This window comes from Monodon monoceros, unplaced genomic scaffold (genome assembly GCF_005190385.1).
Source record: "Monodon monoceros isolate NGI ecotype Baffin Bay Population unplaced genomic scaffold, NGI_Narwhal_1 Super_Scaffold_18, whole genome shotgun sequence".
NCBI classification, from domain to species: Eukaryota; Metazoa; Chordata; class Mammalia; order Artiodactyla; family Monodontidae; genus Monodon; species Monodon monoceros.
This window is the reverse complement of record NW_021703774.1, coordinates 152,715,781-152,837,676: the sequence shown is the minus strand read 5'-3', so window position 1 is coordinate 152,837,676 and position 121,896 is coordinate 152,715,781. Positions and strand designations below refer to the sequence as shown.

Genomic DNA, 121,896 nt, shown 5'->3' with positions numbered 1-121,896 from the left:
GTTATATGGAAGTAGCCTAGCTCTCCCTAAGCAAGCCCAAGGATTTCTGGCTCTTTCATGAGTCAGGCAAGAATAGGGACATGGCAGTCTTCTCGATGCAAGACCCCAAGCCAGGAAAGCAGCACTGGTTTCTGGGTTTTGTCCCTTTTTTGGTGGGAGGAGTAGGGGATGAAAAATTCTTTTATTCATCTGAGACTGAGATAAAAATATATCCTTCAATGAGCTGTGGCTGAGATAAGGTATAGGAATGAGGCCCAAAGAACACAGAAAAAACCTACAAAGCCAGTAAGTTATCAAGTCCTGTAGCTCCTTCATGGATCCTTCAAAGTTCTTCCAATACACCAACCTCACTAAGTCCCGATCGCCTGCCCACCAGCTGCTCTGGGGCAGCCTGGCCTGCACACCCGAGAACACACGCGGCCCTGGCCCACAGTGCGCCCCGGGCAGATTCAAGCTCCCACTCCTCTGAGCTTCCTGCACCCTCGCTCGGGACGGGTCAGCTGCTGCCTCCTATTCATGACACACTGAATGTGCACTTCTAGACCAGCGGTTCTCAAAGTGTGGTCCCCAGACCAGCAGAAGAGCATCTCTGGGAACTTATCAGAAAGGCAAATTCTCGTGTTTCGTCCCAGTCCTACTCAATCAGAAACACAGTGGTGGGGCCCAGCAACCCATTTTTAAAGGTGATTTTGATCCAGACCACGCACAGGCTCTGCTGGGCCTGAGTTTAATTCCGTCATTTACGGTGTGTGGACCGAGTTACTTCTTGTATGCCTCGTTTCTGTTCCTGTAAAAACAGAACCAATGCCGCCCACCCTCAGCTGATTTTTGTGCACAGGGCCTTGGGGGAAGAATGAGTTCCACAGTCCTTCTCTCCCCTCCCTTTCCTGGGAGTCCAAGACCGAACAGCAGCCCTCCTTTTATCCCACAAGCTCAGCAAGCTATTCCTCCAACACTGCACAGTGTTCTGGGGGCCCGGGGCCAAGCCCTACTGCTTTGGAAACCCCAAAAGAGAAGGGCAGGGCCCATAAAGGCCAACCTGGGCACTGGGACACGCTGTATCCCCAGCTTGTCCACGGGGTAAGGGTAGGGGTGAGAGGGGGCGGTGGTGTTTGTATGCATCAATTTTGTGTTCACAGAAGGTCGAAGGAAGGACAGAAAAATCCCCTCCCTAAAAGCCACAAGGAGCAGCTGGCCAGCAGGGGCCAGGGCGGTGACTCCTCCATCAGCAGCCACTGAGGCAGGGTCCCAGCACCACACATGCTGATGCCAGGCCCATGACCTCCCTGCCGGAGGCCATCATGTCACAGGAACATACAGGTGCCTGGACCCGTGGTAGAGGCCAGCAATGGAGCACGAAGCGGCACACCCAGCAGGCACATGTACAATTAAATAGCATGTTTAATCATCTCACAACAGACTGTAGTGCAGTAGTATAAACTGTAAGTTTCTTTTTAAAAAGCCGCTCCCCCAAAGCTCCCATTCCTCAACACCCAGAAACCATGGCTGAGGAACCAGTGACAGGGCCGGAGGGATTCAGGAAGTCTCTGTTCCATGAAGCTGAAAGTCTTTCCAGGTCAAGGTTGCCTTATGAGTAGCCAAGAGCCCTAGGAGGAGTTGATGCACACACACTCACTCTAACACACACACACACACACGCAAGGGACACAGAGAGAAGACACTCGGACAGATGGACATAGAGGAGACCGCTGTGGGGCAGTCACACACGTGCACTCTCATGCCGTAACATTCCAGTCTGTTTGTGGCTATCTCCTCTGGGCACAGGGAGTGGTGGCCTGATCCCTGAAGCAGCCAGGGTGGTCAGGAGGAAGAGGGGTGGCAGTCTGTGTCCAGCCTGGCTACTCTTAAACAACAGTCCAGCAGCCAGAGGGGCCCCTCTGCATTCCTGAAACAGCCAGCCCTCCCCTAGCACAGCAGCAGCGGTAAGGAGGAGGCACCACTTCCTCTGGGCCTAGCAAGAGGGCGCACTCCGCCCCAAAGACGAGAACAAAGAACGTGCCTGCAGGCAGGCTTTTGGAGCCAGGGGGCTGGCGGTGCTTGTTTCTGTACCCAGGGGTGGAGGACACAGCCAGGCCTCGCTGTGCAGATGCCCCAGAAGCAGCAACCCTGCCAACAAAGAGCTGGAGAGGAGGCCAGGAGCTGCCAGTGTCCATCCTTGGAGCAGAGGCGGGCTTCCAGAAAAGGAGGCCCTGAGGTGAGGACACTTTGTGGGACCTACCAGATGGGTTTAAAGAGGAAACCTCTTCATTCACAGCTTCATTCAGGGGTTCCCGGAGAAGGTCTCTGGATTCAAGTACCAGCAGCTCTAGTTGAGGGTATTAGGGTGGAGTGACCAGCAGATGCCGGGAGAACAGCTGCCCTCAGACATGGGAGGTATGAGAACCAGCCTGGCAATGCCCTGCACCCTAGCACTGCCAACCCCTAACCTGAGGAGACAGACCAGGCGGCTACAAGATCTCCTCCCGTGGGCTCCTGGCCTTAAGCGGGGTCTGCCCGTTGGGCACGGAGCCGTTCTGACCATGCAGGAGTTTGCCCTTCTCTCGGTCTGGCCATGTGAAGATGGCGTCGTCACTGTCCAGCTCCGACTCCGAGTGCATCAGGCTGCTGCTCAGCACCGGGCCTTTATGTCTGACACCTGCAAGGGAGTCAAGGGACCCAGCGTCAGAAGCACAAATCTTCTCTTCCTTGAGCCACACCCTGCACCCTCCTCCCAGCCTGAACAGGAGCGGAGGGACAGGGCCAGTCATGGTCCCTCTCCTGAAAAGGAGGCTTCCCAAGTCCTCCCAGCCCTGGCTAGATGGGACAGTCCATCAGGGAAGCCTCAGAGAGCGACCGATCAGGTTCCAATGGGGATTCTTTATTTTCAGCATCTATTAGCTTTGGTTAGTGCCACCCAACGACATTCTCTTTTCTCTCTCTTCTAAATGTAGAATGTTTTACCCCCCTTTATGCAGAGGGTGGAGTTCTGTGGGGGGCAGGAAATACAAGGAACAAGAACTTAGGCTCTAGAGAATGAGTTTTGTCACTGTACCCTGGCTCAGTATGGATGTAAAGTGCCTGCCAGAGGTGCTGACACTGAGTAAGGACACAATTTCATTCTACGTAGACGTTTACTCTGGCTTCGCTGAGAGGGTACAAGGGGTGGGAGAGCAGGCATGTGGCCTGGAGAGGCCTCTGCTGCAGAGCCTGACTGAAGCGGGGACTGTCCCAAGCCGTCAGCTGGTCAGAACACACAAACGAGGACCCATAAGAAGCACCTGAGGTCAGAAAAGATGCCTGAGATTTTTTCTTTTTAATAAATTTATTTATTTTTTTATATTTATTTTTGGCTGTGCTGGGTCTTCGTTGCTGTGTACGGGCTTCCTCTAGTTGCGGTGAGCGGGGGCTACTCTTTGTTGCGGTGCGCGGGCCTCTTATTGCGGTGGCTTCTCTTGTTGTGGAGCACGGGCTCTAGGTGCGCAGGCTCAGTAGTTGTGGCACACGGGCTTAGTTGCTCCATGGCATGTGGAATCTTCCCGGACCAGGGCTCGAACCCGTGTCCCCTGCATTGGCAGGCGGATTCTTACCCACTGTGCCACCAGGGAAGTCCCAAGATGCCTGAGATTCTATAAGTCACTGTAGTTCCTTCACTATTCATCCTTATGGCTGCAGAGGCCAGACCATACCACGAGGTCTGGTAATAGCCTTAGGGCAGATCCCATCCAACAGCAAGATGGCTGCCCGCTGGCTGGTACAAATACTACTCCAGAGTAAGCAAAAGGTAGGCTGAGACAGCAGAACTAGAAGTGGGAATTGCCAACATCAAGAACCCAGCTTGGGGCTTCCCTGGTGGCGCAGTGGTTGAGAGTCCGCCTGCCGATGCAGGGGACAGGGGTTCGTGCCCCGGTCCGGGAAGATCCCACGTGCCGTGGAGTGGCTGGGCCCGTAAGCCATGGTCACTGAGTCTGTGCATCCGGAGCCTGTGCTCCGCAACGAAGAGTAGCCCTCGCTCACTGCAACCAGAGAAAAGCCTGCATGCAGCAACGAAGACACAACACAGCCCAAAATAAATAAATAATAAATAAATTAGTTTAAAAAAAAAAAAAGGTGACCAGTCAGGTGAGCTGTGTTTGAACCCTCATCCTCCAACAATCACTCTCCCTCCCCCTGGTCCCATCCAGGTCCCCAATAAACACTGAAAGAAGGTCCTGGGATGATTCTCAGGCATTCTGCCCTTTCCTGGCCAGACATGACTTCAGGCTGTGAACGATGAGGGCATCTAGACTCTGACTGCACCTGTCACTCGGGAACCACAGCCCCACAGACCTTGCCCGTGTGCTGGTCATCTGTGCAGTGTGCTCTGGGGCCCAGCTTGCCCATCTCAGGGGCACGGTTCTGGGACATGACTGTGGACGGCCACAACTCCCACTGATTCTCAGGACTGCAGAGCAGCAGGGCCAGAGAAGAACACCAGCTTCCCAGGCTTTTCCGGTGTGGTAGGGGACAGTGGCAACATAAGAAGCGTCAAGACCAGGGGAGCATCAATGTTCTCAAAACCTCTGTTTTGCCCCTATAGATGAAATACCCTTTGAGGGCTTTCTCCTCCAGCATCCAAGCACTTGAAGCTTCCCTTGTTCCCTAAAGCCCTTCTGGGCCATAGGTGTGGAGGACAGGAGCTTAAGGGGGGACGTGTTGCTGGCTCCAAAGTACACAGCACTCACCCGGGCCCTCCTACCTCTAGCTCCCGCTCTGCTTGAAGAACTGAGTGGGATTCATCCACTAAGCAATACAAGCTAGGAAGCTGGTTATATCAGTGGGTGCTGAACACACACATCTCCTCTGACTCAGCAATCCCGTTCCTAGGTCTACACCTAACAAAAATCCATACACATGTCCGCCAAAGGACATGGGCAAGAACGTTTACAGCAGCACTCCCCATCACAGCCCCAAATGGAAAGAACTCAGCTGCCCATCAACAGTATACCTGACAAATAAATATATTCCTACAAGGGAAATTACACGGCAATGGGAATGAACGAACGATTGCTCTACCTAACAACACGGATGGATGTCCTAAATGTAATGTTGAGGGACAGGCGCCAAGCCCAATGATTCCATTTATATAAACTACTCCAAGATATTAGAAGTAAATTGGGGGGAGGCAGGCAGTGACTGGGAAGAAGCACAAAGGGGGCGCTTCTGGGGGGCTGATTACATGGGTACATTCACTTATGAAATGTGCTTATGATTTTCTGTACACATTAGACTGAATCACAGAAAACTGCTATTTTTATAGGTCAAAAGTCAATTATCAGTAATCTTATATGGTTCAATCTAATAGACTTCAATAGAAAGTCTTGAAAAAAAGTCAACAGAACAGCAAAACCAAACCAAAGCAAAACCCACAACTGCTGAATGTAAACCACGTCTCCTGAGGGTGGGCACGTGTCCCGCTCCGCCTGCTGGCCTTCGGTGCCAGCGGCTCCGAGCTCACTCAGGTGGGCGCACGCCACGTCCAGGTCACTTCCGCACACGTCACGCTCCACTAAACTCACTCTTCTTCCGGCTGAACTTCTTCAGTTCCACACGTTGTACGGTTTGGTCCTGAATCCCATTCTCCTCATCCTACTGGTGACTTCGCTCTGGGTTGCACCCACGAATCCACTGCAGAGCCCAGAACAAGAGCCGGGACTTCTGGCCTGGTCAGACCCACAACAGATGCAAGGCGACTCTCACCGCCTCCTCACATGGACACCGCGCACAGAAGGGCCTGCCGACCCTCATCTAGTCTCATCTTGGTTACCTGGGAGCAGCTGGCCACCTGCAGCCCTCCCCGCTCCCTCCCTTTCCCCACAAGTCTGCCTTCCCATCCTGCCGTCACCCACCCGCCTGCCTCAGAAGAGGCATCTTAAGCCCTTTACCCACTCCTCCCTCCTCCCTGCCCAGGACCCTCCCCTCTGTCTTCTGCGTCTCTGCCTGCAAACGTGCTCCTGAACCCCGTCCACCCTGTCCTGAATCTCCACTTACTGTCGCTCAACTTCTAAAAGGACTTTTAAGTATTTAGGGCCTCCATTTTCTCACCACCTACGTACTTCCTAAATAAACTGCACTTTGACTTCTGCCACCTATCACTCACCATCTACCCCAGTTCTTTAGGTGACCAGAAACTTCTCCAGTGTCGTGACTGCCGTCATCCCCAATTCTTACCCTCTTCTTCCGCAGCAGCAAGCGCGCTGACTGCTCCCTGGTGACACCCCTCCTCCCTCACCTCAGCTCCGTAGCCCTGGACTCTTCTTTTGTCCCTCGACACTCTCCCCAGAAGGGATGTGATCTACTTTTGCGGAGCCGACCGTCACCAGCATACAGAAGATTCCTATCCAGTCCTGTTCTGCTGAGTTCAATTTAATTCGTCTCCTCTTACCCAAACTGCACCAACTGTCCTAATTCTGTCGTCAGGGCTATCAGTCTCTTGTCTCTCATGTCAGAAGGCAGCCTGGACCTTTCCTGTCCCTCCATCCCACTGATACCAAGCTGTCTGAGCCATCATCATCCCTCCTCGGACCGTCACAAGAATCTCCTTGCTGGCCTCCACCTGCATCAGTATTCTCTTCAATGAATGAAATGTTGTCACTAGACTAATTTTACTATGCCAGCATTTTCAAGATGTCACTTCTCATCACCATCAGAATAAATGCCTAACTCCTTAGGCTGATGTTCAAAACTCCCCATAATTTCATCCTCCAGCCTCATTTCCTCAACCCCATTCATAACTGTTCTAAACCAAATGATCTTCTCCAGTGCTTCTTTTGCATCTAGGGTAATAAAACCACCCAATCCACAGATGCTCAAAGAAGATGCTTGGGCACCATCCTTTACTTCTCCTTTTCTCTCACCCCCCTTGGAAAACATATCATGAACCTCAGCAAGCCTTCCCCCCAAATGTATCTGGAACCCATCTGCCTCTCTCCATCTCATCATCTCTCCACCATAAGGGCATTCTATCTAATCTCCTCTCACCCACTTTTGCCTCTCCAATTCCTTCACATAGCAGCCACAGTTGTCTTTTTAAAATGTAAATCTAACTGCACCATGCACCTCCTTAAAAAAACTACCCATGGCTCCCCATTGCTCTTAGAAGAAGCCCACAGCAAGGTCCCTGCTCACCTGTCCAGCCTTGTGCCACTAACCCCATGCTCACCATGTCTTCTTCAAATCCCCTCTGCTCATTCCAGCAGCTGGGCCGTCACCAGCTTTGCCTGCAGTCCTATTTCCCAGAGTCTTCACGTGCCTTACTCTCCTTCTCGTCGTCCCTTGGGTCTCAGCTTAAGTGTTATTCTTTATAAAGACCTCCATTATCACATTTTGTATATTTGTGAACTTGTTTGTTTAATGTCGGCCCAACATAAACTACACGAGAGCAACGTCTTTCTGTTTAGTTCACTGTAATATAACCAGTATCTGGCATAGGGCCTGGTACACAGTGGTATTAATCCATATTTACAGATGAATAAGGTACAGTCCCTACCTAGTAAGCGGACAAACAATAACATAACTGATATAATACAGTGAGAGAAATGCCAAAACAGACATGTGGGAGAAAGATAAGCACGACTTTAATTGGCAGGTTAAGGGAAGGACGAGAAAGTGCTTTCTGGACAGAAATATGAACCAACAAAATTTGTTTAGAAAAGAGAGATACCAGCAAGGAGGAGGATCTCAGAAAAGCACAGTGACGTAAGCTCACCAGGGCCATGTCTACCAGACCAAAAGTAAGTCGCGAATGACTTCAAGGAGGGGAAAAGCCTTGCCAGAGCAACATAAACACAACCTTGGCTACCCTGTGGACGGTGCTGTACAACGTTCTCCCCTCGAGGCCTCATCCTCAGTATCCTGTGTGCGCTCTGGCTGCGCTTCTGAGGTTCGCTAGGCCCCAGCCTCCAGGCACCGCCCCACAGCGTTCCCTAACCAAGCTGCCTGGGTGCTGACAGAGCCCAGGCTGCCTATGAGCATTTATTCTCTTCTCATTTGTCTTCTCCCTCACTACAGTGAAATTATGAGGGCAGAGCCTACGGTTTAGAACTCTCTATAGTCCCCTTACAGCCTCTCCTAATACGAAGCTTTAAGCATGAGAGATGTTTAATAAATACTTTGTATAAAAATAGTTCTACTAGCAGAGTGTTTAGGAATAGCTCTATATAGAGTCCAGCTCCCCTAAAGAGATGAGGCCTGTCCTGTGGCGTCCATGATGAATGGGAACCTCACCAATGACCTAGTCCAGACAAGGACGGAGGGCCTTCTACCCACCCTGGCCCTCCGAGCCCCATCACTGAAAGCCGTCTTAATGCTTGTGCAGCTGGAAATTCTTTGACAGATAAGCGCAGTGCACCTGGAGCCAGCAGGGGAGCTGCCCTCCACCTGCTCTAAGACAATGATGGAGCCTGTGGATCTACCTGACAAATACTGGAGAGAGGAAGATGGGAGAGGATGGCTGGCGGCAAGGAGGCCAGCTGGCAGACACTGGCTTTGATCTCTTCATGGCCTCACCTTGTCTGCCCAGAAAGGACAGACTGATCAGGAATAAGAGACCAAGGTCCCTGAGCCTGACTACAGGGGCAGCTTGAAAAGCTGAACTCCAGGCAGGAACCCTGAGGGGAACGAGCAGGCAAAGGAAAGCAAGGGGCTGAGCCCCTCGGCACAGTCAAAGGACCACTAAGAAGTGAGCCCTGGAGTCCGAGCTTGTCCAGTAGGCAAAGCCGACCCTGAGCCCTCATCAGGGACGGGACAAGATACCTTTCCAGCACAAAGAGCTGCCAACAAAAACACATTTAGGAGGGACTGGTGATGGTGGTGGCTCTTCAGGGAGAGTGCACCAACCTAGACACCCCCGGTTCCCAGTTCCCGGGGCCACTACCTGCTCGGGAGGTTGGCTTCAGTTCCAGGCTTTCCTGATCCGTGGCATCCAGGATCCTGTACTTGCTTTTCCTCTTAGGTTTTCCTTTTTGTCTGAAAAACACAATTCCCTGCTCAGGAAAGAGGTTCTGTGTGAGGTTCAGGTAGCCCACCACAGGGTGGCAGCCAGACTGCATGCAGAGCCCTGTCTTGGGGGATGCTGCTTAATGGAAGGGATGCTTCTCCTTGTTTCTCAGCTGGGAAAGGTAGCAACTGTGATTTGTTATTCAAATAGTCCTCACCGATTTGGGAAAAGGTAAAGGAAACATTATCATTTTATCATGGACTCACCACTCCACAGTGGCAATGAAGGAAGGAGAGATGGGTTAAAAATGTAAATAAAATGACGCTCCTATGCTGGAAGGGTATAGGGTGGAGGAAAGCATTAAACCAGCAAAACCTTGTTAATGGTGGTTGTCTTAGGCTGGTGGGAATTTTAAAAAATTCTTTTAATTTTCTACGTTTTATTGTGAGATTATATTGCAGGTTGAATCTCAGTTCTGCCACTTATTAACTGTGTGTCCATGGAAAATGTCATTTTCCTGAGAAAAGGTTGTTATGCATATTAAAAAAGATATTACCTATAAAATGTATAAAATGTTATACACATTTTATACATTTTTGCTTGGTACACAGTAAACATAGAAATGATACTTATTATTAATAATTAAAAACATAATAAATGTTACCATTAAATATTATAAGACTAGATAGGAAGACTAAATGAAAAAACCTGAAAGACTTAATCATGGCGAACCTAAGTCTACAATTACGTAAAAACATGTACACGTGAGAATCCCAAACTGAAAGGAAGGCAAACAAATTAAGAACCCATGTGCTACAGCTACATGTAAAAGAATGAAATCAGAACACTCCCTAACACCATACACAAAAATAAACTCAAAATGGATTAAACACCTAAATGTAAGACCAGACACTACAAAACTCTTAGAGAAAAACATAGGAAGAACACTCTTGGACATAAATCACAGCAAGATCTTTTTTGACCCACCTCCCAAAGTAATGAAAATGAAAACAAAAATAAACAGATGGGACCTAATGAAACTTAAAAGCTTTTGCACAGCAAAGGAAACCATAAACAAGACAAAAAGACAACCCTCAGAATGGGAGAAAATATTTGCAAATGGAGCAACGGACAAAGGATTAATCTCCAAAATATACAAACGGCTCATGCAGCTCAATATCAAAAAAAAAACCCAAAACAACCCAATCAAAAAAATGGGCAGAAGACCTAAATAGACATTTCTCCAAAGAAGACATACAGATGGCCAAGAAGCACATGAAAAGATGCTCAACATCACTAGTCATTAGAGAAATGCAAATCAAAACTACAGGGAGGTATCACCTCACACCAGTCAGAATGGGCATCATCAGAAAATCTACAAACAACAAATGCTGGAGAGGGTGTGGAGAAAAGGGAACCCTCTTGCACTGTTGGTGGGAATGTAAATTGATACAGCCACTATGGAGAACAGTATGGAGGTTCCTTAAAAAACTAAAAATAGAACTACCATACGACCCAGCAATCCCACTACTGGGCATATACCCTGAGAAAACCATAATTCAAAAAGAGTCATGTACCACAATGTTCATTGCAGCTCTATTTACAATAGCCAGGTCATGGAAGCAACCTAAATGTCCAGCGACAGATGAATGGATAAAGAAGATGTGGTACATATATACAATGGAATATTACTCAGCCATAAAAAGGAACCAAACTGGGTCATTTGTAGAGATGTGGATGGACCTAGAGAATGTCATACAGAGTGAGGTAAGTCAGAAAGAGAAAAACAAATATTGTATATTAACGCACATATGTGGAATTTAGAAAAATGGTACAGATGAACCTGTTTGCAAGGCAGAAACAGAGACACAGACGTAGAGAACAAACATATGGACACCAAGGGGGGAAAGGGGTGGTGGGATGAATTGGGAGATTGGGATCGACATATATACACTAATATGTATAAAAGAGATAACTAATGAGAACCTGCTGTACAGCACAGGGAACTTTACTTAATGCTCTGTGGTGACCTAAACAGGAAGGAAATCCAGAAAAGAGGGGGTATATGTATTCATAAAGCTGATTCACTTCGCTGTACAGCAGAAACTAACACAACAATGTAAAGCAACTATACCCCAATTTAAAAAAAAAAGAACTCATGTGCTAAGGTGGTGAGGCTGAGGTGTGGAGTATTAAAGGCCACATACCCTAGAGATAAGAGCCAGGTCTACACCCCAGGCCCTCCCACTCCCACTCCAGCCACAGCCACGTTTTCCAGGTGGCAAATCACTGCAGTGACAGCCACTCAGCCTACAGGAGTGTGCTTCTGCCTTCAGGAGTGTCAGAGGTAAGGAGAGCTTTTCTGTGCATGCCGTGGGTGGGCCACGGCATGTAACAGCGATGGGAAGGGAAGAAACCCAGGATTCAGCGCCCTCAATATAGAAGGTGCCAGATACCTCTCTAATGAATAAATATGTAATTAGAAGCACGAACAAATTTCCAGGGAAAGTCCATCTTACCTCTTACAACAACAGATTACAGTCCAGGAGAGGATTCCCAAGGCAACAACAATGACAAAGGAAGCAATGATAACATATAACACGCTCCACTCTGCCAAGAGAAACAAAATATTAAGGGCAGTGAAAAGAGAGGCTAGAAGGGAGGTCTGGGCTGCCCACCTTGGGTAGGAGATGGCTTCGCTCTGTAAACAAGAAGGCCCCTCGGGCTGCCCAGGGAAGGTGAGACCTTGGAGTTAAAGGCAGCTGAAACTTTAAACCTTATGAATTGCCCCTGTTTTCTAGCTGGTGCTCTGAGATCCTGGGGAAGTGGGGCAGGCTGTAAGGAGCTTTAACAGAGGGAAAGAGGGGAATGGACACCTACGGGCTTCCCTGGGGCCAGAGTACACAGGCACTCCAGAAAGGCAGGAGGCCGTGTGGCTCGTCTGATTTAGGCTGCATTTTGTAGTTGCTCTGATTTAAGCTTGTTTCTTCTTAAACAACTGCTTGAGGGGAGTTCCCTGGCAGTCCAGTGGTTAGGACTCGGCGCTTTCACTGCCAGGGCCCAGGTTCAATCCATAGTTGGGGAACTAAGCAACTAGGATCCCGCAAGCGATGCTGGGAGGCCAAACAAAAACAAAACCAAAAACAAAAAACTGCTTCAGAGCTTTCCTCTAACCTTGAGCAAGTGTGGAGGAAGGAAGTAAACGTCCTCTGCAAACAGAAAATACACAAAGTTCTTCTCCTCGTTGCTCATCTGCCTTGGAAACACCAACACCCACCCACTCAACTCAGAGCCACACTCAACGCCAAACCAGCTGGCACAGTTCCAAGCAGAAAACTCACCACAGTTGCTATCTCCATCCCTCAGCTGCACCTTGATGAAATTCTCCATCCAAAAAGGGTCACAGATACAGCGTTTGGTGAATGAATCACAGTGGCCATGGTCAGAACAGTTCAACTGGCATGCTGAAAGTAGCAGGAAAGGGAAAAAAGTCAAGGGGCGTCAGAGCCAGGGGGTGACCAAATTCCAGTGCCCATGAAGATACGAAGGGATCCCCTGCTCAATGGCCTGTGACGACATTTCCTGGAGACCTGCCCCAAGAACCTTTATAGCTGGACACAGTGCCCATTATTATCATCATGGATAAAACTGGAGCAGTTAGAAAGGCTCCAGACTGTTTTTACTTGCTGTTTCTCCATATCAGCAGTTCTTAACCTTTCATGCCCCACAGACCCCCTTCTCTGAATAACTGCCGAAATAAAACACATAGTATTACAAAGGAAGGCAATTATACTATACATGTTTTTGAAGTATTTAAGAATACAGAACTTTAAAATAATATGTGCGTCTTTATTAAAATATTAAGTAACAAGATCTAGAAGTGTGTCTAACAACTGTCATAATTTTGAAGTGGTGATGAGTAAAAATGCTAGTTCATTATGTAGCATGACACAAAATTATCTGAGATTTCTATTGCCTTAAAGTCACACGTTCTGTTAATACTAACTGTAGTTTCTTGCCTACCTTCATGATTGAGGAAAACAATAAATTTCAGTTAGAGGTTCGTGAAAATAAAGATGTAATTTTTTTCCCATTCAAACTCACAGCCCCTCTGAATGCTATCTCAGGGGCCCATGGAAGGTTAAGAAGCTCTGCAATGAGTGGAGACTCTTTCAAGAAAAAATGGTAGTTGAGGAAAGTGATTATCTCCTTGTTCCCAGAGAAGAGGAAATGAAGCCCAAGGACAGCAGGGACTGACAGGTGAGCTGTGGACACTGGGTGGACTCTCATTCCCAACTTCCCAGAATTACTCACTGACAGTATTGATTTCCAGGGCTCTGAATATCAGAAAGTCTGCCTTTTGCTTCCGCAGCTCACTCTTGAGCATCACTGCCACCTCATGGCCTTTGAAGATCTGGTGAGGAGGCTCATTTTGAACAAAAAATACCATCTTGGTGCTGCAGAGACATGGAACAGTATGAACGAGCTGAAGCTGTCAACACGATAGCAGCAGCTATCATTTGCTAAGTACCTTCTGTTTGTGCCAGACCCTGTGCTAAGTGTTATACACATTCACTCACAGGAAGCCCGTGAGAAAGGGGTTATCAGCATCATCTCCATTTTACAGAGGACAGCACTGGGGCTCAGAGGGGTTAAGTAACTTGCCCAAGGTCACACAGTTAATTATGGCAGAGCCAGATCCCAACTGATATGTCTGACTCTAAAGCCTATGCTTTTAGAAGAGGCCTAAGCTGCCCCAACTAACAAGAAGACCTATTCCAAAACCTAACTGGAGGCCAGAAAAATGGGGATTTGGTTATGGGTACATCCCTGCTGTCAGCCTTTTTTTTTTTTTTTTGCGATACTTGAGCCCCTCACTGCCGTGGCCTCTCCCGCCGCGGAGCAACAGGCTCCGGACGCACAGGCTCAGCGGCCACGGCTCTCGGGCGCAGCCGCTCCACGGCACGGGGGATCCTCCCGGACCGGGGCACGAACCCGCGTCCCCCGCATCGGCAGGTGGACCCTCAACCACTGTGCCACCAGGGAAGCCCTGCCAGCCTTTTAACAGCTAAGAGTGTGGTGCTGTTGGGTTTGTGCCTGGGTTATCTATGAGACAAGCCACAGTGCTTTGTAAAATATAAATTGTTGGACAGCATCAAAGCATTATCCGTAGGTCAAAACATAGCCAAAATGATCATTACTATGACAGCAACAATAAAGACCCCACACAATGGTGTGGCCAGTGCAAGATTATGTTATTCTAGGCCCAGAATCTGTTTGTTTTCTGACCGTCAACTTCTGTCCAAGGTAGACCATGTCTGAACTCACTTCTGGGTGGCACAAAATCTGTTCTGCCTTGGCCTCCATTTTCGGCAGCCTGCTTCGTGACTCCGTGTTAGTCTCACAAACTGAACTTTCCCAATCAGTGGGTCACATTGGGTTTATAGGTGAGCCCCAGGTATTGATCCCCACAGCACAAGGGTGGCTGGGTGGGACCTGGGTATCCCAGAGGCCCTGGACCAGCTGCTTCCAGTATAACTGTCTATTTATCCCAAAGTGCCATATAAACAGCATCATTTTCTATGGGTGAACTGACATGAAAGTTTGGGTAGCCCTGTCCTAAAAGCCTTTTCAAAGCTTGCTGCATAGTGAGGCTAACAATGGGGTACTATAAACTCCAGAATCAAGAAACAAACCTTTTCCATAAAAGATTTGTGGTCATTTCTCATACATATACTACTATGTATAAAATAGATAACTAATGAGAACCTACTGTATAGCACAGGGAACTCTACTCACTGTTCTGTGGTACCTAAACGGGAAGGAAATCTGAAAAAGAGGGGATATATGTATGTGTATAACTGCTTCACTTTGCTGTACAGCAGAAACTAGCACAACATTGTAAAGCAACTATACTTCAATAAAAATTAATTTAAAGAAATCTGTGGTCATTTCTCATATTTTCTCCTAGTTACCTAATTCATGCTTATAGTTTCAATTTTTGTCTATATACAAATAACCCTCAAATCTTTGTCTCCTCTTCCTATGTCCCTCTTGAGTGACCAAATCTGTATCTGCAAATGCTTGCTAGAATATCTATACCAGATCATCCACAGTCATCTTAAATCCAACATGTTCCAAAATAAACTTATAATAATCACTAACTCATTATGTGTTAGAGACTACACAAACATTATCTTATGTAATCTTCAACAACCCTATAACATGGGTGCTAGCATTTTTATAAGTGAAGAATGGGTTCGGAGAGGTGCAGTAATCTGCCCACTGTCGCAAAGCTGTCACTAACAGAGCAGGGCTCAGAATCCAGGTCTGCCTGGTGTGAGGCCCATGCTCTTTCCCATTGTAATACACTATCCCCCTCCAATCATATCCTCCTCCTGAATTCCTCAGCTAAGCCAATCTAGGCCAAGCCAGAAACCCAGAGTCACTGTGATGCTTCTCTCTTCCTCGTGTCCCAGAGGCAGTGACGGCAAGTGTGCAAGCAAACCCTTCCGCAATGCTCTTACCCGCACTCTCGCTAGTGTCTTCCACTGCTTTGTCCCAGCCAATTCCCACCAGCTTGATCGATCCCAGCAGCCACCTTCCCTTTTCCTATTCCCAGGCTGCTGAGCAGAGGTTAAAAAGAAAGTCCTAATCATCATGCTGTCTCTGACCCACTGAACCCTGACTGCATATTAGATTCACCTGGGGAGTTTTAAAACTTTAGGTGCCCAGACCTCACTCCAGACCAACTGAACCATAACCATAATCATGCGGGGGTGGGGCTTGGGTAATGGTATGTTCATAAAAGCTCCGGGTGACACTACTACGCAGCTGGAGCTGGGAATCGCTGCTCTCACCTCATGTGTCTAACCTTGGTTCAGACTCCAATATTGCTCAAAGCCAGCATCCTTTCCTGGAGCTGCTGTTCTCAACCTTTACCACTTTCCTCAGACTGCCCACCTCATTCTCACCTCCTCAAAGCAGATGGCCTTGCCTCCAGTTTCAGAGAAAAAACAGGACGTTGGTACCAATACGAAAAAACAGGATGTTGGTACCAATACTCTCAAATTTCATCCTTCTCTACTTCTAAATTCACCCATAATAGCACATCTTCCCTCCTTTCCTCCTGCCTCCAGGGAAAGTGGTCTCCTGCTCTGCCCACAGCCAGCGCCCCAGACCTACCTCCATTTATAACCCGCCTCCCCAATCTCCACCATCTACCTTTCCTCTGCACCTTCCCCTCAGTCTATAAAAATGTTCAAGTATTTCCTATCTTTAAAAGGTGTTCTTCTGAGCTTGTCTCCCATACTGTTTTCAACACCAGCCTCTTCAAAGAGGCATTAAACTTACCATCTCTGTATCCTCAAACTATGAAAAAAATTTTCTCCCAGCATCTAAGTAAAATGATCTCACTATAGTTCTGATGATCTACTAATTACAAACCCAAAAGCCTGTTTTGCGTGCTCACCACACCTGTCTTTATAGCACCTGAATCCTTTGGCAGCGCCCCTTACTGCCAGCTTGTCCCTTAACTTCCAGCAGACAGCTCCCACCTGGTTTTCCTCCCATCTCTCTGACGGCTGTTTCTTAGTTTCCTTTGCTGGCCCTTCTTTCCTTGCCTCCCCCTTAAATATTGATGTTCTCCACAGCTCTCTCCTCAACCCTCTTGACACTCTCCCAGCGTGTCTCATCCGTCCTCATGGCCTTAACGCCTGCCTGTATGTAGTGATTCCCTACCTCAGGCCTTCACTTCCACCTCAAGTTCCAGCCTATATGTGCTACTACCTGTCCCTATGTAACCCATAAGATATGCCAAATTCAACAGTCAGAACTGAACTCATTATCTTTTCTTTGAAACTGGATCCCTAATCTCAGTTAATGGCATTCACCATCTATCTAGGCATCCAAGCAAAAATCCTCATACTTGATGGCTCACTCACCTTCATTCCCCAAAGGTCACCGAGTCCTACTGATTTACCTCTGAATTTCTTTTAATTTCCTCTTCTCTTCTGCCATTTCCGCCACCACTACCTCAATTCAGGTGTTATCACCTTTTTTACTAGACTAGTCCAAAAGCGTCCTGATTGGTCTCCCAGCCTTTGGTCTCTCCCTACTGTTTTTTTTTTTTTTTTTTGGCCGAGCCATGCAGCCTGTGGGATCTTAGTTCCCCAGACCAGGGATTGAACCTGCACTCCCTGCAGTGGAAGCGCGGTGTCTTAACAAATGGACTTCAAGGGATGTCCTGATCTCTCCCTATTTTAGTCTAGCCTCCACACTACCGATCTCCCTAAGGAAAAAAAAAATCTAATATCCTTGCTTCAAAAACAAAACAAAAAATTCACACATATAAAACCAACTAACTTGAGTCCTCCTATCCGAAGTATTAACACTAAACTGCTTGCTTGTTTATGACTATTCTCAGTCTACAGGGCCAGCCTTATTGTCCCCCATATCCTAGGGCCCGGTAAATGCTCTGAACCCAAGGACTTCTTCCAGAGGAAACTCCGTACTTTCATACCACAGGACCATTGCTCATGCTGTTCCCCTATTCTGAATTTCCTCCTAGTCCTTCTATGCTTCATCAGGGCAAGTTTTACTTCTGGAAAATCTTTGAACTACCTCAACCCTCCTGGAAGAACTAATCGCCCTTGCCTGTGTCTCCATGATTGTGTTACCTGAAAACTGGGTTCTCTACGTGGTGTTGAGCCAAAAGACACAACCAAGTCAAAAACGAGAAGGAAGACTTTTATCACTTGCGGCAAGTAAGGAGAACACCGGGATCTTTCCCAAAGCAGTGTCTCTGTGAGCAGCACAACTGCGGAAGCTTTAAGCTCAGGGTACATGCATATTCGTGAAGGGGCTTGAGCAGAGGAGAATTCAGCATAGAATTGGGACAAAAGTCAACAGAGTCCAAGCTTTAGCTGAGGGTCATGAGGGTCAGAAAAGGTCGATATCATCATTCCTTAGGTTCCAGTTGATCTGGTTGTCAAGTACTTCAGGCTACTTTTACTACTGAAACAGAATTGGGAGTCTTTACAACTGATTTACTATTTTTGCTATTGTTACTTCTCTTGCCTGAAAAGAGTCATTTGTTCCTGCATTCCTTTTTGTTTTGGCCACACCATGCGGCTTGTGGGACCTCAGTTCCCCGACCAGGGATTGAACCCGGGCCAAGGCAGTGAAAGCCTGGAATCCTAACCACTAAGCCACCAGGGAACTCCCTGTTCCTGACTTCTTTTTTTCCCTTAAGATCATTCATTACCGAGACCTGTTCAAGGGCAAGTACTGTGGCCAGGCTTAGATCACAAAATGGCTTAGGCCAAAAATGGCTTTGCTTAGGTCAAGAAAGCCATGCCTGGTTCTCTTTCTCTGAGGACCCCCTACACCATCTGCTTACAATAGCACTTATTCTGTCAAATCCACCCTGTACTGATGCTATATGTTAACTTGATTATCTCCCCTACTAGACTATGGTCTTCAAACATCATAGGCCTCTTCTGACCTTGCACCCTGCTGCAGTGTCTAGTACAGAGCCCATTACCTGTACTAGAAGAGTACATTTCTTCTTCATTAAAAAAATGAACACTGGGCTTCCCTGGTGGCGCAGTGGTTGAGAGTCCACCTGCCGATGCAGGGGACACGGGTTCGTGCCCCGGTCTGGGAAGATCCCGCATGCTGCGGAGCGGCTGGGCCTGTGAGCCATGGCCGCTGAGCCTGCGCGTCCGGAGCCTGTGCTCCGCAACAGGAGAGGCCACAACAGTGAGAGCCCGCGTACCGCAAAAAAAAAAATGAACACCACGAGTGGTTCCTGGTCAGAGAGCCCACCCTTCTCTACCTACCCACACTATTTCTCAGCTCAGTCAAGAAGCCCAGGGGACCCCCTGGTCTTTCCTTTTCTCCCCCCATTCGTTGCCCAGCTACCTCTGCTCCGTGTACGGCTGAATCTTTTGCACAATGATGTCGGAATCCAGCACCCCCAGGAGGACCCCAATCTGGCGGATGAACATCCCCTTCAGCCTCTCAGTTAGCTGACTGACGTTGACATCCAAGATGATCTCCACCAGGTTGTTTTTCCTGGGATCTGGAAAGCATGTGGATCAGTCATGGCTTTCGAAGTAGGAGAGTTAACATAGACCTGCCACTGTGCATGTGCTTTGGCCCAGGAGAGAATGTGGTGAGAGCATTCAGAAATGCAACTGCCCTCCTTCAAAATGGAAAGGCACAATAGTGAATTCCCCATTGCTTTGTCCTGGTCCCCAGCAATCTGGGGCTGGCTTGGAGAGCTTCAGAAGCACTCCTGGTCTCTACACCAACCTGGCAATTACCACACATGTGCTGGGGACCAGGCCGAAGTGATGGGGTTTAGTGAAGGAAGTGGGGAACAGAGAAACACTTTAAGGTTTGTTTTAAAAGTCTCTGCCCAGTTGGCTTTGCCGAACTCTCCAGGCCAAGTGGCAGGTAGCTAGCGATCTCTCCTGATCCAATCTGATTTTCAGTAACTTGCTGTACTTTGTTTACAACAATGGGAGGGAAATTTTCCATCTCAACAATCTTATGGGAATGCATCTGCCCTACAGTGTTGAAAACCATAAACACAAAGGAAATACAGGCAGCCAAGAAACAAGGAATTCCTTAAAACAACATCACAGCCGGACGATGTTTTTACAACTCTAGAACTGTAAGACCATTGTGCTTTACACTTTTGATTATGTCCTAAAGACTATTTTACACTTGCCAAGTTAAAAGTGACTATTCAGAATACCTATTCACATACTTGGATGCACCATTTGCCTGTCCTGATGTATAATTTATATAATTAGTAGACTATCTGTGATCTGATTTTAAACACAGAAGAGACTTTATAGTGTCTTGGCTGTTGTCCTTCAGAGGTAGGACAAGGACTGGAAGACCTGCCAAGATCCCTTCCCGTCTAAGACATCTGTACGTTAGCTTGGCCTAGATAATAAAGAGTAGGTTTAAAGTTAATACCTTCTCATCAGTTGTTCAGGAATTTATAAAGCTCTACCCCACCCTGTACTCACTGCCTCCCTATTACCAAATTAGCCTTGATACAAAACAAAAACATGGTTCTATTTAGGAAAGAAATTTTATTTCTGCAAATCTTAAAAATGTAAAGGATGCCAGTTACTTTACCTTCCCTGGGGGTTGTCAGATAAAAGCCTGAGGCTCAACTTACAAAAATAAATCATTTTCTGCAGCTGGGTGCTGATAAGACACCACGACTCAAGTTATTCCTGTGCTCAGATTCCCAAAGCACCCTGGGCCCTCTCTCATCAGTCACACGCAGAGGAGAAAGTGCTGGAGTAGGGGCCCAAAGGCCTGGCTCTGACACAACTGCTGTGTGAAGCTGAGCAAGACCTGCCCTCTCTGAGTTTCTGTTTCTCCGTCTGAGCTAAGTAGGGGGAGGTCCATATTTCTGCGTGGGTAGGAGAGGTCTTGTTGGAACAGAAAGTCTCTAAGGAGCTCTTAGCTTGGGGGTTCTAGATTTTTTTAAAGCTGGATATGCCATCTGGCTCTGTCCATGCTGGGGGAAGGGTCTCAAGATCGAGACCCTGCTAGGCTGATCCAGCAATTCCACCCCGACTCCTCGGTAAGTGAACTCACCAGGTTTCACCTCCACAGTGGTCCGGTCTGTGTCACTCTCGCCCTTCGCATCAGTCACTTTCAGGTGAAATGCGTAGGTTCCCTCAACCAGGTTGGAAAGAAAGAGGACAGGGCGGCGGTCAGAGTGATTTAACACCTCCTGTGCGGTTGAACAACATGGCTATACGGCAGAACAAAACCACACTCCTTTCGTGGAGTCAGCTGTTGTGTCTGTCATAATGAAGTCCCCTCTGGGTTAGACGGCTTTGACTCGGGGCAGTTCCTGCTCTGTGATGGCACTACAGCCCACAGCAACCAGGATCAGGGAAAAGAATCACATTCTGTTCCACACTAGCTTGAGGGGTGACCCTAAGCAAGTCATCTGACCTCCCTGGATTTCAGAGCACAATCCAGGTTTGACATAAGAGACCGCTTGGTTAAAACAGGTACTGGAGTGTTTAGCCCAGTCTCCTCTCCTCACCGCACCACCATGACCTGTGCAGCTCTCCACCTGCTGGCACACTCACCCCCGCAGCTGGGCTCCCCTCGTCTCGAGTCCAGAGGTAGTTGACTATCCCCTTGTCATCTGAGGACTTGGAGCCGTCCAGCTCTGCCGTGTCTGTGGGCAAGGTAATTACCACATTCCCAGTTATCTTGGCTATAGGTGGTTTATTCATTTCTAAACAAAGAGAAACCACGGAAAAAAATGTAACATTCAGAAAAAGAAGAAATGCTTCTCGTGATGCTTATAAGGAAATTAAACTTCAAAATTATCTTAAATGGAGAACTGTTTTAAGTGCTTATCCATGCCCATGCCAGCAACTAACAGTGTAGAGCTAACGCCACCAGTGCCACAGGTCCTGAGGCTCCATTCCCACCCAGAGAAATGTTCCCCTGACACCAGTACAGTAGAGGGGACAAGTATAGTTTCCTCTTGTATTCTCATAGCAGCCTCCCGCAAAGGAACCCATTTCTCTGCTTGGGGATATATGATGATCGGAAACGAAGGCCTAAAGTGGATTAAAGCCCTGAAGTTCAGGTTTCATCAGCTGATACCACAAATTATCTTCAAAATATGGCTGAAAATGTTATTCTCTGAACATCTTTCTTGACTTCTTCCTTAGCACTTTAATAGAGAAAAAGAAGAGAGACACTTTTCTTATTCTGGGCCCCACCTGCAGCTTTGTTTACTCAGTGTGTGCTCTCTACTCACTGAGTTCAGTATACTGTGTTTGGGGATCACCTGCATATCTGATAGCTTTTCCTACCATCAGCTTACAGACCTCTCCTAAGACCATCACTGATCACTGTGCCTGCAAACCAGAGCAAGGCCAATCCACTTTTGCTCAAGTTGGCCTCAGTGTGCATGCTCCTAGGATGAGCACGGGAAGCTCCAGTGCAGGGCAGTCATTCTAAGGTCTGACAGCAGGTGTCACTGTAGCTAGCAGGAGAGTCACAGAAACCCCAGCAGCAGAGGCAAAATAAAAATGCAAGTCTTCCCTGGTGGCGCAGTGGTTAAGAAGCCGCCTACCAATTCAGGGGACGTGGGTTCGAGCCCTGGTCCGGGAAGATCTCACATGCCACAGAGCAACTAAGCCCGTGCGCCACAACTACTGAGCCTGTGCTCTAGAGCCTGCGACCCAAAACTACTGAGCCCGAGTGCCACAACTACTGAAGCCCGCGTGCCAAGAGCCTGTGCTCCACAACAAGAGAAGCCACAGCAGTGAGAAGCCCACGCACTGCAACGAAGAGTAGCCCCTGCTGGCCACAACTAGAGAAAGCCCGCACGCAGCAACGAAGACCCATGGCAGCCAAAAATAAATAAATAAATAAATTTATTTATTTTTAAAAAAATACAAAGGAAAAAAACCTTAATTCTCTCCCTATTCAACTGAGAAGGAAGAGAAGGAAAACAAGAAGTTAAAATTCACCTTAAAAGTCGCTCACTCAAAGGCTGTTGTAGAAAAGCAACTAAGAGTTACCCTAACCTCTAACTTCCTTCCCTACTTTGTCTCTAATCAGTTTCTGCAACCAAACAAGAGATGATGCATTCTTCAGTTATCTGGCCCAGAGGCTGCTGCACCAACCCAAGGCAGTGAGGTACCTTCTTTGACAATGACATTCACAGAGCTCTGGCTTTGCAGGTTCCTCTCATCCTTGACGGTCAAGGTGAAAACGTAGGTTCCCACTTGCAGCCCAGTCACAGTGGCGACACTGCTGTTAGCATTCTCAAGCTGTACCCCGTCAGGTCCCCTGGACAAAGAGAGAAACCAGAGGGTGGAACTGTACCTGTCTACTGCTCTCCTGTCCCCGCAGGAGCAGACAATTATTGCCTCAGCTAAGACATGAACTACTGTTTCTCACACCTTGAGAGGGCATGTTTAAAAATATTCCATTTGGACAGAGTGTCATTTGGCCCCAAAATACAGGCTACCTGCTGATCAGAAAATTCCATTCACCAGCTTTCAAACACATCTAGCCTTATCCTTTGTAAGAGCTTCTAGAACATTCAAACTCTTTGCTGCTCCAGTAAAAGGAAGAAAGTGCTCTGAGCAGGTCTCTGATCAAAAGAATGATTTAAGAGTGATGTTTCTGAAAAGCATTTCTGGCCCAGTGGTTGGTTCAGCTCTTGCCAGAAAAGAAGCAAAATGCATTTCTTAGTCACATGCCAAACTCCCTCTCGCGGAAAAGTCAGGGAAAGGAAATGGGCCAAGGCTACAGAGGAACTCTCAGGGAAAAACCATCCTCTTCTTAGCAGTTCTACAGGCAAAACTCCCTCCAGCTCCTGGACAGGGGCCACAGAGGAACCAGGATGCCCTGTATCTTTCCTTCTCCCCTGTGGCCTCACGCTGCAGGTGAGCGAGCTCTGAGCCAGCATGTAGGCACAACACTGCACATATACCAGACAGTCCTTCTGTTCAAGGGTCAAAATGCCTCAGAGCTTTCCTTAACACTGCAGGACAACCAGAGAAACCTGTAGACTCCCAGGTTTTGCTCTGTTTTGTTTTGCTGTTTAAATGTATAACCCTGACCCTAGCAGCCCCCCTTGAAACAGATTCTCCTCCAAGAAGCTATGCTAAGGATTATTTCTGCTGTAAACACTAATAAAACTGAACTAAAAGGTTTATCTGCTGTATCTTCAGTAAACAGTTATAATTAAAACATGCTGGGTTGAGGAAAATTAGGTTCTCCAAAAGATAGAAACGAAAGCTAAGGAAAATCATTTCTAGAATCCAACTCACTAATCGTAAGTCAAGTGCTTTTACAAGTCAAATTACAGTCCCTCCCCACCCATCTCTAACAACCTAGTCAAAAACAAAAGCAAAAACAAAAAACCCAGTCTGTCCTATGGTTGCTACCTTTGGAAATTGGGAATGCTTTTAACTCTTCCTTGGGATTGCTTCCTGTGGGATCCTGCATATAATCTGAGTTCCATTTGTTATGGTTTAAAGGAGCTGAAAGAAACTGTGAGAACCAGGAATGGTTCGATTAGGTAATTCCAATTTAATTAGTATTATTTTGGTTATTGCCTTTGGCCTCTGGCTGACATAAATGGTATATGGTATCTACAAGGAAACAATAACAGAGTAATGCTTTCATTTTGGAGATGAATTTTCAATTCCCCTTAAGAGCTGCTCTGTCCCATCCCCCCTGACAGCCTTACCCAGTTAATTTTGAGCAACAGTATTTTTCTGCTCCATTACCCCTTCCATCCTGCCTCTCAAGTGTAATTAAACTATGCATTTCAGCAAATGGACTGAACCTGTAAAAGCACCAGAACCACAAAGTACTACCTGGGGACAGCTAATGGTAAGCATTCTTTTTTTCCTTCTTACAAAAATTATATTTTTCTTAGAGTTGAAGTTTGGGATTGCAAACATTTCTTTCTCAGTAATCCCCCTTGGATAAGCTAATAAGAGAAAGTAAACTCTTAAAAGCAAATAAAACCTTGCTCTTCAAAGGTCTGGAGCCCTTGCATACATAAGGATTTTGTGTCAATACTCACTGTGTTTTTTCCCAGAGATATGAGATAATTTTCTGATCATCTGAGCTTTTGCTGCCATCCAGGGTTGTGCTATCCATGGGAAGAGTCAGCTCTTTATCTGGACCTGCATCTGCCTGTGGAGGCTTGTTGTTTTCTAGAAGACAAGAGACTTGGGAGTTCAAAAGCAGGCAGTCCAGCTGGGAAAGGAGAGGAAACAATTGGGACATATGTTCTGGAAGCCTCAAGGACTCTCCCTCTCCACTCATAGGACTGTCAGATACTGTGTGAGGTAAGGGTATGGTCAGGGAGCTCGCATGAAGAATATAAGACTGAAACGTATAAAACAACTCTGAAAGAACATGGATTGAAGTATAATGCTATAGGAGTTCAAATGAGAGGGTCTGAAAGATAAGGTAGGGCTTTCTTGAGGAAGTGGGCTTTAAGGTGGCCCTTAAAGGACATGGTGGGAGGAGTTCCCTGGTGGTCTAGTGGTTAGGATTCGGCACTTTCACTGCTGTGGCTCAGGTTCAATCCCTGGTCGGGGAAGTGAGATCCTGCAAGCCGCAGCCAAAAAAAAAAAAAAATAGGACATGGTAAGATTTGGGCTGGCAGAGACTCTATCTGCTAGCTCCCCTTGAAGGCACAATAACTCGCCAAGAGCAAGGGCACAAGCGAGGTTGTGAAATACTCCTTCTCTCTAGCTATGAAGAAAGCACTTGGGGAATGGACAAGAGCAGCTGCCAGGGGCTTGGTGGATTGGTAACTCCCACTTCCACCCTCATGGAGCTCAGAACCCAAACCCTCTTCTCCCCCCAAGGGTCAAGGGACCAGCCAACAGAAGAGCCTGCACCACAAGGTTAGAACTTACCAGGCTGCACAATAACAGTCACTTGAGCGGTGGCCTGCTGTCCTATTGTGTCAGTCACTGTGAGTTGGTAAGTATAGTCTCCTTCTTGCATGGCAGAGAGCTGCAGGGTCGGTGTTCTAACACCCTGGATATATAAATACAGACAAGTGGACTCCCGGAATCACATCATACAAGAAGTCCTACTCTGGTCTAAATGATTTACCCAGTTTTCTAAACCTAGGTTGGTAGTGGGCCATTACCTCCCAATTCAACATAATTACTGAATGCTCAATCAGACACTGTGGGACATCTTGTTAAAAGTTTCACCCTTCAAGGAAATAACCCTCTGACACAGCAACAGTTTCAAATAAAGTCAGAGCTCTCACAAGGTAGACGAGTACAGGAAAATGTGCAGAGATAATCAAGATCCATTTCTATGACCCAAGCAGAAAGAAAACCATTAACATATAGTAAAATAACACAATTTACAAAACAATGTTCTTCCTACTGAAGCTACACAGCGTGACCCTAACAAAGCTGCCTCGATAAAACATGGCAGCAATGACTCAAGATGCTTTGTAATGCTGTGTGTGCCCTTACAGGTCTGTACAGATTCTGCAACAGCGGAGAAACCTAACCTAACACCTTGCAGACATTTTATTTGGCCTTAGGGTTCTTAAAAGTTGGAAAATTTCACATAGAAGTCTAGGTTTCTGTCTTGTCTTGAAAAGCTGGAGGACCTAGCAACACTGGGACGATACTCCAGCGTGGCAACAACCAGCCTGACTGGAGGGCTGCTGACCCCTTTGGTCAGGGCTTACGCCCTCTGGTTTGCCACAGTCCCCATCCAGTTTTCTTCATTTACTTACGTTACCTACCTGGTGACAGATCTAGTCTCTTCTTAAATATCTCCAGAGAGAAGATGCTCACCATCTAGTCAGGCAATCTCCTCCAATTTCTAATAGAGCTCACTAAGATTTGCACTCTTCAGCAGAAACTAACACATTTTAAAGCAACTATACTCCGATAAAAATTATGGAAATATCTTGCTGCAAGTAGAAAAAGGCCTATGGCCCATTAACCAACTGAAAACTCAGAGAAAGCCTCTGTCTGCCTCTGCCAGCAGTAAATCCTAAACACAGAATTGAGAGTTGAGAGCCGTCTTGAGCTTTAACCACTGTTTCCAAATGTTGCTGCTGCATAAATTTGTCATTACGTCACCCAGCCAGCTCCGAGCATGTCACCCGCCGGTGGCCGGAGACCATGGGGGGCTCGGTACAAGGTGTTTCTAACATAGCAAGGGTTTGTGGGTTTTGTTTGTTTGTTTTGTTTATTTGAGAAAAACGGAAAGGAAAATGATGCAGCATCTAAAGCATTCAGATTGGACAACCTGCTCGAATTCTGATCAATGCTTCATTGTTAGCGTTTTGCACATGATTGTAATTTTTATGTCAAAAGAAGCCAAAACTTGCAATACTATTTTTAGCAGACAAAAAAATAAAAGAACTAAATGTAAAATGTATAAATATTTTTGACTTGAACATTTGGATGGCACTGGGTGCAAGTAGACCATTCATCCTTTGGACGGAATGTTTGGGAAAAAAGAGACTTTTGAAAAGGAGACGGTTGCTGTAAAGAGTCCATGGAGGGGTTATGTAGTACTGTAACCCACAACTGTTAAAAATAAATCAATAAATTGTCCTGTGCCGTATAAAAAAAAAAAAAAAATTTGCACCCTTGTAGCTTCTAAAGAATTTTACTCCCTGAAATTATCCTAGAGCAGCTACCAGTCTTTTCCTCTAATACTAAACATTTAAGATAAAGTTTTTGCTAATGTGTTAACTAAAGGCCCCTTAATCTTTCTAGATTTTTTTAAAAATTCAAATGTTCTATTCACTAATCTGACTTTGGTTATTAAGATGGAGAAATATAAGCCTTGGATGGGTGACCCAGTCCAGCAGCTCTAATTCCCTGGGCAAGAAAAGACAGAAACTATTCCCTCCTACCTGCATCTCCATCACTTTCCCTTTGCTGTTTGGGCTGAGTGACCACTCATAGCTGGTGATGCCGTGATCATCAGTGCTCTGATTCCCAAAGAGGGTGATGGAGTTTTGGGGCAGGGTGATCACTTGGTTGGGGCCTGCATTGGCCACAGGGGGGTAATCCACAGCCTTGTTCACTGTCAGGCTTGCAGTGGTAGAGTTGGTAGCTCCATCAGAGTCTACTACAGTCAAGCTATCAGGAAAGAGAGAGGAATGCAATCAGGGATGGTCTTAAAGAAAGAGGAATAAACATGGAAGAACTGAAAATCAAGGCTAAAAAATACCAATGTGGCAGGATTACCAATCGGTAACCAATTCTAACGCATTCTTTTTGGAAAGTTAGAATAATACTAGAAGCTAACACCGACTGAGGGTTTACTGTGTGCCAGGCACTGTTCTAAGCACTTTGTATCTCATTCAATCCTCACAACAGCTCTATAAAGTACTATCCTCATTTTACTCCTTATACATATGAGGAGACCGAGGCCAAAAGAGGTAAAGTAACTTGCCCAAGCTTGAAAGCTTGAAAACAGTGGAGTCAGGATCTAAATCTAGACAGTATATCTCCAGCACCATTTCACTCTGCTGCCTGCAAGTGTCTGTGGCTGGGACCTTTATAAGCATTGTCTGATCTGGCCCTCACAACAATCATATAGAATAGGTATCATCAACCTCACTATTATAGAAGCCTTAGAGAGGTAAGAAACCTGCCCAGAGCTAAATAGTGAGCCAACATGCAAGCCCAGTTCTCTGACTCCAAAGCCCAGAACCAAGTTTTAAGAAGCAATAATCCCTGGCCACTATTCCTATGGGGTTCAAAGACGCTACACTAAATAAAGCAAGCTCTGACTGCAGCAGGCTCTCCTCCCATCATCCTGTTTTGGCTGTGTACACAGCACAAGAATGGACTTCCTGGGCAGACAGCCTCTAGGATGGACCGGGGGGCTAGCTCCAGTAAGATAGAAGCCTGAGATGGAAATGAATTCTCCTACGCAAGCGTCCCACAGTTTGTGCCAGTGTGAAAGAGAATTTGCAAGAGAAAAAAAAATGTTCATTTGTAAGAGCAGGCTTCTACCTAAATGATGCCTTCCAGCTGAACAGCCTAAAGCTTCTCTTGCCACCTCAAAATGTGAGCATAAGCAAGCAAGGAGGTTTGGGCTGCTTCCATTTTGCTGACAGAAAGAGGAAAAGCATATAAAAGACATGTCGTTTGTTTAAATCTCACAACCAGCCACAGAAAGAGCCAGACATCTGTGGGGTTTTTATCCCACAATCTCACTTTTTACCTATGATCTTAAGGGGGCTTCTGATATTACAGCTTTTAGAAAAAGAACACAAAAACATCAGACACACAGACATGTGCAAATCAGCAAACATCTGAAAAAGAAAAATCCACAGAAGTTTTCCTCTTTCCAGTTTCTCTGTTTCCAGTTTTTTTTTTTTTTTTAACATGTCTTATTTGTCTCCTATTTCAGAACAAAGCAAGTTATAGACAGATGGCAAAATGGCAGCTGCCCATTACGCTGACTTTCACCTCAGACAGTCCCTGGCTTGCACACAAAAGTTCTGGAACCAAACAGCAGCTGACCACAGGGCTGGGGAAAGAGGCCACTGCTGTGTAAAAGCAGGGGAGAGGAAAAGGTAAGTGCAATCAAACAGATTGGACCTTAATGCTAATCAAACCCAATCCCATCATTTCATGGACTGAGGCTTAGAAAAAAAGAACTGCACCCAATATCCCATTCATCCAAAACACTCTAGGTTAATACTGTGGTTAAAAGCTCAGACTCTGGAATCAGACAACCTGTGTGACCTTGGGCAAGTTACTTAACCTCTCTGTGACAATATTTCCTAATCTGTAAAATAAGAGCCATTATAATACCAGGTACAAGGGTTAAATGAGCTACTGCGTGCAAAGAGCTCAGAACAATACTTAACACAGAAAATGTTCAAGAAGCAGTAGCTATTATTGTTACTATTTCAAAAAGGATGAACATCGCCCAGGCTAAATTCCATAAATGTTAAAATTCCTATATTAGAAATCCAAGGCGAAAACCAACTCACATTTCCATTTTAACTCAGTGAGAAGGCTCCTACCTTGTTGTAATAGCAGCTACCCTTCATTCACTTGAAGTCTTGAGTCAGTGAGAGTGTTGCTAAGTCAGAACTTGTATATTTATTTGTATGGTAGGTGCTGTGCTAGGACATTCCTTGCTGCGTCTCTGGTAGTGTCTAAAACGTGGTTAATCTCAGATCCAGTGGGGAAGACAGATACCCATGAACAAGCCGTTGCACCATGGCAGGCACCACATAGAGGCACTGAGTGCAACAGGGAAAGAGGAGGGACATACCCTCTCCTCTCTGGAGGGATCTCAGAGAGCCTCACAGAAAACTGAGGAGGTTCTTAAAGATAGGCGGAGTCCCAACAGATTGAGAAGGGCATTCAAGGAAGCATAAACAAAATACATATAGGCCAAGTCAAGGAGCAGAGTAGAATGAGTCCCGACTTGGGGATTAGAAAATCTGCATTTCAGCTCTAGCTGTGTGACCTCAGAGAAGTTAGTAAATACACCACGCCTCATTTTTCTCAGATGTATTGAGGATGGTATAGTGTACATATGGTGTTTGTGTGACACTCAGGTACGAGTGCTTTGTAGCCTACAGTGAATAATGCAAATATAAGGAGGATTACTCTAGGGTCAGCCTCACACTCATTAATCACAGTCTAGTATATCAACACTAGTTCCCAAAAGAACTATCTTTGAATCAAATTCTCTGAAAAGCCCCAACAGAGAAAGATGCTACAAATCATATTCAAATAAACCACTAAGTCAAAAGTAAAGATTTTGATATATCCTAAGTTGAGGAAGCATTTCCCAAAGGGGAGAGATGAGAGTAGATTCCTTCTAGATTTTTCCTGAGAAAAGGCAAAGGAAGATGGGCCCTTTCACTTAATGACAGAAATTCTAAAAAAAGGTTTGGATATATGCCAAATAAGGCTCTGAGAAGGATTAGCTCTGTGGATCCTGATCTATTATGCAAGAACCTTTGCCCTAAAAAGTTATCACTATTGTGACCACAGTTACAACATGGCTCAAAGAACCAGGGGAACCAAAGGCTATATTATCAGCCAACTCTACAGGGAATTTGATATCTGTCAGAGTGACTCCTATAAGAATGTAAAACCCATAAGGGGAAAAAAATGGCCTATGGTAAACTTGAAGGATCCAAATTTACCTGAAAGTGTAGTTCCCAGGGACGAGCTTACTTAGTTTTAAGATGGCCGTATCTTCAGAAATCTTCTCTTCTCTCAGAGGTCCCTTAAGTTCTTCCCAATGGTACTGGACGATCTTATCATCATCCGTGCTTTCTTGACCATAAAGAAATATCAGTTACAGCAGGAGAGCACTGGGTCTTAGCACTTATCCAGTTTATACAAACCAGGGCAACTACCCAGAGATTTGAGGCTAGGAAAACTTCATGAAATTACAGACTATCTCCCCAGAGTGTTTCTTCCCTCAGATTATTGGGTCATTCTGCCTCTCTATGAATATTCCACTGCGTAGTTTTCCAAGGACTCCAACACAGGCAACCTCTGGTTAAAACGCTACTGTATTAAGTATATGTATAAAAAAAGGAGAATCAAAAGGTCTTAAACACATGAAAAGATATTCAACCTCACCTAAAAAAGAAATGCAAATTTAAATTACACTTGAGATAGCATTTTTTAACCTCTCAAATTGGTAAACACCAAAGTTTCACAACACATTATGTGGGTAAAAAGTGTGGGGAAAGAGGCCCCCTCATAAGTCATGGTGGAAGCATAAATTGATACAACCTCTATAAGGAGCAATTTGGGAAAATTTATCTTTGTCCTTGCAATTCCTCTTCTAAGAATTTAATCCTTCAGATCTACTTGCACTTGTGTTGTGTATCTGTAGGACATCTAATATTTGTGTTAAATGTCATGCTTACAAGATTATTCACAATAATGTTATTTGTAATAGCAAGTCAAAAATAATCTAAATGGTCATCAATAGAGATTGAAAACAAGTACATATTCATACAATGAAATCATATATTCATATCATGGAAGGTCATGTAATCGTTAAAGGAAAAAAAGAATGAAGAAGTACTGCATGTATTAATTCAGAAAAATTCTCCAACATATAGAAACAAGCACTGTATGTAACAGTGCACGTAATGTGTTGTCATAAGGACTGTATATGTATTTTCTTAAATACGCATCAAATATCTCTGGAAAGATACGTAAGATAATACCATTGGTTGCCTGGAGGAAAACTGGATAGTTGGGAGACCGGGAGGGTAGTGATTCTTTTCACTGTGTACCTTTACATATTATTCAACTTTGATCTAATCAAAAATATAAAATAAAATGGTACTAAGTGAACCCTTTCTGCCACTCTCACAAGTGTTTCTTCCTATTCTGCCTCTTCCTCTTGGCCTGCTACTCTTCTGTCCTCCTCTTCTGGCCAGAATCACCTACATGAAAGGTTTAACCCGCTAGAGGTCCCTCTGCTAAAGCAGCAGCTGCCTCTGCCACAAGCCCCTGTTGTGCCAAGACACTCAGGGGTGACGGGGCCTTAACGGGCCTCCAGAGAGACCAAGCCAATGCTGGAGGGCGACAGGCCCGAAACCTCTTGCACACACAGAGCCAAGGCCCAGAAATCGTCTCATGTCACCCATCAGGTGACACTACTCTGAAGGGTGACATGTTAACAATGGGCCCAGGCAGGGGTGTGTGCTCCATTCTGTGAGTCTCTCCAGGAGAAGGCTAACGAGAATCTTGCTAGGCAGTGATAGCTGAGTGAGAGCTCTTTGTCAAGGCTCTCAGTTACTTATCTTGTCATGATAGGAAGGAGCTTTGTTTCCATAGCTAAGGATGGCAACTCCAGGCAAGCGAATTTGAAAACCAGCAAGTCTCAACTAAAATAATGCTAAACACATGAACAATCCTACTTTCTTACCATCTCAGAGCAGAACTATTACTGCAGACAGGCCACACGGGGATTTTTTTTTTTTTTTTGTGGTATGCGGGCCTCTCACTGCTGTGGCCTCTCCCGTTGCGGAGCACAGGCTCCGGAGGCGCAGGCTCAGTGGCCACAGCTCGTGGGCCCAGCCGCTCCGCGGCATGTGGGATCTTCCCAGACCAGGGCACGAACCCGTGTCCCCTGCATCGGCAGGCGGACACTCAACCACTGCGCCACCAGGGAAGCCCCACATGGGGATTTTAAACAGGGCCTGTCTGGTTTTTACTTCCTAATCAATTGCTTCAGATGGTTGGTCTTCCCCTAACACGGCCAAGAGGACTGGCCTAAACAGTATGCAGACATAGTTGGCCCCAAACCTTCTACCAGTACACAGTGAAGGCTCTTCTAAAACATCATGCCTAGACAAGTACTCACGGCTGCCATCAATGACTGTAGAAGTGGTTGGCAGAGAGATCTCCTGGAACTGTGGTGACACAATGGCAACAGGAGGCCGATTCTTACGGGGCTCTGCAAGAACATGACCCACAAGAAATTGGAGGAGGGTCTTTATAAATTATAGGAGAAGCAGGCCATATCTGGGTGGATCATAAGTCATTTTCCATTACATAAGTGAGAGCTGAGCATCACCAAATGGTAAAGTCACAGATCAGGTTGCCATTCTAACCTAAGACACCTGGGAGTGTTAAAGCCTCTTCTAAACCTGACGACTGCTAAGGCCGTGCCCTGCGCATTCTTTCAATTTCTTTCAATGCTCATGTCCTACCTACCACATCAGAAGTACTACAGCAGCAACTTCCTGCTTTCAAGCAAGCTGAGTAGAGGTGGACAACAAACAAGCTTTGTGAACTAGGAACTGCCCAATACGTAAATATATTACAAAAAAAGAATGAGAATTTAAAACCCCTAAAATCAAATCTCCATCTCCTTGGGAATCCTGCAGAAGGAGCAGTGGAGACATGGCCAGGGCTGGGTAACATACCTGGTTTCACTGTCACATTCACATAGCCTTCCCCGTGGGCATTTTGACCATCTACAATCACTTTGAATTCATACAGGCCTGGAGTGAGCTGCAGAAGTGAGAGAAGATCTTTTAGACAACCACAAACAGCAGCATAATATTTAAAATAACGCATATATCTGAATTTTCCAATGTTGTTTCTTGAATTCTCCTCTTCTTGCACCATTTCCAAAATGGAGAAAGTAAACTAGCTGAAGATATGAAACAATGAATTACAAACTAAAAAACCATAGCTTTTCATGTGAATCTTATTACTAGCTGACTCGGAACAACAGAAGGGATTTCAACATCTCTGTACTCCCATTTTCTTTTCAGAAGAACATTAAGGGCCCAACCATCCTACTTCACAGTTATGAAATTAAAACAATCATCTCTGCAAAGAAAAACATTTTGTAAAAAACACCAAACAGCTCTCAAATATCTGAATATTTCCCCCTCTTGATTTCCACTAACTGTATGAACATTAAAAAAAATCACCCACAATCCCATTGTCCTAACACCCCAATTGATCACATTTTTCTTATTTCCTTCTAATCTTTTACCACATCCAAAAAAAGAGCTATAAACAGTACATCTGTCCAACAAACATGTATTGAGAATCAATTATATGTGGTCATTGTCCTAGGCTTGGGGTTTGGAGAGGAATTAGATAAGGTCCCTACCTTTGAGGAGCTCATAGTTCAGTGGTATTCAGGGCCTAGCTAAAATCACGATATATCAAACTTTTTATTATTCTTTCTTCCATTCATTGAGCATGAACACTTTCCCCATTAGAACAGTCTCTTAAATAGTCATTTTAATGGATGCAGAACAGTACATGAACAAATGTGCCATAATTCACATAAGCATCTCACATTGTTGGATATTTGGGTTGTTTCCAAAATTTTACTATTATAACTAATGCTGTGGTGAACACCTTTCAGGTAAAATGATTTTTTTCTTTCTTTTGAATTATCTTCTTTGGGTAAACGCTAATTGAATGCATGGAGCATTTTTGACCACTTCCTTCTTCTTGTAATGCTCTCCTTCCTTGGCTTTCACTTCTAGGCCTACTCCTCATTTTCTTCCATCTCCTCTTCCTTCCATACCTTTAATGACAGTGTTCCCCAGCATTCCAATTGCAATCCATTTATTACTTCACTCTACACCCTCTCTGGATGTTTTCATCTATTCATGGCTTCAGTTGTCAACTATTTGACGCTGGTGTACAAATTTATCACTCCAGCCCGGACTTGCATCCTGATCTCTAGCCCCTTACCCCCAACTACTTATTGGTCCCTCCACTCAAATGTTTCACAGGTACCTCAAACTCACTCTGTCCCAGCATGAATTAATCACCTGCAAACCTCTTCCAAACCTGCTCCTCTGTCTATGCTCCTCATTTCAGTGAAGATCACCACAAACATACCAACATCCAACGAAGTGTCTAAGCCAAAAGGCTAAAATTATCCTGGACTTCTCTTCCTCACCACCTCCACCCAATTAATTGACCACCAAGTTGACCTCCATAATATTTCTCAAATCCACCCACTTCTCTCCATTCACACTGTCATCACCTTAGTTTTTAACCATTCATCATAGCACAGTTGTTAAGAGCATGGGCTTAGAGATGGAAAGTTCCAGTTCAAATCTACCATTTAATAGCTTTGTGCACTTTGGCCAAACCACTTTGTTTTTCTAATTTTTATTTTCGTCATTTGTAAAACAAATACTAATATTTACATCTTGGGGTTGTTAGGAAGGTTAAATGAAATAACTGCATAAAATAATTCGCACTGTTTCTGGCACATGGTAAGAGCTCAATAGGTGGTTTTTAAGTTTTATTTTATTTATTTAGTTTTTTTTTCACTCAGACTATTATTATCTCACACCTACATTTTTCAATAGATTCCTCCCTGGTCTCCCTAGTTTGAGTCTTATCTCCTCCAACCTGCAGTCAGGGTGATCCTTCTAAACTGAAAATCTGAACATGTCATTCTCCTGCTTAAAACCTTTCAAAGGCGCCATATTCCCTCTGGATAAGAGCCCAAGGCCTCACTCTGGCACACAAGGCTCTGTGCCATCTGGCACCTGCATCTCCAACTTACTTGTGCCACTGCTCCTCTCATACCATGGGGTCCAGTCAGGATGAACCACGTAAAATTCCCTTTTTCCCACATTTCTCTCTATTATTTGGCCCAGTGGACATATTGCTTCCTCTGCTTGGGGTATTACCACTCCACCCTTTACCCAGTAAGCCAGTCACCTTTCATGACCCAACTAGGCCAACTCTAAGAAATCTACTCTAACTCTCCAGGGCTTCAATACCCGATGCACTGACCTAGTGGACTCCTGTTATAATTACCTGCTTCTGGTCAGTAGCACCTACTAGGCTGTATTTTCCTTAAATGTTAATATTATGATTAATTCACTAGTAAATCCCCAATACCTGCCACATAACTAGTGTACAATGAACAGTTGTTGAAAGAAAGAGAGGAAAGAAAGGAAGGAAGGATGGACGGAAGGAAGGAAGGAAGGGAGGGAGGAAGGAAGAAAGAAAGAAAGAAGGAAGGAAGGAAAAAGCAATTGCTTGGCCAAAGAATATGAACATTTTTATGGCTCTTAATAACTACACTGAATCCCAAAAAAAGACTGAGCCAATTTACACAGTCATGTGGCCACAAATAACCTAGCTTATCTCCCAAATTCTAAAATCCTTATGTTACCCTTAAAAGCTGTTTAGTGTGTATTTTCAGCTATCACCACTATGCTTATACAATATTCTCACCATAAATGAAAATTTGAGAATCATACACTAACAAATACTGGATGTCAGCCAGCCAGACTTTTGGAGGATTCGCTTCTGAAAGACTGTTCCTAAGTGTGGACAGAAAATTCTATGTTATACATGTTAGAAAATGGTCAACACCTCTACCCCATCCCTGCAAATAACAGGAAGCAAGTTCACCTTGGATAGTTTGAGGACCTGGGCATGTTTCCCTTCCATTTCCCCACTGTAGTCTTCAGGATGAGTAATCAGCTGCCAGTCGTAGGTGTAGGTCTCTCCTATAGAAGGGCAGTTACAAAAACCATGAAAACACACACCTACACACAAACGGGGCAACCACATAGCCTGTGAGTAACAAAATTTTTCTCAATCTTGACAAGACCTTAGTTTTCAAGATTTTACCCCAAAGCCAAAGGGAAACCAAACATTCTGTTGAAAGAAAAGGTGGATTCTGCTGACTCAACTATACTTAGGGCTTCTTCCAACTCTCTCCCAGCAATGCTCATTCCTGCCCCATACCCACGCTGCTTTGGGCCAATCCTCCCCTAAAATACCAGGTTGCTCATGGTATGGCATCCCAGTGAAAATACATGCCCTACAAACCACTATGAATGAACTCACTGGGAATAAAGGCCATTTTCTTGCAAAACTTCTTTTGCAACAAAGAACAGCAATGACTTCTAAATAACATGGTTCAAAAATACCTTTTTCAAGAGTGCTAACAATACTGGTCTCACTGAGGTCATCACACCCTGGTGAGTTAAAAGAGCTACTTCATTCCTGCTGAGCTAATAAATAACACACTGCAGAAGGTGGTAGGGGATGGCCCATTTAAAACAGGCCCCAATGAAATTAATTAAGATCAAATGAAGCATTAAATGGTCCTCATTTGTAGCTCAGACTGTATGACTGGGTAGCGTGAGGATAGAATCCTGTTATCTAAATGGAATCCCTCCCCAGTTAAAGTTGTCTTAAATATTTTTTGGAACAAGATGCATTTATGGCTAGGAATGGGTGGGATTCAGTAGGAAGGTTTCATTTAACTTACTACCCAAAAAGGGAAAAATAAAAGGGAAAAAAAAGAAGTCTCAAATGCTTACAGAGAATGGTCACCTTTTTCTTACTTCATGAGTTCAAAAGTTAACACACAGAACTTAATTCCAAACAGTCTTAAGACTAGATTTTACTTTATAAGCCTGAGATACAAGATCTATTACTCTTCCTTCCTCCAGAGAATACTAGCTTTGTTTTGGCCAGTTGTCAGCCCCAGGCAGCTCTCATAAATGTATCTGTAGAAGTTAGGTTACGTGAGGAGCAGGAAAGAAGCAGAAGTAGGACTGGTGCTAAGAGATGACATTTCTTGAACTGTAGTTAGAAACTTTTTTTCCCCACACAGAAAACAGACTCACACTAGCTTGGGAATTGACAATTTTATAACATCTGAGGCTAGCAACACAAATTGCAACAAATGACAATACTCTTAGAACAGAAAAGCTCAGGGGACGAATTATGCCTTACAGACAGGAATTTGCCTAAGGGTAGGAGCAACTGAGTACAGGTCTGTTAGACAGAATGCTGGTTTTAATGATTTAGGGCAGTGGTTTTCAAATCATGCCTCTGAACCCTAGAGGGATCCTGAGAGGTGCTGCAGGGGCTGCCATAGGAGATGAGAGGAATGAAGAACAGGCAGAGCTGGTCCTGCCTCATCGTCCCCAACCTTTGAAAGTTTGAAACCATCCATCTCATGTATCTGATTAAGACTGAAGAAACTGGGGAGCGGAGAGTTGAAAGAATCTGTTTTTGAACTGATGTGTTTTGGAATACTGATGTACAATGTGATATCAACCCACAGAAATGTATATACAAATAGGGGTTAGAAAAGAAAATACAGTAGTGCCAGGATATCTTTCACAGAAGAGTGGAAGCAACGGCAGGTCAAAGCAGTTCTTTCTTTACCTGCATCTTCAAAGGCCACCAAATCCATTCACCTTAACTTATCACCAGAGGAGGAAAGGAATATGTTTCTCTATAGGAAGGTGGAATGAACTGATAAGGAAAACTCAATGTGAGGGCAGAAATAAAGAACAGAGAGGGGGGGCTTCCCTGGTGGCGCAGTGGTTAAGAATCTGCCTGCCAATGCAAGGGACATGGGTTTGTGCCCCGGTCCAGGAAGATCCCACATGCCGCGGAGTGGCTGGGCCCGTGAGCCATGGCCACTGGGCCTGCGCATCTGGAGCCTGTGCTTTGCAACGGGAGAGGCCACAACAGTGAGAGACCTGCATACCGCAAAAAAAAAAAAAAAAAAAAAAAAAAGAACAGCGATGGGGCTTCCCTGGTGGCGCAGTGGTTGAGAATCTGCCTGCTAATGCAGGGGACATGGGTTCGAGCCCTGGTCTGGGAGGATCCCACATGCCGCGGAGCAGCTGGGACCGTGAGCCACAACTACTGAGCCTGCACGTCTAGAGCCTGTGCTCCGCAACAAGAGAGGCCGCGATAGTGAGAGGCCTGCGCACCGCGATGAAGAGTGGCCCCCGCTTGCCACAACTAGAGAAAGCCCTTGCACAGAAACGAAGACCCAACACAGCAAAAATAAATTAATTAATAAACTCCTACCCCCAACATCTTCTTTAAAAAAAAAAAAAAAGAACAGAGAGGGCATTTAGGTTCTGCAAAAGTACTTTTTGCATAAATACACTATTTGGTACTAGGCCCAGAAAGTAGGGATATTGTATTGGAAACATGTGTACCTAAAATGCAAGGACCCCATCCTGAATACAGTAAGGCATTCTGCTTAACTAGCCTTACAATGAGCTACTTGATTAATCTTATAATGAGAGTTAACACAAAGCCAATGCAATCATTTTCCATCAACATATGCTTCACTTCATGTCACAGATAATCTTAAGAGAATACGTGTCTATAAGTCAAACTTTGGTATATTAACATGTACTTCAAAGGTTAAAGGGGTGCGCATATTACAAAAGTTTTCTTAAGTAATAAATTAATCATCCCCTAATTTATATATTTTATAAATTTGAATATTGTATATTACATTGGGCTTGTCTTTTTTTTTACATGACAAATCTATATTAGTAGTAGTCTTTAATAACTTCTCTACAAGTTCTATATCTGCTACTTACTAGTTGTTTGGCCAAAATAAACAGGTTAACCTGAGTCCCAGTTTTAAATGGGCATAATAAAATCTACATTTAATGAGCATCAGCTATGTGCTAGGCACTGAGGTATATAGGTACGTTATACCATTTAATTTTGCTCTTAAAGTAACCTTATGAAGTAGGAATTATTATCCTCATTTTACTGAGAAAGAAATGGAAACTTAGAGAAGTTAAATAATTTGCTTAAAATCATTCAGCTAATGACTGGCTGAGCTCAGATTTGAACCCAGCCTGAACATCAAAGCCCATGATCTCAAACATTATATTGCCTCTCATATCACATAAATATTTGTGCATGTTCAAGCTATATCTTATTCTCACAGGACTTTTACAGACAGTAAATGTATGTAGATTCCATTATGAATTAAAACATTAACCAAATATAAGTGGATGTTTTACCTGCATCTGGCTCTTGGAGAACATATGCATTTAACTGAACTTCATTCTTAGGCAAGGTAATCTGGACACTGTTTCCAGCAGATACCACCAGTTCCTTTATAACTGGAAACGAAGAAAATACACAAGAGATAAGAAATTAGATCCAGACTACCTCATTTCTCTCCTTCCTTTTGTGGGCAAATTTCTTCTATAAACAATATTCAGCTACTGCCTTCATTTCCTCATTATTTACCCACTCTCTAATCCCCTGAAACGTGACTGTGCCCCCACTTTTCCACCGAAAAGGATCCTTAGAGGTCATCAACAAACTGCTTCTTAGCTAATCTAATAGCTGTTTCTCAACCCTCATCCTTCACCTCTGTGGTATCTAATACTGCTGACTGCCTCCATCTTAAAACTCATGGTTATCATGACACCATATTATTCCACTTTCTTCCTTTCTCTCTGAGTTTTTCTCCACTGTATTTTAACTATGATCTTTCCCTAAGCCCTCTTTATATAGTACTTTCCACAGAATTCAATAAACAGAGTTCAACTCTGTTTCAAGGATCATCTTTATGCTGATACATAACTTTCTAATAAAATATATATATAAAGTTCCTAGAGGAAAAGGCAAGTGTTGGCTGCAAGGCCAGCCTTAATTTTCTTTCCATTTCAATTGATACAGCCATAGACTTAGATAATTCCAAGAATCTTAACTGGTCTTCCGTCTGCTAGCTCTCCCCATTCTAATCCATTCTGTCTCCCTAAAACACCCATCACCATGAATTCTTCTAAAATACTCACCCACCATGATAGTCTCCTACTTAAGACCCCCACTCCCACACCATGTTTCAGTCCAAATTCCTAACCTGGCATCAGAGATCCATCATCACCTGATCACATCATCTCACCCTTCCACCCGATTCTGCCTCTAGTTATGCTCATTTTCCCTCTTGTGCTCCACAGAAGTCTACTCTTGGGGACTTCGCTAAAGCTTTTTTCTTCAATTGGGGTGTGTGCTTACTTTATTATAAATACAGTACTTTGTTTCTAGCTTAAAAGCCAGGCTTCTCTCCAAAAAATCTTCCCAGACCATTTCAGTTCGAACTGATCTACTTCCTGAACCACTTCAGCATTTTTGGAACATCCATCAGCTAATAGCTAGATACTAGATTTCTGCTTTTCACCAGCTATTCCATACATGTCAAAGCTTCTCAACTATGGCACAACCAATTCTTTGGACCAATTCTCTGGACCACGACATGTTGGACCAATTCTTTGTGCGTGTCGGGGTTGGGATGCGGGGAGATTGTCCTGTGCACTGTAAGATGTTTAGTAGGATTCCTAGTCTCTACCCACTAGATGTCAGTAGCACCCCTCCTCCACGGTTGTAACAATGAAAAATGTTTACAGGCTGTTGAGAACCACTGATTATATAAATCTTATTTCTCTAACAATAATTGTTCACTTGGTATGAGACCTAGGAACTAGAGAGCTTAAAGCAAACAACTGGCTGGTTCACCCATATTCCAAGACTGGAAGGTGAAAAGGGTTTCCTAGACAAATATGAAATTTGAGATTTATCTGTCTGCTTGGGAACACTGCACCTGGGGAGAAATGAAACCATCCATTATGGAAGCTTCAGCATTTAGACACTCCAGGAGGTGGAATAAGAATTGCTGCAGTAACTTTCAAAAAAAAGAAAAAAGAAAAGAAAGAAAGAAGGAAATCACTATACTTAGAGAAAGTATAATGGTCAAAAATACAGCGCAGGGCTTCCCTGGTGGCGCAGTGGTTAAGAATCCGCCTGCCAATGCAGGGGACACGGGTTTGAGCCCTGGTCCGGGAAGATCCCACATGCCACGGAGCAGCTAAGCCCATGCACCACAACTACTGAGCCTGAGCTCTAGAGCCCGCGAGCCCCAACAACTGAGCCTGCGTGCCACAACTACTGAAGCCTGTGTGCCTAGAGCCTGTGTTCTGCAACGAGAAGCCACTGCAATGAGAAGCCCACGCACCACAGTGAAGAGCAGCCCCCGCTCACCGCAACTAGAGAAAGCCCGCATGCAGCAACAAAGACCCAACACAGCCAAAAATAAATAAATAAATTTATTTTAAAAATTATATATATACAGCGCAGCCCAAAACTTTCACAATTACACCAAAAATTACAACCATTCTGCCTGAATACAAAAATTACTTTAGTGCCTCAGGACTGAAACACTAAAATTTTATGTTATATTACCACTGAAGGAAACCTTAGGAAATTAAAAATTGGCAAAAATTCATTTTCACTGGCTTTGCTTCACCCTGTTGACTTTTTCAGGGGATAAAGATCAACTTAGTTCCCTTGATTAAGCATTTCCTCCTAATACCTTAGAACAGAACTTATGAAGCAGACTTGTTGTTAAGGCAACACTCTGTATAAATCTCCTTCCTATGAGTTGCTTTAAAAATAAAGATGCAAAAAATAGTAATAATAAAAAAAATAAAGATGCAGAATTCCCTGGCAGTCCAGTGGTTAGGACTCGGTGCTTTCATTGCTGTGGCCCCAGTTTGATCCCTGGCCAAGGAACTAAGATCCCATAAGCCACATGGCACTGCCTAAATAAATAAATAAATATTTAAAAAATAAAAATAAAGATGCTATCGAAATCACAGACACAAATATCTGACCCACAATCACCCATTCAGAAGGCAAACAGTTATACACATCCGACTCTTTCTTCCCAGTGGCCTCTGCTTGCTTGGCTCCTTGAACATTACTTAATTGAATCTAGGTACAGTGGAATTTGGCTCTGGAAAGAGCCTCAAAATACCCATAGGCTGGAGCTTATTGAAAAAAGGATTGAGAGACCAAGTCCTATGATTACAGGGACATTAACAGGATTATTATTTTTTTAACCTACAGTATCTAAAAGTCATGCCTCCCTCCTTTCTTTCCACGAACAGGGAACATTTTGATCAAAATCTCTATTTCCCCATCCTATCTCCAAGGACAGAAGAAAAGGGCCTCACCTGGGTATGGTGCTGAGGTGCTCTGGAAAGAGGCCTGAGGGGTAGGGGTGGCATAACTGTAGGAAGGAGCCACTGGCAGAGGGGTAGCAATCAGGATTTTCCCAGGGATTGTTACTTGCTGAATGCTAGGAGTAGCACCCGGGTCCTCTGATGCCTCAGGTTGAACTGATACATTTGACCAACCAGGAATCTTCGCAGTCAGATCTGTGGTTAAGGGATTAGAAATTGTATCTGTGTTGTGGACCTAGAGAAATGCAAAAATTCATTTGAATAGGCAAAAGTTATACAGCCAGTTTTTTAGGTCATGTCTCATGAAATAACTGCATGTTAAATTTTTTTTTTAAAAATGCAAAACTGTCAAAAATATTAAAGAAACTAATCTTATCACCCAAAGTGGTGTTAAAATGTTGATATAAATCTTCCCAGTATTTTTTTTCTATGCGAAGTTTTGCTTAAAACAAAGTAGTAATAATTACACTATGTATACTTTTACCTTCTTTTCTTACTTAATATTTATATTCAATCTTTCTACAAATATGTATTAAGCAACTATTATAAAACAGGCCTGTGGATCCAAAATATAATTAAAACATAATCACTGTGCTCAACAAGCACACAATCTAGTGGGGAAGAAAGGACTAGAAACATAATAAGCCAAAATGGTAAATATACCTATAAGAGCCATGACTGAACCAAAGAAACATAATCGGAGTACTTCTCTTTCTTGGAGAGAGGAAGCATGTGAAGAAGGATGGTTTAAATAAGTAAATAAAGACCTTCTGGAGGTGGAGAGTCCTGAGATGCATTTTAAAGGGTAAACTAGGGAAGAGGCTGAGGGGAGAGATGAGTATAAGCACAAGAAATGAGATTAACATGGCTAGTGTTGGGAAATGAGTCATAAGCAAAGTGAGAGGCAGGGAGTAATAGAAGATGAGCTGGGAAGACAGTGAGGGGTCAGACTAAAGAAGACATTAGATGCTACTTTAAGAAGCCAGGTGATGATGACAATTAAAGGGTTATATACAGGGAAGTGACAAGGTAGGTCAGGTTTTTGTTTTAAATGAATCATTCAGGTTGTTGCACAGTGTATGGGTTTGAAGGAGTGAGACAACAGCAGGAATACCCTTTAGGAGGTTACTGCATTCATCCAAGTGAGAAATGATGAGTGGTTAAACAGGGTGGTTGTATGGATTTTTTTAAATCAACTAATTGAAGTATAATACACAAAATAAACGGCACACATTTAAAGTGTATAGGTCAATGAGTTTTGACAAGTGTATACACCCATGTAACCACAATCAAGAGAGAGAATATTTCTATCAGCCACAAAAATTGGTTCATGCCATAGACTAATTTCCATTAATGAAATTATTAAATCAGTAATTTAAAAAACTCCCAGTGAACAAAAGTCCAGGACCAGACAGCTTCACAGGTGAATTCTACAAAACATTTAAAGAAGAAGTAACACGTATCCTTCTCAAAATATTCCCAAAAATTGAAGAGAAAGGAACACTTTTGAACTCATTCTAGAAGGCCAGTGTCACCCTGATACCAAAAACAGACAAAGCCACCACACAAAAAAAGAAAATTACAGACCAATATCACTGATGAACATAGATGCAAAAATTCTCAACAAAGTACTAGCGTACCAAATTCAACATTACATGAAAAGGATCATACACCATGAGCAAGTGGGATTTATCCCAGCAATGCAAAGATGATTCAATATCCACAAACCAATCAATGTGATATACCACATTAACAAACTGAAGAATAAAAATCATATGATCATCTCAATAGATGCAGAAAAAGCTTCTGACAAAAATTCAACATCCATTTATGACAAAAACTCTCTAAAACTGGCTATAGACAGAACATACCTCAACATAATAAAGGCCATATATAACAAACCCACAGCCAACATCATACTCAACAAAAGACAAGGGTGCCCACTCACACTGCTTTTATTCAACATAGCACTGGAAGTCCTAGCCACAGCAATCTGACAACAAAAGGAAATCAAAGGAATCCAAACTGGAAAAGAAGTAAAACTGTCACTGTTTGCAGATGATATGACACTATACATAGAAAATCCTAAAGATGCTACCAAAAAACTATTAGAACTAATAAATGAATTCAGTAAAGTTGCAGGATGCAAAATTAATATAGAGAAATCTGGTGCATTTCTATACACTCATAATGATCTATCAGAAAGATAAATTAAGGAAACAATCTCATTTACAATTGCATCAAAAATAATGTAATACCTAGGAATAAATATAACCAAGGAAGTAAAAGACTTATACTCTGAAAACTGTAAGACACTGATGAAAGAGAAAAGGGAGCCCTCGTACACTGTTGGTGGGAAGGTAAACTGGGGCTACCACTGTATAAAACAGTATGGAGGTTTCTCAAAGAACTAAAAATAGAATTTCCATACCCAGCAATTCCACTCCTGGGTATATATCCATAAAAACAAAAACAAATTTGAAATGTTCAGTGCAGCATTATTTACAATGGCCAAGACATGGAAGCAACCTAAGTGTCCATCAACAGATGAACAGATAAAGAAGATGCGGTATATATATACAATGGAATACTACTCAGCCATAAAAAAGAATGAAATTTTGCCATCTGCAACAACATGGACAGACTTGGAGGGTATTATGCTAAGTGAAACAAGTCAGACAGAGAAAGGCAAATATTGTATGATATCACTTATAAGTTTATGTGGAATCTAAAAAATAAAACAAACTAGTGAATATAACAAAAAATAAAGTCTCATAGATATAGAGAACAAACTAGTGGTTACCAGTGGGGAGAGTGAATGGGGGAGGAGCAAGATAGGGGTAGGGGATAAAGAGGTTCAAAATTCTATGTATTCTATGTATAAAATAAATAAGCTACAAGGATATATTGTACAACACAGGGAAAATAGTCAATATTTTATAATAACTATAAATGGAGTATAACCTTTAAAAATTGTGAATCATCTGAAATTTATACAATACTGTACATCAACTATACCCCAATAATAAATAAATACATAAATAAATATTATGAGGATAAAAAAAAGACATTGATAGGAATTCCCTGGCGATCCAGTGGTTAAGGTTCTGCACTTCCAGTGTAGGGGGCGTGGGTTCGATCCCTGATCAGGCAACTAAGATCCCACATGCAGCATGGTGTGGCCAAAAAAAAAAAAAGACATTGATGAAAGAAACTGAAGATGACAAACAAATGTAAAGATATCCCATGCTCATGGACTGGAAGAATTAATATTGTTAAAATAACCATACTACCCAGAACAATCTACAGATTCAATGCAATCCTTATCAAAAACAGAACAAAACAAAAAACATTCATTTTTCATAGAACTAGAACAAATAATTCTAGTATTTGTACAGAAACACAAAGACCCTGGATAGCCAAAGCAATCTTGAGAAAGAAGAACAAAGCTGGAGGTGTCATGTTCCCTGACTTAAAACTATACCACAAAGCTACAATAATCAAAACAATATGGTACTGGTGCAAAAACAGATACACAGATCAATGGAACAGAACACAGAGCCCAGAAAAAAGCCCATGCTTATATGATCAATTAATCTACAACAAAGGAGGCAAGAATATACAATGGAGAAAAGACAGCCTTTTCAATAAATGGTGTTGGGAGAACTGGACAGCTAAACACAAAAGAATGAAACTGGACTACTTAATCACACCACATATAAAATTAAACTCAAAATGGATTAAAGACTTAAATGTAATACCTGAAACCACAAAACTCCCTGAAGAAAACACAGGCAGTCAGCTATCTGACCTCAGTCTTTTTTTTTTTTTTAATTGGGGTATAGTTGGTTTACAATGTTGTGTAATTTTCTGCTGTACAACAAAGTGAATCAGCCATATATATACACACACACACACACACACACACACACACATATATATATATATATATATATATATCTCCTCCCTCTTGGACTTCCCTCCCACCCCCTCATCCCACTCATCTAGGTCACCACAGAGCACCGAGCTGAGCTCCCTGTGCTATACAGCAGGTTCCAATAGCTATCTATTTTACACATGGTAGTGTATATATTGACATCGGTCTTAACATAATATTGATTTTTTTTTTGGATATGTCTCCTCAGGCAAGGGAAACAAAAGCAAAAATAAACAAATAGGACGACATCAAACTAAAAAGCTTTTGCACAGTAAAGGAAACTATCAACAAAATGAAAAGGCAGCCTACTGAATGGTAGAAAATATTTGCAAATGATATATCTGATAAGGGGTTTACTACCCAAAATATACAAAGAACTCATACAACTGAATATAGAAAAAAAATCCAATTAGAAAGTGTACAGGGGGCTTCCCTGGTGGCGCAGTGGTTGGGGGTCCGCCTGCCGATGCAGGGGACACGGGTTCGTGCCCCGGTCCGGGAGGATACCACATGCCGTGGAGCGGCTGGGCCCGTGAGCCATGGTCGCTGAGCCTGCGTGTCCTGAGCCTGTGCTCCGCAACGGGAGAGGCCACAGCAGTGAGAGGCCCGCGTACCGCAAAAAAAAAAAAAAAAAAAAAAAATGTACAGAGGACATGAATAGACATTTTTTCCAAAAAAGACATACAGATGGCCAACAGACACATGAAAAGAGGCTCAACATCACTAATCATCAGAGAAATGCAAATCAAACTGCAATGAGATACCACCTCACAACTGTCAGAATGGCCATCATCAAAAAGACAACAAATAGCAGGTGTTGGTAAGGATGTGGAGAAAAGAGAATCTTTGTGCACTGTTGGTGGAATTGTAAATTGGTGCAGCCACTATGAAAACCAGTATGGAGGTTCCTCAAAAAATTGAAAATAGAACTGCCATATAATCCAGCAATTTCATTCCTGTGTATTTACCCAAAGAAAATTAAAACACTAATTTGTGCCAACAAACACATGAAAGGATGCTCAACATCATTAATCATTAGAGAAATGCAGATCAAAACTACAATGAGGTATCACCTCACACCGGTCAGAATGGCCATCATCAAAAAATCTACAAACAATAAATGCTGGAGAGAGTGTAGAGAAAAGGGAACCCTCTTGCACTCTTGGTGGGAATGTAAATCGATACAGCCACTATGGAGAACAGTACGGAGGTTCCTTAAAAAACTAAAATCAGAACTACCATACGACCCAGCAATCCCACTACTGGGCATATACCCTGAGAAAACCATAATTCAAAAAGAGTCATGTACCACAATGTTCATTGCAGCTCTATTTACAATAGCCAGGACATGGAAGCAACCTAAGTATCCAATGACAGATGAATGGATAAAGAAGATGTGGCACATATATACAATGGAATATTACTCAGCCATAAAAAGAAATGAAATTGAGTTATTTGTAGTGAGGTGGATAGACCTAGAGACTGTCATACAGAGTGAAGTAAGTCAGAAAGAGAAAAACAAATACCGAATGCTAACACATACATATAGAATCCGAAAAAAAAAAAAAAGGTTCTGAAGAACCTAGGTGCAGGACAGGAATAAAGATGCAGACGTAGAGAATGGACTTGAGGACACGGGGAGGGGAAAGGGTAAGCTGGGACGAAGTGAGAGAGTGGCATGGACATGTATACACTACCAAATGTAAAATAGCTAGTAGGAAGCAGCTGCATAGCACAGGGAGATCAGCTCCAGCTTTGTGTCCACCTAGAGGGGTGGGATAGGGAGGGTGGGAGGGAGACGCAAGAGGGAGGAGATATGGGGATATATGTATACATATAGCTGATTCACTTTGTTATACAGCAACAACTAACACAACATTGTAAAGCAATTATATTCCAATAAAGATGTTTAAAAAAACCCACTAATTTGAAAAGACATATGCACACCAATGTTCACAGCAGCATTCCTTACAATAGCCAAGTTATGATAGCAACCTAAGTGTCCATTGATAGATGAATGAATGAATGAAGAAGTGGTATTATATATACAACGAAATATTACTCGGCCATAAAAAATGACATCTTGCCATTTGTGATAACATGGATACATCTAGAGGGTATTACACTAAGTGAAATACGTCAGACAGAGAAAGGTAAGTATCATGTGACCTCATTTATATGTGGAATCTAAAAAACAAACAGATAAACAAACAAAACAAAGACTCACAGATACAGAGAACAAACATATGGTTGCCAGAGGGAAGTGGGTTGAGGGGTGGGGGTGAAAAGGGTGAAAGGGATCAAGAGGTACAAACCTCCAGTTATAAAATAAATAAGCCATGGGGATGTAATATAAAGCACAAGGAATATGATCAATACTATTGCAATAACTTTGTATGGGGACAGTCTGTCACTAGACATATCGTTTCATAAAGCATGCAAATGTCAAATCACTATGTAATATACCCGAAACTAACATAATACTGTATGTCAACTATATTAAAAAAAACAGTTGGTTCATGCCCCTTTGCAGTAAATTCCTGCCTCCAGCCCCAGGCTCAGACAACCACTGATTTGTCTTCTGTCACCATTAGTTAGTTTGGGCAGTTTTTGTACTTCATATAAAACGAATCATATACAAACTATTTTTGTTTCTGGCTGCTTTCACTCAACATAACATTTTTAAGATTCATATCAGTATATCAATAGTTCACTCCTTGTTATTACCGAGTAGTATACCATTATAGAGATATACCAAAATTTCTTTATCCATTCATCTACTGATGGAGATTTAAGTTGTTTTCAGTTCTCAGCTCTTATAAATAAAGCTGCTATAAATGTTAGAATACAAAATGTTTCTGTAAACATATTTTAATTTATCTTGGGTAAATTCTTAGAAATATTTATTGCTAATTACATATATGTTTAACTTTATAAGAATCAGTTAACTATTGTCCAAAGAAGCTGCTGTACCATTTTGTATTTCCACAAGCAATGTATGAGAGCTCCAGTTGTGCCACAAGTTCACCAATACTTAGTATTCTTGGTCTTTTTTCTGTTTTCTTTTTTTTGTCATTCTCATGGTATCTCACTGAGATTTAACTTATACTTTCCTGATGACTAATGAGGTCGAAATTTTTCTCGTATGTTTATTGGCCAGATATATATTTTCTTTGAAGTTTATTCAAATCTATGTCCATTTTTTTACAACTTTATTAAGATATAATTGACATAGTAAACTGAACATATTTAAAGTATACAATTTGATAAAACTTGACATATGTGTACACTTATGAAACCATCACCACAATCAAAACAATAAACATATCCATCACTCCCAAAGATTCCTCATGCTCCACTGTAGTCACTTCTCCTCCCCACTCTCACCTCCAAACAACCGCTGCTCTGTTTCTTGTCATTATAGATTAGTTTCCATTTTCTAGAATTTTATATAAGTGGAATCACAAAGTACACACTTTTTTTGTTGGTCTGGCTTCTTTCACTCAGCAAAATTATTTTGCTATTAATCTGTTACGGTGTGTACCAACAGTTCTTTCCTTACAATTGCTGAGTAACATTCTACTGAATGCTACAAGTGAATATACAAATATATTTATACAAATAAAATATACAATATATTTGAATATACAAATATATTTATTCATTCAGCAATGATGGACATTTGAGGTGATTCCAGTTTTTGGCTATGACAAATTGAGCTGCTATAGATATTCCTCTACAAGTCTCTGTATGAACATATCCTTTCATTTCTCTTGATTAAGTATCTGTAAGTAGAATGCTTGTTCATATGGAAGATGTACCTTTAACTTTTTAAAAAACTGCCAAACAATTTTCTAAAGTTGTGCCATTATATAGTCCCACCACCAGTGTGAGCATTCCAGTTGTTCTATAACCTTGCCAGAATTTGTTATAACTCTTTTAATTTTAGCCAGTTTAATTTGCATTTTTCTAATCGTGAATGATGTTGAGCACCTTTTCATGTACTTACTGGACACCTGTATGAATTCTTTGGTCGACTATCTATTGAAATCCTTTGTTTCATTATTAATTTTCTAACTGAGTTACAAGAGCTCTTTATATATTCTAGAAACAAGTCCTGTTAGGTATTTAATTTGGAAATACATTTTCCCAGTCTGTTGCTTGCCTTTTCATTTTTCTTAATGATGTCTTTTAAACAGCAAAAGCTTGTAATTTTGATGAGTTCCAATTTATCAGTTCTTACTTTTATGTTTCATAATGTTAGTGACTTATTTATTTATGTATTTATTGACAAGATCACAAAAATGTGTTCCAGTTTTCTTCTACAAGTTTTATAGTTTTAGCTCTTAAATTTAGGCCTACAATCCATTTTGAGCTAGTTTTTCTGTATTGTATGAGGTAAGGGTCAAGGTTCATGTTTTTCCATATCACAATCCAATTGTTCCAGCACCATTTATTGAAAAGATTATCCTTTCCCACTGAATTGCCTGGATACATCAGCTGGCCATATTTGTGTGTGTCTTTCTCTGGAGTCTATTCTGTTTCACTGGTTTAGTCTACCTTTACACCAATGCCACTGTATTTTTCCTAGCAGGCAAGTAACTTATCTGGATTTAATCTGTAGAGTTTGCTTCCCCTGCAATGTGCAGCAACTGATACCTCTTTGTAATTCTTTTTTTTTTGGCAGTACGCGGGCCTCTCACTGCTGTGGCCTCTCCCGTTGCGGGGCACAGGCTCCGGACGTGCAGGCTCAGCGGCCATGGCTCACGGGCCCGCGGCATGTGGAATCCTCCCGGACCGGGGCACGAACCCGCATCCCCTGCATTGGCAGGTGGACTCTCAACCACTGCGCCACCAGGGAAGTCCCTCTTTGTAATTATTGCAGCTACTTTTTCAGGGTTTTCTTGTGAATCTGGTGATTGGCCAAGAATTTGGCCATAGATTATACTCACATTCAGGGCCTGTTCTGACTGAGATTACTCCCTAATTTTTCAGTCTTAGAGTCTGTCCTCTGATACCTCAAGTAAATAAGACATCAGATTTCTGCCACCTGAGTTACATATGGCTGGGTAATGAATTCAGTTTAAAAAAAGCAGCAAACTCACAGAGCTCACCTGGTTTAGGTTCTGTCTTTCAAAGACAGGACTCTGCCTCTCTGATCTCTGTATGCTTTTTCACCAGGCCCTCTGGAATTTCTCCATGTAAGTGTAGTTTAGAGGTCCAGCCAGGGGATTTTAGTGGGGTTTACAGTCAGGTTATGGGTTTCACCTTCTTCTGTGTTGTTTTTTTTTAACTTTCAAGAGCTCCTCCCCTTATGTTTCCAGGTAATTTTTCTACCCTGAACTCTGTTCTTTGCCACCATAAGAAAGTAAAACTGAGGTTTTCCACTGCCACTTTCCTCTGCTATGGGGGTTGATGAATGCCCTCAGGCAAAAATTTTAAAAAGCTGCAAACTCACAATTCTTATCATTTCTAGTTACTGTTTTTCAAGAGTAAACTCTCCTCTAGCTTCTTTCTGCTTTTGGATACTTTCCACTTTATTTAAATATATTTTTTACATATTTTATAATTATTATCTGTGGGAAGGTTCAAGAGACTGCTTTACTCTCCACCATTACGGGAAATTCCCCCTGTGGGATGGATTTTAAAATATTAAGAATCTAATATTTATGAAGCTGAAATGTATCTTGGGCTTCAGGAAAAAAATCTAAGGTGAATCCCACGTTTCTACAAGGATATTAAAATCATTATTATGATTGGATTCCATATGTTCAAAAAGCTTTAGGAAAGACTGCATATATTAAGTAGAGACATGGAAGATATATTTTTAAAAGACCCAAAAAAGCTTCTGGAGATGAATATTACAGTGTCTAAGGTGAAAAATACACTGTAAGAGATTTAATGGCAAAGTAGACAATGCAGAAGAAAACTCAAAGACATATCAACAGAAACTATTCAAAACAAAACACGCAGAGAAAAAAAAAGACTGAAAAGAAAGGAACAGAACATCAGCAAATTGTAGAACAAATTCAAGGGGTCAAAATGCTTCTCACTGAGTTCTCAAAGGAAGGAAGCACAGGGACTTCCCTGGTGGCGCAGTGGTTAAGAATCCGCCTGCCAGTGCAGGGGACACGGGTTCAATCCCTGGTCCAGGAAGATCCCACATGCTGTGGAGCAACTAAGCCCATGCACCACAACTACTGAGCCTGCGCTCTAGAGCCCATGAGCCACAACTACCGAGCCCACGTGCCACAACTACTGAAGTCCATGCGCCTAGAGCCTGTGCTCCACAAGAAGAGAAGCCACCAGGTTGAGAAGCCCGCGCATTGCAACGAAGAGTAGCCCCCGCTCGCCGCAACTAGATGAAGCCCACACGCAGCAACAAAGACCCAACGCAGCCAAAAGTAAATTAATAAATTTAAAAAAAAATTTTTTTAAAAAGGAAGGAAGTACAGAAAAATATTTGAAGAAATAATTTCCACATATGATAAAAACTATAAACCCACATTTGAACCCAGATTTAAGAAGTTCAACAAGTTCCAAGTACAAGAAACATAAAGAAAACTACAAGTAGTAATATAATCAAATTTCTTAAAACAGTGATAAAGAGAAAATCTTAACAGGAGCAAGAGAAAAAAGACACATTATACATAGAGGAACAAATGTAAAAATTACAGATTTCTCAATAAACACAAGCAAGAAGAGATTGCTATAATATAATATCTTTAAAGTACTGAAAGCAAAAAAAAAAAAAAAAAAGGAACAGAAAACAACAAAAAATAACCCCACAAAAAACCAAAATCCCTGCCAACTTAGATTTACTTAAATACTGAAAATATTTTTCATAGACTAAAGTGAAATACTGAATTTTCAGATATACAAAAGTTGAAAGAATTTATCGCCACAAACCTACACTACTTGAAATGATAAGGGAAGTCCTTCAAGACGTAGAAAATTGATACCAGACGGAAACCTGAATCTATACAAAGTAATGAAGAGCACTGGTAATAGTAACTAACTAGGTGTATATTTTTCTTATTTTCAAATCTCTTTAAAAGATAATTGACTGTTTAAAGCAAAAAAAGTAACAATATACCGTGGAGGCTATAGCATATATAGAAGTAAAATGTATGACGACAACAGCACAAAGGCCAGGAAGAGAGAACGGAAGCGTACTGTTGTAGGGTCTTTACACTATACACGAGCTAGTAAAGTATCAGTTGAAGTTAGGCCTTGATAAGCTAAAGATGCATGCTACAAACTTCACAGCAACCAGTAACACGACGTAAAGAATTATAACTATGTATTAATTTCTCTGTTGTTGCTGTAAAAAGTTACCACACACGTTAGCAGCTTAGACCACACAACTTTATCATCTTAAGAGTTCTATAAGCGAGAAACCCAACAAATACAGACCTCACCGGGCTATACCAAGCGGCTGGCAGGGATGTGCTCCTTTTCGGAGGCTTTAGGACAGAATCCACTTCCTAGCCTTTTCCGGTTTCCAGAGGCCAGGCACTCTCCTTGGCTCAAGGTCCCTTTCCTCCATCTTCAAAGCAAGTAATGCTACATTTCTCTGTGTCCTCCACACATCTTCCTCTTCTACTTTTAGAAGAAGGACCCTTGTGACTAAAATGGGCCTACTCAGAAAATATGATAATCTCCCTATTTCAGAGTCAGCTGTTTGAAAACCTTAATTCTATCTGCAACCCTAATACCTCTTTGCCATGTAATGTGACATATTCACAGGTTCCTGGGATTAGGAAAGTGACATCCTTGGAGTGAGGGGCGGGGGGTCATTTTTTTGTTTTGTTTTGTTAATTAATTAATTAATTTGGCTGTGTTGGGTCTTCGTGTTGCTGCACACAGGCTTTCTCTAGTTGTGGCGAGCAGGGGCTACTCTTCGTTTTGGTGCATGGGCTTCTCATTGCGGTAGCTTCTCTTGTTGCGGAGCATGGGCTCTAGGTGCATGGGCTTCAGTAGTTGTGGCATGTGGGCTCAGTAGCTGTGGCTCGCGGGCTCTAGAGCACAGGCTCAGTAGTTGTGGTGCACGAGCTTAGTTGCTCTGCGGCATGTGGGATCTTCCCGAACCAGGGCTTGAACCCGTGTACCCTGCATTGGCGGGTGGATTCTTAACCACTGAGGCACCAGGGAAGCCCGGGGGGTCATTTTTTAATAATCACAACTGATAAGTCAATAAAAAGAGGTAAAATGGAATGAAAAATAATTAATTCAAAGAAAAGCATAAAAATAGGGATAAATGAACAAAGAACACATGGGACAAACAGAAAACTAAGTAGGTAGATTTGAATCCCATCACATCAATAATCACATTAAATGGTCTGAACAATCCAAGTAATTGACAGAGATTGTCAGATTGGATAAAAAGCAACACCCAGCTCTACGAAAACTATAAGAAAGCCACCTTAAATATAAAGACACAAATAGGTTAAAGGTAAAAGGATGGGAAAAGATATACCTTGCTAATACTAACCAAAGAAAGCCTGACTGGCTATATTAATATCAGACAAAACAGATTTCAGAGCAAATAATACTACCAGAGATAAAGAGGATAAATTTTATCACGATAAAGGGGTTAGTTCATCAAGAAGACAAAACAATCCTAAACATTTATACATCAAATAATAGAACTTCAAAGTACATGAAGCAAAAGCTAATCTAACACTAAGGAGAAACATATATCTACAAATATAGTGTGATATTTCATCACCTCTCTAAATAACTGATAGAAATTAATAGAAAATAAGCATATAGAAGATCTGAGCAACACTAACCAATTTGATCTAATTGACATTTATATAACACTTGCCCAACAATAATAGGATACATATTCTTTTCAAGTACACTTGGAACATTCACAAAGATAGACCATATTCTCAGCATTGAAACAGGTCTCAATAAATTTAAAAGGATTCAAGTCATACAATGTTCACTGGCTACAATGGCATTAAATTTCCAATCAATAATACAACAACATCTGGAAAATCCCCCAAAACATTTGGAAACTACATAATACACTTCTAAATAATCCAAAAGTCAAAGAAGTAGTCAAAAGGGAAATTTAAAAGTATTTTGATCTGAATAAACTGTAAACACAATATCAAAATCTGTAGGATGTGGCTAAAACTATACTTAGAGGGAAATTTATAGCACTAAAATACCCATGTTAGAAAAGAAGCAAGTCTCAAATCAACAACCTCAGATTACACCTTAAGAAACTAGAAAAGAGCAAATGAAATCCAAATTAAACAGCAGAAATGAAACAATAAAAATTAGACAGAAATCAATAAAATAGAAAAGCAACAGAGAAAAAGAAATGAAACCAAAGATTGTCTTTGAGAAAACCTAGCCAGTCTGATCAGAAGGAGGGAGAGAATCCATTTCTTAGCCTTTTCCAGTTTCTACATGCCACGTACTCTTCTTGGCTAATGGTCCCCTTCCTCCATCTTCTAAGCAAGCAATGTTACATCTCTCTGTGTCCTTCCATAATAGTTACATCTTCCTAAGATACAATAAGTAATTGTATTGCTATACACTAGCAACAAACAGAAACTGAATATTTTAAAATATCAATTATAATAGTATCAAAAATGAAATACTTAGGGATAATTCTGACAAAAGATGTGTAAAATCTGTACCCTGAAACACATTGCTGAGAGAAGTTAAAGATGACTTAAACAAATGGAAAGATATACTGTGTTCATGGATCAGTAGACAGACTCACTATTATTATAAGGCTATGAATTCTCCCCAGATTGATCTACAGCCTTAACATAACCCCAATCAAAATTCCAGAAAGCTTTTTAAAAAGAAATTGACAAGATGATTCTAAAATGTATACGGAAATATAAAGGATTTAGAAGAGCCAAAACAATTTTGATAACAAAGAACAAAACTGTAAGATTTACATTATCTGATTTAAAGACTTATTACAAAGCTATAGTTAACAAGACAGTGTGGTATTGATGTCAATATAGACAAATAAATCAGTGGAACCAAATAGTGTCGAGAAATAGATTCATAAACATATGGTTAACTGATTTTCAATAAAAGTGACAAGCAATTCACTTGCTTGAAAATGGATGGTAAAAATACGGTGCTAGCACAATTTGATACTCATATGCCAAAAAACAAAACAAAACCCTCCCATCCACAGCTCTCTCTGTGCACAAAAAAAATTCTAGACCTAAATTTAAAACCTAAAACTATAAAAGCTTTAGAAAACTTAGGAGAACTCTTTCTTAGATACAATATGAAAAGCATGATCCATAAAAAGAAATTGATACACTGGACATCATCAAAATTAATATCTGCTCCTCAAAAGACACTGCTTACAAAATGTCCATTGACAGATGAATGCATAAAGAAGATGTATACAATGGAATACTACTCAGCCATAAAAAGAACAAAATCATGCCATTTGTAGCAACATGGATACAACTAGAGATTATCATACTTAAGTGAAGCAAGTCAGAAAGAGAAAGACAAACACCAAATGATATCACTTACATGTGGAACCTAAAATATGGCAAAAATGAACCTATCTATAAAACAGAAACAGACTCACAGACATAGAGATCAGACTTGTGGTTGCCAAGAGGAAGGCACGGAGGGAGAGGGATGAACTGGGAGTTTGAGGTTGGCGATGCAAACTATTACATTTAGAATGGATAAACAAGGTTCTACTGTATAGCACAGGAAGCTATATCCAGTCTCCTGGGATAAACCATACTGGAAAAGAATATTAAAAAAAGAATGTATCTATCTATCTATCTATCTATCTATATCTATACATAGATAGATAGATAGATATGTATAACTGAGTCACTTTGCTGTAAAGCAGAGATTGGCACAACATTGTAAATCAACTATATTTCAATTTAAAAATCAATTAAAAAAAAGACACTGCTTACAGAATGAAAAGCAAGTCACAGGCTGAGAGAGAATATTTGTAAATCCCTTATCTGATAAATGACTTACATGCAAAATATATATGTGTGTGTGTATATATATATATATGTATATATATATATATATATATGAAAACAGCCCAATTTTTTTTAATGGGGGAAAATATGAACACTTTACCAAAAACATATGGATGGCAAATAAGCACATGAAAAGATGTTCAACATCATTAGTATTTAGGGAAATGCAAATCAAAACCATAATGAGAATATGGGGATATATGTATACATATAGCTGATTCACTTTGTTATACAGCAGGGACTAACACAAAACCGTAAAGCAATTATACTCCAATAAAGATGTTAAAAATAAATAAATAAAATAAAATAAAATGGCACTATAGAGATACCACAAGGGAATAATGAAAGAAGCATTAAAGTACTAAAAAGCAAAGCTTAAAAAAAAAAAAAGAGAGATACTATTACACACCTATTACAATATCTAAAATGAGAAAGACTCACCATACCAAGTGATGGTGAGAATGCAGAGCAACTGGAACTTTCATACATTACTAATGGGAATGTAAAATGGTACAACTATTTGGGAAACAGTTTGGCAATTTCTTAAAATATTAAATATAGACCTATAAGACCCAGCTATTCCACTCGCAGGTATTTGACCAAGAGAAATTTAAACATATGTACATACAAAGACCACACAAATGTTCACAGCAGCTTAAAAAATCTGGAAACAACCCAAATGTCCATCAACAGGTGAACGGATAAACAAACTATGACATGTCCATACAATGGAACACTATTCAGTAATTAAAAGAACCAACTACTGACACATACTACAACAAGGATGAACATCAAGACATTATGCTAAGTGAAAGAAGCCAGACACAAAAGACTACATGTTGCATGATTCCATTCATATGAAAAGTCCAGAAAAGGCAAAATTTACAGAGACAGCAGATTAGGGGATACCTGGGGTTGGGGGAGGGAGCAGGAATGGCACAAGGGAAGTTTTGGGCAAATGAGCACCAGGGAAGTTTTGGGGGTTATGGAAATGTTAACTAACTGGTTGTGGTTATGATATACAACTCTATACATTTACTAAAGTCACTGAATTGTACACTTAAAAGGAATGGGTTTTATGGTATGTAAATTATACCTCAATAGAATTGTTAAAAAGAAGAGTACATAGGGCTTCCCTGGTGGCGCAGTGGTTAAGAATCCACCTGCCAATGCAGGGGACAGGGGTTCGAGTCCTGGTCTGAGAAGATCCCACATGCCGCAGAGCAACTAAGCCCGTACGCCACAACTACTAAGCCTGCGTTCTAGAGCCTGTGAGCCACAACTACTGAGCCTGCGTGCCACAACTACCGAAGCCTGCACACCTAGAGCCCATGCTCCGCAACAAGAGAAGCCACCACAATGAGAAGCCTGCGCACCACAACGAAGAGTAGCCCGCGCTCGCTGCGACTAGAGGAAGCCTGTGTGCAGCAGCGAAGACCCAAAGCAGCCAAAAGTAAATAAATAAAATAAATTTCTAAAAAAAAAAGAGTACATAATGTAAATATGATTCTGTTTATTTAAAAATCCTAGAAAAAAAAAAGGAAAAAATAAAAGAAAAAATAAAGGATAAAATAAAATAAAATAAAAACCCTAGAAAATCTATAATAACCTAAAGCAGATCAGTGGTTGCCTAGGCATAAGGGAGGGAATGGGAAAGACATTACAAAGGGACAGGAGAAAATTTGGGGGGTAATGATATGTTCATTATCTTTCTTGTGGTGATGGTTTTATGGGTATATACATATGTCAAAAATAATCAAATTGTACACTTTTACATATACAGTTTAGGGAATTCTCTAGTGGTCCAGTGGTTAGGACTTTGCACCTCCACTGCAGGAGGCACAGGTTTGATCCCTGGTCAGGGAACTAAGATTCCACAAGCTGCACAGTGTGGCCGATAAATAAACAAATAAACCATTAAAAAAAAAAAAAAATGGGGCTTCCCTGGTGGCGCAGTGGTTGAGAGTCCGCCTGCCGATGCAGGGGACACAGGTTGGTGCCCTGGTGCGGGAAGATCCCACATGCCACGGAGCGGCTGGGCCCGTGAGCCATGGCCGTTGAGCCTGCGCGTCCGGAGCCTGTGCTCCGCAACGGGAGAGGCCACAACAGTGAGAGGCCCGCGTACCGATAAAAAAAAAAAAAAAGTATGGTATCCACAGAAGACCAAACATTCCATTCAGTGTAGCTGGAGTGGAAAGTAGAAAGGAGTAACAAAAGAGCCATTCATGCAGCCAAAAATGTATTGTTAATGGCTGCACTATGTCACTTTCCCCTTATTAGATAGACTGCTTCCACTTTTTAATTAAATACCAGCTCACCATTGTAAGTGAAGCTCCTTCTTTATTAAGGAATTACTGCTTTAGAATAAATTCTCAGAAGTAGACACATAGGAATATTTTTAAGTAAGGCAGGCAGATTTTTATTTTTAAAGAAACAGTTTATTATTATTATTATTTAGTTATTTTTAAAGAAATAGGAAAAGGAGATATAGAGCAAATTATTTTACTTTAGAAACTATGAAGTAATACTGAAAATTTTCAGAAATGGTATAGGGTCAGGGAGACTTGGGTGGAATTTCCTTGGGACAATTTTTTCTGGCACTTGACAGAAATCATAAAAACTAATCCAATTGTGAACAAACCGTAAGTCATAAATCATGCCCCAGATGGATACACCTGTTTTTTCTTCAAGGAAGCTTTATTCAGAATGATGAAAGGTTTCTATTCACATTCTTTTTCTCCATCTCTTCATTTCTCTCTCCCTCTTCCTCCTCTCTCCTTCTTCCCCACCTTCACTCTGGGGCTACCCTCTCTAAATATGGCAAGCCAGCCCCATTGATTAATACCATAATTCAAAATGACAAAAAATATCCTCCATCATGAGCTATTCTGTTTTGAGTAGGAGCCTGCAGGGCACACACAGGATGTTCATGCTTATCCAGGCAGTATCACCACAGACCAGGTAGGAGCCCTCCTTGGTAAGACACATGCTACACTAGTGCCTACTTAATATTAAAAAATGACTCACAAAAATTCAGCTTTCAACATATTTTTATTTGAGACACAAATGTATTAAAATAAAACAAGGGACTTTCCTGGTGGCGCAGTGGTTAAGAATCCACCTGCCAGTGCAGGGAACACGGGTTTGATCCCTGGTCCAGGAAGATCCCACATGCCCATGCACCACAACTACTGAGCCTGCGCTCTAGAGCCCGCGAGCCACAACTACTGAAGCCCTCATGCCCTAGAGCCTGCACACCACAACTACTGAGCCCACACGCTGCAACTACTGAAGCCTGCACGCCTCTAGGGCCCATGTGCCGCAACTACTGAGCCCACGTGCTGCAACTACTGAAGCCCAAGCACCTAGAGTCCATGCTCTGCAACAGGAGAAGCCACCACAATGAGAAACCCACGCACTGCAATGAAGAGCAGCCCCCACTCACTGCAACTAGAGAAAGCCTGCATGTAGCAATGAAGACTCAATGCAGCCAAAAACAAAACAAAACTGTTATGGTTACTAACAAAAATCCTACTAGAGGAAAGACAGTATCTTTCTGCAGTAGCAAAGCCAGTGGAGCTGAATGATACATCCCAACCCAATTCTCAGTAACATCCCAACCCATATTCTCAGAATATGGCAGGGTTTATCTTTGTAATAGTTAGTTACAAAGTTATGTCTTCTCAGAATCTCCTTGAGAAACTAAGACCACCCATGAAAGGAGAAAGGGGGAGGGATGACAGGAGTGTTAAATAAGATATGGCTGGTTTTGAGACTGTTTTTCCTGTGGCTCAAGTTCTGCCAATTAGCAAGGAGCTGTTAATGGATCCACAACAAAACCCTCTTCACTTCATAACCTAACTTACAAAGTAGTCAACAAACACATTTTCAAATTCATTTCACACAGTAAACAAAACATAATCACATCAACAAAAGACAAAAACCACATGATCATCTCAATAGATGCAGAAAAAGCATTTGATAAAATTCAACATCCATTCATGATAAAAACTCCTACCAAGGTGGATATAAAGGGAACATATCTCAACATAATAAAAGCCACTTAAGACAAACCCACAGCCAACATAATACTAAACAGTAAAAAGCTGAAAGCCTTCCCACTAAATTCTGGAACAAGACAAGTATGCCCACTCTCATCACTCTATTCAAATAGTATTGGAAGTCCTAGCCACAGCAATCAGACAAGAAAAAGAAATAACACATATCCAAATCGGTAGGGAAGAGGTAAAATTGTTATTATATGCAGGTGACATGATACTCTATATAGAAAACCCTAAAGACTCCACACAAAAACTATTAGAGGGGCTTCCCTGGTGGTGCAGTGGTTGAGAGTCTGCCTGCCGAGGCAGGGGACACGGGTTCATGCCCCGGTCCGGGAAGATCCCACATGCCGCGGAGCGGCTGGGCCCGTGAGCCATGGCCTCTGAGCCTGCGCGTCCGGAGCCTGTGCTCCGCAACGGGAGAGGCCACAACAGTGAGAGGGCCGCGTACTGCAAAAAAAAAAAAAAAAAAAAACTATTAGAACTGATAAATGAATTCAGCAAGGTAGCAGGATACCAGATTAATATACAGAAACCTGTTGCATTTCTTTACACTAACAATGGTATTATCAGAAAGAGAAAGTTTAAAAAATCCCATTTAAAATCACATCATGTGAAGACCAGATACTATAAAACTCTTAGAGGAAAACATAGGCAGAACACTCTCTGACATAAATTGCAGCAAGATCTTTTTTGATCCACCTCCTAGAGTAATGGAAATAAAAATAAAAATAAACAAATGGGACCTAATGAAACTTAAAAGCTTTTGCATAGCAAAGGAAACCATAAACAAAGCGAAAAGACAACCCACAGAATGGGAGAAAATATTTGCAAATGAAGTGAACAACAAGGGATTAATCTCCAAAATATACAAACAGCTCATGCAGCTCAATATCAAAAAAAACCAAACAACCCAATCAAAAAATGGGCAGAAGACCTAAATAGACACTTCTCCAAAGAAGACAAACAGATGACCAACAGGCATATGAAAAGATGCTCCATACAGCTAATTATTAGAGAAATGCAAATCAAAACTACAATGAGGTATCACCTCACACCAGTCAGAATGGCCATCATCAAAAACTCTAAAATAATAAATGCTGGAGAGGGTGTGGAGAAAAGGGAACCCTCCTCCACTGTTGGGGGAGGATGTAAATTGGTGCAGCCACTACAGACAGCAGTATGGAGGTTCCTTAAAAAACTAAAAATAGAACTACCATATGATCCAGCAATCCCACTCCTGGGCAGATATCTGGGGAAAACCATAATTCAAAAAGATACATGCACCCCAGTGTTCACTGCAGCACTACTTACAATAGCCAGGACATGGAGACAACCTAAATGCCCATTGACAGATGAACGGATAAAGAAGATGTGGTACATATATACAATGGAATATTACTCAGCCATTTGCAGCAACATGGATGGACCCAGAGATTGTCATACTGAGTGAAATAAGTCAGACACAGAAAGACAAATATATGACGTCGTTTATATGTGGAATCTAAAAAAAAGGGTACAAATGAACTTATTTACAATACAGAAGTAGAGTCACAGATATAGAAAACAAACTTATGGTTACCAGGGGATGGGGAGGGGGATAAACTGGGAGACTGGGATTGACATATATACAACATCTTATAATAAACTATAATGGAAAAGAATTTTTTTTTTTTTTTTGCGGTACGCGGGCCTCCCACTGTTTAGCCTCTCCCGTTGCGGAGCACAGGCTCCGGACGTGCAGGCTCAGCAGCCATGGCTCACGGGCCTAGCCGCTCCGCGGCATGTGGGATCTTCCCAGACCGTGGCATGAACCCGCGTCCCCTGCATCGGCAGGCGGACTCTCAACCACTGCGCCACCAGGGAAACCCCAGAAAAGAATTTTAAAAAGAATGTAGATACATTTATTTACACATATATATGTATAGATATATACATTTATACACAACCAACCCACTTTGCTGTACACCTGAAACTAACACGATAAATCAACTGTACTTCAAAAAAAAAAACAAACCCCAGATAATCAGATAAAAGAGCCAGAAGATTTAGAAGATTAGAGGAGAAAGAGTGCAGGTATAGTGAGAAAAAAATAAGGAAAAAGTATTATGGTTCAGGCACTAATACTTCTGAAAAAGGAAACGTACAATAGCGGGGATTTTTGCATACCCACACACAACAAGGAAACAGGCTGCCCAGTTTTTCTCTTAATGCAACAAGCCACTCATGTAAGATCAGAATGGCGGGGGTTGGGGGGCGTTGAGGGGGCACTTATTGAATATATGCACACAGTACAGGAAGGGTCTAGGTCAGTGAGGGATGAGAAACCCACAAAACTTGTCCAGGCCAGAGGGCTGGAAGGGGGTCTGGGGCTGAAAAATTTTTGGTGTCTGCTGCTCAGATAACTGAGAATGAGAATCTGGAGAAAACTAGGTCCTGAGAGATTCCAAATTTGTCAGGAAGTAATAGCCAGAAGAATAAATGAACCCTTGGTAAAAATTTCACAAGCCTAAAGGATTCAAGGGAAGATTTAAAACAAAAACCAAAAGAAAGCAACCAAGCAAAAAACCTTAAAAAACAAACCAAACCAAAACAAAACAAAAATATGGATGAAGGGAAACAGAACTGCTTGGGTTTCTGTCCTTGGTTATGCAAGGCTCTTCTCTTGCTGCCCACACCCCACGCCTCTACCTTGGGATAAGAGCTAAGTAAGTTCCAACCTTCTGTAAAGTCAGCATAAGAGTTTTCCTTGGGGATAAAAGGCAGCAGAGAGGTGTCCAAGAGCTTGGCTCACTTATCCTTCTCAGTCATCTGTTCTACAGAAAGCCACCGGCTCACAGGGGTTGAAATGCTGTAATATTGACTAGAAACGGGGAAATGGTGCCGGTAGAGAAAGGAGCACCTCAGTTAAAGTCAAACCTTACGTGTGGGGATACCTAATTGGACCTTCATTCCCTGGGCTCAAAGAGAACACTCCTCCTTTCACAAAGCAGGATTGGCAGCAATTAACAGCCAGTGGCTCAACTCCTCGTACTGTAAATGTGCCAGTACCCAACTAACAAGCCTTCATGCCCCTCCCGCCAACAATTCAGAGGTTCATGATCCAGAAAGGATGAAGTACTTCAACCAAGCAGTACAAGCCTCTCCTTCTCTAAGTTGAGAACGGGGAATAAATTGATGACATTCCTTTCCACTTCCGGAATTGCTGAAGGTCCACAATACCTACTCTTGAATGCAATATATATATGTTTTCAAAAGAATGAAAAATGCTACTGACAACCCCATGCATTTGCAACTCTGCAAGCATTTCAGGCAAGACAAGAGTAATATATGATACAATTTCTTCCTCCTTTGGATGCAGACTTGCTTGACCTACCTTAGTGAAAACAGTACAAACTAAAATTTTAGTACAAACTATTGCTGCTAGTCAGTCATCCCCAATTAGAAGGAGATCTGCAGTACATACATTTCTCTTACTCTCCCTAATGTATTGAGCAGAAGTTTGAACTCCAAGTCCTCTCCTAAAAGAAATGCCTAGCAATTAACTATTCTGAATGTACAAGAAGTTCCTACCACCCTTCCAGAGCTATCCATGGCCTTCAGCATGAGAATCAAGCTCCTAAGCATGGCATATAAGGTCAAATGTAACTTGTCTGGATCTGAAGACTTCACTTTGCCCCATTTTTCAGCAATGCCTGCAGTTCCCAACATGTGATGCGAAATGCCTATGTGCGACACTGCACAAAGCCCACTCCCACTCCTAGGGCTTCAAAGTTCAAGTTCAATATTCCTGCCCCCATGTCCACCCACTCTCCATGTTAGACCATAAAGCCTGAGACCCTGTTCACTAGCAGCAATTTATTGCCACTGCCTATGACTGGTGAACAACAAGAAAAAGAACTCCCCAGCCAACACAACTTCAGGATCCTCCCTCCAGCATATACCTGAATTTTGTAAGGCCTAAGTTTGAGTTTTTATCATTTTCCAGAAGACCGTCAGGCCTAAATCTACAATAGTTCTAATTTTACTGGTCCAATTTTATTGATCATCATTATCCTGTGGTGTGCTAGAGCCAGGTCATATGCCGACTGTGTTCATCTCTGCCAACTCTGTGTTCAGTGACTTCATGTTGGTAGCTTGAAATTGGTCACGGTGGTAGTATTTACACCATGAAAACTGGCAAAGTCTACAACTCAGGGCTTGACTTCGTTTTCTGGGGGAAAACCCAGTTGTGAACCATTTACCACACCACACTGTTATCCCTACAATGATCTATACTTCCTCTCCTTTAAAACCCAACCTCCTTTTCTTCCAAATATTCAATTCAAATGATCAGAAAGTCACCTGTACACTCAACCATTTCATGTTTTGTTCCCTATACCTCCTGCAGGAGAGGCTACATAAATTTTCAGGATCTGGTGGCAAATGAAAATGTGGGCTTCCATGTTCAAAAATTAAGAATTTCAAGATAATGAGAACAGAGCATTAAATCAAGAACAAGGCCTTTCTAAGTGTGGGGACTGCACAGGTCACATGCCCATAAAGTGATCCCTGATCTTCTACTCTCTTTTTTTTTGGCCGTACCACATGGCACGTGGGATCTTAGTTCCCCGAGCAGGGATTGAACCCAAGCCCCATGCATTGGAAGCTCGGAGTCTTAACCACTGGACCACCAGGGAAGTCCCTGACCTCCTTTTTTTTTTTTTTTTTTAAACATTCACAGAATTTTTTTAAATTAATTAATTTATTTTTTATATTTATTTTTGGCTGTGTTGGGTCTTCGTTTCTGTGTGAGGGCTTTCTCCAGTTGCGGCGAGCAGGGGCCACTCTTCATCGCGGTGCACGGGCCTCTCACTGTCGCGGCCTCTCCTGTTGCGGAGCACAGGCTCCAGACGCGCAGGCTCAGTCATTGTGGTTCATGGGCCTAGCTGCTCTGTAGCATGTGGGATCTTCCCGGACCGGGGCACGAACCCACGTCCCCTACACTGGCAGGTGGATTCTTAACCACTGCACCACCAGGGAAGCCCTGACCTCCTATTCTTAAGTGTAAGCCTGCCCTCCCCTGAGGATACTGTTTCCCATCTATCTCTGCAATAGGATGGCTACTTATTCTCCCACACTTTAGGATTAAAGGTAGGTTGCTATTTTATTTGCTCCCCTTCTCAATGCCTTTGCAAATCATTACTCTTCTATCTTCTTTGTAAAAACCTCTTCTCCTTTGCTATCTTGCTGCACAATACTTCAACTCTCATCATAGCTGTCATCTCTCAACTTACTCATTACTCCTCCTACTTTACTGATGGCTTTGACATCTGGATCTCAAAATTCCTCTTCACTGCAAGTCTTGCCTCAAGAGTAAACAGATTAAGAGGACAGACTCCGGATAGAATCAGACTGCTGGGTTCAAGTCCTGGTACTACCACATATAGCTATGTTGCCATGTTCCTTAACCTTTCTTTTCCTGAGTTTCCTCATTTATAAAATAAAGATGGTAATAGTAATTCACAGGATTTGTTGCATAGATTAAAAGGGTTGATTCGTGTACAGGGTTCGAAATAGTACCTGACATAGTACTAAGTACATAGTACTTACTAATAGTAGTAAGTACTCAGTAAACATTAGCTACTACTGCTGTCATCATTACCATCATCCTTATTAAAGTCTATCTCAATGTCTACATGGATAACTCATTCAACATGTTCTATGAGCTCCCTGTCACCAATAACTTTCTTCTCTGCTCTACCCCAGCAACTCTCTTCCATAGCTTCACCCTAGATCCTCTAATCACCATATCTTCTCCACCTCCAGAATATTAAATTCAAATATCTCACTCTCTGACGACTACCTTCTGTCCTTCCAGCACATTTACCTGTCCCCCTATATCTGCTTCCCATCATCGAACCTCTGAATGCCAGACTCCTCTACTGAATCTCTTTCAGCCCCTCCTATTTTTGTCTCTTTTCCTTTCTTCTTATATCTCTCTTTCATCCACTCTCTTGACAACAACCTCAGTCTCAACGCCCCAATTTCCTTCTATACAAAACTGGCAAAGTTCTAATCTTGGATGAATCAAACTATCAGGCTTTTCTTGACAGGGTTGCTGAGAGCTACTGAGGAGAATCATACAACTATAATTATAAATTCATGGTCTCCACCTTCAATGACACCCAGCAATCTTTCTATTTCCTTACCTAGTTTACAATCTCCTACCCCTCACAATGGCCATTTCAGGCCTTTACCACTCTCTCCAGACCTCTCATTTTCCTGCCTACTACCCACCTAACCCCACTCCACCTACCTCTGCTTCTACTTTCAATAAATGATCTATCCCACTTCAGAAAAAACAAGAATGAGATTAGAACTACCACAATTTCCTCCTATCAAACCTAAAAGTCCACCTTAGCCGCATCTATATCCACCCATTTCTTCCTTCCTATCACAATGAAGGAGATGTCTCTCCTCCTGCTTAAGGCTAATCTTCTGCTCTGGATTCTTTTTTGTTTTTAAATAAATTTATTTATTTATTTTTGGCTGCATTGGGTCTTCACTGCTGCGCACAGGCTTTCTGTGTGTGTGCGTGTGTCAGGCACTGCCTTTTTAAAAACTTTTTATTTTGCAAAGTTGCAAACATAGTATAGAGTTCCTAAATACTCTTCACCTTGTTTCTCCTAAGGTTAACATCTTACATATATATTGAAGCCAGAAAATTAACATTCATATAGTACTGTTAACTAATCACCTTATTTGAATATTGCCTGTTTTCAGTGGAAAAAGTCTTTTTTCTTGTCCATGACTCATCCAGAATCCAACACTGCATTTAGTTGTACCTCCTTTGTTCCCTCCAGTCTATGACAGTTCTGTCTTTCTTTTTCATGATCTTGACATATTTGAAGACTACTAGTTTTGCAGAAGGTCCTTCCATTTGGGTTTTTTTTTTAACATCTTTATTGGAGTATAATTCCTTTACAATGGTGTGTTAGTTTCTGTTTTATAACAAAGTAAATCAGCTATACATACACATATATCCCCATATCTCCTCCCTCTGTGTCTCCCTCCCACCCTCCCTACCCCACCCCTCTAGTTGGTCACAAAGCACCGCGCTGATCTCCCCACGCTATGTGGCTGCTTCCCACTATCCATTTTACATTTGGTAGTATATATAAGTCCCTGCCACTCTCTCACTTCGTTTCACCTTACCCTTCCCCCTCCCCGTGTCCTCAAGTTCATTCTCTACGTCTGAGTCTTTATTCCTGTTGCGCGGACTTTTTCTCTAGTTGCGGTGAGAGGGGGCTACTCTTCGTTGTGGTGCGGGGGCTTCTCCTTGTGGTGGCTTCTCTTGTTGCGGAGCACAGGCTCTAGGCACGCCAGCTTCAGTAGTTGTGGCTCGCGGGCTCTAGAGCACAGGCTCAGTAATTGTGGCACTCGGGATTAGCTACTCCACGGCACGTGGGATCTCCCGGACCAGGGATCGAACCCGTGTCCCCTGCATTGGCAGGCGGATTCTCAACCACTGCGCCACCAGGGAAGCCCTGTGCTCTGGATTCTAACCCACCTGCCTTATAAGGCATGGTTCTCAAAGTGTGGTTCCCAGACTAGCAGCATCAGCACTCTAGGAACCTGTTACAAATGCAAATTCTCAGGCCCCACTCTAAACCTACTGAATCAGAAACTTTGGAGCTTGGGCCCAGCAATCTGTTTTGAACGAGGCCTCCAAGTGATTCTGACACTTGTTAAAGTTTGAGAACCTCAGCTCTGAGGGAGTATTTATCATTTATCCCCTTTCCCGTATCTTCAACTGCCTTCTTTAGTGAGATGGTTCCCTTGCCTGAAGAGCCTCCTACTTGATTGCTCCATGTACATTCTTGCACTTCTCCAGTCTACTCACCACACAAAACATATCTGATCATTTCATTCCCTGCTTAAGATAAACTAATACTTTAAGAAGGCCTCAAGGTTCTGCACACCTCTGAAGCCTGTTCTTTCTCCACTAGCTCTCCTGCTCTGTCTGCCAAGCAAGACCAGTCTCTCCCAACTTCCTGATCTTCCAATTTTCTAGGGCACCTAACCAACTTTGAAATTGTTATTCCTTCTGCCTGAATTACTCGATGCCTGTTTCTTTTCCGAATTCCTACTTCTACTTTAAGTCTCAGCTTAAGTTTTCCTTACTTAGGGTGGCCTAACTTTACTCCTCAGTCTCAATTAGGTCTCTGTTAGATGCTCTTAGAGCACTCCACTTACCCTCTCATAATGTGCATCAAGCTTATAATTATTTATCATAAACGTCGCGTCTATTTTCCTTGTCAGAGGGTAAGCTCCGTTAGCGCAGGAATCATGATCTTATTTGCTATAATATTCCTAGTGCCTTGCTTTTAGTACAGGACCTTGCAGATAGCAAATGTGTAACCAAGCCTTTGCATACACTGGATCTCCCTCCAGAATGTTTTTTATTACCTTTAAACCCCTAGTGAAATCCTCCACATGCTTCAAGAAATAAGTTAAGCATCTCAGTGAAGTCTTCCCTGTACATACACATCACCTGCCTGCTCAGGAGGATCGCTTCTTCTTTTGTGCTCCTACTGTTCCTAAATCAACTAATGCAATAATTATACACTATCATAAATACCCATCTTCATGCCTGAGTCTCCACTAGACTGTAAACTCCCTGAGGGCACAGATCATGTCTTGTTTACCTTTATCTCTCTAGCGCTTCAAAAAGTACCTGACATTTATAATAAATGTCCATAAATGTTTATGGGCATGTTGAACCTAACACTGTATCTCTAATATTGCACTGAAAGGTTTTTCCTTAATATTAAATCTGGGTTCCAATTCTAACTTTGTTATTCATTAGCTGTATGATCAAATTGTTTAACCTCTTTGGGCCTCAGTTTCCTCACTAGTAAAACGGGGCTAATAATACATACTTGGAAATATTGCTATGAGAATTAAACAAAATTCTCACACACAGTGCCTAGCTAGCATGCAGCAGCCTCCCTAGTATGGCTTCAACTTGATAGAGACAACTAGGACAAAACAAATACATAAGTCACAGCAATCAAGGGAGAACGAGCACAGAGTGATTCATTCCTTTTAATCATTCGCCCAGGAAGATCAACAATGAAGAAACATAATAAGCAGAATAAACTCTACCAGTGGTATCTCCCTTGGCATACAAAGCTTGGTAAGAATTCACCCGAGACCTCTTGGCTAATGGCCACATCCAGCTCCCCAGCCCGGCAGGTCAGGTCTTCATCTGCAATACCAGGCATGGTTACTTCAGAGTTGAATAGAAACTACCTCCTAAGGAATGTGTTTACAGGAGGGAGATGGGGGAGGAGGAGGAGAACTTGACTGCAACTACATCAATCAAGTGTTCTGCAATCTGGCAGAAAACACTGCAGAATTGTTGGTGGAGACTAACGCCCACACAACTGCACTCACCTGTAGCCAAGAGCCAGCTTAGACTAGATAATGAGCAGCTTTCTGCTTTTACCAAAACAGTGGTCAGACTTGCACGGAAAGAATGTCTCTAAGGTCAAATTACCGTGAACATCTGGGCAGCAGCACCTACTAAGATGACACCAAGCAGCTTTATACATACACTCCTCAGCCTAGGAGCACCGCCCACAAGCACCAGCTTCATAGCTCATGTATGTGCCAAATGTAAAAGCAGATTAAACAGTTTCTTTGCTCCTTATTCATAATATGCTTACCTCTGCAGAGCTAGTGGTATTCAGATCACCTCGCTCATTCATTTTAGAAGGCTGTGTCACTGTAGCTACTTCTTCACTGGGACTCTCTCTCTTCCGAAGCTTCCTGATGAAGCTCTGCTGGTCACTGGAAGATAAAGTAGGTCTGAGTGGAGTTCTGGGTGGGCTCTGCCTCCTCCAAGATACCCTGCTCCAAGCTAGCCCCAGAATATGTGGAACATCATCTTCAGGTAGAAAGTCCAGGTCATCTGCAGTTTGGAATTTTTTTAAAAACACCAGCATAGACTTGGAAGAGTCTGTCCTAAAAGCCTGGCAGCTCTGGGGCCTGCTACAGTCTGCCTGAATGCACATCCCTTCTAACCACCAAAAGGCATGACAGGCAGAGTCCTGGCAGCAGGCAGCCCAACATGTCTGCAGAGAGGGGGTTCCTTCAAGAAGCCAGAGGTGATTTTCTCCCCCAGATCTCAGGCCAACTCCAAACTGTGTCTTCGCCTGCTGGCACCTGCTCTCCTTGGCATCTAAAAACAAAGAATGAAAACATTTTAAAATGAAATAAAAACAGAGACTACAGCTCTGTAAAGAGTCCTGAATTGTAACATTTGAGGCTGTTTTGAAGATTGGTTTTTTAAGAGGGTGGGAAAGCTGTCTAGTAAGTGGAATAAAAGACACAAAAGAGAGAGTTTTTTGGCTCAGGATATTTTAGCTTGTAGAAGTACTGCTCCACATTCATCACTGGCTCCCCTCCTCAATGAGTCCCTTGCATGTAGACCTTTTAAACAGAACTCCAGTTCATGAAACAGAAAAAACAAAACAAAAGAGCTCTTCTGATGGAAGTGTACTGAAGGATGGGGGCAGAGTCCCACCACTTGACCTCACATTCACCTCCAAGGCATTTCTCAGGGACAGTATGAAGATTATGGGACCAAAAGAGCAGCCAGCTGAAGAAGATGGAGTACTCTGCCCACTGAACTGGCAGCAACACAAACTGAGTACTCTTGATCTACTGCAGGATTCAGGTTCATCCATTCTCTAATCAATGGTTTACCAAAGTCAGGTGGTTTTGCATATCACAGCATCAACCAGAGCAGTAGTCAGTCAAGCTTACCAAAAATTTTAATCATGAGAGGTATTCTGCTAGAATGAACTTCTAAGTTCTAAGCCGTGTCATAATAAGAAATACTGGAGGCTAACACAACATTGTAAAGCAACCATACTCCAATAAAAATTAATTTAAAAAAAAGAAAAAGAAATAAAGGAATAGAAGTACAACAGTGACGTGCTGTGGTTAACCTAGATAACATGGTCCAAAATTCCGGCTAACGTCGCTTACAGATAAACTTTTGAGCCATTGAATGTTTTCAGGCATGGTATTGATTTTCCTGAAATATCACCTCATTTCTGTTTTCTTAGATGAAATAAAGTCAAAGCATGGTCTGAATTAAAGTTTTTATACAGAGTTCATTTTAAGGTTTTAGTTATATAGGTGTCTGTAACCAACTATGGTCAGGGTTATACAAACCCAGAACCAGGATGAGGCAAGAGAGATGCCTCAGGCACACTCTTAGAGGAGTCATGTAAGTGCAGGGCTGGCCTACCCTCACCTTTTTTTTTTTTTTTTAAATATTTATTTATTTGGTTGCATTGGGTCTTAGTTGCAGCATGCGAACTCTTAGCTGCTGCATGTGGGATCTAGTTCCCTGACCAGGGATCGAACCCCAGCCCCCTGCATTGGGAGTGCAGAGTCTTAGCCACTGGACCACCAGGGAAGTCCCAGCTTACCCCCATCTTGAGAGTGAGTGTTTCCTGAAATTCATACCCTAGGTACCTCTTTCTTCACCCTAGCCCTAGCCCTGGGGTTATAGCATAAAATTTTATTGTAGAATTACATATAGAAAATATATAGTAGAATCAAACCACTGAACAGATGGATAGTCATGTCTACATGTACACATAACTGAAAAAGGGCTAAGACTGACTAAAGCAACAACTGGATAATCTGCCAAAGCCATCGTGACTCCCAGGAAACAATTACTAAATGTGGACACCAGTCAACTGAGAGATAAGAGAAAAACAGGCAGCCTTCTGGATTATGGAGTCAAGCACTATGGAAGCCAATCTGCCACTGTTCTTTCTTTCTTTCTTTTTTAAAATTTATTTATTTTTTATTTATTTATTTTTGGCTGCGTTGGGTCTTCATTGCTGCACGCAGGCTTTCTCTAGTCGCGGCGAGCGGGGGCTACTCTTCGTTGCAGTGTGCATGCTTCTCATTGCGGTGGCTCCTCTTGTTGCGGAGCAAGGGCTCTAGGCGCGCGGGCTTCAGTAGTTGTGGCATGTGGGCTCAGCAGCTGTGCTCGCAGGCTCTAGAGCACAGGCTCAGTAGTTGTGGCGCACAGGCTCAGCTGCTCCATGGCATGTGGGATCTTCCCAGACCAGGGATCGAACCCGTGTCCCCTGCATTGGCAGGCGGATTCTTAACCACTGTGCCACCAGGGAAGTCCCTGCCATTGCTCTTTAAACAAAAAGAGAGAAACATGGGCACCAACCTAACATCAGACAAGACAATTTAGAGGCCAGAAAAAAATAGAACTTACTTAAGAAAAGATGAATAAATAGAAACTATGAAAAAAATGAAGTTACCAAGAGCTATGGAAATGCTCATTTCCTCATCCACCTTCCTAAAATGAATCTTGGTAACAGCTGAGTGTACAGAGTTTGTTGAAATCAGTAAATTGTTACATCAGTAACTACTTTCAGTTATCTTTATATCAACTTTCCATCATTCTTCTCAGAAAAAGTCTCACATATTTAATATAGTGAAAAGGTCCACAAAGATGAAAATAGCTTGCAGTTTTCTATAAGCCACTATTTTATTTAATTTTTTTAATGTACTGTAACCTCCACTTCTGCCCTTGAAGGAGAAATTGCCATAGGACTTGCTTTCCTACCATGAGAAACTAGAAAACTACACAAAATATATGCAACAATTGTTTTTGGGCACTGAACAACATGTGGTCTGGGGCTGTGATCCCAGAGAGAAAGGAAATAAACAAGGGTGAGCCCTAGGACCACCTTGGCTTTCCATTTACAGGCTAGGCATGCTGCAGACTGTGTAACAGGAAGAACCCAAGCAGAGTAGGGTGGTCTTGCTGAGTTGAGGAAACAGAGTTCAGGGTGACTATGATAGCTAGAGACTACCGGAAAGGAGGAAGTTACACAGAGAAAGACCTCCAGACAGTTGGACAGTGGTTCCCTTGGTATAATACTAATTTACACCAAGTGTAGGTTAAAACTGCATGAAAGTTTAGAAAGTATTTTGAACTAAATGAAACTGAAAACAGAACATATTAAAATTAGTGGGATGCAGTTAAAGCAACGTTTAGAGGGACATTTATAGCTTTAAATGCTTATTTTGGAAAAGAAGAAAAGTCTAAAATCAATGATCTAGAAAGACACATAGGGAGAATGCCATGTGATGACAGAAGCGGAGATTGAAATGATACAGCTGCATGGCAAGGAAAGTCAAGGACTGACAGTGACCACCAGAAGCTAGGAAGAGTCAAAGAAGGATTCTACTCAGAGTCTCAGAAGGAACCAACCCTGCCAACACCTTGATTTTGGACTTCTAGCATCCAGAACTATTGGCCTAAGCAGTGTTCTCTGCCCTTGCATGGAAGAATACTTCAGAAGACAGATGGCTCCAAGACTACCAAGAGCCTGGATCTAGGGATTCTTGACATTTGGGGATGAGGCTATGGCCTCTACCCAGATTGAATGAAGATACCTGGATGCCATTCAATGGACATGTACAGAGATATGATGTTGGAAATCTATAGGAATCTGTTGTTATGGGGCTTTTCTCTCTTTCAAACCAAAATTAATAGCCCAACTGGAGCAAGGGGCAGAGCCCTGGATGGAAGTGTGAGAAGTTCCACCAGGTACCTGTGCAGTCCAGGTGTCCTGGTTTTAAAGAAAGATGTCAGCCCTAAAGCAAAATACTTCTGAACCGTCTGCTCTGAAAGGGCAAACAAAAAGTGTCATAATTGATATAGGCCTGAAGTGGGAGGACAGAAGCTCCATAGAGAAGTAGTACTATAATGTAGGAAAGTCTTCAAATTCCTCCTTTATTAGACACCAGAGATATCATACTGGTAAGAAATCCCATAAACATAAACAATGTTTGATAGCCATTATGAGCAGCTCATTTCTTTTAATCATCATAAAATTCACATAAGAAAACAACTTTATAGATGTACTGAATGTGGGAAATTCTTCAAGAAGCACTCAAAATTATTAATCATTAGAGAATTCATTCTAGAGAAAAACCCTATAAATGCAATGCATGTGGAAAAGCTTTCAGAAAGAACTCTATCCTTTTAGGTCATCAGAGAATTCAGACCAGTCAGAAACCCTTACAAATGTAAAGACTGTGAGAAAGTCTTTGCTCAGAAGGCAGCCCTTACTCATCATGAGAGAATATATAGTGGAGAAAGGCCTTTTATATGTAATGAATGTAGGAAAACTTTCAGGGATAACGCAACTGTGTTGGAACATAAGAAAATCCATACTGATGAGAAACCATACTGGTATGATGAATGCAGAAAAGCCTTTAGGAAGAGCTCAACTCTTATTAATCATCAAAGATGCATACAGGAGAGAAACCCTATAGCTGTAGTAAATGTGGAAAATCTTTCAGGTATACATCCTTTGCTGGACATCAGAAGACTCATAGTGGAAATAAACCCTACTGATGTAATGACTGTGGGAAAGCCCATATGAAGAGCTAGCTCAGTTTTTATTGGACATCAGAAAAGCCATACCAGAGAAAAGTCTTATAAACAAAATTAATATGGGAAGACTTTTCCCCAAAGTTCAGCCCTTAAACAACAAAAGATAATTCATAGCAAAGAAAGAGCCATGAAAAGTAGTTATTGTGGTAAATCACATAGAAGTAGTTTATTCCTTCTGAGCATCAAAGAGAAGACATTCAATAAATTATACATCTAACAAAAATATTCTGTGTACCTCTATCCCAGAGAACTTCCCACTTGTGAGGACTTCATTATAGTATAGTTTGTACTGTAAAATATTTGAAGAACCTAAATGTCTATCAATATAGAAATAGTTACTACAGAATACTATATAGCAAGTGAAAAGAATTAGGTAGAGTTCTATATACAGCCAAAGAAATATCCCCATGATACCTTGTTAAGTTAAAAAAGCAAGTTGCAGAAAATTTATATGTTATGGTCTTATTTATATTCTTTAAAATGAAGCTTTTTTGTTTGTAGATATATGCATTCAAAAAGATCCGGAAAAATAAAGGCCAAACTTTAACAGGAAAAAAAACAATGATCTTATGCTTTCATCATAAAAGACAGAAAAAAAAAGAGTAAAATATATCCAAGATAAGCAGAGAAAGGAAAAGATAAAGATAAGAGTAACCACTGAAACAGAAAACAAACAAAAAACAACAGAGAAAAATCAATGAAACCAAAATCTGGTTGTTTGAAAGGTCAATAAAACTGATAAAGCTCCAGTCAGACTGATGACAGAAAAAAGAGAAAAGTTACAAATTGACAATATCAGGAATGAAAGAAGGGTTATCATTACTGATTCATCAAACCAGGGGAGCCAACTATGGCCCAAGGGCCAACTCCAGCTGCTGCCTATTATTGTAAATAAAGTTTCACTGGAACATAGTCACATTCATTTATTTATGTATTACCTATGGCTGCTTCTGTTCTAATGGCAGAGCTAAGTAGCTGCAATAGAGTTATCTTAAGACCAGTAAAGCCTAAAATATTTACTGTCTGGCCCTTTAAGAAAGTTTGCCAACCCCTGGTGTAAGAGCATATACTTTTGTTTGACTTACTATTTACTATTGAGTAGAGCCTAAATTTAGATGTTAACTTATAGAAGGGATAAGTTCCAAATGACTTTGATTTTTATAGAGATGCAAATTATTTCTATCTGGTGTGAAAGATAACCTCAAAGCTTAAACTAATAAGGCGCCCTTACTTCCCATCTAGCTATTATCCTTATCTCCTTACTCATTCATCCATTCAAAAAAAAATTTTTTTGGCTTTTTTTGGCCGCACTGAGCAGCATGTGGGATCTTAGTTCCCTGACCAGGGATTGAACCCGAGCCCCCTGCAGTGGAAGTGCGGAGCCTTAACCACTGGACCGCCAGGGAAATCCCCAACAAATATTATTGAGCATCTGTTTCATGCTAGGTATCTCTTTGATGGAGCTTATAATTTAGATGGGGGAGACAGTGATTAAATAGACGTAATAAACATAGAACTGCAAACTAATGGAGTGCTATGAAGGAAAGGAATTCAGTCTTTACAGAATAAAGGTAGCTAACTTTGGAACTTATTTATCAGATACATTATCATATATGTGACATGATATCAAAGATAGTTACTGTACATTGTTTGATGAAAATACTGGAAATAACTTAGACATCCCTCAACAGAGAACTGGTTAAACAAACTAAGGAAGATTTATGCAGTTGCTGGGATGAATAAGGCCACTCTCTATAGTCCTGATATGAAATGATGTCCAGGAAACATTAAAACATTATGTGGAAAAAGAAAGGTGCATAGCAGTGTGTACAGTATGCTACAATTTGTGTGTGGGGAAAAAAGAATACAGTTGTGTGTGTGTGTGTGTGTGTGTGTGTGTATATATATGCACAGACTATTTTTGGAAGAATATTCAAGAAACTGGCATGGTTGCCTTTAGGACGGGAAACTAGGTAGATGAGAGACTTGTTTGTTCACTAAATACCCTTTTATACCTTTTGAATTTGTACAATGTATATGTATTATATCTGGAAAAATAAATTTTAAAAATATTAAAATTTTCAATGGTTTCACTCCCTTGAATGAATTAAAATCCTTAACATAACCTAAAAAGATCTTGTATGATCTGGACCCTGCCTACCTTTCTAGCCCCACCTTATATCATGCTCTCCCTCCTTCATCATGTTCCACCACCAGACTTCATTCATTCTTCAAATGGACCACGCTCCCTCTCCTAACTGGGCTTTGTACATGCTGCCCCCGCTATTTGGAATTTTCTTGCCTCCTTTCCTTAACCAGTTAACTCCTCATAGGCGGTTGCAGTCAACCATCATTTCCTCAGAGAAGCCTCCATGCTAAGACAGGTCTCTCTAGTACACCCTTTGGGTCCTGTTGCCTCTCTCCTTCAAAGTAATCATAGCACTTATAAAGTTACATGTATTTGTGTGATCATCTGTTCAATGTCCTTCCCCCACAGCTTCACTGTAAGCTCCAGGATGACAGGACCACATCTGGCTTTTTTCCCCCCCTCACCACTGTTATCTCCAATTCTAGCATAGGACTCGGCACATTACATTGTAGGTGATCAAAAACCCTTTTTGAATGAATGCACAAATAAATGCATGTATGCATGAAGGAAGTATTGAAAGAATGAACAAAGGAACTGTCAGATGGCCAGGTATTGAGAGGGTCATACTGAAGACATCCAGGCTGATGGCAGGATTTATTTATTATTATTATTATTTTTTGGCTGATTGGGTCTTTGTTGCTGCGTGCAGCCTTTCTCTAGTTGCAGCAAGCAGGGGCTACTCTTCAGTGCGGTGGCTTCTCTTGTTGCAGAGCATGGGCTCTAGGCGTGCAGGCTTCAGTAGTTGTGGCTTGCAGGCTCAGTAGTTGTGGCACACGGGCTTAGTTGCCCTGCGGCATGTGGGATCTTCCTGGACCAGGGCTCGAACCCATGTCCCCTGGATTAGCAGGCAGATTCTTAACCACTGCGCCACCAGGGAAGCCCTGATGGCAGAACTTTGAAAAGAGACGAGGCCCATATGCCACAATAAATGAGAGAGGGTGAATGACAGTTGGTAGGTGAGTAATGATTAGGGGTAAGAAGTGTTATAAACCTCAAAAAGAAGAAGTTTTTACATGAAAGTGGAGGAGTAATGTTCAAGAAATAACAGTGAGGAGTCAGCTCCACCTCCAAACTCAGAGGTAAATGGGATATGGGAGAATGAGCAACCACTGCCTGCAGGCTAGAGAGAAATATGTACTTCCCCAAGAGAAAGCCAGGTCTCAGAACATTCTCTCTATCCAATGTCCTGACTGACGAGTTAGAGTATAGAGAGGGTTTAGTAACTCTGTGGATTCTTGTCACAGTTAAAAAGTTAGGAAGGGAGGGGTGGTAAGTGCCAGTGAGTTGAAAAGCACAAATTTACATGGGAACATCAAATCAGACTCACACACATCGTAATGGTTAGGGCACGTCACAGCAAGAAAAAAAGAAGATGGAAAAATACGATGAGGAACTGACGACAGGAATGGCTGCCTATCCATCCTTGGTATAAAATGGTGAAAGCTTTCAGGCAAGTTACGGAGGATGTCTTACCAATGGAATGCAGGGGAGAGGGGAACATATTTAGACTCCAGGGAAATGGTCAAGGGGATTTATGGAGATTACAAGGTCGAAGAGAAGGTAGCAAAAAATTCGAATTCCCTAGTTGTTACTAGCAGCTCTGGTTAAATTAAGATCTTGAAAGAGGAGGAGATAAAAGCAGGTGGGGAGGACTTCTTTTGCTTCCATGGCTCCGCAAAGAATGTCGCATAAGCTATACAACTATCTGGTAGTATAAAAGAGAAATGTTTCATAACCCAAACATTCTCCCTGCTTTGTGAGGTGACCTGGAAGCCTCAGTTACAGATCTCATCCACTACTCTGGGCTGGAGAGAACATGTTCAATGAGGGAAGGAACAACCTGCGGGTTCATACAGGATGTTCCAGACCCTCCCTACTTCACTTATACCTCTTGATTTCCAAATTCTTAAAAGTATCATTGGGCTTCCCTGGTGGCACAGTGGTTAAGAATCTGCCCGCGAATGCAGGGGACACGGGTTCAAGCCCTGGTCCGGGAAGATCCCACATGCCGCGGAGCAGCTAGGCCCTTGCACCACAACTACTGAAGCCCGCGCGCCTAGAGCCCGTGCTCCGCAACAGGAGAGGACACCGTAACGAGAAGCCTGCACACTGCAACGGAGAGTAGCCCCCGCTCGCCACAACTAGAAAAAGCCCGCACGTAGTAATGATGACCCAACACAGACAAAAATAAAAATTAAAAAAAAGTATTAGTAAAGCTTAGTAATGGTTAAGATCTCTGATTCTTGTGAGTCTTATCTGACAATTTGATCCTTTGTATTAGCTCAAAGGAATAGAGCCTGGGAGAGAACAGATGATCAGAAGCACTTATATCTTCAACAGTGACCAGGAATAACTGACAAGGAACTGATGACAAGTAATGTCTGGGGGAGGTTAGCTGGCTTCAGTGTTGCTAAAAAAATTAATCCCAATAGTTCCCAATAAGGGGAGGAGGTACTCTGATCTGTGAGTTCATATGTTCAGTTAGTGGGAATTTGAGCGGGTTTTTTAAATTAAATGTTATTTAATGTTGCTCCATTATGTGTTCAATAACAAAAATGCGGGAGAGGGAGCAGTTCTTTTTCATCTATTCAGTGGATCATAATTCTTCCTCTTAGATTAAAAGACAAGGGTTGTAGTTTCAGCTCTAGATCTATCATTTACTAGTAATTTAACCTCTGAAAAGTAATTTAACCTCTCTGAGATTCAGTTTTCATTATTGTTACTCTTGAGGAAAAGGATGCATTAGAGGAGGAAGCAGGGAAGCAGTGGAAGAGTCAATATTGGATTCTACAAGTAACTTGGAGAAAAGGTAAGATGAAAATAAGCTCCAGTTTTAGATCAGTTCCTCTCCTGCCCACACGGCCATAGCCTGGCTCTGCTCCCAGGGCCTAAACAAAAGTAATACTAAATCCTTATACCAAAAAGGGCTTACAGTTGGTAGAATCTTAGGCTTTTCCTTTGGGAAAGTCTAGAACTCACTGTTAGTAGGAGCACAGAGAAAGCTTACCCAGGGTGAAAACGAAGGCAGAGCCAATCCCTTTCTTTCTAAAGTCTTGACAAAGCAGAGAATACAGGTCTCTCATATGAATTACCTGGAGGATCCCCAAAACAGGAGGCTCTGGAACTAACAATGCTTACTTAACATTACCACCTCTCAAAAGATAGAATTCTAATAATCTGGCACAAAATCTAGACCAGGTTTCATAATTCCAAGTAGCAGAGTAGAAAAGCCTATAGAATATAAGAATTACTGCCAGAAGGAAATTCATCAAATACTTTTAGAAAGCTGTGAACAACTCTGGAAATATTTAGACAGTGCTGTTGCCTCCGGCATTCTTAAATCTCAGGTAACAAGCTTGACTTCTCCAGCTAACTTGGAAACTGTGCTGGCTGGCAACCAAGAAGGAAGTAGAGACAGAATGCCTGCTACCTTAGGAACTATACGGTTAAGGTCATTTGGGAATTCATACTTTAACCAAATTCATCAAACGGTATCCCAGTGGGAGGTCTGAGATAGTGGGAATGGGAGTAGAGGGAAGGCCCCGCTGGTGTTACCTGAAAAGAAAGCAGCTGATAAATCCCCTGGGGACTGGGGGTGGGGGGTGCAGGGGAACCAAGTTTCTGTGGAAAACTATACACGGTTAGGATATTTTACAGGCAAAATTTGCACGTACTTTTTTCTTGGGGGGGGTGAATTGCATCTTTATTTTCAATTAAGGTATCAAAGCACTTCCACTGATTATGAATATAGGCAATAAATCACAGTAGTATCAGATGTGTGACTTTGTCACCAAGGGAAACCATAGATGTTCTCGTGTTCCAACTGTCACATCTCAAAATAACATTAAAATTGCAGTGGTTATCAGACCTAAAGCTACATCTTTTTTGTTATTACTAGAGTACACATACTACTGTATCACAAATTAGGCCTTTGAATATTATGCTAACTGTATATGACAAATTGGTTTATTTTCTCTTTTCATTAACTCTTTTTCTTTTATTGGAGTATAATTGCTTTACAATGTTGTGTTAGTTTCTGCTGTACAATGAAGTGAATCAGCTATATGTATACATATATCCCCTCCCTCTTGGACCTCCCTTCCACCCATCCCCCATCCCACCTATCCAGGTCATCACAGAGCACTGAGTTGAGCTCCCTGTGCTATACAGCAGGTTCCCACTAGCCACCTATTTTACACATGGTAGTGTATATATGTCAGTCTTAACCTCCCAATTCGTCTACCCACTCACCCCGCTGGTGTCCACGTCTGTTCTCTATGTCTGCATCTCTATTCCTGCCCTAGAAATAGGTTCATCTGTACTATTTTTCTTTTTAAAAAATTCTCTGTCTACCTATCTATTTATTTATGGCTGCGTTAGGTCTTTGTTGCTGCATGTGGGCTTCCTCTAGTTGCAGTGAGCAGGGGCTACTCTTCGTTGTGGTGCATGGTCTTCTCACTACGGTGGCTTCTTCCACTACGGAGCACAGACTCTAGGAGTGCAGGCTTCCATAGTTGTGGCACGCAGGCTCAGTAGTTGTGGCTCGCGGGCTCTAGAGCGCAGGCTCAGTAGTTGTGGAACATGGGCTTAGTTGCTGTGCAGCATGTGGGATCTTCCCGGATCAGGGATCGAACCCATGTCCCCTGCATTGGCAGGCAGATTCTTAACCCCTGCACCACCAGGGAAGTCCTGTACTATCTTCCTAAATTTCACATATATGCATTAATATACAATATTTGTTTTTCTCTTTCTTACTTCACTCTGTATGACAGACTCTAGGTCCATCCACATCTCTACGAATAACCCAATTTCACTCCTTTTTATGGTTAATATTCCACTGCATATATGTACCACATCTTCTTTATCCATTCATCTGTCATTGGACATTTAGGTTGTTTCAATGTCTTGGCTATTGTAAATAGTGCTGCAGTGAACACAGGGGGTGCATGTGTCATTTTGAATTATGGTTTTTCTCAGGGTATATGCCTAGTAGTGGGGTTGCTGGGTCATGTGGTAGATCTTAGTTTTTTAAGGAACCTCCATACTGTTCTCCATAGTGGCTGTATCAATTTACATTCCTACCAACTGTGCAAGAGGGTTCCCTTTTCTCCACACCCTCTCCAGCATCTACTGTTTGTAGATTTTTTGATGGTGGCCATTCTGACTGGTGTGAGGTGATACCTCATTGTAGTCTTGATTTGCATTTCTCTAATAATTAGTGATGTTGAGCGTCTTTTCATGTGTCTCTTGGCCATCTGTATGTCTTCTTTGCTGAAATGTCTATTTAGGTCTTCTGCCCATTTTTTGATTGAGTTGTTTATTTTTTTGATATTGAGTTCCATGAGCTGTTTGTATATTTTGAAGATTAATCCTTTGTCCGTTGCTTCATTTGCAAATATTTTCTTCCATTCTGAGGGTTGTCTTTTTGTCTTGTTTATGGTTTCCTTTGCTGTGCAAAAGCTTTTTTTTTTTTTTTTTTTTGGTAGGTTCCCTCTATGCCCACTTTCTGGAGAGCTTTTACCATAATTGGGTATTGAATTTTGTCAAAAGCTTTTTCTGCATCTATTGAGATGATCACATGGTTTTTATTCTTCAATTTGTCAATATGGTGTATCACACTGATTGATTTGCATATATTGAAGAATCCTTGCATCCCTGGGATAAATCCCACTGATCATGGTATATGATCCTTTTAATGTGTTGTTGGATTCTGTTTGCTAGTATTTTGTTGAGGATTTTTGAATCTATATTCATCAGTGATATTGGTCTGTAATTTTCTTTTTTTGTAGTTTCTTTGTCTGGTTTTGGTATCAGGGTGATGGTGGCCTCATAGAATGAGTTTGGGAGTGTTCCTTCCTCTGCAATTTTTTGGAAGAGTTTGAGAAGGATGGGTGTTAGTTTTTCTCTAAATGTTTGATAGAATTCACCTGTGAAACCATCTGGTCCTGGACTTCTGTTTGTTGGAAGATTTTTAATCACAGTTTCAATTTCATTACTTGTGATTAGTCTGTTCATATTTTCTGTTTCTTACTGGTTCAGTCTTGGAAGGTTATACCTTTCTAAGAATTTGTCCATTCCTTCCAGGTTGTCCATTTTATTGGCATAGAGTTGCTTGTAGTAGTCTTTTAGGATGCTTTGTATTTCTGCGGTGTCTGTTGTAACTTCTCCTTCTTCATTTCTAATTTTATTGATTTGAGTCCTCTCCCTCTTTTTCTTGATGAGTCTGGCTAATGGTTTATCAATTTTGTTTATCTTCTCAAAGAACCAGCTTTTAGTTTTATTGATCTTTGCTATTATTTTCTTTGTTTCTATTTCATTTATTTCTGCTCTGATCTTTATGATTTCTTTCCTTCTGCTAACTTTGGGTTTTGTTTGTTCTTCTTTCTCTAGTTCTTTTAGGTGTAAGGTTAGATTATTTATTTGAGATTTTTCTTGTTTCTTGAGGTAGGCTTGTATAGCTATAAACTTCCCTCTTACAACCGCTTTTGCTGCAACCCATAGGTTTTGGATTGTTGTGTTTTCATTGTCATTTGTCTCTAGGTATTTTTTGATTTCCTCTTTGATTTCTTCAGTGATCTCTTGGTTATTTAGTAATGTACTGTTTAGCCTCCATGTGTTTGTATTCTTTACGTTTTTTCCTCTGTAATTCATTTCTGATCTCACAGCACTGTGGTCAGAAAAGATGCTTGATATGATTTCAATTTTGTTAAATTTACTGAGGCTTGATTTGTGACCCAAGGTGTGATCTATCCTGGAGAATGTTCCATGCGCACTTGAGAAGAAAGTGTAATCTGCTGTTTTGGGATGGAATGTCCTATAAATATCAATTAAATCTATCTGGTCTATTTTGTCATTTAAAGCTTCTGTTTCCTTATTTACTTTCATTTTGGATGATGTCCATTGGTGTCAGTGAGGTGTTAAAGTCCCCCACTATTATTGTGTTACTGTCAATTTCCTCTTTTATAGCTGTTAGTGGTTGCCTTATGTATTGAGGTGCTCCTATGTTGGGTGCATATATATTTATAATTGCTATATTTTCTTCTTGGATTGATCCCTTGATCATTATGTAGTGTCCTTCCTTGTCTCTTGTAACATTCTTTATTTTAAAGTCTATTTTATCTGATATGAGTATTGCTACTCCAGGTTTCTTTTGATTTCCATTTGCATGGAATATCTTTTTCCATCCCCTCACTTTCAGTCTGTATGTGTCCCTAGGTCTGAAGTGCGTCTCTTGTAGACAGCAGATAGGTGGGTCTTGTTTTTGTATCCATTCAGCAAGTCTGTGTCTTTTGGTTGGAGCATTTAATCCATTCACGTTTAAGGTAATTAGCGATATGTATGTTCCTATGACCATTTTCTTAATTGTTTTGGGTGGGGTTTTTTGTAGATCCTTTTCTTCTCTTGTGTTTCCCACTTAGAGAAGTTCCTTTAGCATTTGTTGTAGAGCTGGTTTGGTGGTGCTGAATTCTCTTAGCTTTTGCTTGTCTGTAAAGCTTTTGATTTCTCCATCGAATCTGAATGAGATCCTTTCTGGGTAATCTTGGTTGTAGGTTCTTCCCTTTCATCACTTTAAGTATATCATGCCACTCCCTTCTGGCTTGTAGAGTTTCTGCTGAGAAATCAGCTGTTAACCTTATGGGAGTTCCCTTGTATGTTGTCATTTTTCCCTTGCTGCTTTCAATAATTTTTCTTTGTCTTTAATTTTTGCCAACTTGATTACCATGTGTCTCAGCGTGTTTCTCCTTGGGTTTATCCTATATGGGACTCGCTGAGCTTCCTGGACTTGGCTGACTATTTCCTTTCCCATGTTAGGGAAGTTTTCAACTGTAACCTCTTCAAATATTTTCTCTGGTCCTTTCTCCCTCTCTTCTCCTTCTGGGACCCCTATAATGTGAATGCTGTTGCGTTTAATGTTGTCCCTGAGGTCTCTTAGGCTGTCTTCATTTCTTTTCATTCTTTTTTATTCTGTTCTGCAGCAGTGAATTCCCCCATTCTGTCTTCCAGGTCACTTATCCGTTCTTCTGCCTGAGTTATTCTGCTATTGATTCCTTCTAGTGTAGTTTTCATTTCAGTTATTGTATTGTTCACCTGTTTGTTTGTTCTTTAATTCCTCTAAGTCTTTGTTCAACATTTCTTGCATCTTCTCGATCTTTGCCTCCATTTTTTTTCCAAGGTCCTGGATCATCTTCACTATCATTATTCTGAATTCTTTTTCTGGAAGGTTGCCTATCTCCACTTCATTTAGTTGTTTTTCTGGGGTTTTATCTTGTTCCTTCATCTGGTACACAGCCCTCTGCCTTTTCATCTTGTCCATCTTTCTGTGAATGTGGTTTTTGTTCCACAGGCTGCAGGACTGTAGTTCTTCTTGCTTCTGCTGTCTGCCCTTCTGTGGATGTGGCTTATTGTGTGCAAAAGCTTTTAAGTTTCATTAGGTCTCATTTGTTTATTTTTGTTTTTATTTTCATTACTCTAGGAGGTGGGTCAAAACAGATCTTGCTGTGGTTTCTGTCAAAGTGTGTTTTTCCTATGTTTTCCTCTAAGAGTTTTATAGCATCCTGTCTTACATTTAGGTCTTTAATCCATGTTGAGTTTATTTCTGTGTATGGTGTTTGGGAGTGTTCTAATTTCATTCTTTTACATGTAGCTGTCCAGTTTTCCGAGCACCACTTATTGAAGAGGTTGTCTTTTCTCCATTGTATATCCTTGCCTCCTTTGTCATAGATTAGGTGACCACAGGTGTGTTGGTTTATCTCTGGGCTTTCTATCCTGTACCATTGATCTATATTTCTGTTTTTGTGCCAGTACCACACTGTCTTGATTACTGTAGCTCTGTAGTATAGTCTGAATTCGGGGAGCCTGATTCCTCCAGCTCCCTTTTACTTCCTCAAGACTGATTTGGCTATTTGGGGCCTTTTGTGTTTCCATACAAATTGTAAAAATTTTTGTTCTAATTCTGTGAAGAATGCCACTGGTAATTTGATAGTGACTGCACTGAACCTGTAGATTGCTTTGGGTATTATAGTCATTTTGATAATATTGATTCTTCCAGTCCAAGAACATGGTATATATCTCCATCTGTTTGTGTCGTCTTTGATTTCTTTCATCAGTGTTTTATAGTTTTCTGAGTACAGGTCTTTTGCCTCCTTAGGTAGGTTTATTCCTAGGTATTTTAATCTTTTTGTTGTGATGGTAAATGGGATTGTTTCCTTAATTTCTCTTTCTGACCTTCTGCTATTAGTGTATAGGAATGCAAGAGATTTCTGTGCATTAATTTTGTATCCTGCAACTTTACCAAATTCATTGATGACTAGTTTTCTGGTGGCATCTTTAGGATTTTCTATGTACTGTATCATGTCATCCGCTAACAGTGACAGTTTTACTTCTTTTCCAATTTGGATTCCTTTTATTTCTTTTTCTTCTCTGATTGCCATGGCTAGGACTTCCAAAAGTATGTTGAATAAGAGTGGTGAAAGGGGACATCCTTGTCTTGTTCCTGATCTTAGAGGAAATGCTTTGTTTTTCACCATTGAGAATGATGTTTGCTGTGGGTTTGTCATATATGGCCTTTATTATGTTAAGATAGGTTCCCTCTAGTCCCACTTTCTGGAGAATTTTTTCATAAATCGGTGTTGAATTTTGTCGAAAGCTTTTTCTGCATCTATTGAGATGATCATATGGTTTTTATTTTTTAATTTGTTAACATGGTGTATCAAACTGATTGATTTGCGTATAATGAAGAATCCCTGCATTCCTGGGATAAATCCCACTTGATCATGGTGTATGATCCTTTTAATGTGTTGTTAGATTCTGTTTGCTAGCATTTTGTTGAGGATTTTTGCATCTATGTGTATCAGTGATATTGGTCTGTAATTTTCTTTTTTTGTGATATCTTTGTCTGGTTTTGGTATCAGGGTGATGGTGGCCTCGTAGAACGAGTTTGGGAGTGCTCCCCCCTCCGCAATATTTTGGAAGAGTTTGAGAAGGATAGGTGTTAGCTCTTCTCTAAATTTTTGATAAAATTCGCCTGTGAAGCCATCTTGCACTTACTTTTAACATTCACTGAAACTAAAACTCTTTTCTTGAAATTTCACAATTTTACAATATGGTCAAGAATCCATTCAAAGCATTCCTTTGGTAATTATACCTGCAATAATTATTACCAAGCAGCAAGGCAAAAGCTTTAAATTTGGTGCTTCAGGCAGTGACTGAACTATGGCTCCACACCACCTGTCTTCCTGAAGCTATCATCAGAAGTATGCATGCTCTCAGAAGCAGTAGGTCTCAGCCAATATGGATGCCATATGAAAATGAGACCAGCAGGCATATTATCCATCCCAAAAACAACTCACAGGAACTGTTCAAAAACAAACCACCCCAGGGGGCAGCCTCCACCTTCCTTTTGACTATCAGCATGTCTGTCACCTGCACACCCACCCACTAATAAACAAATACAAAAATGGTTCCATGTTACTCTCCACACCAGTTCTCTCCTGCAGGGGCTTAGCATATTCAGAAAGCAAGGCAGAGGGAGTAACTAAATCCTTTGAAGGGCACAATCAGGTATGAAGTTTGGAAAAAGCCAGGGTAATGACCATTCCCCTCTCTCTTCCTTTTCAAAAGGGCCAATACTTTTTTCCTCGACTGCATACAAGTTAGATTGAAAGGTGGCAGTCCTTAGAAAAGTAGTCCTTAGAAAAGAAAATAATTACTATCGCCTTTGCTGTGTGCCTAGCTTTGTTAAGAGCACAGTTTGTTAAATGTTATGGTTTAGGTGATTTGTTGGAACTAAACTACTGCTAAAGAAGAATCAGTAGTCTTTAAGTCCATATTCTGACTCCTTTCCCTTGACTGGAAAGTTTCCATTTTTCCCAAAGACCATTCTGATCAAAGGCAAAGGCTCCGTGGAACTAGCTGCCCACCAGGTACCTTTCAGCCGCTATTCACATTAACTCTTGATTGTCTGCTAGGTGGAAAAACCAGCTTCCAAGGACTCGATCACAAAACCTGAGCCTTTCAGCACTTCTCTAGTTAAGAATACTTAGAAGAGTAAGCTCTCATCTATAAGACTGTCAATAAAGAAGCCTCAAAGGTACTGGATTGCAGCAAACTGCTGAGGTGAAAAACAGTACCTTAACGTCTCCTTAGAGGAGGGCAATATTTACAGGCAAAAGAGGGGGGAAATGTTCTTTTAATCTACCTATAACTGTACTTTACAGATTAAAGGAACTATGAAAACCACCCTCATTTAATCTTGGTTTAATAAGAAAATACATCCAGCCTCCAAAGTGAGGTTGGAGGTTCATACAGAACCCTCAGAAAATTACATTAAAAATTTTATATACAGAAGATAATCCCATACCAAGATTAACACCCTTATTCCATCTCACCCCATATTCTGACCCCCACCCCACAAGTCTGGTTAAGACTTTGGCCTCTGAAATAAGACTGCCTGGGTTTTAATATCAATCCAATCAACTTACTAGCTGTGTCATCTTGGGTCAAATATCTTGGTTTCTTCATGTGTAAAAATAGGAATGATAACAGGTTCATAATAGACATAAAAGGAGATAAGCTATGCAAAGTACTTAACACAATGCCTGGCATGTAGTTAAAGCTCAGTAATTATCAGCTGCCATTACTTTTTGTTGTCGTTACTGCACTTCATTTCAGCTCAGGCACCACTTCTTCCAGAAAGTCTTCCTTGAAACCTTCACCCAAGATTCCTCTCATCTGCATATCCTACATATACCTCTACCATGGCATTTCTCTCACTGGATCATATTCGTTTGTCTACCTCACACACTCTGCCCTCTTTAAGTGCTAGGGTTGTATCCTGTATCTCTGTATTTGTAGGCCCAGCAAAATGCTTGGCACATAGTAGGCATTCAAAGAATTATGTGTTAATTTTTAAAGTTTACCCAACATTTAAATTAATTTATGTTTGTTTGTTTTTTTAACAAAATCTGGCAAAAGATGTCAGTTCTAATATGGAATTACTTAAGTTTTAGTCAGATTCTTAATGTTATTTCACTTCCTTGGCTAAAAGAAGGGAGGGACAGGAGAGAAAAGCAAAGTTCCCAGTTCACTAAGAAATGGGAAAGAGCTTTTTGAATCAAATTGGGGAGAGCACTGAATGGGAGGTATGACGGGAGATGTGCAAAATGAGAAACTAACAAAAAGCCAAATGGATTAAAAAGAGATAAAGGAATCTAACATAACCAGCTAGGAAACAGCCTTTCCTGCCTAAACACTGAACTGAAAAATCTTTTCAAATCACAAAGCAATCTTTCCTCATGAAAGGACCAACCAAATTTTAGTTCCCTGAGCTATCTATTTCAGACCACTCACTCCACTTCACTCAAAGGCAAGACAGGCTTTCACCATGGAACTTTCAGAACAAACAACAGTGGAGAATAGCTTCCCAGTTCACCCAGGCAAATATTCATCCATCACTGATGACATCTAGATCCATTCAATTTCCCTTCTCCTGAGTAATGAGGAAAAGTAAAAGAAAAAAACACATCTAAGTTCTGGTCACCTGGATGAAAAATGTAAACCAGTCTATCACAATTCTAATGCCTTTAATTTCTACCTGATACTTATTAGTAAATCAGAAGTTTGCCTTAATTGGATATGGTTGCTATAAAGTTTCAAAAGACCTATCTGTTAAGGTTTAGTCCAAAGCCATTTTCACAACCAAGTCATAAGTGAGAGTACTAATCGAAACACTGGTATAGCTGAAAATAGCTCTCCTACCATAAAGTCACCTGCTCAGAAATGAGCCAGTCATCAAGGGCTTTATAATATTTAAAAACAGATTGAAGGCAAATGAGTAAACAATGTACTTAAAAAACAAAACAAAACAAAAAAAACTGTGACTGGGGGTTACAATGCTGCATATAATATTCTCAGAATCTGCTGCTTTGCTTTTTCTCCCACCACTTTATGACTAAAAGACTATGGAGAATCCTGTCAGCAAGGAGAGCACGCCTCCAAGCCACAGCGTGAAGGAGCCCACACCTCTCTATGAAACACTGTCTTCGTACTTCAAAAAGCACAGGTATCAAATGATAACAGATAAACTTTGGCCTGTAAATAAAAGTGGTCCTAACAAGAAAGACTTTTTTTCTAAAGAGAAAAGCCCCAGGATATGATGTCATTAATCTAGCAACTCCCTATATAGCCCACTTGTAGATGTTACTGTTAAGAACCTGCAGTTGGGGGGCTTCCCTGGTGGTGCAGTGGTTGACAGTCCGCCTGCCGAGGCAGGGGACACGGGTTCGTGCCCCGGTCCGGGAAGATTCCACATGCCGCGGAGCGGCTGGACCCGTGAGCCATGGCCGCTGAGCCTGCGTGTCCGGAGCCTGTGCTCCGCAACTGGAGAGGCCACAGCAGTGAGAGGCTTGCGTACCGCAAAAAAAAAAAAAAAAAAAAGAACCTGCAGTTGATTCCTGTCTCTGACTGCAGGGCTGATAAATTATTTGCATTCACAATCACACCAACCTTCTTTGTAAATCCACACAATAAACCTTGAAACAGAGCACTGTTTTGTTTCGGGAGAAGGTTTTTTGGGTTTTGGGTGGGGTATTCTTTTTTTTTGGTTTTCTTTTCTTTCCTTTCCTTTTCTTTTTTTTTGCTGGCTGGTTTTGTTGTTTCTAAAGAGAAGGTCATTTAGAGGGCTGAAGCAGAGATATGTAAATTAAATAAAACAGCAGTAAGCTTGAGAAGAAATAAGGAAATAATATAGCAAACCATGAAGTGTTACTTCAGCAGATATGGCCAACAGAGGAAAATTTTATGTCAATTTATCCATTAAAAATCTCTCTTTTTGGAGTATTATGTAAGTCTCATAAAAAAAAAAAAAAAAACCTGCAGTGGGCTGAACTGGGACATGCGAGGACTCAATACAACCAAGCTTCAGATACTTAAATATCTCATACCACTTTTTGCTTATAACAAATAAAATGCAGAGCTACAGATGCTTTCTCATCTGTGTGTAAATGAAAGCGAAACTGTACGAGTAGTTAGTATTCTTAGAATTTTTAAGAGCCAGTTTATTTAAATTAAATCAAAGCCAATCTGTATCTGTACAGAAATAAAAATAAAATTTTCTTAGGGCTCTTATTCTCTAGACTTTACAGAGCTGTATATACTCTTCCCTCCACCCCTCCCTCTGTGATAAAGAAATGAAAGAGCTCTGCAGGTTAAAAACCACTTCAAATGAATCCGAGAGAAGGAAGTTCAAAGGGATTAGAATATCACTTGTCTCACCAGTCTGCTATAGAGTAGGGTTCAGCTCTTCCCTGCCCCATTCTTTGTGCTCCCATAACACATCGTGGAGTTTATCATGCTTTTTTATGTTTCTACATCTATCTCTGCCTCCATAGCGTGAACACTCTGATGGCAGGAACTGGGTTTTATTTAGCCAGGGACAGTCCTTGTTGACAGGAATTGTATGTACATAACACCTAGATACTAATTATCATTAAGTGATTTGAATTAAGCATCCTAGAGAAGGTATTAAAAATGCGGTAAGCATATTTTAAGGCACTGGATATGACCACACGTATAAAGCACCAGAGATCACAAATATTAGAAAATTGTAATCTAGTCAGTCATCAACGTAGCCTAGCACTGACATTCAGATAATTTGGCATTGTTTGGTTTATTTACTGCAGATGTGTGGCTTTCAATAACTTCATTTTTATGACATGTACACACACGCGCACACACACACACACACACACATTCTTTCTCCTATACTTCCATCTTCAAGTTGATTGTAATTCACACATTCCACAGAATGTGTGACAGAAATAAAAATCTTGGCAAAATGGTCAACAAACATTCCTTACTATCCAATTATCTAGTACAGACTCTGTCTAGCCACAGAGAAACTGGCCTTTCCTTATCCTCACCTGTAAAATGGCAATATTTCTCTGCTGCTTAAAAGTGACATTAATTCTAGGCAGGGGAACAAGGATGCCCAAATGCGCCTGGTCTCTCTGTCTCTCTCTCTCCACACACATACACACACCCCGCAAAGGCACACAGAGAAACCCCTAAAGACACACCACACACAGAGGGCCTTCATTCTTTGCCTCTCCCTCCCTCCTGACAGAGGCAGCCGCCACGTGAGACACAAAGGAGTGGGGGCGGAAGAGCTCAATCAAAACAGCTTGGGGAAGGAAAGAAGGGTATGCTCATCAGTGAAAGTCTCCGTGGAAAAGCCAGAAAACCTTCCCTTCCGGCCTGACTATCCTGGGCAAATAACCTTGCTCAAGATCTACTTACCTGAGCTTAGAGGTCAAGCCCTCCCTTAAACCTTTCTGAGAAGGGGTAATATGAAAATTCACCCCATTATTTCAAAAGTGCATTATGAGAAATGTCAGGGTGCAGCTTATACACATACTCTGGGGAGCATAGCTGAGAGCAATTTTGAAAACCAAGCAGTTAGACAGGAAGAGCCAGGAGCTTCTGTCAGGCTGGGACAGGGCCTTTGCAAGAACAGAATATCTCCCTTCTACCAGGTCCAGAGATGGCTGGTGCCATGGCGGCCTCCAGTAACTGAGCAGAGCAAGCAAGCTCTCACAAACAGAACTTCCCCAGCGATACGCCTGAAACTACAGCCTCAGGTTCACAATGGTCATCTCTGGCAATGGAATTCGCAGGATGTAGTTATTTCTATCTGGAATAATCGTTTCCTAAACTTTCTACATTAAGCATGTGTGGCTTTTAAAATCAAAAAAGAAAGGGTTAAAGAGGAAGGGAGGGAGGGAGGGAGGGAGGGAGGAAGGAAGCAAGCTAGAGCAGCCAGAGAGACGGAAGAAGTAGAATGCACAGGCAGAATAGAAGCTTGGCACTGCTTCAGCACAGGGGGCTGTTTTCCTTCAGGCCAAAAGCCACAGACTGACCCAGCAGGATGCAACTTTCACAGGTGGAACCTAGCTCTTCAGCTTCTCTCTACAAGGTTGCTTCATTTATTCTGATTAAGACTCATTCATTCTACCAGGCCTACTTCCATAAGCTTCCAGCTGACTCAGGTTGCCCACAGTTAAGGACAATAAGCACTGAGTTGTATAAAAAAAACAAAAAACAAAAAAAAACAGAGAAGCCCTTTCTTAATAGGCAGAATGGCAGTCCCTTTAAAATTTTAAACCTAAATCTGAAATTAGAGTACAGAAGTAAAATCAAATCAATACAAACTTCCCATCTCCCACATCTGGTAATACGAGTGATTCCCTTTATTACCTAAAAGTGAGAGAATCCATAAGCTTTTACTTTAAATTGCTGCTCGATTAGAATCAAAGCATAACGTTTAAGCCAGTTGGAAGAAAGAAAGCATTCCTAAAAATCCTGTCATTTGCTGGGAGAGTTTTAAAAGGAGAAATGGGATGAGCTACACTAGGCGTCCATCTTCAGGGGCAGAGTCTGCAGTTGGTGGAGCTGGATAGGCCTTGGCCAGCATTCCTCTCTGCTTTTATTTCTCCTAGAACAGCGCCTGTGACAGTTAACTCATCATTCAGGGACATTCATAATTCCATCTCATCTCAGGGTATTTTACAGTTTCCTTTTGTGACTGACCAAAGAAGTTCAAAATTTATATAATTTGGTGCTTGCCTTGCACTGGAACTGTTCACCTGAGGGCCTAAAGTAACAAACCTGATGCAAAAAAGAGTTTCAAGAGCTGACTGACTGGGTATATCTAATACCCATGAAATCACCAGAGGACACACATATACTTCCAAATTGGGGCAAGGGCTGCAGCTGTCGCACTTTTTCCAAATCTCCAGATAACCACCCTCGCTGCTTATTCAGGGATGTGGGTTATTAATGGTGGCAAGAGTGGGCTGGATTGAAAGGAAAGCTGGATATACTGCATTAATAGACAGGGGACTCACCTACATAATTCTTAGCAGATGGTTACTCTATTGAGACCAGCTTGAGACATCAAATTCCCTAGTCTCTTAGGATTCTGCAAGTAAAACTGGGTCTCTCCTGTCACTGAATTACCTTGAGACTCTCAGCCTCTTTGAAGGGAACCTTGATACCAGTAACATCATCCCTCTTGAAGAGAACTTCTGTTCCCTAGTAATGGCCAAGGAATCACTAGACTGCAAGCTCCAAGAGGGCAGAGACCATGTCCATCTTACCACTGCATTTCTAATGCCTAAGATAGTAGGCACCCAATAAATACATTTTGATGGAAGGAAGTAACTCTGCAAGCTACTTCTGACATAAAATCCAAAAAAATGCTATTGAAGTAGCCCCAGGCAAAACACTGCCCTGACTAAAAGACAAAGCCAATCTGGCCTAGCACAAGAGTTTGCCAAACATGGGCATATCATCAGTGTTGGGGGAAGTGAACCAGGGCTGAGGGCCAGATGGTGTCATGGCAGCAGAACAAAGTCCTCTTCCAGAGGAAAAGTATCCCTGGCTGAAGGAGGAAACAAGTAGCCAACAAGCAGTCGTGCTCCTTAGTGGCATGTTACAATTACAGGAGATGCACAACACAGCCCACCCTGTCATGGGCTTCAACCAACCTCAGGCCTGAATGGAGGCCTACTTTCCCTGACAATGCAGAAAGGCCAGCTGCCTACAGTATACTTTAAAAAAATGTGGGGATTGACATCCCACTGGACAGAGGTTTAAAAAGCCAGCAGACACCTCAAACCTACTGCCTACGGGGTCACTTTGGGATAAGACAAGAGTCTAACCAAATAGGATTTTATGTCATCACATCATAATGACTACTACTGACATTTGCTGAATGGTTATTTATGCACCTGGGAGTAGGCTAAGCACTCTGTGTGAACATTCCATTTAATCTCCGTAACAATCCCATCAGAGGCACCGTCATTCTTGTTTCGTAGATGAGGAACCTGATGAAAGGTGGGTTTCAGTAATACCACCCACTATATAATAGAACCAGGACCCAGATACAGGCTTGTCTGACTCCTGAGTCCATGCTCCATGCTCTTGGCCACTCTGCCTCCTGTTTCTTGCTCAGCTGATGAACTAGGTAGGTGGTCAAGACCAATTCTTACAACTTCTCTCTAAAACATATCCAGTAGTGTCTGGAATCAAAAGTGGTTAAAGGATCTTAACCACACAGGCTGACTTTTCTTACGGAAGCTCTTGGATGGAGGATCAGAAAGAAAGTTCAAAGGGCAGGCCCTCAAACCAAGAGCTGTGCATTTTAACCCAAACTGTTCAATACTACTCACCTGAGAATAGATGTCCAAAGAGTAACCACACACACAGTCTTGATCATGTTCCTGCTGATTCCACACAATGTCTGGACCAAGGCCTTGCTTTGGTCCTGCAATTATTCTGTTTTTATAAATTCCTCCACTACTGTATTATTTCCTCTCTGAGGAATTCCTAAGGAGAGTCAATTTAAGACAGCTTTTAAATTGAACTGGATTTACTGCCCAATTATGCCATTTTCTTAACCCTCTTCACTTTATCACACAAGTTAGGAAATAAGTCTGTGTTTGCATAATGTTTCTAAAGGGCAAAAAGAACCCACCAAAATTATAGTTTTCCTAGCTAGAGAGAAGGACTTAAGATGATTCTCTTTTACTGAAGAGTATTTAAGCAAGAGACAATTACTTCATTTCATTGGGAGAGAAGCTAACTTTAGATAATTCTGATTGGTCTTACCGAAGTCAATTAAATTGTGATATAAAAAGATCCCATAGACTTGCTCAATGCTAGCTGAATTTTACAATCAAAAAGCTTGCATGGTTTATGTTAACGACCAGAAAACTCTACCTCCCCCAGCTGCGATATACTCAAGTCATTATCACAATCTGAGGAGACAGGTTTAGGATTAATAATTTATTACCTTCCTGTAGTGCAATGTAGTTAAGAATATAGGACAGTTTGGCAGGAGAAAGTTCCTGCGGAAGGCTCATCGCTATGAGGTGTATTCCATTAGTCATCCACCTTAAATGAGGTGCCCAGCAGATACAAGAAGAGCAGGGATATAATGCCACCCAAAAACTCTCTGGAAAATGCTTTTCTCCTAAAGATAAGACCAATGCATGTTCAAAATATATTATTCTCTTCAACGACAAAAGATACCACTTGGTCTGACTGGTACAACAGGGGCTACAGCCCTCAAAGTACAACTAAAAGGTGGGGGCAAAGGAAGAAAGTGAGTTCAGGTGCCTTCTGTCTGCCAGGGGCAAATGCGAGCAGTTATAAGAACAAAATGAGACTGGCAACTAGTGGAGGAAGACCTCTTGCTAAGCCAGAAGCTGTCTCTGTCCCATCTGCAGTCTCTGTGAGGGCTGAGGGTGATAATTAATCTCTCCCATCCAGAGTTTAGGACTAATGAAAAAAATAAAACCTGGCAGTTAGAGGTAGATGGAGACCAAAATACCATCTTTGTAAGTGTAAGGTGACTGGAGAACATAACTTAGATGTACAATCACAAACGGGCTTCCTAATACTTTCCTACACTGAATTAAACTTACCAATTGGACAAATGCAGGCTGTCTTGGCATGGGCAGACCAGTTAGAGCATGGCAGGGTGAGAATACATGAAAATCCTGAAGACTAGCCATTCCACACAACAGAATTCTTTTCCAATATCACCAAACAGAAAAATCGCTCTTCCATTCACGGAGAGAGTCAAAGAAAGGGGAAAAAAAGAACAAAAATTACCTTCCTGGGAAATGAAGTGCCCACTTAATTGGCCAATACTGAAAAACAGAGTATGAAAGACTGATTCTCCTTAACATGTATATTCCAAGGTGGTCCTATTTCTAGCATTATCTTTAGGTTAACCCAACAAACCTTTATTGCTACCTACTACATGCTATATGTTAGGTATGTAACTATGAGTAAAACAGTTTCATGAAGTAGACACATAAGCAAGTAATCATAGCAGACTTCTGCTCCCAGCCATGATGGAACTGGTACCAGACTCACAATCTACCATAAATGACTACGAAACTGGACAGAATACTTAAGACAATTGTTTTCCATAAGAATATAATAGTCAGTGCAAGATTACAATCTCTGGGAGAAGGGAAACTTGAAGTGAGCCCCATAATTGCCCAGTTCTCTTTTAAGGGACAGCTTCTCAACCACAGCACAGAAAGCTGGACCCCAAACAGAACAGAGGGTTCTCACCAAGCCCAAGGAGCAGAGATCTGAATCTGGCTAGAATTTGAGTAGCAGGACACTGGAGAAGGAGCTGTGAAAAGAGCGGATCCCAAAAGGCTCAGGGCTGGGACATAAAGGCACAGGTTTGTCATATACTAGATGTTACATCGATGAGAAGGAGACAGGATCACTAGAGGTCAAGCAGTGCTGGGGTAGGAGGTAGGAGCATTTTAGAATTCCTGCTCTGCCAAAGTGAAGAAATCACATTAACAACACAGACCAGCAGACACTAGAAAGGCCTTCAGGAGGAAAGACCACATTCTAGGGCAAAACCTACTCTGAACCTCTCCTCACAAAGCCTAAAACCAACACAGTATAATACGGCATAATAATAGAGAAATATATAGACGCTATGAGAACACTAAAGAACAAGTTCAAATCAAGCATTCAGGGAAAGCACCAGAAAGGAGCTTATGTTGACCTGAATCAGAAAACATCAGGCAGGGACTTCCTTGTTGGCACAGTGGTTAAGAATCCACCTGCCAGGACTTCCCTGGTGGCGCAGTGGTTAAGAATCCACCTGCCAATGAAGGGAACATGGGTTCGAGCCCTGGTCCAGGAAGATCCCACATGCCGCGGAGCAACTAAACCCGTGCGCCACAACTACTGAGCCTGCGCTCTAGAGCCCGCGAGCCACAACTACTGAGCCCACGTGCCACAACTACTGAAGCCCACACGCCTAGGGCCCGTGCTCTGCAACGAGAAGCCACCACAGTGAGAAGCCCATGCACCACAATGAAGGGTAGCCCCAGCTTGCCGCAACTAGAGAAAGCCTGTGCCCAGCAAAGAAGACCCAACGCAGCCAAAATATATATATATATATAAATAAAATAAAAAATTTTAAGAAGACCCAACGCAGCCAAAACTAAAAATAAATAAATAAATTTATTTTTTAAGAAAAGAATACATCAGAGAGAATGGTAATGGCATAGGCAGAGGAATGGAGTACTCTGTGGAAACATGAAACGGCACTCTATGAAAAGCGATTTGAATGTGGAAGAGAAAAAGGAGTACAGGATGCTTCAGGGATTTCTACCTAAGTATACGAGTAGAGGTGATCTTCGCACCGCTACAGGGAATAAAGGAGGAAGAGGGGTAAAAGATCGTGAGTTCAGTCTTGATATATTAAGTTGGAGGTAGCTGGGAGACATCCAGTTGGAGATGTGTGACATACAGGTGGCTATGTGGTCTGGGGCCCAGGAGAGAAGTGAATGAACACGTATAGACTTGGGAGTAGTGAGCACACAGGTTACAATTATGGGAAAGAATGAGATTGCCCAGGGAGAGCGCAGAAGTGTGAGACAAGAAAGGGTAGAAACAGAACCCTGAAGAACAAAACATTTAAGGGACAAGCTGAGAAGGAAGTGTGGGAAGAATCAGAAAGTGCGATGCATCAGCTGTGAGGGAGAGCAAAGAAAAGTATGCTGTAACTTAAGGCAACTGAGGAAAGGGTATCAAGAAAGTAGTCAAAGGTGTCAAATGCAGCAGAGATGTTAAGTAAGGTAAAAAGTAAAGGTGTCAAGCTAGGGAAGTCACTGGTTACCTTGGTAAAAGCCAAGGTTTAGGCAGAAGCCAGACCTCACTGGATTCAGAAGAGGACAGAGGTGGGAGAATAGAGACAGCAAATGTGGTCTGCTCATTCAGAAAGTTTCCCTGACTGGGAAGGCTAAGCCAGGAACCTGGCTAGAGGTCCCTCACAAAGAACAGTGCCTGGCTCAATAAACATTTGTTGAATGAATAAGCAATAATAATAAAAATACAACAAATAAATAATCTGTACCCATCTGGTTATTTGACCAGTCCTTGTTTCTAATTGTATCAGTTTGTCTGTCTGCAAAGTGGATATGTATTAGGCCCAAGCCAAGTTCCATTTCCTTCACGAAGCCTTCCCTGATTCTTCTAACCTTCAACAACCTCCTCTATGACAATCAAAAAACAGACAGTAACAAGTGTTGGTGAGGACATGGAGAAATTGGAACCCTAATACATTGCTGGTGGAAATATAAAATGGTGCAGCAGCTGTAGCAAACAAAAAGTTAAACAAAGAGTTACCATATGATCCAGCAATTCCACTCCTAGGTATAGATACAATGAAATATTATTCAGCTATGAAAAGGAATGAAGTACTGATACATGTTACAATATGAATGAATCTTGAAAACATTACCCTAAGTGAAAGCAGCTAGACATAAAAGGCCACATATTGTATGAATTCATTTATATTAAATGTCCAGAATAGGCAAATCCATAGAGTCCAAAAGTAGCTTAGTGGGGCTTCCCTGGTGGCACAGTGGTTGAGAATCTGCCTGCTAATGCAGGGGACACGGGTTTGAGCCCTGGCCTGGGAGGATCCCACATGCCGCGGAGCAACTAGGCCCATGAGCCACAACTACTGAGCCTGCACAGACGTCTGGAGCCTGTGCTCCGCAACAAGAGAGGCCGCGATAGTGAGAGGCCCGCGCACCGCGATGAAGAGTGGCCCCCACTTGCCACAACTAGAGAAAGCCCTAGCACAGAAACGAAGACCCAACACAGCAAAAATAAATTAATTAATAAACAACTTTGAGGAACTAATTCATATTAAAAAAAAAAAAAAAAAGTAGCTTAGTGGTTTCCAGAAGCTAGGGGAGGGAGAAAGAGGGAATGACTGCTGATGGGTATGAGGTTTCTTTTAGGAGGTGAGTAAACTGTTCTGGAATTAAATAGTGGTATTACACCTCAATTAAAAAAATAAATAACCTCATCTAATCTCTTACTATAGAACTCCTAAATTCTACCCATCTACTTACCCCTAAATCTACTGATTTGCATTGCGTAAAATTACTCTCTCCAGTGAGAGAGAGGTTCCTTGAAGACACAGAGCCTCATCAGTTTTCTCCTGGACTACTATTTCATTAGCTTTCTAACAGATATCCTTACCTCTAGCCCTGACCTCCCTCCCCTTTCCATCTTTCTCCCATCCCCACCATTACCATTCTTTCATATTCCAGCAAAAATGTTCTAGAAATTTACCAGTATTACTCTTCTGCTTAAAGTTTTCAATAGCTCCCAATTTCCTAAGGCAATTCTCTCCAAAGTAGAGTTTTTGCTTACCAGAAGTGCACAAAACAAATCATTGGGATATGAAAAGAAAATATTAAAACTATTTATATTTGTTTTGGGCATCTCTCATAAACATAAGACATTAGTACAATGGTGCTTATTATAATGTATAAACAAACAAAAACTGGGGCACATCTTCAACATTTTTTATGGATATAAGTACATAATCAAGAAAATTTGTAGACCATCTGCCTTAAAAGATTAAAATCAAAGCTTCTTTCCATGGCATACAAGATCCTTCATCACCTGGCCACCATCTACCTCTTCAGGAGTTGCCATTCCAGCTTTGCTCTTTGTATTTCAGCAGCACTAAACTGCGTATAGAGTTTCCTTTATTTACCAAGCTGTTTCATAATTTTGTGCTTTTGCTCTCGCAATCCCATTGCCTGGGAATACCCTTCGAATCCTTCAAATTCAACCTTCAAATTTCTGTTCAGGCATCAGTTTCTCTGGAGAGAATTCTTCAGTTCTCCCCCTTCATCTCTAAGCTAAATGCTTCTCTGGTTGCAGTAGCACTCAGGGCATGGTATCCCTCTGTCTTTTCACTTACCACATCATAGTATTTATACATCTATCTCCCTCATTAAACTGGGAGTTCTTCCAGGGCAGGAATTGTGTTGTACTCATCTTTATTTTATTTTATTTTTAATTTTTATTTTTTTTGCGGTACACGGGCCTCTCACCGCTGTGGCCTCTCCCGCCGCGGAGCACAGGCTCCGGACGCGCAGGCCCAGCGGCCATGGCTCACAGGCCTAGCATGTGGGATCTTCCTGGACCGGGGCACGAACCCGCGGCCCCTGCATCGGCAGGCGGACTCCCAACCACTGCGCCACCAGGGAAGCCCTGTACTCATCTTTATTACCCTCATGCTTAGGCCAGGACCAAACTCCTAATAAGTTCTCAAAAATTGGTTCTGAATTGGATTCTTTTTCTCTGTACTCAAAATACTTATTAACTAACTCTGTAATCTATTTCCCAGAAGCAAGGGAATAACAATAAAAGTTTTCATAGCCAATTGTTAGCTTCTGGAGTACATCAGCCTCAGTGACCCTCCTTGGTTTAGGTTTCCAATGCTGGTTCTGGCCCTCTCCTGTGCATGCGCCATATTTAACTCTTCAGATGCACACATTCTTTCTTTAGATGTTAAAATATTTGTGAATATTTTAATCAGATCTTGTTGTTCTCAAAGGCATTATGTCTCTTTAAAGTGCCTTCACATACCCTTGCCTCGATTGTGTTCATTTTAAGCTTTAACTCTCAAACGATAGATTGTGTTGATTTTAATTGTTGATTAAATTATTGTTTTATTAAATTATTTATTTAAATTATTTAAATATTTATTTAAATTATTAAATTATTGTTGATTAAATTGTTGATAGATTGTTGTTGTTTCTCAAAGGACAATTCCCTTATTGCTAAATTATTATTCAGTCAACAAATATTTTTATGGTGCATCTACTACAGGTCAAGCCCTTGGTACTTGCTAGAAATAGCTGGCGTGAGCAACAGGCAAAATCTCTGCTCTCAAGAAGCTGACAATCTATAATAGGAATTTCCAAATTCTTGGGGTCACTTCATGTTTTTCTCCAGATACTGATAATCCCCAGGTCCAAAATGCTATTTTAAGCCATGTAACAATAACGTTAGACAAAAAAATAGTAATTCAATGGCTCACAAGGAAAACACAGAGCATCTTTTATCAAATTGTAATCACTGCTTCCTAGCAGTGGGCTCCAGCACTGAACCCAAAGCTGAAATAAAAAATAAGCCCACTATACATAAGTCAGTGGGTACCTGGGGCTCTCCCAAAGATGGAGAAACTGCTAAGTGATAAACAGGAATGGGGATAATTGGAGAGCTGCTTTGTTTAGTTTTTCAGAATAATTTCTATAATCCATGAGCTAAAGACAACAGCAAACAATCAAGAATGTATTTTATCAGGGAAAACGTAAGAGCTCCGATAAAAAACAAATTCATGAGTAGATAAATACTGACTCAGGCTACCTACAATAGGTTTTTGCTGCTGTTGTTTTGTTGTTGCTTCTTCAGATAGGTTTTACCCCCCCACTTATAAAAAGAGTTAACATGTACCCTGGAAAACACAGAAAAGTATAAAAAGATAATAATTCCACTACTCAAAAAATATATAAACATTTAGTTATATATCTTGTTTCAGACCTTCTATTACATAAAAATATTTTTTTCTTTTCACAAAATTGACACCAATTTTGAATATGAATATGCAACTGTATATCATGCTTTTTCACGCTTAACATTAGGAGCATTTCCCATGTACTTGTTCTTCTAAAATGTGAATTTTTAAGTCAGGTAATATTCCACCATGTGGACATGCCATAATCTCACCACTCCTATTGTGGGGCAGGTTGTAGCAACGTTTTGCAACACAGAATAAATAAGTGTTGATGACTGCTCTCATTCACAACCATCTAAATATGTCCTTGAGGTAAATTCCTAAAGGGGGAATTACTAAGTCAAAGAATATGAACTTTTTAAGGATCTTGATTTATGCCAGAAAGTTCTCTGTTCAAACTCTCCAGCACAATAGGAGGACTATTGGCAGCACTAGATATTTTTACTTTGATTTTCATCAACATGATAGGTTAAAAAGGATTTCTCATCTTAATCCGCAGCTCTTCGGTTAGTAATGAGAATGAACTTTTTTTTTAATGTTTTATAAATCATTTTAATTTCTTATGATACTCTGCTTATGTCTCATTCATTTTTGCTATTAGGACACTGTGTTTTTTAAAAAATTGATGTAAAAGAGCTCTGATAAATTAAAATACATAAAAAAATCTGTCTGTCATGTATTGCTTGCATGTTCCCTCAGTTTGAACACATATGGCTCTTGGCTCTTCCATGATAAAAGCTCCAAACTTTTCCAAAATGGAACTGGTACAATCTAATTCCCATCATAACCACTCCTACCAATACCACCTTTGTACCTTTATACTCAATCTGTTCCTTAGGGTGCTGTCTTGAAGCACCAGGCTCAAGGGATACTAAAGAATAGCCCAGTGAGACCACAGTGCCATGTTTAACCAACTAGCTTGGCAAATACAGAAACACTCAGCAATGCTTCTTCCTCCCCTATACTCAGAATCCCTCAAATAACAAGCTCATCCTCGTTCAGGGCAAAAAAACTGTCTTTGGTCCTCCAAAAGATCACCTGTGGTTGGAAGGCAGCATAGCAGAAGAAAAAAAGCGTGAGCTCTAGAGTAGAAAAAGCTGCGTTTAGATTCCTGGCTCTGTCATGTTCTTGCTGTATGACCTTGGTCAAGTCATTTTGCCTCCCTGGGCCTCAATTTCCTAACTACAAAATAAAACTATCTGTTTTCAGGTTATCATAAGATTAAATGGAACATGTAATGTTTACAACCAGGGGTCTGGTATGTGGTAGGTGAACTTCAAAAAGTGTGGTTTTCCTACTCTGATGGTGCTAAATCAGTTACTTATTTAATTCAAATGATCTTACATAAAATGTTGGCTTGAAATAGTTAGCTGTCCCAGCAAAGCATCATCTGGGTAAAAAACATTTAGGTCAGCTTTCTGTCAACTGCAATTTCCACTGCTATAATTATGCAATCATCAACCACCACCGCAAAACAACAAAAACCCCAAAGCTGATGTTACTGAAATTGTTAAATACAGTAATTACTTGATTCTCAAGATCATGGCCACCAACTCCTTTTGGAAAGCAACAGAAACTTTTCTAATTATGGGGCCAAAAGATGGATCAGTTATCCCAGACAGTGGTCTCTACAACAGAAGTCTTTTGGTCATTGCCCAGAACAGCAACATACTGAGAAGTCATTCTCAAATTGCTGTTTCCTCACATTTCATACTCTGAAAGGTACAATGTCAACAAAAGAATGAAAAGGAAAAAAAAGACAGAAAAAAAGGATATTCTTTGAGATTTAGCCTTTTTGGCACTTTTTCCTGGCAAGAGGTAACAGACTGGTGAAATAATCTCTAGGAGGAAAGCATACTCTATAAAATCTATCAGCATAACCCCATTCTACGGAAGAAGCAAGGAACACATTCTCCCTCTAAGTATAGAGTGTAGATTCCTTCAGGAAAGGAAAGAAAGCCAAGTATCACTTATGTTCAGAGAATTGTACTACACGCTTTAATTATATTATGTTTTAAGTCAAGTTATGAGGTAGATCTTATGTTTCCTTACAGACAATAGGTAACTTGCTCAATGTTTTATAGTTATTAAGTGGAAAGAAACATCCAGCTCCAGGACCCAGGTCCTTGTAACTTTGAAACCTTTTTCTTTTCATTACATCTTCATCAAATCTCAAAATGATCATGCCAATCCTCCTTTATGAGAAATAACCCAGGGACTTCCCTGGCGGTCCAGTGGTTAAGACTCCATGCTTCCACTGCACGGGGCACGGATTCAATCCCTGGTGGGGGAACTAAGGATCCCACATGCTGACTGGCAGCGGCCAAAAAAAAAAGAGAGAGAAAGAACCCAATTTAAATTTTGGTTTAAAACAAAACAGACAAATAAACCCAACAAACTAAGTGTCCAGCTAAAGGATGACCACTTCTGTCAATTAGCAGGTTGCTTTTCTGGCTCCTACTAGTCTTTAAAATGAACTGAAAGACTCACACCGAGTACACTTTTTCAAAAATCTTATATAAAGAAAATGGTACCTGTTGACAGCCACAGACCACTGAAGCAGAAGCAAATATAAAACAGGTACAAGCTTTTCAACCACTTCACAGATGTCTGCCAACAAAATCCTGATAAAATCCAAGAAGCACAGCTTGGCTTGATTCCCAGCTTCTCCATGGCCTTCCAGACAGGCAGAACCAGTCCACTAGAAAGACAGAAAAAGAAGAAATTATATGCCAAGTAATTAATAATTGATTCCTCGAAATGCAGAGTGCTAGAGAGTGTGACAGATTATGGAGAAGGGAATTTTCAAGTTTGTCTTTCACTGCTCATACCTGCCTATAAATTTCAAAGCTGAGCTTTGGCATAGCCTATAATTATCAGGATAAAAACATAGCCAGGGATATGAAATGAATCCACTGTAAAACTGAAACACTTTATATTCCATATTTTCTAATCTAACATCATCTATGTGGAACAATGGAAAGCGTACCAGACTGAAAAAAAAGATCTGAACTTCAGTTCCAGTTCTGCTACTAACAGCTTTGTGACTTTATACAAATACGCTTTCTTTTTTTTTTGCGGTACGCGGGCCTCTCACTGTTGTGGCCTCTCCCATTGCGGAGCACAGGCTCCAGATGCGCAGGCTCAGCGGCCATGGCTCATGGGCCTAGCCGTTCTGCGGCATGTGGGATCTTCACGGACCAGGACACGAACCCATGTTCCCTGCATTGGCAGGCGGACTCTCAACCACTGCGCCACCAGGGAAGCCCAATACAAATACGCTTTCTTACCCATGAAAAGAAGAGTTTAGAGCATCAGAGGTAAACTAATCTGAAGGCTTTTCTAGCCATGTTTTTTAAAAATTTTAATGTGATTGTCTTTAGGCAGGGCATGCACTCTCCAGTTTGCTACTGTCCCCACCACTCTTATCTTTAAATTCTATCCAGTTTACACTTTGATGTCACCTCCCTGATCCTTAGAATCATTAGCAATTCCTGACTTAAATTCATATAGCCATTCAACAAGGATTTACACAGCCCCTATTTTGTACTAGGCACTATGCTGGCTACTCCATAATCTAAAGACCAAATGATTTAGGTCCCTTCCAGAAGATAAAATGACTTTCCATCAGTTTCTTCTCTCTTACACAACTTCCCTATATTGTATAAATTATTATATAAACCTTGGCAGTATTACGAGGATTGACTGAGTTCTGAAGAAGCAATTTAAAAATCTTCTGTCCCGGGCTTCCCTGGTGGCGCAGTGGTTCAGGATCCGCCTGCCAATGCAGGGGACACAGGTTCGAGACCTTGTCTGGGAGGATCCCACATGCCGCGGAGCAACTGGGCCCGTGAGCCACAACTACTGAGCCTGCGCGTCTGGAGCCTGTGCTCCGCAACAAGAGAGGCCACGATAGTGAGAGGCCCGCGCACCGCGATGAAGAGTGGCCCCCGCTCGCTGCACCTAGAGAAAGCCCTCGCACAGAAACACAGCAAAAATAGATAAATAAGTAAATAAATTTATTTAAAAAAAACCCTTAAGCCACAATTTCCTCACAAATGTTTAAAAAAAAAAAATCTGTCCCGGACTTCCCTGGCCACACAGTGGTTAAGAATCCGCATGCCAATGCAGGGGACTCGGGTTCGAGCCCTGGTCCAGGAAGATCCCACATGCCGTGGAGCAACTAAGCCTGTGCGCCACAACTACTGAAGCCCGTGCCTAGAGCACGTTCTCCGCAGCAAGAGAAGCTACCGCAATGAGAAGCCCACGCACTGCAATGAAGACTAGCCTCCCTGCTCGCCGCAACTAGAAAAAGCCCGCGCACAGCAACGAAGACCTAAGGCAGCAAAAAATAAATAAATAAAAATAAAAATCTTCTGTCCTAAATATGCACCTGTCATGCACATCTGGAAAATGGCACAGACTGACAACCCCAGCCCCAGCCAGCACTGTATGGGTTGGATATCAATACTGATTAACACCAGGAAATAGACAAACACACACAGAACTGCAAAACTAAGGTAAAGCCCACCCAAGAAAAAGCTTTCACTGAGCCTTAAGCATCTGAAGGACTTCATCTTTCTCATTCACTTCCATCCATTCCTATTTCTAGCGGTTTGTCATTGTATGTTAGGGAGCAGGGGGCAGAAAGGAAGTGTGCAGGTCAGACACATGCTCAAAAGATTATGAAATGGAGCCTAAGTTAGAAAGTATATGCTGCAACTTTTCCAGCCTCCCAAGATGGAATGAATGAGTGTGCATGTGTGCGTGTGTGCGTGTGTGTGCACGTGTGTGCATATGAATCTTACCCAACACATTTCTGCCTACCACAAAAGGATTTTAAATTCAAGGTGACTCAACACCTGTCATCAATAGTGTGGCAGGTGGGCGATAGAAGCATAAAAGAAATGAATAGGTTTTGAAATGGGAGTAATAAACACCACTGGATTAGCAAGCTGATTAGAAGGGCAATGTCTCACAAACCATGCATGAGAGAGGCAGTTATTTTCATGTGAACTCCCAACCAGTCATTCCTCTGAAACCTACAATTGCCTAAGGGCACAAATCACTGCTAGGGTCCAGTCAAAGGCTTGCTGACCAGAGGCAGGAACAACACCACATCACCAAGATCCAAATGGCTTGTTATAGAATCAAAGGGAAACAGCCCAGGGAGAGAACACACACCTCCACAATACTTGACAAATGAAAATTTAGAAAAGCTTGCAAGAGTTCTGGCATTTAGGGCGTTACAAGTACACCCGAAATAAAAGCACTCTCTGTTACAGCAGCTGTTCAGACAGCGCAGGGGGTAATGTTTACTTAATGCTTCAGGTTGATGGGGGAATGTATCATAGTTCAGTCTGTCAGCTACATATGTGGAACTCCATTTATGTACCCAGAGATAAGATATGTTTGAACAACGACAGAGCAAGTCTGAAACAGCCTATTCAGCTGGTATGAGTAATTAAGAATAAAGCTCTTAAAAAAAAAAAGTCTCAGATATTTGGGAAAGTTACAGAACAGACTGCCATGAATAGCTTTGCTTATATTTGTAGACACTGTTTTCCAAATAGCTGGAAAAATGAACAGATTGTTCTGGGAGGTCGTGTTTCCAATTTGTTCCTAGCTTCCAGTCTGTTCATCAGATAAGAAAGCACAAGGAGAGTCAGCTAATACTCTTCACCAACTGCATCTATCTTCGATTGCGCACAACCACGGTGAGAGGAAAGAAAGCAAAGCTTTCCTGGAATCTCGCCTGAGGTCTTTTCTCTTGACTTCCTTTATTTCACCTTTGTGCTCACTGCAGCCACCACACGACCCCTCGGTAGGGCATAATTTCCAAGTCCTAAATAAGGCAGGTTTCGCATCGTAATTTACACGTAGTGCTCAGCCCCGCCCCCCTTATTCAGCATCAACTTGCTGTCCTGGTGGGGAGAACAAACACCAGAGAGTGAAGCTAGCGGGTAGGGAGGAAGAAGGCCAGCAGCGTCTCGCGGCTGGTCTGTCTGTCTGGGGATGGAGGGAGCCGCAAGACCAGGCCCGGGCCCGAAAGAAGCGGGGTTCAGCCTGAGACTCGAGCTCCGCACCTACAAAGCCAGAAGCAGCTGGCTGCCCTAGCCGGGCCAGGAGCGCCACCTCCGGGTCCCAACACCCGGCCAGCGCACCCCCAGAAACAGCCCGTCCCTCTTGCCCCTCCCCTGAGCTCGTGGTACTCGCCCCGGCAGCCAGCCGCCCCCGGCCACCTACCGGGGCTCAAGGCCACAAAGCGAGGCCCCGGCTCTCGGCGGCCTCCGCCTCCTCCAGGTCCATGGGGTCGGGGCCCCAACCTTCGCTCCCCTCACCCGGGGGAGGAGGAAAAGGAAGAAGGCAATGCGGGGTCCCCACCCGGACAGCTCACTCTGGCCTCAGCCTCCCTGGACAGCGACGGCGGCCGGAAACGCCGCCCCCTCCCACCTCCCGGACTCAACCCGGAAACACACTCTTGATGCTAAACAAGCCCTCCTGTCCCCCCGGAAGCTCAATTCCAGCCGCGAGCCCGAGGGGGAGGAGGGGTAGTGCTGGGGGGTAGAACTACGCACGAGCGAAGGAACCTGCGTCCCCAGGCTGTCGCCTCCCGCTCTCCAGAAGCGGTCTGCACCTTCGCCCGCCCTGCGCGAGCCCCAGGCCCCAGACTCTGGCAATACCCACAAGCAAGATGGCGGCAACGGCAGCAGCCCCTACGGCTTAGCGCCCAGCTGTGCCATTGGCTAGAGCCTGGAGTGAGGCCGCCGCGGATTGGCCGAGAGCGCTGCGGGGGTGGGGGTGGAGCTGCAGCAGCCTGGAGCCGGGAGTGGGCAACGCGGCGTGAGCAGCGGCCCCAGGCTCCCGGAGCACCGCGCTCGGAGAAGACTTCGCCGCTCGGGGCCGCAGCCTGGTGAGCTCAGCCCCCTTCAAGCCCTCCCTTACATCCCAGCCGGGGCCACTTCGAGCCGGCGCCTATCGATGCCGACACACCCCGGGGACCCTATCGCGACTCCATCGCGCCATATCGCGACATCATCGTGCCTTGTCGAGACTCCATTTTGCCACAGCCCTTCTCAATATATAGCTATATCTTTTTTAAAATTTTGCTCTGTCATCTTTGGGGGCTGTCCCATGTCGTGGTTTTGCCGTGATCTCTCCGTGACATAACCGCGCCATCGTGAAGTGTGAGCTCATCGCCGCCCTGTCGTGACTTCATCAATGTCGTGTTGTGACCTGGCTGCGGCGGGACAGGTGGTGACCGTCAGGAACCCTCCTTCCCTTCTCATCTCCCCATCTCAGCTGCCCCTCTTCGATTATCCGGCTTTTGGAGTCTCCGTTGTCCTGGGAGCTACCCGGGACCCCTTCTTGCTTCTCCAGCCCCTGCCGGCGTCCACAGGCTGGTAGCCGGACGGGGAGGGTGAGGAGAGGGAGCGCAAGGGGTTAATTCTGCTGCTGCTTCTGCTGCTCCGCTGCTGCAGCTTCTGCCCGAGGGAGGGAAAGGAGAGGAGGCAAGGAGCCTGCGGGGGCGACTGAGAGCCCTGGCTGGAGGGATGGGGTCTCCAGAGGGCCCTCTGAGCTTTCCCTGGTTAGCACCTTGCTTCCTCCCTTCTGCTGAAGCTTGTCTCCTGTCTCTCCTGAAGAAGGGAGGGGAAAGGAAACCTAGGATGCCCTTTTCCCTCATGCCAGCCTGAGTCCGGATAATCGAACTTCACCCGTGTATGTCTCCATTCCTCCCTGTCTGTCCTCACCACTCCCTCCCTGTACGCCTGGTGGAGGGAAACAAAACCTGGCCTCTGGTGCCAGGGAGCAGCTGAGCAGTGGGGCCAGCCCCCTCCCACCCCCAGGAGACTGGTGAGGAGAGCTGTCCAGCTGAGCAGCAGGATGCATGGTCCTTCTTTCCCACTTTCCGGAGGTGACCTTGGACCAGGGTCCCTTCTTCATCCCTAAGGACTTGAGGGTCCAGCCCCTTAAAGGGGCTCCCCCAAGGGAGGTCAGTCCTGAGGAGTCCATCCCTTCTGATCCTCCCCTCCCTCTGTGCTAATCCCTCCCTCCCTCCCTCCTCCACTCCCTCCCTCCTCCACTCCCTCCTCCACTCCCACCCCTCCTCTGCAGAGGGATGCTCAGTCCCTCTTGTGTTCACAGTTGGGCAAGGCGGGCATCATGGCCTCGGATTGCGAGCCAGCTCTGAACCAGGCAGAGGGCCGAAACCCCACCCTGGAGCGCTACCTGGGAGCCCTCCGTGAGGCCAAGAATGACAGCGAGCAGTTTGCAGCCCTGCTGCTAGTAAGGAACTGACTGACAGTTGGGAGGTGGGAAGGGCTGGGTGGTTGGGCTCCCTAGGAATGGGGTCAACAAGTCCCCAAGGATATATAGGTGGTGTTGGTAACCCTGGAGGCACCAAAGAAGGCCCAAGGCACCTACCTGTGGACTCATTTTGGCTCCCCTGCGTATGGGAGCAAAGGGGAGAATGGGGGTGAATAAAGCTTGTGGCCCTAGGAGCCTTGGAGGAAGCTGAGTGGGTCTGCTCTCTGGGGCGTCCCAGAGCAGATGGGAGCTGACTCATAGGGTTGCAGCAGCAGGCAGTAACTAGTGCAGAATACCTGAGGGCTGGGGATGTTTGTTCTGGAGGTGGAGAGAGTAGCAGACTGGAAGTGACTGGGAAGGGGTCCTAGGGGATGGCCAGGATGCGTATGTAGGTTGCGGGTGAAGGATCTGGTTCGGGGCTTAGCCCTGGAGGAACCCAAGCTGGGGACAGCAGAACAGGAGCTGCAGTGCTGGGAAGGGGTGGGGGGGGGGATGAAGGGAGGAGGGAGTACAGCCTGCTTGTTTGCCATGGCAACAGGGAGAAGGCTCCAGAGTCAAGGGCTCACACTGCAGCAGAGGAGGTGTTTAGGTGAAATGTAAGGGGAAATGTTTTGACAGGCAGAGCGGCGAGACACAGGAGCCATTTCCCCTGAGAAGGTGGCGGGAGTGGATCAGAGACTTCTCTGGAGAGAGCAATTAGGGAGGGACCCCAAATCCTTGGAGAATTTTAAACACTGAGTTCTAAGCCTCTTCCAACTCAGGATGTGTTGGACATCAGGAAGAATTTAGCTTAGACATCAGGAAGAACTTCCCAACTAACCAGGTAATGAAACAGTAGAGTGAGTAGTTGAGGAGGACCTGACCTCCCTTCCACAGGGATCACAGATGAGGGATCCCAGAGGTCACACCTGTCTGCCTCTGGGGAGAAGGAAGGAGCTGGATGAAGTGATCTCTGGGAGACCTCCTGACCCCAGAGTGAATCTTGTTATATAACCTAGTCCTGCTAATGGTCAACCCCCAGAGTGCAGGGGACAGTCTTTGCCACCCCTTCCTTTCATCCTGCTGATAGCATATACCTCCCTTAGGTGACCAAGGCAGTCAAAGCAGGTGACATCGATGCCAAAACTAGGCGGCGGATCTTTGATGCTGTCGGCTTCACCTTCCCCAATCGTCTCCTGACTACCAAGGAGGCACCGGATGGCTGCCCCGACCATGTTCTCCGGGCCTTGGGTGTGGCCCTGCTGGCCTGCTTCTGCAGTGACCCTGAACTAGCTGCCCATCCCCAGGTCCTGAACAAGATCCCCATCCTTAGCACCTTCCTCACAGCCCGGGGGGACCCTGACGATGCTGCCCGCCGTTCCATGATTGATGACACCTACCAGTGCCTGACAGCTGTGGCAGGCACACCTCGTGGGCCCCGACACCTCATTGCCGGTGGCACCGTGTCTGCCCTGTGTCAGGCATACCTGGGGCATGGTTATGGCTTTGACCAGGCCCTGGCACTCCTGGTGGGGCTGTTGGCCGCTGCTGAGACACAGTGCTGGAAAGAGGGGGAGCCTGACCTGCTGGCTGTTTTGCGGGGCCTCAGCGAAGATTTCCAGAAAGCCGAGGATGCCAGCAAGTTTGAGCTCTGCCAGCTGCTGCCCCTCTTTCTGCCCCCAACAACTGTGCCCTCTGAATGCCTCCGGGATCTGCAGGCCGGGCTGGCACGGATCCTGGGCAGCAAGCTGAGCTCCTGGCAGCGCAACCCAGCACTGAAGCTGGCAGCCCGCCTGGCGCACGCCTGCGGCTCCGACTGGATCCCAGCGGGCAACTCCGGGAGCAAATTCCTGGCCCTGCTGGTGAATCTGGCATGCGTGGAGGTGCGGCTGGCACTGGAGGAGACAGGCACAGAGGTGAAAGAGGATGTGGTGACCGCTTGCTATGCCCTCATGGAGTTGGGGATCCAGGAGTGCACCCGCTGTGAGCAGTCACTGCTTAAGGAGCCACAGAAGGTGCAGCTTGTGAGCGTCATGAAGGAGGCCATCGGGTCTGTCATCCACTACCTGCAGCAGGTGAGGGTGCAGTGCCCCACCCGAGGGGGCCCAGTGTGGGAGGGGGAGCCAGAAGGCAAGGGAAAGGGGGCAGTGAAACCCCGAACCTGGGTGTATGGGGAGACAGAAGACGTTCCTACCTACCTACGGAGGGCTGATCCTGCAGCACTCCAGGGAGTAGTGTGTGGCCAAGCCTCCCTCTCCCTCCCTGAGCCTCCACACAAGCACCATACCACACGCCATATGTGCACTCCCATCACAGTACACACACGCACACACACAACACAGAAACCTCCTACTCACAACCCTCCCCCTGGTCCACACACACGAAAGTGAAGCAGTCTGTTCTGTTCAGTCTACAGCATGGCCTTACACACACACACATACAAACTTGTAACAGTACAGGGAAAAGGAGCAGGGCTGCCTGCTTCCTGTCCTCTGTGGCCGGTCTGCTAACTCCATTTGATCACCTGCCCCAACATCCCTCCTGCCTGAGAGTCCAGCTCTCCTGTCCTGCAGATGTTCCCTCAGCACTCCGGTCTCTTTTTTTTTTTTTTTTTTTGTGGTACGCGGGCCTCTCACTGTTGTGGCCTCTCCCGTTGCGGAGCACAGGCTCCGGACGCGCAGGCTCAGCGGCCATGGCTCACGGGCTCAGCCGCTCCGCGGCATGTGGGATCTTCCCGGACTGGGGCACGAACAGTGTCCCCTGCAAAAGCAGGCGGACTCTCAACCACTGCGCCAACAGGGAAGCCCAACACTCCGGTCTCTTTAGTAGCCTGCTCCAGCTGCATACCCCACACACCGTGCCAAGCTCCCATTGTCTCATTCTTTCTGATTTAGCCCAAAGTGGGGCTTCTCTCCTGGCCTCCCATCCCAGGTCAGAGCCACTGTAGAGGGAGTGTTTTCTTAGCTTTGGACCTGTGAGTCTCCTTCTAGCCTTGAGATGCTTTAGAGGCTGAGTCCCAGCGAGTGCAGGGGCATGTTGTCTAAAGTCCAGTTCCCTCAGCAGGCATGCCCTGAGGGCCTGCTCTGTGCCAGCCCCCGGTTGAGTGTGTCCCAACCATGCGCTGGCTTCTGGGTACACAGGGCCTGCCTTTGCAGGGCTCACAGGCCAGCATTCCCTTCCACTTGTGTTATTCCTAGCCTGGCCGGCATGCGGGCCAGGCAGGGGAGGTCCTCTGGTCCTGCTCCATCTCAGGGGAGCCCTTTGGCAACAGGTGGGGCCAGAGAAGCAGAAGGAGCCCTTTGTGTTTGCTTCCGTGCGGATCCTGGGTGCCTGGCTAGCCGAAGAGACCTCATCCCTGCGCAAGGAGGTCTGCCAGCTGCTGCCCTTCCTCGTCCGCTATGCCAAGACCCTCTACGAGGAGGCCGAGGAGGCCAATGACCTCTCCCAGCAGGTGGCCACCTTGGCCATCTCCCCCACCACCCCGGGGCCCACCTGGCCAGGGGATGCTCTCCGGTGAGTTTGTAGTTATGGTCTGTTCAGCCAGAATGTGCTAAAGGAAGGAGTAACACGGATACCTCCCCTCTCCCCACACTGGGCTGTGCTGGGCTTCCTGACGGGGGCCTGAGGTGTGGTAGTATTTCTGTTTGTTGGGGGTGGGGTGAGGGGTTGTTCCCTCAGGACACCTGGGCTTCCTAGTCTCACCTGCCAAACCCAGGTTACTCTGTAAAGAGAGAACTGCTATTGAGCACCTGCTGCCCGCCAGGCATTTTACTGTACCCTTTACCATCTTGATCTCATTTGGTCCACGCAGCAAATCTAGGACAGAAGTCTCATCCACATCTTCAGGATGAGGAAACTGAGACTAAAGGAGGTTAAAGTAACTTACCCACACTCACAGCCCAAGTTTGAGCCCAGGCCTGTGCTCTTTCTGCAGTGCCTACAAAGATGTGTTTTCCTTCTCCCCTACTTCCCTTTCTCTTAGATGGGGTGCCCCCCCAAAAAGGGAATCCTGGTGCCTTCATTTCTCCCCACACACATCTGTCCCTTCTACACCCCCAGGCTCCTCCTGCCCGGCTGGTGCCACCTGACAGTCGAAGATGGGCCCCGGGAGATCCTGATCAAGGAGGGGGCCCCCTCACTTCTGTGCAAGTACTTCCTGCAGCAGTGGGAACTCACATCCCCTGGCCATGACACCTCAGTGCTGCCCGACAGCGTGGAGATCAGCCTGCAGACCTGCTGTCACATCTTCCTCAACCTTGTGGTCACTGCACCGGGGCTGATCAAGTGAGGCCGGGGAGGAATTGGAGGAAGCAGGGGTCCTGCTCAAACTTGCCCCAAATCTCGGTCTCCTACTTTGCTTCCCTGTGCCCATCGGTTCCTATTAGTGTTAGAATGAAAGGGTCTCAGAATGGAAGAGAGAGCCACCCCACACAGGGATTTGGTATATGTGGAAGCCCTCTGGGCATGTATGTCTACCTGCTCCAGCCATAACCCAGTCTCTGCTCCCCAGATGCCACGGATGGGGCCCAAAGTTAACTGTTCACCCTGCTGCCTAATTTCTTGCCAAACCCTGGCCTGGTAAAGCTGGGAGCCCAGCATCCCAGGTTTCCTCAGGGCTTGGTCTGGCTCCACTAATCTCCCGCCTCCCATCTTTCGCTCCCTTTCTCCCCAGGCGAGATGCCTGCTTCACTTCTCTAATGAACACCCTGATGGCGTCGCTGCCCGCGCTAGTACAGCAGCAGGGGAGGCTGCTTCTGGCTGCCAATGTGGCCACCCTGGGCCTCCTCATGGCCCGGCTCCTTAGCACCTCTCCAGGTAAGCCCTGGGGACCCAGTCCTAACAGATGGAAGCAGAAGACCTGGGTGGACCTGCTGTGTTCTGGGCATAAGTCATCGTTTTCTGAAATTCTGAACAGAATTTTCCAGTCAAGGAAATCTCTGAAGTGCGCCTCCCTCCCCCGCCCCACCCCACCCTTCTTCCCCAAATGATAACGTTTTCTTCCTTCTGAAGCCTTTTAAGGCAAGGTCTGGTGGGTGTAAGTACAGGCCCGCTCGAAGGCACAGGCTTAAGCACCTGGAATCCCCAGCAGCCCAAGGAATCTGAATTCTGTGTTTTCAAGGTGGAGCCGCCCCCTCCCAGGCCTTGAGTCAGAAACATGACTTTTCTCCATTGAGGTTTTTCTGTGCTCGGCACCGCACCTCGTGACAGGCTTCGGTGCTCCTGTGCACTTACCTTCCCCACCTCCCACCTCACTCTGGCTGCATGCGGTAGGGAGGGGCATCCGCTTCAGCCCCCTGCCAGCCCTCTGTGTCTCCCACTTTGGCCGTGGGTGTCTGCTTGGGTCCCTCTGTCCCTGCCTGTTCCCTGTACCCCATCTGTCTGGTTGGAGGAGCGGCACAGATGCCTGGGAACAGGGTGTAATGAGCCTGTACCCTCAGCTGCCTCTGTTCCCTGTGTGTGGGGGCCCCAGTAGGGTACCTGGCAGCTGGAAGGGGAGCACGTCCCAGTAGACCAGGAGCTCCCCCCTTCCCTCTAGCCCCTGAGCTCCCTCAGATCCAGGCTGCATGTCCACAGCCCCTGAGTAGAGCCACAGTGCTGGTTTACCCACAAGTGCCACCAGGTTAGCCTAACAGCCCCGGGAGAGCATCTGCAGTGCAGGGGCCGAAACCCTGCAGGCAGGCGAGCCAAGCCTGGACCCCAGCCCATGGTCCCCTCTGGCACCCTCTTCTGGCCTGAGAATCAAATTGCTGCACCCTCCTCAGCCTACAAAGTGCGAGGCCCAGCGGAAGCTCCCATCACTACTCAGGCTACAGGAGGGTCCGACCACGAGGCAGTGTCCCAAGATTATTACATTTCATTCTCACGACAGAGTTCTAAGATTAGCACTCTTGGCCCCATTTTACTAGTGAAGAAACAAGACCCAGAAAAGTGAATTAACCAAGGTCACACACTGAAGTCAGAGGGAGGGTTTGAACGCAGGCAGGCTGATTCCAGGCTATGCTTCGGCTCCTGAGTATGCCCACCAGGAAGGGAAGGGGCTGGTGAGGCAGCTCGTTCATGCCCCCCTCCCTCCTTGCCTTCCAGCTCTTCAGGGAACACCAGCGTCCCGAGGTTTCTTCGCAGCTGCCATCCTCTTCCTGTCGCAATCCCACGTAGCACGGGCCACACCTGGCTCAGACCAGGCAGTGCTGGCCCTGTCCCCCGACTACGAGGGCATCTGGGCGGATCTACAGGAGCTCTGGTTCCTGGGCATGCAGGCCTTCACAGGCTGCGTGCCCCTGCTGCCCTGGCTGGCCCCCGCCGCCCTGCGCTCCCGCTGGCCACAGGAGCTGCTCCAGCTGCTGGGCAGCGTCAGCCCCAACTCTGTCAAGCCTGAAATGGTAGCCGCCTATCAGGGTGTCCTGGTTGAGTTGGCACGGGCCAACCGGCTGTGCCGGGAGGCCATGAGGCTGCAGGCAGGCGAGGAGACGGCCAGCCACTACCACATGGCTGCCCTGGAGCAATGCCTGGCAGAGCCCTGAGGGGGCATCCACTGCGGACAGACCCGGGGGCAGGCGGCAAGGGAAGGAGGGAGGAGGCATCTCCCCTGAAGCCCCCAAGTCGGACCCTCTCCCCCAACTTCCCCCCGCTAAACATCCCAGCTTTCTGGCTTTTCCGAGGGTGAGGGCATGGTGCCCATCCTTCAAGTGTAAGGAACTGCGTCACGCCCCCTGGGCCCGCTCAGGGGCAGGGATTGGCTTGGAAATCAGCATGGCTGTTCCCGCCAGGCCAGGGGAGGTTGGAGCAGCCCGCAGGGAGGGCGGCACTAGGTGTCATTGTGCCCGATGTCTGGCTCCCTCGCAGGAGGGAGGCCCCCAGATGGGACAGGGCTGGCAGGAGCTGGCTGCTTCAGCCCATGTGCCCTGCCGGCCAGGGCGTGGGCTCCCCTAGACTGTGGTGCCCCTCTGGACTTCCAGGTCCACGTCCTTTAAATTGGCCATTTGGTTCTTGCCCTTGGCCCCCTTGGGCAGAGAGCAGGCTCAGGCCGTTGACATCACAATTCTTCCTATCAACTTCAGTGACCCAGGGTCTGAACTGCCCCAGCCTTCCGGGGCAACCTGGGGCAGACAGCCCTGGTGGGGGGGTCGGGAAGCCTTCCACCTGAGCTTCCTTGAGGGGACCCAGGAGCCCTTGGATCCTGGTCTCTAAGCTTTTGTGTTGTGTTGCAGCAGAGTGACAATGAGGGTTGGGGAGTTATTTATTTTGCCTGCCCTTTTCCCTGCTTGGACACCTGAGCATCTGATCCCTGTCCCCTTGGTGCCACATGGCCTGGCTGGAGACAGGAACCGAAGGGATGCTTACCCAGAATCCGCATGTTTCCCTAGTGACTGCACCCCATCACCATCCTAGTGCCTGGCTTTAACTCCCACCCCTGCTTGTGATTCCTCTCTGCAGAGAGACGCGACTGGCGGCTCCAGCAGGGACTACCTTTCTTATGAACCTGATCCCTTGCTTCCCTCTCCCCTTCCCTCCCCCAGTGCATTCTGTGATCGCCCAGTTCAAAGCTGTGCACATGTGGACACTCAATAAATGTTCATTGGTGACAAGATGGCTCCTGTGTGGTCTGTCCTGCACCTTCTTCCTTCCAGGCCCCAGCAGCTCACAGCACACATGCCCTGCGAAACACACTTCACAAGTGTCATCTCATTCAGCCCTCCCAAGTATCCAGTGAAGCAAGCATCATCCTGATTCTCCAGGTGAAGAAACTCAAGCAGGGGTAGGTGATTTGTTCAAGGTGTTACAGCCAGTACGTGCCAGAGTCAAGGCTCCATGCGGGCCATCCAACTTCTCAGCCCACACGCTTCAATGCCAGATCAGGTGACACACTCATATGTCGATGTGGCGAGGCCTCTGGGGGGGCTCTTGTGCTCCTGTGTACAAATGAAGTTCCGCCCCTCCACGTCAGCAGACTGTGGCCAAGTGGCACTGCCACATCCTCCAATGTTTAAAGGGAAGTCAGAAATCTTAGTGTTTCTGTGAAATCTGATTTTGAATGTTGATATTTTTAATTAAATCAGTACTACCCCAACAGAACAGCTGCAGGCCAAACGTGACTTTCAGGCCACCAGCTGTTTACTTCTGTTCTATGCCAAGTGAGAAGGGGAAGGGTCTGAGAGCTTCGGTGGAGACTGGACCCAAGTACCCACTGCCTCACCAGGCCTGAACCAAAGCTGTAAGTCTGGAGCCAGACCAGCCTCTGGCCCACGTTCTGCAGACTCTTTTCTACCTAGGCCCTCAAGCCTGCAAGCATTGGTTGAGCACATCCTAAGTGCCTACCTGTGGTTGGCTATGCATAGACAGGAACATTCATTTATCTATTGGATGTACTGAAAGTCATGTCCTCGGCATGAAGTCCCTGAAATCCCTGAAAAATATGAAAAGACAAACCCTGCCTGTCGAGCAGCTTAAAATCTAGAGAGGAAACAGACAAGGCAAAGGACAGCTCCTAAAGATGTAAGCCGTTTCTTCCAGGGGAGTCTGAATAAAGTGTGGCTGGAGCATAAGAGCCCCTCAGCCTGGCTGAGTAAGTCCAGGAAAACTCGGAGAAAGTATTTGCGGCGAGACCTGAAGGGAGAAGGAGCTTGCCAGGTAGACAAGCCGAGAGACCGCAGCTTGGGAACTGCAAGTAGGTCATTACTGCTACAGTGGAGAGTGTGAAGTGGGGAGTGGTGGAAGATGAGGTTGGACCAGTGAGCAAGGACCAGATCTTACAGTTCCTGGTGTGCCAGGCTAAGCAGTTTGGATGTGGGGTCATGTTGAGACTGGATTTTTGAGCAGGTGGAATGCGATCCATTTGCATTTCAGAAAGATGACTTCGGCTGCAACAGGGATGACTGAGTCGGGGAGCTCGGAGAGGAGGTAGTAAGTCTGAATTGAGCCAGTGGCGGTGAGGGTGGAGAAAGTATAGGTCAGAGTTAGCTAATCGGGCTTGGTGATTAATTGGAAGTGAAGAGGGATAAAGAGCGAAGGATGACTCCCAGGTTCCTGATCTGGGCCAGTGACTGGATAGTGGGGCCACTCACTGTCACGGGGAACACTGAGAGAAAAACAGGTTTGTGTAAAATATAAGCTCATTTTGGTAAATGGTGAATGCGTATAGCTTATGTCCAGGAGGAAGTGGCTCTCTGCAGTCTGGAACTCAGAGAGAGGCCTGGGCAAGTGACAGATTTAGGAGTTGTCAGTATAGGGGGTCCTTAAAGTCAGGGAAGCGACTGAGATCATCTGGGGAAGTGAAAAGAGAAGAGAAGGGCCCCAAAGCCAAAGGCAACTACCCTTGGTCCTTGCTCTCAAAGTACTCTCCCTTGTGCGGTGGGGAAGAAAAACCCTGCATAAAGCCTCAAAATGCAAGGCAGACTGAGCTCTGTACTTTGGTGAGGGATGGTCAGAGAGTTCCCGGCTCTGGAATGGGGAGGGACTAGGCTAGCAGGGTAAGACCAAGTTTGCTCCTGGTAATTCAGCAGCAAGGGAGAAAGGGGGACCTGAGCTGCAGTTGTGAGATCTAACCACGAGGTGGCGCCTCAGCATCTCCTTGTGCCTGATTTCCCCCACCCTGCAAACAGCCCGGCCCAGAGCAGAAGGTTGTCAAAGGCTGGGAGGAGGGTGGCTGTGTCAACAATAAAGGAGGCCGGCCTGAGTCTTTTCTTAACATA

The 121,896-nt window shown here is 43.4% G+C and overlaps 2 protein-coding genes across 4 annotated transcripts; one reads left to right on the top strand and one right to left on the bottom strand.

Annotated features, from left to right (window-relative positions):
* Positions 1-1,383: 1,383 nt before the first annotated feature.
* KIAA0319L (KIAA0319 like) lies at positions 1,384-110,592 on the bottom strand. Of its 2 annotated transcripts, none has more exons than XM_029227879.1 (21): positions 110,500-110,592; positions 106,456-106,622; positions 71,557-72,071; positions 42,828-43,071; positions 39,828-39,929; positions 36,433-36,530; positions 33,447-33,534; positions 32,882-32,974; positions 30,693-30,825; positions 27,420-27,648; positions 25,435-25,558; positions 24,588-24,720; positions 22,686-22,834; positions 21,109-21,260; positions 20,603-20,741; positions 18,899-19,058; positions 13,289-13,431; positions 12,316-12,438; positions 11,494-11,584; positions 8,912-9,003; positions 1,384-2,656 (listed from the first exon to the last, which is right to left on the bottom strand). In XM_029227879.1, the coding sequence occupies exons 2-21, from the start codon at positions 106,592-106,594 to the stop codon at positions 2,469-2,471; spliced, it is 3,135 nt and encodes a 1,044-aa protein (XP_029083712.1). In that variant the 5' UTR covers positions 106,595-106,622; positions 110,500-110,592; the 3' UTR covers positions 1,384-2,468. The 2 variants fall into 2 exon arrangements, with proteins under 2 accessions (XP_029083712.1, XP_029083711.1); XM_029227878.1 differs by lacking the exon at positions 110,500-110,592 and adding an exon at positions 110,168-110,369.
* Positions 110,593-110,724: 132 nt separating this feature from the next.
* On the top strand, positions 110,725-119,793 carry NCDN (neurochondrin). 2 transcript variants are annotated; one of them, XM_029231075.1, is made up of 8 exons: positions 110,725-110,834; positions 111,108-111,175; positions 112,067-112,207; positions 113,314-114,282; positions 115,479-115,720; positions 116,267-116,491; positions 116,880-117,022; positions 118,292-119,790. In XM_029231075.1, the coding sequence occupies exons 2-8, from the start codon at positions 111,143-111,145 to the stop codon at positions 118,726-118,728; spliced, it is 2,190 nt and encodes a 729-aa protein (XP_029086908.1). In that variant the 5' UTR covers positions 110,725-110,834; positions 111,108-111,142; the 3' UTR covers positions 118,729-119,790. The 2 variants fall into 2 exon arrangements, with proteins under 2 accessions (XP_029086908.1, XP_029086909.1); XM_029231076.1 differs by lacking the exon at positions 111,108-111,175 and having other exon boundaries at positions 110,731-110,834; positions 118,292-119,793.
* The last annotated feature ends 2,103 nt before the right edge of the window (positions 119,794-121,896 follow it).

Coding starts and splice junctions, on each gene's coding strand:
- KIAA0319L (XM_029227879.1), bottom strand. CDS start 106,594: ATGGAGAAGCTGGGAATCAAGCCAAGCTGTGCTTCTTGGATTTTATCA. Junction 36,531..39,827: donor TCTCCAAGAGCCAGATGCAG/GTAAAACATCCA, acceptor GCCCTTCTATAG/GAGAGACCTACACCTACGAC. Junction 19,059..20,602: donor CACTGTGGAGGTGAAACCTG/GTGAGTTCACTT, acceptor CATGCTTTCCAG/ATCCCAGGAAAAACAACCTG.
- NCDN (XM_029231075.1), top strand. CDS start 111,143: ATGTCGTGTTGTGACCTGGCTGCGGCGGGACAG. Junction 112,208..113,313: donor AGTTTGCAGCCCTGCTGCTA/GTAAGGAACTGA, acceptor TACCTCCCTTAG/GTGACCAAGGCAGTCAAAGC. Junction 117,023..118,291: donor GCTCCTTAGCACCTCTCCAG/GTAAGCCCTGGG, acceptor CTTGCCTTCCAG/CTCTTCAGGGAACACCAGCG.